We start from the raw sequence: 144,179 nt of genomic DNA, 5'->3' as shown, positions 1-144,179 counted from the left end.
TGATCATCAGCGTCATTTGCACTTTTTTAGGCGCTTCTATTCAGCACCTTTCACTGCATTTTCCCCTTGGCTGTGAACAACAGCTGTGCTCACTTCGCTCACGTGATTCATGGAAGAAACCGGGTCAGTTTCGTTCGCTCGAAATCAACTCTTCACAATTTTGCAGGATACCGTGCCCTTGCGGCCACTTGGTCGATTATTTTCCCGCGTTCGGAAGCATCGGTGTGTATTGTCAACATTGCGACCCCTGCTAACTTTCTGATAGACTTGACTCTGGCTATTTCTTGCGTTTACGCACGGCTTGGCTTTTATCTGCAACAGTCTCAGTTTCCTCTTTTTTGCTTGCCGCATGCCACTTAGCCAACGGTTCATTTGGTACCTACTCTCATAAACCAACCTGCTATATATTTCAACCTCCGTTTCTGAGATCGAAATGGATGGGCCGAAACGTTTTCCCCGGGCCAGTGAGTCCGACCTTTGGTGCGTGCTCCCGTTATTTTGCCATGCAACACTAGCCCATGAAAAATTCCCGGTACTTTTCTCGAGGCCGCTGGTTAACCGCAAATACCTCGGTCAGAGAGCGCCGCCCAAGCTGGTTTGGGGTCATTTCAGATAAGATCGAACAAAGCATGGCTGGTCGACCTCTTCAATTTGATTGAAATTTTTTTACCTCATTCCCGCATGTATGTAATGTGCGGATTCAAAAATATTTTCGGCGGAAAAAAGTTTGGAAGACTGAAAAAAAATTTGGAACCCACCCGCGTGGACCCCGGCCGCTACCTGCCCATGCGCCGCGGCCAAATTTAGCAACGTCTAGCATATACTAATCCAGCGGGAATGATAATTTTTATGCTTAATCTACGCCTGTGTACATTTCGCACCCAAAATATCGTTGGCTAAAAAAACGTATATTTTTTGTAATAAATTTGAAAATCTTGCTCATAGCGCATTTTGTTGTTGACTAGAAATCCCACATTGAATTCTCCTCTGTCTACTACACCACAGTAACATAGGACCTGTCCAATTTTCAGCAGCGGAAAGGCTTCACCTGTCCTCCTAACCTTACTAAGCTCTATGACATCGCATTTATAGCCCTTTAATTCTTGGAACAACACCTCTAGACTCGCTTCACTAGATAAAATTATGGTTGTAAATGTTACCAGGTTAAGATTCCATTAACGGCCTGTCCGGGTCCAGAGATTCTTAGCATCCTCTGCTGCGTCACCAGTCTGGCCACCGCCGTGGTTTGCTGCTTCGCAGACACTGAAGACATAGGGCCGTGGGCTAATGGGCGCATCCATAGGAGGTTTCGCCAGTTAATACACCAGGGTGGCCAATCCTGCTCTGCTGAGGGAGGGCGTTAAGGCAATGTTCGCCTGCGTCAGGCTTCACCCGAAGCCCCATTCTGCTATTCCATCAATACGCGGATTTTTTTTTTCAATCCGGGAGAATTATCCAGCTCCGGGATTCGAGCCACGGTCCTTCTGCACTTTAGGCAGATGCTCTACCTCTACGCCACCGCTGCTCTCTCCACCACACCTTTCTCCTCAACTCTGCCAATTTGTCAGAGAGTCCTGCCCTGGACGCCATTTGGTAATGCAGGTTGTTTTATGAATGAGAAGGATTTAGTGTTACTGGCGGTGGAGAACCAGGATGATTGACGTTAGACAAGGACAAGGTATATCAACAGGAGAGATAAATACCAAAATAAAGACACGAATGTTGAACTAATGTAGTCAAATGAGTTAGTCGAAAGAGTGAATGTTGTAAAAACAAAGTTCTTACCTCAAAAGAGTGCGTGTTCACGGGTGGGTCCCTGTCGGTCAGTGGCTCGCTGCGCAGGGCTCGGTGCGCTGGGCTCGATGCCTTTGTCGATGCCGGTGCGTCGACCCAAAAACGACAGGTCGTATTCGGTCCGAGTGCTCCGTGGCCGGTCTCGGTTTCAAGTTGTCTCGTCATAAACGAGGAAGGTGCGGGTCGAAGCGGAGTTTTCCCGAACGTTCGCTTCCGGCAGGTCTCTCCCTGAACCGCGTTCCTGCCGTTCTCTGTGCCAACTCCGTTTTCTTCCTCGTCACTTCGAAATGATGACACGGCGCTGTTGGCCGTGCTTTCACAGTTACCGGAAGAATACTGTGCTGAGAACACCGCAGAGATGGCTTTCGCGGTCTACAGCTGATGAAGGAAAGTGCCAGCATGTACGTGGAAGACATATCAGGCCTCTTCAGGAGAGCGGACCCCAATACGTCAGAGGAAAAGAAACTACTCCATATTATGCGTGGCGTGAAAGAACAGTTGTTTGGCTGCCTCGTTCGGAACCTTCCGAAGACCGTCACCGAGTTCATCCCCGAGGCGTCCGTGACAGATACGACTCTCCGACAGCGTTCAAACGTGTACGATCGTCACGTTGCTGCTGCAGCGCCAATGGAAAGCCCTAGCGCCTCCTTTGATGACAGCATAAGTGCCCTTCGCGCTCTAATCTGCTAGTGGTCCGTAAGGAGCTGCATGAAATTCTTGGAAGGGCGCCACAGGCTACGGCAGAAACCATCGCGAGTTTTGTACGAGCTACGGGATACGGGCTACGGGGCTTCGAGTCAATGCTACCAGGTCCAGACCTGACCAAAGACCCCGCGCCATCAAGGACTACCTGGCACATCAGCGTACATCGGTGCAATCAGACCACCGCCCTTCTAGGTCACCATCTCGACGCTGGCCTCCTGCGAATCGGTCCGGTTATGACAGCGTACGCTCACCGAGCCCTGCTCGGGAAAAATGCAGCGTCGTTTGGAGGCGGGGTCCCTGAGTGCCAAAACGATCATCAAGACCTTCCACCGTTAACAGTGGAGCACGTGACGCCACGATGATGGCGAATGATGCTCTGGTAAAGAAGTCTCTGGATATTCCCACTTATATCGATGGCCGGAGCAGGGATGCTTCAGTAGACATAGGAGCCGACTATTCTATTCTCAGCAGAAAAATGGTGACGCATTTGAACAAGGTGACCACTTTACGGACAAGGGCAAAATTCGTACAACTCGGGGGCACATTGTAACGCCAGATGGTATGTGAACTGCTCGGAATAAAATTCAGGGGTCAACTTTCATCGCAAGTTTCCTTGTTTTCGTGAATGCCCTCGAGGTGTGATCCTTGGTATAGACTTTCTTCGCGAATATGGGGTCGTCATCGATTTTTGCAATCGCCGGATTGCTTTCGCGGCTGAGGTAGCCACTGAGGGAAGTTATTGTGATCGTATGCCAGTGCTACGTATCACAGGCGACGGCGTCACCATACCTCCGTGGTCAAGAGTGCTTTTCGAAGTTTCATGCGAGGTGAATCCCTTTGGCGAAGCAGTGGCGGACGCCAACCTGTCTCTCCTTTTCAGTCTGGGTGTGTGTGTGGCGAGAAGCATCGTTCAGTTTGTGATGGGCGAACGCAAGTACTCGCCCAAAACTTTAGCAGTAAGCACATCATGTATTTACGGGTACTGGAATCGCATACGTCAAGAAAATTACAGAGGTCGTAGAACGTTTCCCGCTAGGAGAAGTAAGAGTTGTGAAGGAGAGAAAAACCGATTCGACCGTAACGTATATATCAGTTCACGACTGCCGAAGACACAAAAGATCTAGCTGCGAGAACTCCAACAGGAATTTCAGTAATGCATTGCGTGTTCATCTAAAGTACGACGGACTGAAATACGAAGCACCGCATCATAACCGATGAAAACACACGACCCATACGGCCACAGCCGTACTGCGTGTCAAGTAGGGAGCGAGAAGGTATTCTAACCCAAGTGACAACCATGCTCACCCACGAGGTCATCCAGTCATCAAAGAGCCCTTGGTCTTCGCCAGGTATCCTGGTAACGAAAAAAGGTTATATTCTGCGCTTCTATGTTGAATACCGAAAACTGAATAGTGTGACAAAAAAGATCGCTTACTCGTTGCCACGCATAAATGACTCTCTGGTGAAGCTGGGTGGCTGAGTACTTTTCGTCCATCGACTTGCGAAAGGGCGGCTGGTAGATAGAGGTTGATGAGAGAGACCGCGAGAAAACCGCAGTCGTCACGCCGGATGGTCTCTATGAATTTAGGGTACTTCCGTTCGGCCTCTGTTCTGCCCCCGCCACATTCCAAAGAATGATGGACTCTGTACTTAGGAGATTGAAGTTCCAAACTTGTCTCGTTTATTTAATGACGCGTTTTCGACACATTTAAAGAGCACCTCACCAGCCTCAGGCAAGTTAAGAAGGCAGTGTGTCCAGCTGGTCTGTAACTGAAACTGGAGAAGTGCCACTTTGGTTTTACCGAGCTTAAGTTTCTGGGTCACGTCGTCAGTTGGGAGGTAGTACAACCTCAACCGGAAAAGACTGCGGCCGTTGCCTGTTTTCCCGCCACTCGGGATAAAAAAGTGGGAGGCGCTTCCTTGGGCTGTGCGCCAACTACCGTCGATTCATTGAAGGCTTTTCCAAGGTTGCTGAGCCCCTCACGTGCTACCATAATGAAATGCAGCGCGAAAAAGGACGGGACAAATGGGACAAAAGACGGGACAAAAGGAAGGGACCGGACGGGACGGGACAATGACGGGAAAAAAGGACGGGATTTCATTATGGTGACTATGAACCAACTAGCCCAACTTGCTATCCCCCTCACGTGGCTGCTCAAGGAAGACGTCAAGTTTTTCGGGAACGAAAATCAACAGAAAGCCTTCGACGAGTTGTGCCAGCGCGTGCAGTCACCGCCTGTGCTCGCGCATTTCGACGAGGATGCGGAAACAGAGCTCCATACGGATTTCAGCAACATTGGAATAGAGACGTGCTTGTCCAGCGGCAAGAAGGTACCGAAAGAGCGATCACCTACACCAGCCGCATCCTTTTGCGCTCCGAGTCGAATTACTTGACGACAGAAAAGGAGTGCCTAGCGGTAGTGTAGGCCATTACCAAATTCCGCCCTTATATGTGTGGCAGACAGTTTAAAGGGATCACTGATCATCACTCCATCGGTTGGTTAACTAACGTGAGGGACCCATCGGGCCGCCTTGCGCGTTGGAGTCCACGGGTACAGGAATTCAACTTACGGATTGTTAGAAGTCAGGCCGTGCTCACAACGACGCTGACAGCTGTCCCGTGCCCCTGTCGAAATAACCGGTAAAAACGCTAAAGAGGACACTGCCTTCCTCGGTGCCATAGGTTCATAAGATATGGTGACAACTCAACGAGCGGACCCAGACCTTAGAGTGATTATCGATAATTTGAGGGACCAAGTTCAGTTGTGCCGTGTAGCCTTGCGCGAGGTTAACCCTCGTACAGTCTTTGGAGCGGTGTCCTCTACAAGAACACGGAGGCTAGAGGGAACTGCGTTAGAACGGTGGTTTGTTCTAGTTGGTGGTGCATACTGAAATTCGAAACAGCGTGAAAAGACGGGACAAGGACACAAGGCAGCGCCTTGTGTCGTCGTTTCCCTGTCCCGCCTTTTCGCGCTGTTTTGAATTTCAGTATGCTTGAGGGAAGCTGTACTTTCTCGTCGTGCCACTGAATCTTCGGGAGGAACTTTTTTTGCGTGCCTTGATGGACCTACCTATGGCCACTTGGGATTTGCACAAACCCTCGCTGGAGTTCACCAGAGTTATTGCTGGGCTAAACTAGCTTGTAGCGTAAAACGCTAGAAGCCGCAACGATAGAAACGCTAGAAGCAGCGCCGCAATAAGCTACAGTTCAAGGCAGCGGGATTTCTGCAGCCGATAACACCCCCAACGATACCATTCGAGCAAGTCGGCTTAGACCTCCTAAGACCTTTCCCTCTCTCGTCATCAGGCAATAGGTGGACTGTGGTGGCAAGCGATTACATGACACGTTACGCGGTGACGAAAGCGCTACCTAGAGGCACAACCTCCGAGGCTGCGAGTTTCTACATAAACTTGTGCTAGGCCACGGCGCCCCATCTGTGGTTCTCACTGACAGGGGAACCGCTTTTACGGCGCAACTCTTGCAAGACACTGTCAGACTGAGCGGCACCTCACATCGCAAGAGGACGGCTTACCACCCACAGACCAACGGGTTAACTCAAAGATGAATAAGACAATAGATGACATGCTCTCCATGTGAGTAGATGTCTAGCATAAAGCACGGGAGGAAGTACGAGCCTACATCACATTCGCACATACTACCACTGTACAAGAAGCAACCACGCTCACCCTTTTCAATCTTATCTCTGGTCGTGAGGCTCGAACGATGCTTGACGCGATGCTGCCTTGTGAAATAGATGGCGAAGTAATTAGAGAAACTAAGTTTTCAGCCAGCGCGCAGCAGAAGTCCGCCAGCTAGCTTGATTTCACATTCAGAGAGAGGAGACGGCCGATGCAGCACGTTACAACTTACGTCGAAGAGAGGTGAAGTACAAACCGGAAGATGGTGTTTGGGTGTGGACTCCGATGCGCCGCCCAGGCGTGTCGAGAAGTTACTCCACCGCTACTTCGGACCGTACAGAGTGCTACAGCGACTCACCGACATGAACTGCAAGGTCACCCCAGATGGGGCTGGGCAGAGCTGACGCCATCCACGAGCTGATATAGTTCATGTGTTACCGATGAACCCGTACTTTGCGCGGTAATACTGCTCCCTCATTAGTGTTACCCGGTTCTTTGTTTCGGTTGTTTTTTTAATAAGGTCAGAGACTGAATGTGGCCCTGACTGTGTTTTGCCCGTATGATAGGGGATTTGTGTGTTAGTTATAAAACGGAAAATTTATATTTTTTTTATTAGCCTAGCGTTTTTGTTTGACTCTTGTCACGTGCTCCCTCCCGTGGGGTCTTTATGCTATAGCATGCTCGGTCTATGATTTCAACGGCATCGAGAAGATGCCTCTTTGAGGAGGGGAGTAATCCAGCATGCTTTCATAGCTCTCGCAAAGTGGGGCGCGTTGCACGCGCAAGAACCGGCTGCAACCAGCAGCGCCAACTCGGCGCCGGGAGTGCGAGCTTGTCTGTGTTTGGTAACAAAGGCGCGAGCGCACGTGCACTGCGATTCATTGATTGATTGAATAAACTTTATTCAAGACAGCAAGCGCGATGTTAAGGCGCCCGCCCGGTGAGAGGCATCCTCAGTCAAGGATGTCCTGGGGGTGACCTGCTCGCGTTGCCCTCTCTACCAGCATGCGCTGGGTAGAAAGGTCGGAGCTGGCCAGCAACTCCACCCACTGCTGTGTGGTGATGTTGGGGAGTGGCGGTTGGGTAGGGGTGTTGGGGCATGCTACGGTAATGTGTTAGAGAGTTCCCATGTTTGGACAAAAGTCACATGTGGCTGGGTATTGGGTAGGGAACATGGCGTGGTACAGTTTATTGTGGGGGAAGGTGTTTGCAGCTTGCGTAGTGTAACTGCGTCGGTCCTGGAGAGAGTATGGTGAGGATGTGGGTATTTCTGTCGTTGTAGCCTATAGTGGGCGAGAATATCGGTGTATGTGAGGAGAGGCGTGGGCGGGGTTGGGGGCGGGGCGAAGGGGATAGAGTTATTAGGGCACTCAGCAACGGCCCGGAGTACATGTTCGCGGGCCGCGGCATGAGCTGCTTCCTTGCCTTCTAATCCCATGTGACGTGGAGTCCATACGATATGTGCGAGGGCAAATGGAGATTCTGACGTAAAATTCGCAGTGCTTGATGAGAGATGCCGCCGGTGAGGTAGTTGCGGCAGGCTGATTGGGAGTCTGTTAGGATCGCAATATAATCTTCTGTGGTTTGTAACGCAAGGGTAATGGCGTCTTCTACCGCTCTGGTGGGCAGTGAGGTGCGAATCGTAACGGCGGTGAGTTCTTGTCCCTGGTCATTGGTGACGCTGGAAACAAAAGCTTGGGGATTGTATGCCGTAGCATCTACGTACCTATTGGTAGAGTGTTCGGCGTATGCATTCGAATGGTGTTGAGCTCTGTCTTGACTGCGGGCGGTGTGGTACTCTGCATGCATATTGCGTGGTATGGGAGCGATGCGCAATTGCTGGCGGATTGAGGGAGGGATTCGTTCCTTTTGGTCATGTCGAGCTTGAGCTGAGTAGCCGAGTGTGGTGAGTAGGTTCTGGCCAGTGGGTGTAAGGGTGAGCCGACGTAGTTGCGTGGCATTGTGGGCTTCGATAAATTCTTTCCATGTATTGTGGAGGCCCAGTTGGAGTACTTTCTTGGTTGCTGTAGTTGAAGGAAGGCCGAGTGCTGTCTTGTAAGTTTGGCGAATTAGAATGTCGATCTTCTTGATTTCTGCAGTTTTGAGGAGTAGGTATCGTTTGCCGTACGTGATGCGACTTGTTAGTAGTGCTTGGACGAGTGTCGTGGTGTCATGTTCTTTAAGTCTGTCATCTTCGTGCTACTCGATGTAAGAGGTGTGTTATCTGGGTTACTGTGCGCTGTTATTGTAGGATTGTTTGTGACCCGGAACCGTCTTGTGGGATATTGAGACCTAATATGCGAAGTTGCGAGTAATGGGAGATTGCTTGTCCGTTCAAGGTAACTCTCGGTAGAGGAATTTTGTCCTTGGCGCGATGAGAGGTATGTTTTGTGAGAGTCAGAATCGATGATTTTTCGGGTGCACATGTCAGACGTCTTTGTGGCATGTAGTCTTGAATGATGTGGAGAGCTTGCTGTAAGGTGTCTTGTTGTTCTCCAATAGAGACAGTGGAGGTCCAGAGTGTCAGATCATCCGCATAGATGGCGTGTTTGAGGTGCGGAAGGGCTTGCAGCAGCGGAGGTAGGTTTTTTATTGCCAGGTTAAATAGAAGAGGGGAAATTAACGATCCTTGGAGCGTGCCTTGTGGTCGTGTAGGAAAAGGGGCAGAGCGTAGGTGGCTTAACCCCACTGTGGCGGTACGATTTGTCAATAATTCTTTAACGTAGTTGTATGTATGTTGTCCGCAGTTTGTCGAATTTAGTCCGGGGAGTATCGCTTCATGGGACACATTGTCAAATGCGCCTTTAATATCAAGTGCCAGAATTGTATAGCGATTGTGAGAAGTAAGGTGGTCGAGGAGGTTTTCTTTTAGGTATAAGAGTGTGTCTTGCGTTGTGAGTTGTGGACGGAAGCCAAACATGGTGTCGGGGAGTTGGTGATCATCTTCAAGGTATCCACAGATGCGGTAGTGAACGAGATGTTTAAATAGCTTTCCCAGGCAGGAGGTCAGAGAGATGGGACGGAGATTGTCCAACTTGAAGGGTTTGTCGGGCTTAGGTATAAAGGTGATGTCTGCATGCTTCTATTCTGGTGGGATAGTGCCTTGCGCCTATTGTTCATTGAGATAGTCTAGAATGTTATCAAGGCTAGCATGGTCCAGGTTTCTGAGGAGCTTATTTGGTATCTTTTCTTTGTCAGGTGTTGTGCAGCGTGTACGTTTGTGAAGGGTGTCTTCGAGTTCGGATAGCGTGAAGGGGGCGACCAATTCTGGATTACGTTGTCCTGTGTACACGGGAAGGGGAGGAAGGGAGTCAGATTGAGAGCCTGCATAGCGTTGCAAGAGGTCGTGAAGTATCTCTTGTTCCGAGCCCGGGTAGTTATGGATGAGGTGACTGCGAGGGGGGAGATAACGCATAACAGAATCGACTGCTGGGCTAGTTGGTATCCTTCCATCCTAAGCAGCGTTTAACAAAACAACGACGAGAAAAAAGGGACAGCGCCTTCTTGTGTCCCTTCTTCCTTGACGTTGTTGTCTTAAGCGCTGTTTAGAATGGAGATGACGCAAGAGATCACGCCACGGGCGCATTCAGTGTTTCTAGGAGGTCGCACGAGACGCAAGAGCCCTTTTCTCGTTTTTCCCGTGTTTTTCGGGCACAAGTTCTCCCTACATAAAAGTCCTTTCTTTACTATTGTGTTCTATCCTACCTGCTATTTGGAATGAATTGCCTGACGAAAGGTTCTCTTCAGCTACGCGGGAACATTAGTGTGCTTCGATTCTAGCATGACACTGCTGCTGGAGAATGTATGTGCGCGCGGTGACGGTTTGGTTTGCTTCCTGTTTTTTAATTGTTTCTTGGTGATGAAAAAATTCCAACAATGCAGCTATAACCCATTATGATGTATGTTTTTTTTGTTTGTGTCTGTTTTTCTTCGCCATTGCCGTTTGTGTTTTCTTTCTTGCCTTGTTTTCCCTTTCCTTTTTTTCTCTGTATTAGGTTATGAGTATCAATGAGTACTTCTGACAGAAGTGAAGGCCCGTGATGCCTGGCGACACCGCAGATGCCGACCTCTTGGCTTTGGTCGGCCCAATTTGCTTATGTAGGTTTTCCGTGATAATAACCGATTTGTTTTGATAATTACAGCTCACATAACAAAATAAATCGGGGTTGCTTTTTATTAACTTTGGTGAATTATTGCCCTAATTACTTTATTTTTTCCATGTTCTATAGTTGTGTAAATTTCTGCGGCCTAGCAAAGGCGGCCTCCATAGCAATAGAGCAGCTGAAAGATCTACCCAAACCCTTTGAATATCGGAACGTGGGCCTATATGGAGCAGTGGAATTTAAAATGACTTCGTAAAGAAGAATCCACGTTTGATCCTAACAGAAAAGTTGTGATCTTTCACAGCCTGTGTTTGGGTGCGTGGCGGCGTGCGACTACGGTCGCTAGAAATCGTGGCTCTGGAGTAATTACGGCAACAAGCCGGGGACGCTAAGTGCATCGCGTTTACGACGTGATCTGACAACAAAATTATCTTGGGCTTCGTCGGAAACACGAAAACCTTAAGAAGATCATGCATGAAAGTTCAACAGGCGCGGTAGGACTAGCGCTGGAGTAAAGTGGGAGCCGTGCAAAACTACACTGGTTTAAATCACACATTACACTCTCAGACGAAAGGGCGCCCATTGCCCCTCTCGTAAGACGCAAGTTAGATGTCATTGACAACAAGAATCGCGTCACAACTTTGGATCACGTATAGGCTGTAATATGTTTTCAAAAACGGGAACAAAGAGAAGTGCTTTCGTTCTAAACTTCTGTGGTAGCACCAGGAAAAGTGACATATCAGCTGTTTTATTAATTAAAGTCTTTGATGTCGTAAAAATACAGACGTTCCTTGCGGTGGACAATTTCAATGCACATCAGCCAGCCTCAGATAATTGTAGGGAGATCCGCGAGCGAACAAACTTTTGAATGGACGCACCTCAAGACGGTCTATATCGGGTGGCCGATTTCCCTTATCCCAAGAGTATGGGTAACAGGGTATTAATTTCGACACGACCCCGTACCGCATGCCCCATTTGCTGAACACACAGGAACCTTTGGAAGTGACACATTTTTCTCAGCTACCGCTGTGAAGCCCACTTCTTCCGAACCAAATGCTAACAGACTCAGTGATAACGAAGTGGGAATTATTACGTACTGTTAGGAGATATCTCATGCAGCGAAATTGGGGACATCGGGTCAAATATTAGTTATTGTGTCATTTACCCAACGGTGGCGTAGCTGTCCCGAAAGGAACGAGAGTTTATTTTGGCGAACTTGTGCCAGCCTAACAACGCACGCAATAATGATGTAGCGGAGAAGCACTCACTGCAGTGACATGAGCGGGAAGGTGTCACCGAAATAAAGTGCCACGGAATCTTCACGGTGAGCAGTTATTTTTAATGTGATTGTTTTCCGAAACATCGAAGTAGATCGACAACATGGGAGGTCACAGAACAATATTCTAGTCGAGTAACCATAGCTCAAAATGCTATCCATATGAAATGCGATAACTCGTGCAGCATCAAAAGTAAAGATGGAACACGTGCCTTTCTTGGCCGAGAGATAAACAAGCCGGCACGGCTGGGCGGTGAAAGAAACCCGAAGACAAGCATACTTACGGAATCGTTTGCGGCAATATACGTTATTTTATACAAGAACGTCTTGAAACCATCCCCCACGAAGCCATGTTGAAAGGGCTGACACAAGCTACCGTACATATAGGAAGCTAAGAATGAGCTAAGGCGTCTTTGTATGCAGCCTGAGCAGAATAGCTCTAATAAACAAAGAAATCGAAGACTACGCAAAGGACGTTTCCTCCCAACTTTGACTTAGCACATGGGTGAGGTGCAACGCCAGTAGGGTGTTGCAAAAACTTGATTTTCTTAAGAGTCTAACTCAGCTGGGGAAGCAAAACTACCTAAAAAACATATCCTAAGAAATAATAAGGAACCTTACAGGGAAGGGAGCAGGACTTACTAAATAAGTTAGGAATAAATATAGTGAAACCATAAAATTTTTTTAGGTACTGGACAGTCACAACGGAAACGAAGAACCAGATCATAACCGACCCGCTTTTTTAGCCGACATTCAGGCTGCTCGAGATGGTCTCCCGAAGCATTCTACGCATGGCCCGAACGATATAACGAACAAATTCTTCGAAATCTTGAAGACAAAGCATTGGACAACTTGACGAAGTGGATTAATGCGTGCCGGAAAGAGGCCGCACCCCACTTCCGTAGAAGCTAGCCAATTGTCTTAGAAAACATGGGTTGTATCTCAGTGACGGCGTGAATCGGCTAGCAGATGAAGCACGTTGTGCTCAACCGACTAAACGCCTACGGGTTTGGAAATTACAAGAGAGTTATACAGCACTGCTGTCGTGGCCGTTTAACAAAGCTTGAAAATGTAGAATGGTATCGTAGACCTTACAAAAACACGACAGGCTTTCCGACCAGAAAGTTGAAGTATGCATACGGGGACTCAAATTTGGGAACCCAGAGCTCGGCAGCAGGGGAACGCCGTAAGGATCTGTCCTGTCGTCCTTTCTGTGGAATGTTGCCATAATGGGCTTCCCGAAACACTATACCCGTCAGAAGGGCTGAAGCACAGCCTTTACACGGACGATATAAGCCTCGAGGTAATGAAAATAGTGATGGCTCAATTCAGGATATACAACAGATAGTCATATTATGGTCACAGAAGACGTGAATTTGAGAGGTCTAGCGTGCTCACCGCAACAATTAGAATTGCTGCTTTTGTAATACACCCGGAGATGAAGGAACCGTGCCGCAGAACTCCAGAAAATGAACCTTTTCCGTTATGGTAATCTAGTTCCAGTCTTGGCGAGTATCATGATCCTTGGGTTAACAATTCAACCCAAGGAATAGAATTACGAAGCTGTTATTCGTTTCGAGAAAAGTGTTCGTCAGACGGCCATGCTGGTTTACAGGATAGAAAATATACACGACACAATAAAGGAAGCCAACGTGATCGCTAGTACCAGGATTCGTCCTAAGCCACGCAGATTAGGTTATGCATTTCTTGGGTCTGAAGGCATACGAAAAGCCTAAAATTGGCACGAGGAAAACTAAATATTGTAAGCAAGCCCTCGCAACACCCGTTACCACGTCTACAAGTCTTTTTGAGGCACCAGGAGTACCTAATACTTTTAAATATTTAAAAGAGTTGCAAAGTCTTGCTTACCTAGAGGTGTGTACAAGCAGCGTTAATACCAGCTCTATTTAAATAAAGTTAGGCATCAGATATGAATCTCAATTCGATGCCGTACACAATATTACCCGTGAAGTCTGATGCACACATGTCTCACATGGATTCAAATGAAGAAAAATGAAGAAACAAGGTGGCACAGGGTATTAGCTTACAAATGCGATTCAATAACTCCGAGTACGTTGAGTACGTTGGCGAGGCCGAATACGCAGCCCGCGATGCCTTCACTAGGGTATCACTCGATAGCAAGATCAATTCCGTAACCAGCAGCACGATATCCAGGCGGCTGCCTCCGGAAGCCATCTCGGGAGGGGGGGGGGGCGCATTGCCTTGGAATTAATTTCCGAATGTTGTCGAGAGGTCCAGGAGCTGCCTGCACCCGCAGTCGAATAATGCGGAGGTCTCTTGCTGATGCGACCCCCACTCCCAGGTCCTGGCTTTCTCCCCAACGTCAGAGCCCACAGCAGCTGCTCTAAATCTCTCGCTGCTTGCGTAGGCGCCAGGTCCACCCACCTCCTTCGTACCCTCGCTGTTAGGCAGCTGGTCCTACCAAACGGCTGCATGGGTTACCCCTGAAAGTGGCGGCACGGGGAGGAGCAACTGCTGGCAGCTCGGCACGCTGCGGTGGTTGCTACCTTCCCTGACCTGCCCCGCCGGGTAGTCTAGCTGTCTAGTTCCGCATGCACACGCCAGTGTAGAGTGGCGTGACTTCCTTTTACCGCTCTTTGTAAGTGGTTCAGCTCTCCCAATCTCAGGCGAGCGATTCCCATTCTTGCGCCAGAGAACAGAGGGGGGAGGGATCTAACGCCTGCCACTAGCGGGCAAGCCTAGTGGGAAGCGGCTTTGGTTAGTGAATATGGGTGTACCTCCGATATACCTTTTCGAGTTTTCTCAACCTGGGTGCGTTACTCGGTAACGGTGCGTAGCTTTCAAGCAAGCTGGACTCCAACAACTCACTCGCAGCATCACCAGCTGCAATATAGTCGGCTTCAACCACACTACCAGCATCTTACGGATGTGCACCAGCATACACACACTCTCTCTATTCCTCTGTGTTGGAGCTTTCGACGACGATGAGGACGATGCGAGTGCCGCGCGCAAAAGCCGCATAGGAAGAAGAAGACGACCAGGCGAGGCGTCAAGATGGCTTCTTAGCACCCGGTTCTCTGTACATAGTGTAAATATATCTGCTTTCTATCGACGACAGCCTCCTCCGTTTCCTCCCTGGACGTTTTCCACATGGTGCCGAAACCCGGGGCGTCCAGCGCCACGACGAGCTGAGCCATGGAGCGGAAATCTACTCTTCGACCGAATTGCTCACCCCGAAGCGAGGAGGAGGTGTCGAGGCAGATGAACCGGCTGCAAATTGCTCAAAGAAGCCTTGTCAACTTCAACCGGAAGCTCATCACCGAAATAACGCCAACTCTGGAGCAAACCAAGGACGTCGAGGCCGCTGTTTCTTCCGCCAGGCTCCAGCACAGCGCCGACCGACTTGCTGCAATCAGCGAGAAGCTGAATGCCCTGGCATGCGGAACCAGAATCGACGGCCAACACGACGACGCTCTACGGTCGGTGGAAGAAGCTCACAGGATAATCGCCTTACTGGAAATAAGACTTCGCCAACAAACTACTACAATGACATCGATGTGCATTCCAGTAATAGGTCATCGACTTCAGGAAGGTCGAAGCATGCCTCCATCGCCAGCCCAAACGACACCATACGCCTCTATGAAAAACCATTCGGCAGACGACGACGTTTAAGAAACGCCAGTCGAATGTGCCTCCCTCGATCGGTACGAAAGACGCCGTGTTGCTGGGAACACCACACCAGCAGCTCATTGAAACCCAGCAAGAATCACCGCAATGTATGTTGGCTCCACCCCCATCAGAAGAAAGCACCCTGTGTGAGGAGCTGGCTTCAGAAGGTGTCACTGCCGAACTACCCATGACTGAAGCGCTTGAAACCTCTTCTGCATGTAGGTATGTGGCGACGAGATCTGCAGACGGTATGCAGAAAGACTTTTACAAGAGAGAAAACGTTGAACACCACGGTAAATTAAGGAAACCTTCATCGGACAATTACGATTGCTCATTACGAGACAAGCTTGCCCGTGTTTCGGAGAGTTGTGGCGGCGACAGGAGTGAACGCGGTCTTCGTAAAATCGCGGACCATTGGACGACCGGTAACCTTCACTTCGGCTCGAGAGACGCCGTGAAAGACCGCACATCCGCTTCTCCAGGGAAGAACCCATATAAAAATGCTGCCGCCGGCATAATGACAACTATGATTAAGAAGGCTACTAGATGTGTTCGCAAATCGAAGAAGCCAGGAGAATGTGGTACTGCGGAGGTTCACACTGGAAAAGATGTAAACTTTCACGGTTTCGACTGGTGGATCCGGTACAAAGACAAGACGTCAATGAAACTACACCTGAAGACAGTGCGCACTCTGAACTACAAAAAATGTTATGCTTTTGACTCATCACCTGACGTAGTTGTCGTGAAGAAACACAGATCAAAAGTCAGAAGAAAGGCGAAGTCCCGGAGAAAGAGAAGACCAAAGATAAGAAAAAAAAAGAAACTCAGACACCGGCTGGACATCAATGGCAAACTGACTAGATACCACCACCGCTCGTACGAACCCTTGTGGGCTGGGAAGATGTTGGAACTTTCGATGACGATGAGGATGATGCGAGTACCGCGCGCAAAAGACGCATAGGAAGAAGAAGAAGACGACCAGGCGCGGCTACAAGATGGACGCTGTTTAGAAGGTTCTCTGTAAATAGTGTAAATACATCTGCTTTCTATCGACGACGGCCTCCTTCCTTGCCTCCCTGGACGTTCTTCCACACACTGAAACGCCATGGTCCCCACATTACATGCTGTGCGAGACCTAGCACCTGGCGCAACCTGACCTCGCCTACATGTACACTCACGCTCTCTCACACACGCATGCATATGACAAGTGGCGGCCATAAAAGCTGTGGTGAAGCCAGCGCCGTTCCCGTCTCAATTGGTGTACGGACACAAATTTCCGATGAATGTCGCCTGAGGTCCGCCTCTCACCAATTCTAGCGATCACCTGCAAAATATAAGCCCTTTGCTGAGCAACGCAAACCTACTAATGGCTAACTACAATTTACAGCAAAACCTGATGCAGGTCTCCAACAACGACACGCCAAATCTTTACTATAACAACCAGTAACGTGGATACAATTTCGTCGCCCATCGAGCAGACCGGAGTAAAAATAGGCTTACCTACCACGTCCTCACCTTTTTTAAAACGTCACCTCGGTCTCCACTTCGCCTCAAATTTGAAGCGGTGTACGGAAGCGATTATCATGCGAGCGTGCCTAGGCAGAGTAGGCCCCACCACGCGGAGCGTAGGTGACCGCTGAGATGTCCCACCAGCCCGTGTCCGTGCGTAAGACATGGTGAGGTTAATGACTCGCCATCATGTTAAAGGTAGTCCTCCGTACCTCCACAAGCCTTGAAAGCGGCGATTTTAGCTCGAGTCTGGCGGTCGGCCCACTCGCTGGCGTTTCTTGCCGTAGTCCATGTACTCGCCTTAACTGCGTTTGCAGTCGACGCCCCACCTAATGGCGCTAATATGAAGCATTGGTATGACTCGGACGATGCTCCACGCGCAGCAGCAGCATCCATGACCCCGGCGTTAGAGAAAGAGAGACTTTATTTAGTGGCCAATAATTTCTCAGAGGTCGGCAGACCAGTTCAGCTTAGCCCCGACGGAAGCGTGTGTCACCGGGCCATTTTAATGAGGTTAATGGCGTGGCGTGTCTCTCTGAAGTACCAGAGGAACCGCACGCATCCCCACAGCCACGAGAGCCGTCTGGATGTCCTTAGAGGAGCTGAGCAGCGCGGCCTCGAAGCCTGATTCGTGGCGAATAAAATTGTTGGCCTTCATATTGGGACACTACCATACCATTTATTGTATGTTTGGCCAGACAACGCAGGCAGGACGGGGCGGGCTCTATAAGGTAGTGTACATTATGCTGTACAGTGCTGAGTAGAAGAGTGTTTTCGATGTATATTCGGTAAAACGTTTGCTAGGTGTCGAGAGAATGAGCTGTGCTGGTGTGGATAAATACATCTAGTGTTCTTGTAGTGAATCGGGATATCTTGAAAACTATGCAACGGTCCTGAGAGAGTAGTTGCAGGATGATCTGAAGCCTAATTGGTGACCTCGTACGCCAGATCATGAGCTACCTCATTCCCCTCCAGGCCTGAGTGGGCAGGGTTCCAAATAACAACTATGGGAGGTAAGTGACGATGATTCAAGATTCAGGGACAATGATTCCAGGTGAGGCAGCGCGAGCGATCTGCACAAGTCCAAGGGCGACGGCTACCTGTTCTGTGTCCGTGATGTCACCATGCTGCCAGGTGCATGCGATTTCCGGGTCATTGGTGATTACGTGCGGCAGTACTAATGGCGGGGCGTCCTTTTTATAGGGAGACGTCCATATACCAGACATGCGGGTGGGTCTTCAGTGGGCGTTGTAGGTACTACCTTGGTGCCCGGCGCCAACTGTCTTCGCAGCCCGCTTGAATGTATTTAAGGAGGGGGGCTTTAATCACTACTTGCAAAAAGGAAGGCACGGGTTGCTCGGAACGGTGTTCACTTGGGAGCGCGCGGCCTACCCGTAGTAGAATTTTTCACCCGTAGGCGTGCGTGCGAGGTGGTAAAGGTGAGAAGTGCGCTGAGCCTCAATTAGTTTATCCGCATTATATGGATGCCGATTTCAAAGAGGTGGTGGGTAGATGCCATTACTGAATTCGTAGCACCAGCTTGCAGGTAGACGCAGAAATATAATGAGTTTTTCTATTTCATGGCAAATCAGTTGCACAAAGGGGGAATAGGTAATCTTGGAGAGTATGAGTGCTTGTGCGAGGCGAAGAAGAGACATTTCGGATATTTAATGTCACTTATGTGCTACGTGAGTGAGCATGCGACCCGCGTGTGTGTTATGGATGTGGGGGAGGCGGATGGTTTAAAAGTTCAGATAATTCGCACGAATGTGCATCCCAAATACCAGAATGAATGAAACCTGAGGTATGGGCGTTCCGGTGTTTCAGCATAACTGAATTATCTTATGGGGTGGAGAGGTGTGTGGGCGTATGTAGATCACAGCTCGGACTTTTGCGGTCTTTCACTATGCCCACAAAGATCACTTACTCTCCATTTAAAATCGTTCATAAATTGCGCCACAAATCTTTTGTGAAGAAGGAAATAAATCGCGCGGTTGTGCTACTGTGCAACTGTTTGGTTGACTGTAAAGTTTATTCGAAAAAATATCTTCAACATTTATTTCGTCATATACTTTGAAGAGCAGTACAAAATTATAAAAAAATTGCGCTTCATTTCTCTCTCTTTCGAACCGGCAATACACGAAAGCTAAATGTGCAGCGAAATCTGCAGCTTAGCATGATTTTCGGGTAGGAAGGTGTCTTGTGGGTGTGGTTGGCAAGCGACGACCTGCTGGAGGGTCACTTCGGCAAAGGTTTACTGGCGCCATTTCCGTGAGGGATATGACGTCAGTGAAATCTTGGTGTACCGCGGCATTGAACACTGATGTGTTAAAATATAAAACCCGAAAACGAACAACGCAAAGAGGTACGTACTCTTTGATACAAAAGGATGCCTCCTCGCAAGAAGACGCTGTGTGCTGGGATGCACCCTTCACAAGCCGCTTGCTTCGTTTTACTGGCGTCACTTCCGTGAAGGAAATAACGCCAGCGAAGTGTTTGTGAATCCGGAATAAACAACGTTTGTGTTAAAAACGTAGGAGGAGGAGGAAACACTTTATTAAAACGCAACATTAATGTTGAGAATGTCCCGGGCCAGGTTCACCAAAGCCAACAGGTCTTTGAGCTTGTCCGACGATAGCCAACGCCGCCACATCGAAGGAGGAGGGTGGGGAAAACATGGGGACTGAATTGCAATGGGGTAGGAGAATATGCAGTGTTGTAAATTAGCGTATGGTTCGGGACAATTTGGACATGCTGGTGAGTGTCGGGGACGGTAGACAATGGAACGAGCAGGTGTAAGGAGGGTATTTAACTGTATGCGTCGAAGAATGCGTAGTTGCGTGGTGGTTAGAGATTTGTCTGGAACAGGAAGTGTACGAAGAATTTCTGTAATGTTCTTGTAGTGAAGCTTTATTGCTTGTTTGTAGTAGAGAGTAGTGTCCCACGTCGGTGAATAAGGCCAGGGGATCCCAGGCGTCCGGTGCAGAAGTTTGCGGGCGATAGCCTCGCCCGCGAATCAGTGTATATGGTATCGAATATGGTATCGAAAATGGCATGGTAACTTGCATCGAATCAGTGTATGTGGTATATCCTGAGGGGTTAGGGGGGGCTAAGGAGAAATCCTGAATACTGGTGATTATTGAGAGGGTCTCTGAGTCGCTGTAGGTGGGGGATTAGTAAAAGCACCAAGGGTGTGTGTGACTACGTCATTGCCACTTGCGATGGAATAGGCGGATGCTCCGACGTGTGTCTGTGATGCATTCATGTAGACGATCGCAGAATCAATAGGATGGACATGATTGACAACGCGAGCACGCCGTCTCCCTGGGTTGGTATCAGCTGCAACGTTTTTTGGGATAGGAGCTATCCTGAGGTTATCTGGGAGCTGTGTGGGAGGGGTGATGATAGGAAGATCAACCATCTTCAGAGCAACTTGGTGAAGGATCCAGTGTAATTGTTTTGTACTAGAAAGACGCGCCATTTGCCGGTCTTTATGTTGTATAAGATCTCCCATGGGCAAGAACAGCCCCGTGAAGTATAGGCGCAGAGTGGACGTACTAACGGGAACGTTAAGGGCGGTCTTATACAGTGTATGAAGGGCCACCTCAATGTGATGTCTTTGGTGACAAGTCAGAGAGAGAAATAGAATTGTGTAAAAAATTTTACTTAGAGCTAAGAAATGTACGAGCTGCCTAACTTGACCCTCGTGTAGCCCCACGTGCTTGTTTACAATACGGCGCACTAGATGCGTAAGCTGATGGCAACCTTGAACTGCTGTAGCCACATTAGCCTGATTAGATGACTCATGGATATGCAGTCCAAGAATTCGGCAGGATATTACGCGAGTGATGGGGTGACCTACCATTGTGAGTGTGATGAGGTGGTTGTGTTGGCTATGATAGCAAGTGTTCGAAATGAGCAGCAATTCCGACTTTTCAGTTGCGGGAGAGAGGCCGATTGTGTCGAGATACCTAGTGATTGCATCGATAACTTGATGCAAGGTGTCCTGCACTGACCCAGGAGATCCAGACGTGCACCAAAGAGTAAGGTCGTCTGCGTGTAATGTATGTTGAAGTTTGGGATCGATGGCAGAATACGAGACAGGGGCGGTTTGCGGGGTTAAAAAGGGTGGGTGAGAGAATAGCAGCATGTGAATTACCACGCGTGATGGGGAATAGATGTGAGAGCGAATCATGACGACGGAACTTGGCTGTGCGGTCGCGCAGAACTGCAGCGTTGTAAACGTATATCTTCGAACCACAGCCGGTAGAGGCAAGTACATTTAGGGGAGGATGATGGGCAAGGTTATCGAAGGCTTTGCGGACACCCAGGGTCATTATGGCCTATGAACTGGATGTGGGGAGAAGGAAAGGGTTAAAATCGTGGGCTAGGAGGCAAAAGGGCTGTTGGGTAGACACACCGTTGCGGAAACCAAATTGTTGAGGGGGAAGAAATCCGTGCAATCAAAAGAAACCTCAAGTCGATTGAGAACCATCCTTTCCTTGGTATTTCCCGGGCCACAGGTTAGAGAGATCGAGCGGAGATTTTCAAGGGCAGATATTATGCCTGACTTAGGCATTAGGGTTATAAAAGACTGTGTCAAACACGACGGGAGGGTGCGTTCTTCCGACCCAGTGGGAGTTTGTAATGTCAAGAAAGTGTTCCTTGTCCTTGTTGGATACATTTCGTTTAAGTGAAAAATTTCGTCATGTTCCCGTTGGTATCCCTGAGGAGGATGCAAACCAGCAGTTGGGGTTGGTTGGTCTGTAAGTAGAGTTGAAGTAAGTAGTGTGAGTAGAGTTGGTGTGTGGTGTTAGAGTAAGTAGACGCGTGGGTAGGGTGTTATGAATGTCTTTAATTAGGCAATGCAGGTAACGTCTAGTTGTTGTTGTCGTGTCGTCTTGAGTATGACTGCTTCGTGGTCCGTTACGTGTAACGTCAGTGTATGTTGCAGTAGCGGTCGCATCTTGAAATTACTGAAGGCTAGGTCAAAGCAGGTTTTCCGAATGGTTGTGGGTTGCTTGTTATCGTAGGAAATGCAGCGGAGAGAGCAGCGTGACGCCATGTACTGCATATAGTTGGGTGATGCTGTTGGTCTTACTTGCGTTAGCACTCACGTTGACGGGGATGTTGGCACTGGCGTGGACATCGGCACTCATCCTAGCAGCAGAGTAGCAGAACCGGTGAAGATGGGGGTTGGAAGCAGACTGAACGGCGGGCAGCACTTGTGCACACCTGGTTTGTACGGCTGTTAGGAGGAGAATGGAAGAGGGACGCGCATGCGCAGTGGAAGAGACGCGCATGTGCAGTGAAAGAGACGCGCATGCGCACTGGAGTAGCGTGCATACAACGCGTGTGCACACCTGGTTTATACGGCTGTGAGCAGGAGAGAGAAGCCTGCTCGTCTTGTGGTGGCACAGGAAGACACCGGCAACATTGGGTAAGACACCACCGGGCGTTCAGCAAGCCGAACATGCGCACTGGTGGTGTGAACGGCGCAACAACAACAAGGGAGGGACACCTCCGACCATGAGATGCTTCGCATCTAATACATAATATTATCCTCACCTGGGGCCGACCTCTGCTTTAGTTGTTCTTGCTCCTACTCGAGATCCCAAAGGGTGAACGGCTCATCGAGTTCTGCATTGGAAGCGCCCATGTAGGGAAGATAAAAGCTATTACGCGGAGAAGGAATGTAAAGGTGGCTGAGCTGTGTCGCTAAGGCATCCGATCCCATCAAAAAATGATGCTTCTCGATAGTAGGAACAGGCGCCGGATGAGGCCCAAGGAGCTTTCTAAGTATGTGCCATGTTTTCTTTTCCTATCCAGGCTGCCGTTGATGGAATTACGAATTTCATTCCATTGATTCCTGGTCAGTTTAGCACAGTGCTAGTTGACATGTTCTGGTAATTAGGAGATGCGCTCTGATAGCCGACTATTATATTGTTGGGTGTTTAGGGCGCGCAAGGGTCGGTTTCTCCTGTTCCAGATCCGGACCTGATAAGGGTCTGCGTTGTTTGATGGGACTGAAGTGAAACATTTCTGTTTGGGTTGTTTATGAGCCTGTTTGAGTGCTTTAGTCCAGTTCTTGAGATTGCCATTAGTTTTAGAGGTGTCGCGAATACAGGTAAGGATACAGGTAGGGATTGTGATTTGAATAATGTAATGATCACTTAGTAGTCTTTCATTATTAAGAGTTCTGGTGACATCTCGCGCTCCCCGGCATGCCCTGAAGTCTGGCATGGTGGACTGTTGATGTTTGTGACCCTCGCGAGTAATAGAATCGGGATTTTTATAAAGTGTTATTTGAGCTCCGTTTATTGTGTCATTGAGTATGCGGCCAGTTCGTAAGGTGCGTGGGTAAGTGTGTACTGTTTAGGGGAATTATCAAAATTTAAGATATACAATAGCGAGAGTGTTCACGGTAGATAGTAAACGCCGTGAGATACCGATCAGGACGAGGATGGGGGGGGGGGCATCGGTTACCTCAAATCGTAGATCCCGGCAAAATATGTGCTAGGTTTTCGTATTCGAGTTCAAACGTCGCTTTTGCCTTTTTAATCAACCGGTGAGCTGTCTGTACGACTTTCTGACTATGAATATTTTACCCGAACAAACGATAATTCATTCATTGAGAATTCTTCAAACCTTGCATGGCGGAAAGGGTCTCCGCAAAACAAAGAGCGTACACGTCAGTAGATGGAATGGTTGTTGCATCTCACGTTCCGGCGGTTGGAGGTCACAACCTAATGACCTCTTTAAACCTCATGTTAGAATATCCGAAATTACACAATTTTATACCTGTGCAAAGTTGTTTTTTGAGGCGCAACAAAAATATTAAAATATCTATATGCTGCTGCATTTATTTTAGAAACCTGTCTGGTTCAGTGTAGTTTAAAACAATATTTTTAGGTTTTTTGGGGGGTAAAATACATTTTCAAGTGCCCTTTGTGACGGTAGACTGATAAACGCACCAATCATCCAACACTCTCAGCATTTTTACACTGAGATATTCTTTGTATATATCAACGTTTTAGAACGTATTTTTTTTTGAAGATACGCAATTATTGTAGGCTAATACTGCTTCAATTTTTTAAATACCTCGTTTATATTTTGATTAGGAATATCACTGCGAAAGAGGTACTACAATACACGTGTTATGGTATTGTCTTATTTACTTAAGTTTGCCCATATTTAACGCGCATTTACACTTTTTATTTGGTGAATAATTTTGTACAGGCAGCATTTCTTGACAGCAGGCATCACCTAAAAAGCAATTCCAACACAAAATGTTGAAAGTCATTGAACACGGCAAGAATTCACGAAATGCTTATTCATTCCTAGGGCAAGTCTGTTGACACAACGAATTTTATTGCGCAAACGTTTTTGGCATCAGTGCACGTTCGCACCCCCGGTTTGGCACAACCACACACCTCATGTTCCGTCAATTCTGGTAAAATGAATTTTATATTTTTATCAATATTATTGAGCAAAAAAGCTTTAGTCAGACCAAGAATACGGTCAGAGGCTAGCTTGAGTTTTCTGGTTGACCAAGTTGATTTCAGACGCTGCCGCGATAGTTCGAGACCGAGTGAACTGAGGATCTAGGGGTTTTAAAATAACGGATAAGTTTTGCCATGCAACAAATTTATCCCTCTCTTAACTGCATTTTTATCCTCCAATGAGGAAAACGGCATTGGGCATCGCTTATTCTGTAGTATTTTCCATCGGCCGAATACCCAAAACACAGTACTCTGCATTGGCACACCTTTGCTTTTTTCGAAGTACCTCATACTGTCTTACGAGTAAGAATAGTGGCGTTGCACCTCCGATAAGGCCCGACTATTTTGCACACCTGATACAAGAGAATCGCCTGAAATCGGAACAGTAGTACTTCGCAAAGAAGTACAAAAATGGTCATCCTGTTGTAATTTCGTCCATCTACATTACACTACAAGAAATTTCCACCGATATACCTCCCATGTTATATTCCCACACAACCAGCATTTCAATGGGGACCACGCTGCTCAGCTCTGACGAGATGACCCATGTCCGCTGTTCAACAGGGCCCAACGGCCAGACAGAAAAAAATGAAGTAAATCCACAACTGAGCATACTGACTAAGTGCAGCATTCATGCAACACTTGCCTCTACATTTCTAACGCACTCACTGCTACCGATTGAAAGCGTGACTTTGCTGGCATATTTAAACCATAACATGCGTTCTCTTTCAATGCATGACTGGCATCGTAAAAAAGTAGGAATTCTTGGTATGTCTCGGGTATTTAGACTTTGCTGCGACGGCTTCTCATTCAGAAAATTAGGTGTCTGTAGCGTGAAGTCACATCCAAAGTTGCTTTTTTTGAGCGCTTACACATTGCACTAGTAGCTGTGCCAGCTGTGTGTGATACTTCTCGTAAATACGCATCAGTAGTACATGCCTCATCGCGGTTTATACTGCCTGTAAGGTGCAGTAGAGCGCCCATATAAAGTTTTATGTTGCATTGCATCGATTTTGCTTTTACCGAAAGAAATGACCAGGCCCGTGAACGCAAAATATTTCACTTACAGCTATGCTCGAGTCATAGGAATGTAGAATGCAAGTATTACATATTATCCGTGCCCCCACCAAAGTCCAGCGCTAATGCGAGGGAATGACTATTATAAACTGTTTGATGTAAGAATTGGCTTCCTGGTACCATAATGTTGAAACATCCGTGCGCGGCAGTGCCGTTCAGGGGCTGGGCCCAGCCATAGAAATACTAAAATTAGTGTCACCTCTTCGCTGCTACTTTAATGGTGCGTGGAGACGCTGATCAAAGTCGTCTTAAAGTGAACCTCTTTACCTACCTCTACCAGGCAAGGCTTCTGTCGCGAACGTAGCTGTCAACACAAACCTCCCTTGAGCAAATAAAAGAAATTACTGCCACCGCCTGGAACCCAACCTGGACCGATCGGAGAAACGGAATGGGAATCATTGTCTTATCCATTAAACTAGAACTGCGTGCGTAGACGGGGAGAGAAATGGTGCACTCATCGAGCACAGCTGTGGGTTAACCCCATGCGCTCACAAGAAAAATGCCACGCGGTAGCGTCGCGTGGTTTCTGGGGTGCCGCGCGAGAGGTCGCACGTTTACCGGCAACGTATGCGCTTTGAGCATCCGCTAGGAGTCAGTAGATGTTAAAAAAAACCAAATGACATGAGGAAGTGCTGCAATGACATTAGAAAATTACGCTAGCTACGGCGTCCACACGCACATGCTAGAAACGCCCAACCAAGATGTCGACTACGCCGACGTGTGTGCCGGGAACGAGATATTGAATCGTCGTTTATATATAGTCTACTTGGCGCCAAACACACCCAATCCCGACATAGAACGTCATACGAACGCACAGTGACTGCACTACCATTGACGACGCTACGCCCATTATAATCGTGGGTTATTTTAACGTCGACATTGCGAAACCTAAAAACGAGTTGTTACTTCATTTGGTTCCTCTAAACGTTGGTACACCTGTTCCACACCTTTACCAAAGAAACGACCTCCATCCGTGGAGTGTGCTTTGACTTAACGTTCACGGAGCATATAACTTCTTTGAAAACGCAGAGTCTGACTGTGTACCACACGTATCGCAAAATCTTTCTGAATGCCGTGCTCAAATAAAATTGAGTTGAAACGTGTTACAGGTACAGCGTAACGTGTGAATAACGCAAGAGGGCCGTAGTCTTTCCTGCTATAAGGTGTATTAGGCTTCGCTTCCCAATCATTTCCACAGGGTGGATTTTCGCGAACATTCTTTGTTCTCGCATTTGGCTCTCCCGGCTCCCACTTTAGTGGTGGTAATTAGGCTTCTCGTACTAAAGAAGGATGCTGGTGAGCGTTTTTCAACATATTCTTCGCTTGAGTACAGGATTCATTACGCTTGCTTCCACCGGTGCACAATGTGAACCAATGCGCGATCTCTTGTTCGCATCAGGCTTTGTCGTGTCTAGTGCTTAGTCGAAATGAGTGGACGGGAGAAAACCCCAAAATATTCGCACCTAAAGAAGGTGATATAATTCGTAGAGGCTCGGTGGAAATGCTCAGCTGAAATGAGTGGACGGGAGAACATCTCCGAAATATACGTACCTTAAGAGAGTGAGCAAATGCGTAGACTTCATCCCAATTTGTTTTTTAGACATGCGGTGGTTCTATTCAGATTCGTCAAATTTACCTATATTTTGGTATGTATTCAAGAACTTACTGGTATGTGAAAAAACACAATTCAGGTAATTATCTTGGACGCAAAATAATTGCTCTAAGCTTGACGTTGTTTTTAATCGTTACACATTATCTTCTTTGCCTCACTGAGTGGTAGTTTGGGAGACAGTATATTTAAATGACTTTGATGTGTTTTGGTCTTGTTCTTGCTATGTTTTGGTGAGAGTTCGAGAATACACGTTGGAAATTTTCAGAATTGTGATTTTTCCTGTTTGCCTCTTAAAAATTCGTGCGTCAGCTGAGCCAATCATATCTCCTATGGGTATCTATCTCTTTGTTATGTACTGAGGCAATTCGTAAATTACCTTAACAACTGTTGACCCGACACGTAGACTGTATTTGCAAACTTTTTGGAGTTCTCGGGGCATTTAGCGAACACCGTTAGCAGAGTAAGCAATTTATGTAGTAAATGTTTGGGTATCTTCTGCCCCTAAATCAATCCTTTGATTCCAGAATACATGGCTTAACGATTTTGACTCTTTTTCAATCTGTCACCACTTTTCTCAGATTTGCGGGGATTCATTGTCAGAAACACACCAAAGGAAACATATCAAATACATTTAAAACATCCGAAATTCTGTCATACATGTTTGCACTTCTTGATTGAGGTCTACATATTTATAAAGCAAGTAAATAAATCTTCCGCTTGTATTTATGTTTACATGGCAAACGTGCTTTTCCCTGAACACGTCACTACTTGACCAATGAAAACAAACGTTTTTCTTGCAATAACAAAACAAATCTTCTACAGATGTGTTCTTTGCCATAAAAAAGTACGCATTAAAATAATTGATAGTTTTAAAAGTAATTTCATAACAGTGTTTGAAATATCAAAAAGAGAGCAGGGAAAATAAATACAATATTTTGGTGCACCGCTTTTTATCGTAGTTTTAAAAGAGAAATGAAAATGATCGAAATTTGTCGCCGACAAAGGCAATAAAATATATTTCCTTCGGTCACTTTTTTAGAAATGGCGGTGAATATCTTTCTTTACCCATTGCCTTGGGTCCTCAGTACAATTGAGAGTTGGTTACCACAACTTGCAGGTTTTATTTTCCCCTGGATTCATTCGTGCACCATCACGGCATTTGAATACACGTGAAAACGCCCGCATGTTCTGAAGTGGGACGTTGACTCTGTCAACAGAAATAGGAAGGCAATAGGTTTTATTGATGTCTTTTTTATGCATTTTGATGTATTAATTTCTTTTATTACACACTGTAAATTTAGCAACAGCGAAAAGTGACTGTCGAATTCCCGGGTGCATCTTCCTCCGTTCCAAAAAGTACTTCTTCAGTATTACTGTCTTATGTGGCTACCAGGCTCTCTTACTGGCCCACTTAACTTAGTACCCCATGACGGTGGTTACTTAAAGTACATTCAACACATTTTCAATCTTATTAAAATGAATGTCCTGCGCAAAATTTACTACTGTGGTGTATTCTAAACTGTGTTGAGCTCTTAATGAGTATTCGCTATGCCAACGAGGTATTTGTGGATTCTGGCGGATCGTTTCACATAGTTTGTGCATTATTCCAAACTATTTAGGACTAATATTCACGAAGAACATATTTTGTAACGCAGAAGAATGCTCCAGGCCACAGGATTTAGGCTCAGGCCGGAATGCAAGCTGAACCAGGACAATCCCCTCCAACAATACCCATGCATCATGCGCGCAGCATGCCCAGCGCAGTCGACTTCAGTTTTGGCTTCCCAAGCTTCTTCAGCTGTTCGAGCTTCTTCGGCCCCCGTTGCTTGATCCTCTCGGTTCCTTGACTCTCTGAATAAACTCCGCTACATTTCGGGGGAGCGTGAGGGTTCGAGCTTAGCTGCCTTCACCCTAGAGTTCGCAATCGGCGGGTTCCAACACCAAGCATGCCCGATAACGACAACGCTACTCAACCACAGCTGACGCCTTCGCCTGTGATTTGCTCTGGCTCGCTCGGGGAGTGCGATCTTGCCAAGTTCAGCGGCGCTGACGACTATGATGCTGACGATTCGCTTTCATCATACGAGCGCATCAGCAACTACAACAGATGGGACGACCCGATGAAACTCAACAACGTCAGTTTTCCCACAAGGAGGTCGAAGTGCTGTGGCACAACAACACCAAGAACGACATTCATACCTGGCCGGACTTCAAAACGCGCTTTCGAGTTTTTTAATTTTTGATCGCCCTGCCTTGCGTACATTTCTCGCGAAACGCCCCTTCGCGGACGAGCGCAGCAGCATTTCATTTCATCATATACATCGAAGACGTCGTGGAATTGTGTAGGCGGGTCGACCCCGCAACGACTGACGTTCAGAAGATCCGGCACGTCGTGAAAGGTATTGACTACGGTGATTTTCAGATGCTAATTGCAAAAGATCCGACTACGGTGAGTCAAGTTGTTATCCCATGCCAGAGCTACCACGAACTGCGAAGGCACCGGGTCGTGGCCCGTCAATCTTTGAGATCAATGAATACCATGTCGGGCCTTACTCTACCTTCGGAAAGCCCTTCCCTTTGGGCAAAACAACCAGATTTCTTGCGTGAACAGGTAGAGCGCCAAATTTCTTGCGTGCACTACGTTCAGGAGACGTGACATCTCTAGCTCATGGTCTTAAATTGTCATTATTAGCAAATCGCCAGAGCGCTTCCTACAGTCACATTCCCCGACAGAACTAATGATAAATAACCAAATTTTAACTTTAGAGTCCTGAATGAAAATAGCAAGACTGGTTTCTCTTTTAGCAATCAAAGGAAAACATTATATAGATCGCTCTGACGTCCACACTTCGTACTCTTCACGTCCTACAAAAGGTTACCATTCCTTCAACTTCCCGCTTATCTTTGCAGGCACTAACACCTTGAAAAGCTGGAACAAACTTCCGGATCATATTTTGGAGTCTGGAAATGTACTATAGTCTGTTGAACTAAAAATTACGTTGAAGTGTGATTTGTATCCTGTGCACTATAATGTTGTACACTGGAGGACCTGTTGTTGAATGACCTAACTGTTGAATACCTGTTGGATACCTGGATGACCTGTCTGTTGCCCACCTGTACAATTATGTACTTGGTATTGCTACCATTGCAACAGTTCGCACTTCTACTTGGGCCAATTTTGTTCCCTGAAATGTTTCTTACAAATAAATAAATAAATAAATATGAATTAACAACTTTTATAAGTGTAGCCAGACAAGAGCTTTGCAAACTCAAACTTCTGCTGGCACGGGTTCTGTGTGTCCTAATTGGCTACCCTTAACAAACCTTACTTTTATTTCAGAAAAACTAGTCTAAAATCTCATTATAGCATAGCTTTTAGGGAATATAGAACGTGAGTGGCAGTGCCGTGTTAAAAAAATGGCACAAAAAATGCTTCAGGCTGTCTGCTTAAAATCCGCCAGTAGCGCCATCCTCCTGTTTTTTGGCGTACGTTCGCTGAGCTGCTTACGGTCACATTTAAATTGACCAGAAACAGAATAGGAAGCAAAGTACAAAGCGTTACGTACATCATAAGCCGCACCAATAACTTCACCCAAGCCACGGTGCAAACACCGCGGGTGCTACTGACTGTTTCACAAATCCTTATGGTTCACCCCGGAGGAGTCCTTCCGTTCCATGGTTTTTTTGACACACTTATGCCTCTCCCTGTCCTTGGTCGAAGTATTCCTCAGCTTTACTTTTAGCTCGTGGAAATAAACTCACGCACCATCTCATGATGTGGACTTCTTTCACAACACAAAGGGCCGCTCCCGGCGGAGTTCTTTTGGATATTGAATAAATATACCGAATGCGTCCCCTGGTCCTCTCTTCCAAGAATGCATTTTCCCAAAAGCACTACCAATATTCGTAGCTATTCATCACGATTTAAGAACAATGTAGGTGCGCTATGCTGAATGAACTGCATAGTGATGTATACAAAACAAACGTTCGTTTGCCATTGTTGTTGCCATGAAAATGAAGATAAGTTTCAGGAATTTCTATAAATGGCCTGATAATGGGCATATATTGGATTTAAATTTTCTACGCAAGGGTCAACCTGCAGAACTTGCTTAGACTGACGAAAGAAAAAAGTGTTATCCACGTAACACGGCAAGGGGCTTAAGAGCGAGTCATGAACATAACCTGGACATTTCTCTTGAATAGAGGGCGTTTGCCATAGCGTCCCACTACACTGGGGGTTATGGCAGAAAGCTACTGTCACTTAGCGCGACCTATTAATGCAAAATGGCTATTCTGGTAGACGTCCTTAAGATATAACTTAGGCAATGTGACTCTACTGTTCTGAGCAGTGCATCGACTTGCCTGGCAGGTATATGCAACTTCAAAGGTGATGAAGCTTTCACTTTTTTGTTTTGTGGATGTTTCGATGCTCATACTGGTTTTTAAGCAGCGTGAATATGTGGGCCAGTTGGAGATTGCCTTTTCAACCCCGTGCGCTTGTCTTTTTGATTGCTCCCTGGTTCAACTACCATTTTTGTACACGTGTTCATTAATTACAGGAAGTCTCCTTTGGAAACCTATTGCTAGTTCAGCGTGTTTTGGCGAGAAACGGACATAAAGCAACAGTATTCTTTCAACTCCTGCTCGACATAATACCACCAAAAGGTTTCACGGGTCAACAAACATTTTCTAAAAACCTCATTTTGACCGACGCTCTTGCTACGGTTAGGGTTACAAACCTTTATCTTCATTCTTAAGTATTCGTTGTTGTTTTGGTGTATTCAAGTTTATGCTGACTAGCTGCAGTATCTCTTTATTATTGGCATATAGTCCGCTTCGCGTCAAGAATTGGATATCTTTTACGATGAATTTGGCGTATTTCATTCACTGATAAACTCGTTGTAGTCTCTGGTGCGGTTTTAGCTACAATGCGACGACGAAACCACGAATTTTGTCTGGGGCTCAGCTTTTGCTAGATGGTCGTACGGAACAATAAGGCCAAAAAAACATAAAGCAGTATTTTGATGCGTTTAGCACGTTTTTTCCGTATAGATACAATGGTGGCTACGTTAGCAGCTTGCATTTCGGTATACTGCAGGGAACCAGGATGCCCATTGGGAGCCACTTTAATGCATAGCGCAAATCATCTTTGCCTAAGTGTATTAGTACTACACGAAAACCTGTGTTCCTCTCAGTGCCTACCGTATGCCGTTTAAAATGCGAGGAGTATTTATAGGCTCGTAAACTTTACGGAATAGCCAACATGTTGTCATCATAGCTAATAAGCTAGATGCATTCAACAATTTATCAAATTAAAATTGTGCACCTTCAAGGTGGGCTTTTTATATGGCCGTAGAGTCAGAGTAAGACGTTAACAGAGGAATACAATTGCGTAGGAAAAATAAATCTCAACGCATGAACAAAAAAGGTGCGCGTTTATGCGTTTCTTATTGAAAAGTGCACAACTGAAATAACACATTCCTTGGTGCGGTTTCTGCCAATAGTTTAAAAAGCGCTATTGTTAACAATTCTTCAACTATGCCTTGGTAACCTGAAAGCGATGAATAGCTAATTCAGGATAGGGGCCGCATCGTTTTTCTTTACAAGATTATTTTCCTGAAGCCGAGAAACGGGGCCTTTGTATTTATATGCTGCGAACAATAGCATGCACCAGCTAGACGTCCCCATTGTTCATTGCGCACCACCTCTGCGATGGCCGGTTGGCGCAGGTGTAGTGCCCACTATTCTTTTCAAGTAACCGGCTGAGCTGCTGGTGCCCCAGCTTCAGTATGGCCCAACGGGCGCTTTTCTCACTCAGTGGGGCTTAAATCACCAGTGAATCAGTGGCGGCAATGGCTGCTCGAAACACCATTTCGTCGGGAATACAATTTTCTGTCAAACCTTTTTATCATTGCCTAGGTGTACTAGATGCTTTCTTTTCAATCATGGTAGCATGCGAAATTCGAAATCATCTGGGTGAATTATATTTTAATTTCTTTTTGACAGAACAAGAAACCTTCATTTTTTCCAGCCTTTAGTTCAGTGTCCACTATTTCAAAAACATGAAGCCCTGGATAACATCAGATTGATTTCATAAAACAAAAATAAGGAATTGGTATTAGCGCAGTTTATAAAATCCTGGAATCACGGGAAATAGTGCTAATAAAAAAATTCCGGAACAAATATACGAAGAAGTAACAGCAGCTAAATTTTAATATTTTAAACACTGGTTGTCCCACACATTGGGAAGTAGTGCTGGTGATCAGTAGGCTAAATTACATCGAGTGTTGAATCTGTGCTCAAAGATTTCTGCACCCGCCATTGAAAAAGATGACGTATTTCTAAGAGGATAAATTTTTTTTAATAAACAATATAATTTCTTTTTAATGTTATCAAATTGCTCTGTGTTTCACTGGACTTTGAAAATAGTTGTTTGTGCGGCACGACAGATTTGAGAATCTCTGTTATGTTCAATGAACAAGTGCGACAGAAGTTTTGTTAGCTCTTATGAACCTGCGCTCCAGTAAAGCTAAGAATGGGGGTGACTTGCATATGCAGCCGTTTAAACACGTAAGATATATTTCGGCTCTTATCTTAGTACACGTATACAATTTGTCACTTAGTAACAGTGTTTGTCGTAAACAAATGCAATTTGAAAGAGCAGTGTCTACACACAAAGGTGGATTTACTTCGGATTTTTTGAAGTATACGCCTGTGTCAATACTCCATGTACTATCGAAATCTCTAGAAACGTTTTTCACTCCAGGATAACTAACTTCCTTATTAAGCACTCGGTTCTGTCCAATTGGCAATTTTAATGCTGAAAGTATAAGTATACAGAAATGGCACTGAATCAACACAAAAAATTGTAATTACCTCAACTGAGACAAAATGGGTTGATCTCGGAATTGATATCGATTTCTAAACAGACTTCGAGCTATCAACCTCAAGTTGTTGCTCTGTAAGCTTAGCCAATATGGTAGGATCGTGCGAATAGTAATATTTTATTTAGAAGCGAATTCAAAGCAAATAGTCCTTGAGGACGAATACTTTGGAAGCGAATTCGAAAAGCTATGAGGTGTCACTGAGCTTCCTGTCACTGAGACACGGAGCTTCCGTGCCTGGCGGGACCTTCATAAAAAGTTTTATATACTGGGTTTGTACCGGTGGACGCATTTGCCATGTCACGTGACTGATTGAAGAACGATGCCCTCTGAAGTTCAAGAGTGGAGTGCGATAAGCACATGGTCCCTGCACGCGATCTCGCGGTAACAAATTGTTTAGTTACCGTTCCATTGTTTGAAGCAATGAAACAGGAGCCTCTAGTACCTTGACGAACGTGCGTGCGTAAGGTAGCTACGACCACACTCTGAATGTGGCTTTGCTTGCCTTGGCTCTAGATGCAGTCACGATGCCTGATGACAATGGCACTGCGGCTTGCCTAACGAAACCAAAACTTGAACGCAGTTTTGATATTCGTTCACCCCAAATACTTCGAAATATCGGAAATTTTAAATTCAAGTGGAAACGAATTCGAATACTGTAATATTCGTTGGAATGTTCGGAGCGCCCGAATATTCGCACACACCTACACAACGGGATTAGAGGAAGCTCCATCTCTCTCGTGGTTTTATTTAAAATACACAATAGACGGTTAGACTAAAATGCCGCATTGTCAAACACAAAGTCAATTTTGCGTGAAGTGCCACAAGCTAGCATTCTGCGTCCTCCATTGTTTACTATATATATAAAAAATCTTTTTTATATCTCTTTTTGTTCAAACATTTCTTATTGCTGCTGATGCTGATGACGTTGCAAAGCTAGTAACGGGAACTACAGTGCCTCAGTTGTCGATATACGGCAATAAATGTTTGAACATCTTAGGCAATGGTGCAATAAAAACTGACTTTCGATTAAGAACAGCAAGACGAAAGCTGTGATATTTCGAGAAAAATAGATTCCGCGTTACAATATTCAACGTTTGCTTGGTAACGACCGCATTCAGATTGTGCGTAATGTTATTTTATTGCGGATTACATTCTCAGAAACACTAAATTGTAACATGCAGATTGACAGCTCACGTACAAATATGAATGAATAAATTATGTGATAGTTCGACACTGACACACCCTTCCCAGAAGGAGTAAATTGTAAATGTACAATGCATTTATGCTACCAGTTTTTAGCTTCTGACCTTTGTTTTGAGGTGCAATAACTAAGCAGAAAATTTAAACATTTTGTAGAGCAAAAATGAGCAATAAGGCTTATTGCAAATGTAGAGTTGAATACGCATAAAGGACAATAATTTGGTGAGTTTAACTATTTTAAGGTGACTCCACTCTACGCCATCAGTCTACTTTCTATGTACAAAACTATTGTAGTAGCCGAAAACACTGCCATGTTTCCCATGTTTCAGCTAGTTCGTAATGCACAAGCTATCGGCGTACGCCATCGTAGCTTGTCATTGCCATTTTGTCGCACCAATCATTGTTACCAATCTGTTTTGTACACGTCACCGAGACCATTAAACACAGTAGAGAAAAACTAAAATCTACAAAGAAGTGTTAACGAAGCCGATGTACATTGTGCAGCCTTTGTTGTAATCGTATTTAGTGATTACCGAAGATTTACATTTACTTTTGCTTTCCGCTTTGTCGGTTTAGGAGTTTTGCTTTCTGTAGCTTTTTTTTATAGCTGGTTCTTTGCATAGTATTGTACAGTGTTGATATTACTGTTACTATTGTGTGAAATGTTGAAGTCATGTAGTCGTTCCGCCTTTGTGTGCTACATGACTGCTGCCGTTTTATGTAGGGCGCAAGGTTCTCAACCAGCAAAAAGAAGCCTTTTTTCTTTCCTTCACCTTTTGTATTGTCATTTCTAGTGTAGAAAGAGAACCAAACAGCTTATCTTACACATTTGGGGCCCAACGAGCATATAAGCACCTCCTAGCATGCAGCAACATAGACCGTCTGATTTGAAAGATTGGCGGCCGACCACATTGTGAGATTGCCTCGCCGAGGTTGCTTCTTTTTGTGTCATTTGGCCTTCGGGTTGGAGAAGCATTCGGTTTTACGCGCTGTTGCTATTTGTTGGTGTTTTTTTTAAGAAATGAGGCCTAAAGTTTACTTGGATGCACGAAAGGCAAAAAAATTTTGATAGCAACTGTTTTTGAGAGAAAATATTTGGAATGCACCTTTTGTTATCCTGGGCACAGCTTGTCTTAGCAAATTACCAACACTGTCTACATTGGATACATTGTAAGTGAACGAACATTTTTGGATCTGTTTGTGATTACGTTTCGGTGAGGGGAAGCTAATAACAAAAGACAACTACAAATAAAAGGGGTCTAGGAATATTTCTCTTTTTTGAACCTCAAAGCGGACCCAGATTCCTAAATATAACAAATCTAATCTGATAAGTTAGCTTTGGAGAAATCCGTTAAGCTACGCGCACAAGCATCTGTGCAGGATTAGAATCCAAACAAACGTTTGTAACATCCCATACTCTGAGGTAAATCCTGTATCCCAATCTCGGTGTGGTTGATGTGAACCACCCAAAGCAACATAGCCTGATCGGAATCATTCTTTGTTTATTTACTTACTACGAACTAAGCGGCAAAAGTGCCGGAAATTTAGAAAATTGGTCGGTAAATATTACCTTTAAATCTGGTTCGTAAAATTTCAAAACAAATCAGTTGTGTTCTGATGACTACTAATTTATATGGCGTGTAGGCCAAGGTTCCCTTTATTGGTGGATGACACAGCTGGAAGTTCATTTTCTGTGGAAGGCCTAAATACTTTACCAGCCAACCCAGTCAGTTGTCCTATAAGGAGTTTGATTGTTGTAGTAAAGCAATGGTTTGTACTGTTTCAAATGTGTGACGTATTGTTCTGTTCATTGCATGCGAGCTATTTTTCCGAAATAAAATGCGTTCTCTCCGTAACTGCATAAAAGGGGTCTTGAAAATACTGCGAGTACCTATAAATGTGTGAACCCTCTTCCTCCCCCGCAATGGCGGGCTTAATAAATCTGTTATTTTCGAGTTTAGCATCGTCCAAGTCTCCTGTTTTGTCTCTGTACTTCATTCTAGTGGCTTTGATTTGTATAATTGTTCTCTCATGCTCGCATCGAGATAATTGAAATGATACTTGATTTATTTACTCATTTACTGATTGACCTATGGAAGTATAGTTGGATTTATTGATGGACACACGACGGAAGATTTGTATATTTTCTTTCAAAACTCACAAACTGACTGATCGATTGATCAATTCGTTTGTAGATAGATTGACTGATTCATTAAATGATTTCTTCTAACACCTTGTTCCCAGCCATTACACAGTTGTAGAAACCAAGCGTGTTTTAGTTTTGAATTATCCAAGCATATTCGTATAAAAATTGTTATCACTGTTTACACACAGTTCTTCCATCAGGCAGCACAGAAATGTGTCCCAAGACTGGCCCGTCTATGGCCGCTTTCTGGCATGTCCAGCCAGCATCCAGGTAGTGGCACCCACTGGTAGTACGTTGAAGCGCCGTAGTTCGGTCACCAGTACTTTGGTATTCCTCCGACAGCCCGTGTTCAGACACAAAACGGTAGGTACCCGGCTTCCAGATATAGTTTACTTTCGGCAGCTAACATTCAGAAAAATAGCGGCCGAAGTACGGCCTTAGGGCATCCGTTTTTTGGGGGTAAGCGGTGTTCAGCCTTACCATGCCAGGCGATCCGCAAAAGAATATTCGTACTCTTGTGGCAGCTGGTGTTTGGAAGGAGTCCGGCCGTAGGGCGGCATTCAAGCAATAGCTCTTTCTACGGTGAAACACGCGTCCAGCGGCAGAGTATTCGGTTTTTTCGGCCAACGAGTGTTATAAAAGAGGCCGGCGGATGTACGGCTCCAGAATGTACGTTTTTCATTCGGTTAGCGGTCTTTGGGCGAATTGTTTTGATAAAAATACTGCGAAGAACAATGTTGCAATATTTTCTTCATATAAACATATAGGAGGCTAAGCTGGTGCATTTGTAGCACGACTGCGTGCCCAGCACTGTTTCTTCATCTGATTTTATGACTGCCTATTGAAATTGGTATCATTTTATTTTGCGGTGACAACACGCCCTTGTCAAAGACCACGCGTGGATTTTAATTTAGTTGCGGTGCTTAAAGATCAGCTCAGCTAAATTTGGAATATGACAGGTTTGGTTAAACATAATAGTCGTGTTTTTCTTGCTCAAGGCAACTTGTTCACTTCCCGCGTGATTTGAATACGCTATAGACAGGTGTAAAGTAGTTGTCTGGGTTTTCTTGTACTGCAAAATAGCGTTCAATGTGGCCACATATGACCTTTTTTGTACATTGCGGGGCTATAAGCTGAATGAATCCGGTAGTGCATGGATAGCCCCGGGTCCATCTCAAAGAGAACCGTCGGTAGTTGTGAATGTTTGTTTTTTATGATATGTACTGGTGACCTAATAAATTCACCAGGGCTCAGTTGTGGGCCCTCGTTTGTTGCTGTTATGTATAAGTGATATTACTATTGGCCTCAAATCTTCGTTCAAAATGTTTGAGAATGACTGTGTAGTGTCCAGGGCCATAGAGAATGAATGTGACTCCAAATACGTGCAGATGATTTGAAAACAATGGCGTCCTCGTGTGCCCATTCAGAAATGTCGTTGAATGCTAAAATGTGCGTTGTCGCCTTTACAAGGAAACGTTGATACCAATCGAATACGTATACTTCCAATCACGCTTGTTTAAGAACAGCCAGGGAATATAACTATGAGATTATTTAACTAGTGGTTTGAGGTGAACTAGGCACGTTCACACCACAAAAGTTAATAGTGCACATATGCTGGGTTTTCTGAGACAAAATTTCAGAGAACATCCATCTATGTTAACAGAGCAACCATATGTCACTCATGTGCACTCGATGTTAGAGTACGCATGTGTTTGATGGGATCCGTACACCGAAGAGCTGGTCAATACGCTAAAAAACATACAGAATAGGGCTGTGCGATTCATTCTAGGTAATTGGGATGGTCAACTTAGTGCAAGGGTAAGCAAAAGTATATTTAGTGGTAAGGCGTGAAATAACATAGAAGAAAGCTCAGGTTTTGGCTGCGGGGACACATACTTTTATGTATCCCCCTGCTGTAACGCATACAAAGGTAAGCCGGTATGAAATAAACAAATAAATGAATAGAAACCCAGTAAAATGTGCCTCTTTTCGTGCATTCTTTAGCAAATAGGAATAGTAGGGCACAAAAATTGTTTTACCTGAGTGTCAGTTGCCGTAACAAAAAAGGACTAACACGCGGATATTGTAGCTGCTTGCAAGTTTGAAAACGTGGCCACTGGAACGGTTGGAGTGCAAAGCGCGGCCACCACTGTTTTCAAGGGGCGTGCGAGAAATGCCACGTTACACAATAAAGCTGAAGGCAGGTGTATATAAATTATGCCGAGCCGTAATTTCGCCTCAGAGGGTCTGACAACCATACTCATTCAAACTAGTATGCAAGGTTTGCTGTTTACATACTGCGAATGCTATGGTATTGGTTTGCAACAAATTATGAAACTTTATTCTTACGCATTTCCCTGCGTGAACAGAAGGTTGGATAGTACTCCAGCCACCCGAAGCAGGGCGCCATTTGGAACACGTATACTGTTTTTTGACGATGTACGACATTATAAGAAAATTAGTTCGGTTGAACCATCAAGTAGCGTGCGCATAATTTATGAAACCAACATCAAAAATAGATTGAAAATGGAGATTCTTGTTCCATCGCTCCTAAAATCAGCCCTTTGAAAGCCAAGAAAAGTATGACGAGCATAAAATTAAAAAAAGAATGGTCAGAAACTGGACATATGTTTTATGTGAAGAAAATTATGTAGAATGCTCTGGAATGTTTAGTGGAGTGCCAAAACCCTTCGTAAAGGTGCTCGTGCCGCTTCTATATGCCATTAAATTGGTCAAGCAACCCTTGTAAAAAGTTCTAGACCAGCACCGAACAAAGACGATGATGTCAAAGGAATGGCTTGCCTGCATTCTCCGGCTACTCGTTGTTTCCGTCTTATCATGCTCAATCCTCTTGTTCTATCATCCCTGCTGGTTCTAATGACTCTACCATCCTACTGGCACCGGTACGACATGGCGGCAAGCTCAAGAATGACCCTAAGGGGTTTTAAGTGCGAATGCACTTTATAAGCGACCCTGAATTCCGTTGACCGCCGTCCGTCCACATAGCAACAGCTGCGGGTGCGCGCGCTCCTCATCTTCCTTGGCAACGGGGGGAGATGGCACATACCCACGTGGGAGATTGGCCAGGAATCTCCTCGTCTTCCTTGGCAACGGGAGCAGATGGGCGCGCGCTGCCTGGCCGCTGACATGGCACATACCCACGTGGGGGATTGGCCAGGAATCGGGCGTGAGAAGGGCTAATGCACCCGCTTAAAGGAGTACTGACACGAAATTTCAAACCTGAGATCCGCTCTAGCAATCAAGTACAACGACAACACAAATAGGTGTCTGTGCATGGCACATACCCACGTGGGGGATTGGCCAGGAATCGGGCGTGAGAAGGGCTAATGCACCCGCCTAAAGGAGTACTGACACGAAATTTCAAAGCTGAGATCCGCTCTAGCAATCAAGTACAACGACAACACAAATAGGTGTCTGTGCATGGCACATACCCACGTGGGGGATTGGCCAGGAATCGGGCGTGAGAAGGGCTAATGCACCCGCTTAAAGGAGTACTGACACGAAATTTCAAAGCTGAGATCCGCTCTAGCAATCAAGTACAACGACAACACAAATAGGTGTCTGTGAATAAATGCATCTTTCTTTCTTTGTAGTTTTGTGTGTGTGTGTGTGTGATCTCTCTTTCGCGAACATTACCGAACCGCGGAAATTCAACTCCTGCATTCGCACTTTCACATTCTTCCCCTCGGGGAAATGCGGGGAAAGTTTTCGTCAAGCTCGGAGCCTTACCGTCGGCTGCTAGGCCTAGCACAGCTATCGTTGAGCTGTCGGCGAGCAAGACAAGGCCCTACCATGTCTGACGCCTTGGAACAGGAACGAATGACACAAAACATGCAGCTGCGAAGTGCATCTGCTGCCGCTGACGCTACACATGGTGCTAGTGACGACTTTCTAGTCCTGATGGAGGTAACGCCTCCGCTCCCGTTACCACCCCCCACACGTCACCGAAGCGAACAGCAGGCAAGACTACTGGTGTGCCAGAGGCAGCAACACTACCCCTTGCTGCAAAGCGGGCTTGTGCACCGGGCGACACTCGGCAGCCTGCATCCTTAGTCGAAATAGGTTCATCACGAACTCCCGCAAAAATATGTGCGACGACTTCTACCCCACGAAACTCCTTGCCCAAAGTGCTGCCCTCATCCAGATATAAAGTTGCCAGCAAGCCACGACAGCATTTCAACATTCTGAAATTTTCCACAAAGACCTTGCAGACGTCGCTAGATAGCTGTCTCGCCACCAATATATTCACCGGATATGTTTATCATCGACCAACAAACACGCCATCCGTTTGGTGCTGACTCTGGACGCCGTGGCAAAGCTATGATCACTGCAGCACATTGCTCTCACTGCCAACACGATTTTACAAGTGCAAGCATACCTGGTTTCATGCACCGACATCCGCCGCTATGATGTCGTGGGTGTAGACCCCGGCGAGAAACCGGACTACATTCCTGACAACATCAAAAGTGAGACACATCAAGGGCTTCTTGTACGGTATAAGGGATCCGGACACAATTGCCTCATTACGCTACGGGCCCGCTTGATTCTCCAAACCGCCTTTTCTACAATAGCTGTGTACTTCGGCCTCGTCCATATAAAGCAGGGGTAGTGCACTGCTACCGTTGTTTTATACAAGGTCACATGAGCAAATCTTTCCAGTTCCCAGCCTCGGATGTCCCTGAGGACGCAACGGCATCGCCTTAAAAGCCAAAATTGATGTGCGGTCTCTGCCGCTCTGATGATCATGACATTACCGATATGGGCTGCCCCACCAAGAGTAACGCAACGCGTGCTAAGCGTCGTGCATGGCGGGCTCGTTCTCAGGCAGACCCAACTCCGATATTCAACTAATTCAATTGCATAGTGTAGCCGGAGGAGATTGCAATGGAGGAGGAAGCCGCAGAACCTTCCTCGCAGCTAACATATCAAGACGTTGTTCGCTGTTCGCGCCATCGTCGTTAACTTGTTTCTGAGGTTCCTCCGTCCCCTACAAGAGACGAGCTTGTTGCCCTGGACCAAATCCTGGTCTTGCTGAAGGGTGAAATTTCCAAACTCACGAAGCGCAAGTCTCAAATAACTCGCCACCAGCAACGCATTTCTCAATCGTCCGAAGACCCTTCAAGTGCACCTCGTCCTTTCTCCAAGCATCATCAAAGCGCACCATCCATGAATTCCATTCCCGCACCGCCTGCTTCCTCTGTATTAACCCACCAAGTACTTCTCCTGATTGTGGTGCACCAGCTGCAGTAATTGGTATTTGTACTTGCTGCACAACTTCGCTAAACACTCCGTTATATGCCCGAACAGAACCAGTATATTGTACAGTGGAACTGTCGGGGTCTCTCTACGAAAATTGTAGAGCTCCATGAATAGCTCCGTTTCGCCAAGCTCCATGCCTGGGTCTTCCGGAGACGAACTCTTTCCCATGCCTGCCGCAATCTACGGCGTACTCGAAGCCGTCACTTCGTGATCTCATAAGCAGCTCCAGTTGTACTCCTCCAGGCAAGGCGGCAATATATTTTTACTCTCGGTTTCCTTGAACCCCATTCCTCTGGACACATGCTGTACAGCCTGGCAGGAGGTGGTAGCGTTGAAGGTGCAACTTCCTCGTTGTGCAGTAATCCTGGTTTCTTGTTATGTGCGCCCTCACAGTGGTCGTGCGCCCCTCCTGCGGCTTGGCTGGCTTACCGCACTTTGGCGAAATAACCCTGGGTGCGACATACTTGTGGCGGGAGACTTCAATGCTCCTCACTGTGATTGGGGATATCCGTCCTCAACTGAGCATGGTCGTGTGGTACTGAAGCACTTCAGTGATGCCCGCTTCACGCTTCCGAACGACATCTCTTTCCAGGATTGCCGGTAAACGCACGCACGGATGCCACCGTATTCACCTCACTTGTCCTGGTGGCTGGGTGCACAAATGGTATCCTGGCAACGTGCAGCTGGCTGCTTGGACAGCGACCATCATCCCATTCTACTCGGCCTCATTCCAGAGTCCACAGGTCGCCTTTGTCGCCGTTGCACAGCGGTGAACTGGGGCACCTTCCGTTCCACACTGAATGCCTCCTTTTCGGCTCCCATCCGGGACCCCACCGCTCTTTTTCGACGTGTCCTCATGGATGCCTCTCAACATAGTGGGTGGAGGAGTCCCGTCCAAAGCCCGATCTTCCGCTCCTGCAGATTTGGGCTCCGCGCAAGCAAGCTGAAGTAATTGCCCCTCAGGAGCCTTCGTCCGTACCGGCGAGGCTTCAGTATCAGCGCCTTACCGCTGCTGCCAGACGGCCCAAAAAAGGATTGTCGAGTCAGCGCTGGCTTGCCTTGTGCGCCTCTCTTGTCCCATCTTCCTCAACGGCGTCTGTCTGGCGCAGGTTTTGCGCCATTGAATCGGGCAGTCACCCTCCGTATGCAGCTGCCAGCGCTTTTATTGCGTCAAACAAGGATCCGGCACAGTTCGCCACTGACGACGCTAGGGCCTTGTTTCCTGCATTTGATGTTGTGCCAGTGGCCATGCCATCCACGTTCCCCCTTGCAGAACGATGTTGCATTACGGCCTACTCATGAAGGCGTTTTGGTAATTCAGGCTCAGTTAACAGTGGCTGAATTCCTGCCAGCGATAGATCACGCTAAACAGCGGACTCCTCCTGGTCGGGACGGCATAACTTACGAGGTGCACAGAAACATCGACAACCGAGCCCTCATGCCACTTCTGGACTCGGTTAATCACGTGTGGCTCTCCGGTCAACTACCTGACTCTTTGATTCGGGTGGATATTGTTCCCATTCCAAAGCCCGGGAAACCACCACTTGTACTTCAGAATTTGAGTCCCATAGCCCTGTCATCGACACTGTGCAAGTGCTTAGAGCGAATGGTTGCGACACGGCTTCAGTGGTGGCTTGATACCTTCCAATGGTATTACCCGCGCAAATTCGATTCAGGCCCTATCTCGCTACTGAGAATGGGTTGGAATACCTCTGATCTATGGTTTTAGTCGGAGGCCGATCCCGCCGTGTGAGATCTGTGCTCGCCATGGACATACACAAGGCGTATGACAATGTTAGTCAAGCGGTCATCCTGCAAGTTCTAAATGGCCTCAACCTTCCAGACACAGTCTGTGATTTTGTCCGATATTTCCTCCAACACCGTTCTTTTTCCATCCGCATCAAAAGAGCAAGTTTAGGTCACTTTACACCAGTCCGAGGCGTGCCACAAGGGTCTGTTCTTTCTCCGCGTCTTTTCAGCATCGTCTTGTTTCCGCTAACAAGGCACCTTGTTTCAATCCGATATCTATATTTCCTCATGCACGCGGATGACATTACGATGTGGTCAGTGCATCCACAGTCGTCACGACAAGTCCAGTGCATCCAGCAAGCACTAACAGACTGCCAGATGTGGTGCGAGTATGCGGGCCTCACTCTCTCGCAAGAGAAGGCTGCTTTACCTCCCGTGGCAAACGCTTAGGGCCGCCGACTCCTTGCAGTGTCACCCATTCCACTGCAACTGAACGGGAACGACATACCCACTGGTGACCGTCTTTGGGTCCTAGGACTATAAATATCGGCGTCAGGGTCCGCACCTCAATGCCGCCAATCTGCGCGAGCGAAAGCCGGACAGGTGCGCCACCTCGTTCGCCGCATCTCTCCGAAGTCTGGCGGGGCCTTCTGAAGATTGTCCGTCTCTAGTGCGCTCCTTTTAGAGCCACGGCTTGTGTATCAGGCAGAGTTCCAGGGCATAACGCAAGCTGATTGGGCTCGGCTTGAGGTTATCAGCAGGGCCGGCATGGGCACCATTACGCACCTCCCTCGCATAACAGCCACTCCACCGCTACAAGCCGAAGCCGAGCTAAACACGCTAGGTGAGATCATTCATCATCATCAATCCGCTCACCTGCTAAAGCGTGGATATGTACCGGAGGCACCACCTCTCGCTGCATATATTGGCTGGGTTCCTGATACGATGCGAGCCTTTTCTTCGGCTAGACCGCCCTGGCTATACCATCAGGTGGCGGACAACAGGCCTCTGGCAACGCTATATGTCCGAATCTCTGGCCTCCATCAACCTCCGGATGCAGCCCTCCTTCATTGCCATCACTGGGCGCCTGCGACGCGGCCACGAGTAATGCAGGCTTTCGTGGTCGCCGGCGCACACGTCTGCCTCATGACCAGAGTCTTGGCTGGTCCGTCTCATCCAACCTTAAACCAGTGCTGCTCCTACGAGACCCTCGGCCGTCCGCCCCCCACCAAGCCTGTTGTCAAAACTAACTGCTATTTGGGATGGTCTCTAAGCGCGTGATTCTACAGTAACTACCAGCGTGAAACTGGAAATATACATGGACTCAACGAAAGCGATACGTCATCAATGTCGCGTTGAACGTGGCACCAGCATGTGAGCGCGTATTCAAGCGATCCTGGACACATACCCATGGTCTGTGCATGTTTTCTGGATTCGCCGGGGCAGGCTTCCTGCCCACATAGCGGCGGATCGCGCCTGTCGCCGTATAGACCTTCCACGGACGCTACCTCTTCTTCCAGTGCCCACCCTAGAAGAACTTCTGGTAGAAAAGGAGAACTGCCGTCAAGCCACGCGTTCTTTATTTCCACCATGTGGAAGTGACCTCCCCAGTGGGCTCGCTCACTGGGATGAGGTCCTGTTGTGTAGACTTCAAGTTCGGGTGGCCTTAATCCCAACAGTGACCCACGCTTGGCCTTTCTGCTATCACGATCTGTTTACGGACACCTGTCTCGTTTGCACGGTCCCTGCGTCCGAAGCCGACACGAGCCACCTTCTATGGACCTGCCCTTTCGTTCAATCAACTTGCCTGCAACACCTTCGAGGCCCAGCGCTCCATCCTGGGAGACCTCCTGATCTACAGCGGTGGATATGGGGCCCTCAGTAGCGGTCTCTGCTGACGTGTCTGCGTGAACCAATTTGATATGATGTGATAACTGTTATTCCGTAAGGAAAACTCTCGCAAAAAAACCTTGTAAAAATAGTTGACGTAGTAAGAGCATGAAAGTATTCAGGAATATTGTTTTAAAAGAAATTAGTCAAAGCGGCACTTATATTTTATAAAATTGAACACACTAAAGTATGCGCCCTCCCCCCTTCTTTTATACCTGGGTCACCGCACAAAAGATACAAATACCTGGACAATACATCTATAGCAGCTATTGCAAAGATGAAATATTTTCTGCATGCGGCAGTAAACCACGCACAGCAATTGTAGGAACGACGAGTTGCGAGCAGTGTTTAATAAATAAATTTTGTTGTCAACTGAGGCGGATCAATAAAGAAGACTGCGCTGAAGGCTGGATGGCTGGTCGTGGCTCGTGGGTTCACATTGATATGAATACAGTGTAACCAAAATGGTGGGTTGGTGCTGCTACAAAGTGCGGCTGAGTCATCTGCTTGCCCTGCATGCTGTGGCCGTCTACCGGCCTCAGTTCAGTTAACATATTGTGGCTGAACTCTAATGCCCGTAGCAAGGGCAAACGTCTGGCCGGTTTATTCCGGCTCGAGTCGGACGACCGCATCACGGGCGACCACCTCCAGTGGCCGTACTTCGGCCGCACACGGGTGGGTTTCGAAGGGCCGAAGACCTACGGCGGGAGTGTGGCCGTATGAATATAAGCCGGTCGACTGGCAGACAGAGACTGGTCGTTGAGTAGCCATCGGAGTACGGCCGCATACGCCAAACAGGCCTACATTTTGTACCGGGCCGAACACGTCTGCCGAAAAAGGCCAGATAGAAAATGACTTGTCGAAGTACATCGGCTTGCGTTACGCCGAACAGTCGTGTACTGCCTGGGTAGCTGACTGCAGGTACAAACACGAAGTTTGAATACACTATAAAGGAGCAGCGACTACAGTCTAGGACAGTAATCTGTGTACGCTCTTCAAAATGATGCTTAATGTACCGGGGAATTGTTGATTGATTGTAGTGTTTAACGCGCCGACGGAACGCAAACGATAGGGCATGCCATAGTGCAGGGCTCCGGATTACTTTTGAGCACCTGGGGTCTTTACGCGCGCCAAAATCTCGTACACCCGGGTGTTTTTGATTTTCGCCTCTTTCAGAAAAGTGGCATCCATGGACAGTAATTGAGCCCGTGACCTCGTGCTCAGCAGCACAACGCCTTAGCCACTGAGCCACTTTGGCGCGTACAGGGGAATGGTAGAGAAAGTTTTACAGCTTTTCTAAGTATTGTTGCAGAGGTGAACCTTTTGCTGGGAGAATAATTATTGCAGAGTGCGTTTCTAGACAACCTCATTCATGACATACGGTGACGCAAGGGCTATCACAGGGAGCACAAAATGCTGATTACAAAGATAAAGCCGTTCAAAATCAATGGGCAAAATGAGGTGAATAAGAAAGACAAAAAATGATAACAATTGTTAAGCTATATAGATTAACTTAAGACTTTCAAATTATCATTACAACGCACAAAATCTGATGTCAATCTTTTCTTGAAAGCAAGGGCGTCAGAACTGCAGGCTTGAGACTGCAATAGGTACCCATAATTTGGAACAGCAAACTTACCGCTTCAAGCCACGTGCAGGGAAGAGTAAAGAGGGATGCACAACCATTTTAAGAATTCATGTCCGGGATGCACAAAATCGGGTGCACACCTGCTTAGAAGCCTTCTGGCTCTATTACACAAAAAACTGAGCAATTTACTGCTGGATTGGTAAGCGCTGCAAACCACGAACTTAGCCTTTAATGAAACCCAAAGCTCGTTGAGTTTGCTACAAATCATTGTTAAATTAATCAGTAATGGAGAAGGTGCTCAAGTTAAAAAAACAACTAAGCGCACCGACTTTTATTGCGCAGAGGTCAGAAAACGTTCCTTGAAAGGTGAGCACAGATTGTACTCAGATTTAGGAGATTTTTGTATTGAGCAAAGCTAATTGAAGTAAATTTACCTGTACTGCGCAGGGCTATGAACATCATACTGGATTTGGTTCTTGAGTTCCTGCGTTCGGCTTAGTGTGCACCATATCTGCAAAATGAAAGTTGAGGCTGTACTTTTATATTTAATTTTACAATCTGGCCTTTCTACGATAGTAATGCCTTCAGCATGCTATTTACGCTATTGTCAACACTTGCCATTGCGTGGGAGATAAAAAATAGTTTTTTGCCGGATAGGTCTTCCAATCCTTTAAGGCGAATGTCTTCGTGCTTACAGTCTTGTTTAAAATAGCGTTCATAAGCCTGAAAAGTGAGATTTAGATTTTAGAAATAATGTGCCTGTGTTGCTACCACTGAATTTCACAGGCGTGATTTTTATATTGGAGACTCCCCAGCCACTCTTTGTGGAAGTCACAACAGATTCCAAACACACAGACCGATATACGTAAATGTACAAAGAAAAAGCACGAGCGAATAATTACAATTTTGTTACGAGGCAGTATTCCCAAGTCCTAAGCGGTTTGTTTTACAATGCTCCCTTACACGTTGGATTTAAAAACGACATAAAAGAGTCAATGTGCGTTTTACGGCCATTTTTATGGAATATATGGTAACAACATTGAACCTCCAGCACCGTTGACCGTTAGCACGGTTCGAAGTACCATCCACGACTCGTCACACATCTACTTTTGCAGATTTGTGGCAGAACCTGTTCATTAAAACTGCTCGTGAAACAGAGTACCGTATTTATATTCCGGTAGGTAATAGGCAAAATGTGCCGCAAATATAGTCTACAAATAAAATACCTCTATGATTATATTTATTCACTTAGTTGCATACTCGGCCTTCTGGGTGACAGCCATTCTTGATACCACAACGTTCTGAAAGGCTCCGCAGTGTTAAGGGGGAAGTAGCTGCTGGTGTAAAAATCTTTTCGTAATTTACCGGACGCTTATATTTGAGGTTGTGTGCGCAAAATCTCCGAGGTATGACCTTAGAAAGATGCATCCCCAGAGCTCCTCAATGAGCGCAGGAGAAGGCCCGAATTTTTTAACAATCACTCTTATCTGGCCTGTTTCAGGCTCAGTAAAATTTTTTCTCTCTCTTTCTGCAGCGTGATTATTTATTATTTTTTACGTTTTTATCATGTTTACTGCCACCTTAAAGAATAATTATGTGCGGAGGCAAGTTTGCTCCTCTGAAACAACTATAGGCCTCCTGGCTTCATTTTAGCGCAAATACTGAGGACAACACTGATCCATTTACTCACATCGAGTAAAAGCAAATTGTATGATGATTTTTAAAATAAATATTTTAAATCTGTACTAGAAACTTTGTCAATGTTGTTTTTAAATAATATTTTCCTGGTAGAGGTAAGTGGCGCAATTATATAAGGTGAAATGTGTGGTTTCGGCAGCTAGTGGGCCTTAAATAGGAGAGACGCTTGTTACTTGATTCTGGCATGGCTCAACAGAGCATCAGTAGTAAATATTTCTTGGCAAAAGTGCAGCCAAGTTACGAAAGTATCGTCCGCAAAAATGTAATGCCGAACTATGTCAATACTGTGTTAACCGCCTAAGCTTGCATAATCGTTACATCCATTTGGAAGACTGGAAAAACTAGGTGGTCATAGCATATATTTCAAACGATAGTGGATCAGTGATCAGAAGTGGTTAATGACAGCTTCAGAGTATTTCAAAAACCCTTGCTCAAAGTTCTAACTGAAAAAAATCTGCACAAATTCACAGTATCATGTACTATGCGTGCCTTCTTATGCCGCCTGTATTGAGGGGGAGTTTTTACAGCAAAGTTTTTTTTTGTTTTTCTAAATCGTCTCCGACCAATTTAATCAATTTACACTAATATAACATTACAGGTGGAACTTTCGCGGAATCTTAAATATTGATAAAATACAGGACGTTACACTGTTCGCGATTTTTGTAATTTTGACATATATTTGTTATTTCTTTATTTCTGACATTTCGTAACTATAATTTTCTCCATTTTCGGTGTTATAACTGCAAGTTCCCTAAATCTGCATTTATATTCTAACTTCGCTAAATCTGCATTTTTGGGAAAATGCACAGCAATTATTTGGTCTGCCCACTGTGTATTTTTTTATATATTTCTTGTTTTCTTTTATTTTACAAAATTTTGTTCAACCAAGTTATTTCCATTTACTTTATTAAACGAATACATTTAGAGCTTTCGCGAAATCTGAAATTTTGTGAAAATGACGGGCGTTAACTGTCACAACTTTTGGTATTTATTTACACTTTTGTTCCTTAATATTTTTCAAAATTTCGTTGTACCATTATATTCATTGACACCATTGTAACGATTACCGATAGAACTTTTGTTAAAATCTACAATATTGTGGTAATACATGGCATGGCAAGTTTTGAAATGTTTTGTAACTGCTTTATATTTTTGTTATTTGTGAGTTTTAGAAAGTTTTGTTCCACCAGTTATTTAAATTTGAGATACTTTATAATGGCCGGTAAATATTTTGCCAAATTTCCATTATTGTATAAATTCCATGAGTTCTATTTCGCGCCATTTTTGTTGTTTTTTGCATTTTTTTCAGTTTTGCTAAATTTCGGCCGACAATTTTTTCAATTTACAATTTTTTAACGATTAAGAGTGGAACTTTCGCAAAATGTGGTATATATATGACTATTTCAGGGGAATTTTTTTCGAAATCTGCATTATTGTTGAAATAAAGACGTTACACCTTTCGGAATTTTGGTGTTTTTTTATATTTTTGGTATTTACAGGTTTTGAAAATCTCGTGCGAATAGTTATATCTATTTCTGCTATTATAGAGATTACAGGTTGAACTTCCGCGATATCTCCATTTTTGTGGGATACAGGCCGTTACACGGTTCTGGCAGTGGGGGTGCTCTGGAAAAAAAGTATATGGAATAAAAACACAGTTAACGCATTTTAGCCACGACTTCGTTCCACATTGCTGCGTCGCAAGTGTCTGGGCAACAGCAACAATCACAGGGAAAGCGCAGAATTGGTGTTTACGACACGTTCTAAAGTGTTACTGAAATGTTTTTAATAAACATTCTTACCTTATAAGCAGTCCGCACGCCTCCGTTGTCGGCTATGTTTTCGTTCACGGTATTAAATCCATTCAGCTGAAACAAGAGGTATCACGTTCCTAAAACAATACATAACAAATTGGCTTGCAGAATCAAACAAATATACGCAAGGTTTTACAAGTAGTAGCCTTCCCAACATTTGAAAGCAAAACTTGATTGGTTTTAATAGTTTTACTGAATAGAGACACGGGTATTGTGAATTTTGGCAAGTATTGCATTCTAGGTAGTAGGAAAACACTTTGGGAGGTTTGAAATGAATGACAGGCCGTCATTTGAACATGTACAAAATATAAAAAATTTTGGCTTCAATCGAAATTCATGTTGAATACCACCTTGGAATGGCCCTCACGCAATAAAAAAGAAAATCGTGCAGCATGGCTTTTTTAATACTCATCGCTTTTTTTTTACACATAGCTTTTTTTAATACTCGTCTCCCGAAGTGATGGCAGAGAGGTATAGCACTGGCCTCGTATGCGGACGGGAACCGTATCCGAATTCGCGTACCACCGGGCACCCACCGGGTTCTTTACTGGCTACAGGCGTTCCTGCCGAGTCCAGACCTTCGAAAAAGGAATCCACGCATGAAAAGCTGCCTTTACCTTGCGAGAGGCCCCTGACTCTGGTCCATCTGGTGGGGCCCGCGGCCATTATGCTGCGTTGCCTCATTCTCGGGGGTGAAAGAGTCTGGCGCCACGTCCGGCAACAGGCGGTTGCGAGTTGAGCATACACCGTAGCTGTGGAAGGCACCATGCGCATTCGTGTGTCTTGGTGGCACCGGACACATACCGATAAAATAGGTACAAGCGACTCCCCGGAATGGCACTCGGCAATTGTGCGGAACTACAATGTTTGGGATGTTCACCCGGTTTGCATGGTAAATTGTCGCTTTTGGCCAGCCGTTTTGATAATGATGATGGTTGGTGTTTCATGGCGCAAGGCCAACGAGGGCAAAGAGCGCCAGAAAGGAAGTTATATAATGAAGCGAAGTGATTACAACAAAAAGGTAGGTATAAAACATATAAACCGAAAATAGTAAAATAAATTAAAGGTAATGGTGATGGCTGGTGTATAGGGCCAGATTTGATTATGCGTGATATGAGATAAGGTTTAAAAACTTAACATCTGAGAAATAATCAAACACACGTTTCACAGAAACACTGGCATCTTCACCTAGAAACAGCGATGGATGTAGGGGAATATGTTGTCTGTAGAGTTCTCTGAAGCGTTTGTGTCGTGTTGTGTGAAGTGCCTTGCATGTGATTAGTATGTGCACTACGTATAGGGCCTCTCCGCATCTGCTGCACCGGAGTCTAGAAGATCCCGTCAGCAGATACGAGTGCGTTGCATGGGTGTGCCCTATCCGCAGCCTACCCAAGGCTACTTCCGTGTGTATGTTGCGTGAGTCAGCTGTGGACCATCCCAAGTGTGGCTTTATTACATGTAGTTTGTTGTCTGTCTGTTCATCCCAGTGAGTTTGCCATGTTCTGCGCAAGTGTTGTCTTATGTGTGGCTTGAGGTCTGTGTAGGGTATCGTTGTAATGTCTACAGTGTTCCTGAGCGCAGCAGCAGCGGCCCTCTCGCCTGCCAACTAGTTACCAGCAATCCCTGCGTGTCCTGGGACCCAGCAGAGGAGCAGCTCATGCTTCTGCGCATACACAGACATGATAGTGTCCAGTACAAGATTAACTATGTAGTTTTTGGGGGGTGTATGCGATGACAGTGCGCGAACAACACTCAAGGAATCTGTGTAGATGATAGACGTCGGAATTTGATTTTCAAGTATGTGTTGTACAATCAGTAAAATTCCATATGCTTCTGCTGAAAAAATTGTTGTGTGGACGCTCATTATTCTGGCTGCACTGAAATTCGGACCATGAGCAGCGCAGGAGACGATAGTGGAGGTTTTACACGCGTCACTATAAAATTCTGCAAGTGGGTATATAAACTGCAGAGACAGAGAGTGCTGGAGTACTGCAGCTCGCGGTACCCGATTTTTGTCAAGTTTCATAAAAGAAAGTTCGGAGGACACAGGACAAACTCTCCAAGGAGGTAAAATGTCTGAAAAGGATGATCTGTACACGTCCAAACACGAAGCGCTCAGATCCGAGGCTCGCTTTCTCACTCTAAGTGAAAAGGGTAGAGGAACGGATGGGCGATTTACAAAAAGCAGAGATGTGGATGTGTCGTTAAAGACAGGATAAAAAGGACGGTTATTCAGCGATGAAATTTTAAAAGCATAAAGTAAGTCCATGTACGTCCGTTGGTTCTCAAGGCTCCACTTATTACACTCGGCATACAGACTCTCGACAGGGCTAGTGCGAAAAGCACCCGACGCAAGCCGTAGCCCCAAGTGTAGCACTGGGTCAAGCATTCGCAATGCTGTTTTATTCGCCCACCCATATACCACACTGCCATAGTCTAAACGAGACCCAACCAAAGCAGTATAGAGCCGTAGTAGGACTTCTTTGTCGGATCCATACGATTGCTGGGAGAGAACCTTGAATATATTCATTGTTTTCAGACATTTATTTTTAAGTTCCTTGATGTGTGGAATGAATGTGAGTTTCTGGTCAAACACAACACCTAAGAACTTGTGCTCCTTGTTCACAGGAAGCAACACGCCATTAGGAGTAATGTCTGGGTCCAGATGGACCCCGCCCTTCCTGGAGAACACAACGCAGGAGCTTTTATCAGGATTCAATTTAAACCCATTCTTGTCTGCCCAGCCGGCAAGCTTCTTGACGCCGAGCTGGACTTGACGTTCGCATATTGACATATTACATGATTTAAAAGATATTTGCACGTCGTCTACATACATGGAATAAGAGATTGTTGGTGGCAGTGCCTTTCCAAGACAGTTCATCTTTACTATAAAGAGAGTGCAACTCAACACGCCATCTTGCGGCTCGCCATTTTCTTGGACGTGAACCTTTGAGAGTGCACCACCGACTCTTACTCGAAACGTTCTGTCTGACAAGTAACTAACAAGAGCGTTCAACATGTTACCCGAAACACCGAATGACTTGAGGTCACTAAGGATCCCATAACGCCAAGCGGTGTCGTATGCCTTCTCAAGGTCGAAAAACATAGTTAAACCATACTGCTTATGTGCGAAGGCGTCCTTGATCTACGAGTCAAGAGCTACCAGTTGATCGTTCGTCGATCGCCACACCCTGAAGCCTGCCTGGCTGCTCTCGAGAAGACCGTTGTACTCAAGGAAGTACACGAGCCTGCGATCTACCATCTTCTCGAAGAGCTTGCACAGGCAGCTCGTCAGGGTAATAGGACGGTAACTTGAGGGGGACGACGGGTCCTTTCCCTCCTTCAGGAAAGCTACAACTATAGCCTCCTTCCAAGAGTTTGGAATGTGCCCCGAAAGCCAAATCTTGTTATATAGGTGTACGAGTGTTAGAAGAGTGTCTGCGTGCAGGTGTTGTATCATTGTGTATGTGATGTTGTCTGGGCCTGGAGCTGAGGGTTTACACGTGCTCAAAGCAGCCCTCAGCTCATGCAGTGAAAACTCTGAGTTATAAGAAGATGTTGCCCTATTGTTATCTAGTATAGGCTTCTTTTCGACCGTTTGTTTGTGCTTCATGAAAGTGTTTGTGTAGTGTGCTGAACTAGAAACGTATTGAAAGTGTTGTGCGAGTGTGTCAGCCTGCTCTTCGAGTGTGTCTCCTGTTGGGCTGACCAGAGGCAGGCTGTGTGCTTGTTGTCCTTTGAGTTTGCGTATTCTCGTCCATACTTTCCGTGTGTCTGTGTAGGAGTTTATTCATGCTATGAAGGAACGCCAACTCTCTCGTTTTGCCTCACGGCGCACACGTTTTCCTAACGCCTTGGCCCGTTTGAACAAGAGGAGGTTTCCCGACGTAGGGTACCGACGAAGGATACCCCACGCCTTGTTCTGGGCCTCTCGCGCCTGCCTACAGTCCTCATTCCACCCCGGCCTCCGCTGGTTGCGCGGGGCACCAGAGGCGTGGGGAATGGACTTTTCGGCGGTGTCGAGGACGTGCGCCGTGAGGAGTTGGGTAGCTTCTTCGACGTGTAGGTGTCCTATGGATGTGTGGTGTAGTTTGGATGTCTCTGTAAATGTATTCCAGTTATCTCTTGCTTCATTGATCCTATTATGGGAAGATGAACTGCTTGGGCCTTTACTTATATATATATTAGTGAAGTGGCGAATTGGTCACTGCCATATGGGTCAGTGCCCACTCCCCACTCAAGACATGGAAAGAGAATTGCCGAACCAATAGCCAAGTCAAGACATGAGTATGTGTTGTGTCCTATGTTATGGTATGTAGGCTGTTTATTGTTGAAAAGGCATGCTCCTGAAGATGTAAGGAATTTCTCTATCAGGCTACCTCGGGCATCTATGCGAGAAGAGCCCCAAAGAGAGTTGTGCCCATTAGGTCACCTGTCAGGATGTATGGTTCGGGCAGCTGGTCAACCAGCGCCTCGAAGTCAGAGCTTAACAGTGAAACATCAGGAGGAATGTATATGGAGCATACCGTTATTAACCTATTAAATATTATTGTTCGAATTGCCACAGCCTCAAGGACAGTGTTCAGAGTGACAGGGTGGCAGGCTAAAGATTTCCGGGCAATTATGGCCACACCGCCAGAAGAGTGTGTGCAGCCATCCCTGTCTTTTCTGAAGACCATGTAACTATTCAAGAAATTTCTGTGCTTGGAATTCAGATGTGTTTCCTGAACACCCATTACACTTGGCTGATTAGCATGCAGTATTTCGTATACATCGTCAAGATTTTTAAGAAGGCCTCTACAGTTTCATTGAATTATGTTTTCTCGTCCCATTATTTAGTGTGAGAGCTACTGGAGTGTGTGTGTTTATGTGTCGTCTTTCGGGGCTGTGACTCTCGCCTTTTTTGGCTTGTCGGGAGGCTTTGGCGTCGGACACGTTCCTTGCGGTGCACCGCAGGCAAGAACGGCACGACGTCCATCTCATCGTCCGATGTCCTGGGTGTGCTCACCGAACCGGGCCCCCCGGTCTTGGCCCCCCGAAGCCCTTCGTTTGACCCGCCACCACCGCAGGTGTCGGGGGCACCAGAAGTGGCACGGGCGGTGCGGTGGCGGTGGAAGCCGGTGCGGGGCCCGTGGTGTCCATGGCACTCTCCAACGCACTGGAGGACGGGGAGGCAGGGACGGGAGCGGCACCGGTCCCGACGGAAGAGGTTGCCACCACAACCGCTGCTGCCTCAGCAAGCGGTGTGGTGGCGGGTTGGGCTGCCAGAGGCAACCCAGGGGCGGGCGGGAGAGGGACCAGGTCAGACTCGCTGAACTGGGTCCCTGTGGAAACCAGACGCCGCTCCGCCCCCCGGCGAGCTGCGTCGGCGTACCTCCCCAGAGGGAAAGAGGAGAACCTCTGCCGCGCCTCAGGGAAGGTGATGTTTTCTGTTACCATGAGATTGATTATTTTCTTTTCTATTTGGAACTTTTCGCATTTCCTGGAGTAGGCCGCAGGTGGGCCCCTGCAGTTTGCACAAGTGAGGATGTCAGAATTACAGTTGTCGGTGGGGTGGTCCTGCACGGCGCATTTCGCCCACGTTGTTTTTCCGCGGCAAGAGGTTGTACTGTGCCCGAACCGCTGGCACTTGAAGCAACGGCGCGGGTTCGGAATGTAAGGACGAATGGAGCATCGAATGAAGCCTGCATTGATATGTTCAGGAAGTGAGGACCGGTTAAAGGTCAGGGTAATGTGTTTCGTGGGGATTATGTTATCGTCCCTGCGCATCGTGATGCGGCGCACAGCTGTGACACCCTGATCCTTTAAACCTTCAAGCAGGTCGGCATCTGTTTCCGTAAGAAGATCTGCCTCAAAGATCACACCCTGGGAGCTGTTGAGGCTCCGGTGGGGTGTGACCCTGATGTCCAGATCATAGATGCGGGTTTGTTCAAGAAGAGTGCGGGCTTGTTGTTCAGCATGGAGTTCTATAAGGATTTCTCCCGTCCTAAGCTTTTTAGCTTGATACTTTGCACCTATTGTGTTTTGCAGGAATTTCGAAACCAGGAATACAGATAGGGAAGCGACAGGTCTTGCTGAGTCAGCTGACTCTATCACAAGGAAACGAGCATAGTTATTCGCAGTTGTTGAAAAGATAGTTGTTGGAAGAGGTGGGAATGATACTTCGGTGCGGCCCCTTTTCAGGGACTGATCACGTTTGGGGGGGGGGGGGTTTGAAAATGCCATATAGCATAGTATAAAAGCAGGGAGACGGGGGTACTTTCTTCTTTGACCTTACCCTGGTAGTCAAAGAGGTCCCGGAGCTCCCTGCCTGGTGAACAGACAGGGAGCCCATCCGCCGGAGCTTGACCTAGGCTCCGACGGCCACCGCTCGTAGTTTCTAACCCTCCACCTATAAACACATCGCCACGGTTGGATCCAGCTTATGTTTGGGGGCTCGGGGTCCGCGGTATCGCCAGTACCATCACCAAGATTGCTCAAGGTGCCCCGTGCGGGGTGGCCAGCCGTTTTGAATCCATAATATACCCAGGAGATTGAATAGTGGTTGTAAGAACTTCGCGGGGTCAAAGCAATTATTAGGTTTGTGAAGAATATTGCGATACATTAACCAAGTAACGTTAACATTCCGCTTACCTCACAAACAAAGAGCAATCGAAAAATGTTCTAGGCCATAGTTATTTGCTCGGACTTTCGGTTGCGCATAATCATAAGTTACATTAGTCCTGCTTTTGTGCCTACAGCACGGCAAGTAAACGAAATATGAACTAGGTTATCATCGCTGATCCAAATCCAGTAGCTTACGAACAAAATCGGCGCCATATACATTAGCAGATGTAAAACATGTTTTTTTGCTGGCTTCCTTATTATTTGTGTCAAGTAAAATTCTATAGAAGTTCTTAAACGTTTTACCATTCACAGGATCTGTAGTTCGTGACGGAGAACCGCACCAGTAATCTCATGAAACGTGGTGTCTAAAACAGAAACATAAGATTAGTAGGAGACTTTGTACACCTTACATAAATAGCGTTCTGAAGGTAACTAAAAAAACGCACGTCGATGGGAGGTGCGTGACAGTAAATTACGAACGTTGGTCTTGTAAGGTAACTATTGTTTGTACGCAATTCAACTGTAGAGTACTGGTAAAGTTTGCTAAGAAACAGGGTAACCCATTTGCTATAGATAGCAGTAAACACGCTACCACCACAATTTGAAGAAGAGCCATGCCAGAATAAGGGATAGTTTTATTGCGAAGAAAAAAATTATGATTATGCACAGACAGCTTCAGCCAGGTACAGGATGAAAGTAATAAATTAGTTACCGTAATATCGGGACCCCCAAATACATAACCCATATTGTGTACGAAACTGCGTACTTTAGTAAAAATTCTAGATATATTCTACAATTTCTCCGCGCACCGATGACCATGGCAGAATCATGCGGTTGCGCTGAAAGGCACCCGTGTGTGTGCCACTAACGGGCTTCGATGGAAATTGCTCCTGCAAGGAGTTTGCAGGAAGTTCTCACTTTCAGAAGGGTAGAATTTTGTTGATAAATTTATAATCATTGCTATCAGTAGCCTTACTTCTTTTTTTTTATCAGGTCCTATCTGAGACGCTTATTTGAGCGTGAATTATTAGCGCTACAAATGGTTCCGCCCTTTTTCTGCGAGGTGCATTCATACCCTTTTCTTCCGTTTGTTCTCATTTATTACATTTCGAGTTACCATGTAGAAAGAGAATATTGTCACTGAAAGTTTCGAACCTTGAAATCGCGTAAACGGGCAGAAATATCTTCGGTTTCTTAATATATTCTGTGATTTTCATTCTTATTTTCCTTTTCCCGTGAAATGTTTTCAAAAAGCTATCTTGGTGCTAACCCGTGCTGCAGGTTCAGACAAGCTAGCAATATTTTTATTTATTTTCTGCAGGTTTATTTTGAATCTTTGAATTCAGTGTACGATCCGTAACTGGCTTTCTTTGTTTTTTCTGAAATAATTGTTTAAAGCCCAATAAAATGGCAGTACAGATTTGTACTCCTTATCGCTAGTGGTCCTCTCGTGGTCTGTGAGTTGGGTCTGCTAGTTAGTGCGTGTTTTACGTGCCCTAGATTTAGGTCAGCATCTTCCGGCAAAAACACACAAATCACGCTACTGTGCATTTTCAGCCAACAGCTGTGCCTGTTGGATTACAACAAAAATGAGTCTTCTGAGGTTTTGGAGAATCGTAACTGACCTGAAATTCGAAGAAGCGAAGCAAGATTGTCAGCCACATTCCGGCGACATTCTCATGCCCACTGACTGTTGTGAACGGCTTTCGGACTTATGAAGGGTTGTGCGTTTACGGAAGTGTATGATTTTTAAAATGAATAAATCACATCACTTTTTAAAACACAGAAGATGCATGCTTACCTTCATTTGAGCTTCCGCGTCGCAAATGTTCCCGTACTGGTACACAAAGCACAACGCTTTTCTTTCAAAATTTTTGAGACTCTTATTAGTCCACCACTGGGTGAGCTCTCCATAGCTATCGAACTGGCGCCCTTAGAAAAAACAAAATCAATACCCAGCCTTATTATCCGGAGTTAAGAAACAGCACAAATAAATAAATCTCGTGAAGGAAAGTTTGACCCACATGAGTGCAGCCATACGTCTACAAAGGAAACTATACAGCTTTAACAGAAACATCGCAGTTGAAGAAAAATTCGTCCTGGTTCACAATTTTTCTTCGAATTTTTTTTTCGGATTTTCTTCAACTGCGAAGTTTGTGTGAAAGCTGTATAGCTTTTCTTTGTAGCCGTATGGCTGCACTCAGGAGGTGTCAAACTTTTCTTCAAAGAAACTTACTCCACTTTGTGAATTTCCTCTAAATGTGGTCAAATGTCGTATACAACAAAACCAACTGCGAAAAAAAAATTGGTGAGCTAAAGGATGAATGTGCTTTCATTGTACAGAATCGAGGTATTCATAATGGGCTGTTTTCGAATGCACCAATTTGTCGAGAGGTGTTTAATATTTTTTAAATAAAATATTCATTTACAGGAAACATATAATAATTATTTAGTGCCCCCTATCATATACAAGAAAAGCGCCCACCAATATGCAATCCTCTCTGATTGAAAAAGGATGTTTCAACGATTCTGTCAACAAATTGCGCATGCCGTTTTTTATAGTACACTTGCTACATCATGCCACTGAAATGTCCGCTTTTCGCAATAAATGTTCTACCACCTCGAAACGATTGCAAGTGAGGCCACAATTCTGGAATTGGGGATATGCCGTTATGATTTCTGAACAACCAGAATTAGTATGAAGACAGTGAAATCGATCACGGAATAAGACACATAAACCTCTGCGTGACTGCTTGAGTATCAAATGAAGCCCTGACAAAAGCGAAGATACGCTTTATCATGTATAGTACTTAGCTTCCTTTCTTTGGCCTTTTGCGGCTTCATGTGCGCCAAGTAAAAAAGAAGAAAGCTTGACACGCCAAGGTACAAATCTTTAGGCTACTGTTTTCTTTGCGAAATACCTAGATGCAATGCTCAAGACGCCAACCTTGAACAGAAAAACTAAAGTGACACACTATTATCACTTCAGTGGCGATACAGTCAGAACAACCTATTTAAAAAGGCTGTGGTATAATAGGATTTTTGGTTCGTCTCCAAGAGTTTTTCAGGGTCTGCCTCTGCGCTAAATAGCACACGCACATTCAATATGTTCCTACAAGGACTTCCGCACTGCAATTACACCTTTCACATTCAAGACATATAATTCGACACACGCTGGCTTCCGTACAAAATCCAAACATTTCACGATGCCTACCAGAAATGTTTAAAACAAAAGAAAGTGCAACCTACACAGACATAAAGTTGTCTGTTAACATGAGGGATTGCTTGCGGAAATATTAGTCAAGTGTGCCTAGGCTCCGTTTTGACCACTTTTGCTTCGTTTACGCGACTATATTCGGTGAAAAATTCAAATTAAAAATGCTGTCGTCCTACCTTTTTATAACGTTTTGTAAGACGTCAACCAAGATGATTTGGTTTTACTGCACTACTGTACTGCTCGCCTATCCTCCCGACAGAATGAGTCGGCTCAGCGTCTATTAGGCCATCATCCGGCGTGTCATCGCAATTTGTTCGCTAAGTTGAAACTTATCTACGGCACGTTTGCGCTAGCACAAATGGACGTTTAGTTTGTTATTTTGTAGATTTTATCATTCTCTAAGTCCAAGGCGCTCTAAACAAGCGCACATGCGACGCTTCGCTGACTGGTATGCTACTAGAAAACTCTAACGGGAATTTAGTACGAGAGAAAAGTTAACGAAGTAATACAGGTCCGAAAGAGTTAAAACCAACCAAACATTTATGGTACAGCGCAAAACCACGGTGCGGGCATCACTGTTGGCCCTGCGATAACTAGAACAGCGGTCGCCAACACGACCACACGTATGCGAACCCTTTTCCACCTAAGGAATACAAAGGCCAGGCATAACATATTTTTGGAAATTGGGGACGCTTACTGCACGAGTGCTATAGAAGCAACAGTCATCTCAGTTGCTAAAATGCCTACATAACAAACTGTCAGCTGGCTATACATTATAAACTGTATTTGCGTGCTGGCTTATGGCTGAGTGGTCTGGAGCACTAAATAGATTGTATTACAAGTGGCTAGTTGGAATCCCCGATTGTGCATGTTTTTCTAAGTTGAATAACTGGATTTTGGGCGATGTGTTATATTGTGAATCCACCATGTCGGCGCTGTAGCGTTATTTGTTCGACGAACGAGTTCGCAGAAAACGGGCATTCTGGCACTGACATGCTGGCGAGTTCTCATTGGCGTGGTGTTGCCGTAAGCCCTGATTGCTAGCGGGCACAGTCCCCAATCACAGTCCTCGGGCACAGTTCCCGAAAGGGTGCAATAAAGCAGGAACAGCACAATTAGGCGAAATATACCATTTCTGACACCTTGAGGATAAAACGCCTTCGAGATCTTTTTCTCATCCGGCGTTCAATCGCAGCACTGAAGTTTGTTCTAATATTTGGGCATACGGAGGTTCTTTCTCGGCTGGCAAGGAAATATTTGTGCGTCTGACATATAACTAGCGTCACATCTCCCCGTAAACATGTGGCTGCGGTGAGCTTAAGCCAAAAAACTATCTAAAATGAAACCTGACATAACTCAATCGGAAGAAAAGACTGCTCTTGGCCTCGTAATTTGCAAAACATCATTCCGGGAGTGTTAAAAACATAAGCAACGTATATGAGCAAAAAATTAAAGTTACCAAATACACCTAACGCAAGGCACGCCATCTTTAGGCGGCTTGAAGTCGTGTACTCAGAGTCCTGGTGCGGAGCGTTTTTACTATAATTTATCAAGACATAGTTTTACAGTCACATAGTTAGAAATTCTGTTGTATAGTTTTTTCGGCCAACACCAGCATAAGCGATCGAAAGGGCATAATTTTAGGCGTTACATAAAGAAGCTCCGAGTGCCAGTTTCAGAGCGTGGGCGATGGTACTTAACTTCAAACGGCTTTCTCTTATGGCCGCATGCTTAAAATAAGTCCTATTCTTAGAAACGTTGCTATCAGGCATCTACAAATACGAAAACATGCACCCCTCTACCTTGCGCTTGATAATCTTCAAAGCAACAGTTTCTTGTGGGGGTTTCACAGTTGTGGTTTCAGTTTGAACTTTGCCACCCAGACAATGCCGACTTTGTCGTTATAAACCTTGACTTCCACTGGCACGTTGTTTTGACTTCTAATTGCAATGGCTTTTACGTTGCCACTTCGCCTTTGATTGCGCACAAAGATAGCTTTGCGTTCAAGCATCATCGTCATTAAACTGAGGGGTGCATGATCCTTCTGCCTAATCTTGCTACTCCATTCACCATTCTCTTTGAATTCAAACGGCTTCGAAAACGTCAAAAGGCAGCAATCCAATAGTAATCGGATTCATAACCCGAGAAACCCTGGTTCAATTTCGATACCAGGAAGTCTGCTTTTTTTCTTCCCTTACGATAATATTCATCGTCAATTCAGAAAGGTGGCTGTCTTGCAGTTCCTTTTGTGGATCAGACGGGCTCAATCAGTCTAAAAGAGAAAGCGTCGCTTCAACATGGAGTGGTGCGACCAGCAAATACGGTATAAAATTTCCCATTTCGCACGAAACATATGCTCTCTCCAAAGGGTCGTAATCTCGCAATATTTTCGGCTCTTTGCCACGTTGAACAAAAACCTCCGAAGAAACTAGCCGTGCCGCGAAGTAGGAGCTTTCCCTTAGGCGCTAGGATTATGATGAGACCAACTCCATCAAAATTTTAGTAGCCGCATCGTTTCAGGAATAAAAGATTACGCGCCTCCAAATGTACTGTTCGGACGGTGAGCGCTTGAAATGCCAAAAATAAACTAATAAGTTTGGGTATGATCTTTCGGGTTCCCAGCATTCTTTACGCCATCATATGTTCAGATTTTTATTACACGTATTATATATCAGGTGTTTCGTTTTCTAGTTTGTACTGGCACCCGTCGCGTTTTGTCACTTCAAATAAGTGAAAAAAATTTCTTCTCCACTGCAACCATGTCTGTACCCAGGAGTAAATCGGTTAATGAAGACGGCTATGTCGGTTTAGATGAAATTATTGTCCCTTAACTAAAAATGTTTTAAAAATTGCCTAACTTCTAGCTTCTGAATCTAAAATGTAATTTATTTACTGAATAATAGTTTGCAGATATAAATTACGTTTATGGCGAATGTCTTTTACAGCAAACTCGCTCCCAGATGCTTCATGGTAGGTATACAAGTAATTCTGAGCATATTGTACACGACATTCTTCATGTTCTATGTACATTTACTATTTATAATTGTATAATACATTCGATGTTTAGCAAAAAACCAATAGATAAAAACAAAACAAAAGTCAAGCTGCCTACGACTTGCCTACGTTGTCAAAGCCATGGGTAAGTTCATGTCCAACCACCGAACCAATTCCTCCAAAGCTTATAGATCTGTTAAAAAAAAGTGGAAGTAGTTTAGTTGGCATCATTGCAAACCATAGCAACATTTTGCACGATATTGATTCCAGCCTATAACTTTTTTCGAAAGTTTAGCTGCACCGCTGTTATCCCCAACATCACTTATATAGTTGTAATTCAGCAAAAAAAAAGATATAAGTTTGATGGTAACTACTCGATATTTTTGCTAACGTGTTGTGAATTTATCCTTTTCCTTCAGCATAATGATTGTTTATGACTCGATTAGTTCTTCTGTTATTGCGTGGGCAGAAATTTTACCCGATAAAGTTTACTTATATCGGAGTAAGAAGGAACATTGAGAGTCAAAATTATAACAGGGAATACATTCCACAACTTTCCACGTTAAAGATTTCATGGCTAAAAATAAAAATAAATAGCAAGCCAGACGCCCATTCGAAAGAATGGTGGGGGAAGTGGGTAGTGGTTTTTAAATAATGTCCTTTGCCGAGGACATGTTGTAGTAACAATATTGTAGAAGGTGTTATAAGTACAATCGGCTTTTGTGTATCGAGCGTAAATATATTAAAAAACGTTGAGCAAAACAATTTAGCAAAAGAAGCAGTTCGCCTGAGTAATAAAGCCGGTGGTAAATGTACCTTCCTCTGAGGGGTCGCATAAATTTTAAAGAAGCAAAAAAGGCATGTAGTGTGATATAGCAGTAGCCAGATAATAAAAAGTATGGTGCACCAAAAATTTTTTTACTGGTTTTGGTATATCCAACATGTTATATCACATGGAACGTTTGCCTACCTGAGTTCTTTTATGGTAGTTGTTATGAAATCGTTGTATTCTTCAGCGACAGCGCAAATTGTGCAGAAATGGTGTAATCTAAGCCCAGCAAGACATACGCTCACAAGTACGTTTGCAATTTGTTTTACTGGTCGCACCTGTTTAAACATTTCTTGTTCCATTTATCCAACTATGGCTGCAGATTGCCAAGCAGTGTTGGAAACGAGAACTATTTGCGTGTTCGAGAAAAGTTTATTTTTACGACATGTAGCTATACAGTATAATTATTGGAAATACGTTGTTGTTATCAATTACAACAAAGCCTTCTCTGTAAGCACCTTTTAAACTTTGTAGAAGGCTCAAGAGGTATTTATAGTAATAAAATGTAGGCGAAATGTACTGAGCGTGTTGTATTGAAATATGCTCCTCGCAACAGTTTTGTATGCCTCGTTTTTGTGCCTCCATAAATATTCAACCTTTTATTGCCTTCGTAATTGGGCAAACTAAGCGTCCCTATGCCTCGCGTTCCCATGAAAAAGAAACAAAACGTCGAAAACTGCTACATCCCACCTATTATAGCGTTGCAGTGGCAAACTTGAAGTGCTTGTCTTTGATACCATAATTTTTTCTAACTGACCGGAGATTTATAACCAACAAAAAGTAAAAAAAAAAACAGAGAAATAGGATCACCAGCTATCGGTTACCCACCTGGATGTTTCAAACGGGTACAGGAAGGCGGCAACGACCAAGTGAAATGCATGTGTCGTCTTTTTACATCAGGCACAAATTTATCCCACTATCGAACGTATCATACTACGGAAAGTTTAAAGGCCCTATGAAATTACTACCACAAGGAAGTTCTTAGTTGGAGGCAGCATTTTCAATGTCACTTTTATACGGTCATTGGAAGCCATGGTCACTGATGTTAACCTGTTCCTGTATTAGCTACCTATGCTGACCTTGTCACAACTTTGCCTAAACAACCATTGAAGACAATCGCGAATACGTTGCAACTAGTCTTATTCTCAGCGTTGCTAACAATAATATTTTAAATACTAAATAAAGGTGCCAATAGTCACTAAGCGAAGAACATGTTATTTGAAAGAGTACATTAGGTGAAGACGAAGACATTGTGCAGTTCTAAGACATAAATTCTTTTTGTATGCGTTTACACACATCTTTGTAGCGACGTGCGCACTTCCAGTTTAAAATAAAGTGTGAATGTATAATACTGGTACAGATTTTGGTTCAAAAAATGAACAAAATTGTGAAATGATGCTACGCTGCACTAGCTACGTGGCGTCATGCGAAAGCAGCATACATTCTTGTTCACAAACTCTCTGCAAAAGCCTACACTGGGCAAGAATTTCCCCACTCTGCTACAGACCATATGTAGATATTGAACAGTTTGCCTTCAGTATGCTAGGCAGGAATCACGCTATTAACTGGATTCGACTGCTCAAGTGGTTGTGCCCTAATAACTTATTGTTTGAATGGCTGATCACTACTGCGTAACGGGCATGCAACACTTGTGAAGTATATGTAGCGAAGGTGAGTTGCCACGACAATGTTCTTTACTCAGTTGCGGAGTACACCATCCGGGCGTGCTTCTCGGTGGTTAGAAGTCTTGTATGGAGACTAGAGAGCAGGTTTCTGGTCTGCACCAATCTAACGAGTGAATTTTTTTCTTGAAATCCTAAACATCCAGACATGCTAGCAGAATAAAATTTACTACGTCCAAACGCAGTATTTTCTGCTGGCAGAGCTTGATGACAATATACGCCCACCGTGCGGTAGCCGAAGTGTTGGATTTTAAGACATAACTTTCCTAACGTTTTAATTCAGTTTCCAGACTTTCCGGGTCCCGTCCAATCAAGTGTGTTTTAAATAAGGGTACCGGTATCCAATATACAATCATCTGCAACTCTACACCCAACGTTGGGCCGTGCTTTACCCCTGTGTACTAGTCTACAGTGCATGATCATTTGCAGTGCTAGTTAATAATAAGAACATAGCGCCGTCATCAAGAATTTGTTTGTTGGCTCATTTCATTTATTTCAACGTACCTTATTACTATTTTAGGAATAAACTTCTCTCTCCTTGGAGGCAGATGTGTCATACTACCTGTCCATACATTTCTTTCAGTTGCAGCGACGTCGATTGTTTACAGTTTTCTCTATTACTCGAGCAGGCTTTGTTCTCCCATAATTTTAAACAAGTGCATGAGAAGGCCATTCTGGTTTTTATTTGAAAAGTGTTAGGAAAGGAAGGAAGGAAGGAAATTTTAAATAGGGTTTATCGTGCATTGTTTTATCTTCAGAATATTGCATTGCAACGTGGTGGCAATGCCTTTTCTTTTATTTATAACAAGTAATGCCTCATATTACAGAAGAAAGGTAGAACGACAACCAGGGTGGTTTTAAACACTACAAAATATGTTTGGTGGTTGTGGACGTAAAAATAAAACGTACGAAAGCAAAAGCAAAGACGATCGACAAGAGTGCAAAACACAAACTCCTGCTGCCCATTACGCTCCGTCCGTCCGGGGCTCCTCCGTAAGATATTTATTTAAACTTGTGAAGTGGTCTGTGACTTACCGTGGAAGGCCTTCGGTGTAAAACAAGCCTTGTAGTATGGCAGATGGGTAAGCTGAAAAAAACGAACCTTTTTTTGGTGTTTTCAGTAGATAGTGATATAAACTGGAAATAATAGGTCTGAGACTCCCCAAGGCAATATTTGAAAGTATAACACTGCGAAGCACTGAAATACCATACGGTGGAAGGTACACCGTTGGGTCCGCACTCATTTTCATGCACATCATTTAGAATCCGTGCTTAAATGAGTAACTTAAAGACCATACAATATTTGAAAGTGCGGGTGCAGAAATGTACCGTTGAGGCACAAAGCGCTTCGGCATTTTTTGTGTAGATGAGAGCTCCTGCAGTAAGAAGGGGTTGCATTTAGCGCTATTGTTAATTTCTGGAGAAATTTGTCTGAGCCATAGAATAACATTGGAGCTTTGCTCATTGTTAAATGTTGTGTAAGTCAACAGAGCAAGTAACTGTTGATTCACTGTATGTTTATATTTATATGTGAATATTCAAGCAAAATTTTAACTCTGCGAAATAAGGTTACAATGACTCTAAAATACTGAGTAATGATTCAGTCCGAATAAATAAGGTGTCGCGTTCATGATTGGAACTGCTGTTTGGCTACACTCGGTATGTTTTTGGTGTGTTTTTTAGACACAGAAATAAGAAAAAACATTTTAACTGCGCAGTATTAACATTCACCATAGATATCCAGAAACCACTCACCACATTTTTGGTGTAAGCATAGACCACATCTAATATAGAATAGAATAATGTATGACACAGAACTAAAAAAACAAAATTTCCGCTTGGTAAGCACTGTATAAGCTAAAAACGTTTGATGTGTACCAGCGTGCTTCACTTCAAACTCTATATAAACACAATGTGATTCTGCCAGCTCGACCGCGCCACACATTCCTGCCTTCAAACCCTCACACTGTGGATGTCTCATTGTCCTCCTACTGTAATAAATGCTCTGGAGATTTGCTCAGTTCAATCGACTTGACCTCGGTTTACACTTGCCGCACGGTATCTTTCTGCAGCATTTGTTTTGAGTGTTTGTAGCACCGGGCACAAAAATCTTTTGATTTTGTGTTTGCTCTTTACCACCTTTCTCGCACAATGTTCATGTGGTATTCTTTTCTGGGCTATTATTTCGTCATCAATATTTCGTCTGGAATGCATCTGAGGTGCCTGGTGTGTTAAGTATTGGCAACGTGCACAGCCAGAACAGCAGAGTTTTAAGTATAGCAGGTTATCGCCTACATACATTTCAGGTTCACGCATGTTCCTCGCGCGGAATATTGGTCGGCCGGTGCAACAAAGGCGGTTGTTGTAGAAAGCTGCAAACAAAATCGTCGTTCCGGGTTTGTGCTGCAGACTGCTTAGTGGATGACAGTCCCATGTTATACTGTTGGGCACCACATATCTGGAGTAACAACTGAGGAGACCTATATTTGTTACTTGCTACCTTGGAGCGTGGAGCAGCGGGCACAGGCCGTTGTATAACGGGAGCGTAAAGTGTGCATCAGCAAATTTCGAGCTTCACTGCGTGCGAGTAAGACATTTTTGTTCTGATTGAGGGAAAGCGTCCCCACGAAAGGTTATTTTGAACTCTCGACGTAAGTCACCTAGCCTTTACTATCCATTGTGCTAAAAAATTTACGAGCATAATGTACCAAGGTTACTTTGCGGATGGTATAAAAGGGTAATGAAATGCAGAAATTGGAGGTTCTACTGACCGAGTCACTAGGGGTGGAGAGGTGTGTGGTTGTTTAAATTTCCGGGTTCAAATAAGCCAAAAAGTTTTCCAGGCTTGGAAAGCTGGTTAATAAAGCAAAAAGATCTCGTGTAATTGTAGTCTACGAAGCTGCTGAGGACTACTTCACAGGGCGACTGGTTGTTGAAATTTGATGGTAAATGGAACAGAAGTGCGTAGAGAAATTTAAAGACAAATAATTGCATATTCATGCAGCTGATACGATTATTAAACTGCGGTAGATCCTCAAGCCAGTTCGCTAAAAAGCCAAGTCCGCAGCTACACAGTCCGCCTTGGTTCTTGAAAAGGGATACTGGATAGTGGTGCTGCGTCGCTCTTAAACTCGGGCAAACGGATTGAGTACTTCCTTATGTGTGAATATTGGAACGAGTCAGTGCAATCACACACTAACTGCAATAAGGTTTGTAGGCGGGCCAGTTGGTACATATTTCTGAGATAAACAGCGCGAAAGAACGGGACAACAGAGGAGTAGACTAACACAACAGGAGTACACTCACACTAACAAAACACACACTAACTTAGCGACATGCAAAAAGCAACAAAAAAGTAAAAAACGCAGGCACCAAATGTTCTGCTTTGGGTACAGAATGTGGAGGAACCATAAACGTAACGCACTGGAACGCATTCATAGTTTCTAACATTTGTTGGAGCCCGCGAAATATGTAATTCACACGTACTCCACTGTGTCATTCCTGGTGGTTAACGGGCTGTATCAACATGCTGCTGGAGGCTCAGTTGGCACAATTTGGGGCGCAACTTATGCAGGGTTACACGAAACCATTGTCAAGGTGCTCATACAAGCACTGGGCAGAGAGCAAGGATTTCTGGCTGCTAATCTGTCATAAACATACACCGAATGACCGACAATGCATACCGTGGCAGCCAGCGCTACGTACAGCCTTCCTTCAGGCACAAAAAAGCAGCCTGTGGTTCGAATCAACACAAAGCGCTTGTTGGCATGTATGCTCAAGTCATATACTCCTAAAATGGGCAGACAGTACGTCAAGCATGCAGCAAGCATTCAGGTAACTCATCGAGAACCGGAGGGGCAGTGTCTGTGGAAAATGATTGTCATCGCACAGCTGACCACACGGCAGAGCTTTTTTGTAGAAGTGATTCAGTAATAAACTATCATCGTCATATTTTAAAGACATCTATACTGCGGGAAGGACATTCTTCAATTAAGGAAAGCGCTGCTTAAATGACATTAGTGTCAATGCAGGAGGAAGTTGCCATTCCTTGAAAAAAAATAGTGGTTACAACCAGTGCAGCAGACCCTCGCTACTCATGTGCTGCGGCTTTTTTGGTCGACGCAACATTAGCTTCGGTACACCGCCATGGCGAATTTATTGTGTGAGTTTACATTTATCAATGCTTTCTCCAAGCCTAAGTGGTAGGACGACGCAGTGCGCCCAGCCATATATTACGTGCTATTCATGAAAATGCAGCGGTTCTTAACTTTTTATTTAGGAGGTCTCCTGCTTGTATAAGAACATAAGCTTAATCACCAGGGTTGTGACTACTGCGAGATAAAGAACACTCCCAAATATCTCCAGCCATGTCTATCGAGTACTACATATCACCCTTTCCCATTAAGTTTCCGTCAATCATCTCTCCATCAACTCCTTACTCTCCATCCCTCCATCGACTCGTCAATCGACGGGTGACTTATAGCTTTTTTATATAATTATACAACTTTCAGTGTTTGGACTACTTAAAATTTAATTTAGAGGGAAATGCTCGGGCGAAATTTTAATTTGAGAGACTATACATGCAGAAACACACCTGTTCATATTACAGTGTTTGTTTCCTAAATAAAGGAGAAAAATATTTTTCTAGAAAGCGACTTCTAGTCCCATACATTTATATTACTCAAACTATTATCATTTATACTCAACGTAGTTTAAAATGTAGGTACCCACTGATGATATCCATGTGCTCGAAGAACTATTCTTGAGTAAAATCTGAGAGAATATACCTCCGTATTACTTCACGTACTCACACATATCATTTTTGTCCGCAGCGTAGAAGGCATTTACGACTGTAGGTCCAACGGTCCATCTATGGAACACAAAATGTATTAATTTCCATCATTTATAAGCGGCACACAGTGTCACAACAGGTACTAAGCAAATTTTCAATACACAGGTGTTGCAACATAATATATTTTCACAAGAGTAGGCCGCTAATACATTTGTTTCCTCAAGCTCAATAGATTTTGTAGTTGTAGGGCACTGTGGCTCATTTTTCTTGTGCCAAAATTTCATTCGATTACAAGAGTAAAGCGGTTTCACATAAACACATTTGTTTCGGTGAGACATTGTTGCCTGAGCTAGGTAGGACGTTGAAAATGACCAATTTTGATAAAACTGATCATTGACTTAAACAAAAACACCCAAAGAACTGCACGTTGGCAATACAGGCAAGGATACTAGCTTGGCCAAGCGAGGTCCGTTTTGCTCTCTTCCCATTCTTTCAATCATGTTTCACATTAGCCTACTGACTCGCCCTGATTACCTGCTAGGCCTAATATATTAAAAATACCTTTGAAAAACTTACGTCATTGCACATTTGCGAGCAGCAACTACAATGACTTAATCGGACATGCATTCCGATGTCGTGTGTGTATCACGTATTTGCTTTATAATATCACCACAATTGTCAGCGTTTGCCTGTCTTGCTTCCCATATTTGACGTTATATTCGTTCTGTTGCATTAGCAGGTTACCAAACAGTTGCGGTATGTTGACTGTTATATCTGCAAGACTTCAATGGTGGGATTCTGAAACACTTACCAGGGTGAGATCCGACACCACCACGTCTCTGGTTAACCAAAGTATGGCCTATTATTGTCGATGTACAGGATGACGAATCTTTTCCGGAGCGACCCTTCATCAGCCTATAGCGAGAAGATGAATACTTGCGCCACATGGAGGCATGAACTCTTGGCCACCAGGGCGGAAATCGCTGCACATCTTTTTTGCGGCGCCCCAAACGAACCTAACTTTCAACATCTGATTCAGTTTTATGCTGCGCGTGATTGAAAAGGATACCTTATTCGTAAACGCTTATAGGTGTAGGCACTCAGGCTGCACTCAAGGGCAATGAATTGCGAATATGAATCCAACAGAAACACAGCGACAGCGGGACAAAAACGAAAACCCAAACTCTCATCATGGAGGAAGCCTCTATGAAAGCTCAACTCAAGAGTCCAACAGGGAGCGATGGCGGCAGCTCATGAACAGCATCAAATGCTCGAGAGACTGGCGTATGCGGGAAGTGCCGCCCTTGTAAGACGAACTAGCCCAACCGAAGCTCATGCGTTATTTCCGGAATGGATCCGAAGCGGGTCAAGCAATCCGGATTTAAAATACCCAAATGAACCACTGCACACGGCCCCTCTGGACACTGAAGGAATCATAAACTAGTTCCTTATTTTTACTTGGCCGGTGATAAGATGGACGGACTTATCCATATAATTAAACGTTTCGGCATGCGCCTTGGTTGGCCCAATGGAAGTGTTCTGTGTAGCGCAGTCCTTGCCTAACAGCAGAGGCAGCGACTGCGGTAGTACCGATGGCAGCAAACAAAACAAAGAAAAATAAACTACAATAGAGGCTCATCCAGCACTTTCCGTACACTGTAGAGGACTGCATTAGGCTTCCAGGCAAACCAAACCAGCAAACGACCGGGAGCTCAAGGGACCCTCTTTTATGTACTTTGACTTTGCGCATGAGACAGCTCCGGAGCTCAATAGACGAACACATCCGTCACCAGATGTTCGCCCAACAGCATTCGAGCGGGGCCACTGCAAGCAGAAGGTCATCCTGAAGGAACGAGATTTGGAAGGCCATGCGATTTGGAAGATCGTCTCGAGTTACAACCTGCCATAGGTCTAAACGACATGTCAGGCGGAACATTCACTCTACGCCGGTTCCGTGTTCCCAGAACAAGGTGCAGGTAAGACTAAGAACGGTGGTAAACGAGGGAAAATTACAATTTCCCCCGCCTCTTTACCCCTCTTACCACCGCTTGCGGTGGGAAGCGTGGGTAAGAATCGCGCCTCTCTTCTTCAAAGGAGAGCATTGTTTGCCGGCATAGCTAATTTGGTGTTTCACGTTATTCCTGGCAACGTTATGGCGCCTGTGACACCACAGTTTCTGAAGCGAAGAGCATGTAAAACCTTTCGAATCTGCCATTGAATCGCAGGGAACCAAGCTATCTTAAATCACGTGCCGGGTCTACGACAAAGTACCCAATGTAACCCGCAGCCCGTTGGGAAAGTGGACGTGTTGCCCCATACGAGTTACAACCAACTTTATATGCAGCTAGCGGAGTTGCTTGTGGCCCAGAAGAAGTTTCTTACACCCCGGAAGGGCTTCCAAACAGGTGGACGAAGTTTAACAGTACGGTCGGCGCGCGTGAACTTTGTGGCTGGCATTCCTTACAGGGGGGGGGAACGGCTGCGCAAAACGGGAGCGAAGTATCTCTTTGGAGGGTCGGCCTACGCCACGCAGCCTTGAAAAAATCACGGCAGTGTGGCTCCTCTAAAAATTTAGTGCTAAAATGCAACCGATAGTCTGCTGGCGGATTTTCACTGGTCGGGTCTGTAAGCGGATCTCGCGCGGTTCGTGAGTGCTTGCAACATCTATCAGCCTAAGTGGTCACGAAAACGCGATAAATAACGAAGCTAAGCGACGCTATATGAGCGACGACATCACCAGACAGTAGAGCAAGGGTACATTGGCCACTGCCTTGTATTCGGGAGAGCGAAGTTCATTGTGCCTTGCGGACTGAATTAAATCACAGCGCTCCATACCGCAGTCCGCAGGAGAACGCCCGCCAATAGCCAGTTCCCACATCTCAAGTTCTTTCTCAAGAGTCACCGGTGCTCCTGCGCCACTGATGCACCCGAGGACAACTTTAGTCTATGTATGATGGCCATGAGGAGGTGGCCGACCCGACGGGCAAAGGGCGATAATGATGGTCTTCGTTCTGATACTAACGATGACTTCAGTCATCACAAAAAAACCGTTCGCTGGAGAACTTTCGGGATACGTTTTTTTATTTTAATCATCACGATTATTATTTTACACGTTCATTTATTGAAATTAATATTTCCTTATTTCTCTTTCTCTGATATGGAAAGAATACTTTAAAATATATTATAAATATTCAAGTAGTGTTGGGCCGATCACTGATTGGGTACGCAGCATCAAGAAAGATAACTTGTCTGTGGAGAGGTGTGTGATCTGTGCGTGGGCACCACATTGTCTAAAAAAAGTTTCTACTCTTTGACAGTCGGTCACAAAGACTACAGTTGCCGATCCTACAACTGACCATAACATAACATATATTGTATTATAAACTTTTGAATTCACTGTTATGTGTCCTTTCAAGAATGCCATCATATACATTTGATCTTCGATTTCGCATCCTTCACCACCGAGGGTAGCGTTGAGAAAAGTTTTTTCCCCATTAAAGGAGCCGAAACCATCAACATGTGTTTTAGTGTTCGCAGCATTAGATTTTTTTCGAAGCCTTGGTCCCTGGAAAAGTCTTCCTGCTCTGATGAAAATGATGTATTTTAACTGCTGCATTTTATCTCGGCGCGTCCGCCAGCATAGCTAAAGTTTTCCAGAAACAATATCGGTTAAAGCATCGTGACTGAACTTCTGCAAATGACAACTGCAGGGTATCTAGAGGTACAAAACTTTGGTTTCCGGAGGTTTTCACAGGGGAATTCTAAAATTAACCCAGCAATATTATAACTGAGTGGGGCACCCCCGCATGCTTCCATGCGAGTTTTTCCAGAAGCAACAACAACAAATTGACCTTTAACGCTTCCCTCTGTGGCCCTTCGTAAAAAAACGAAGTAATGGGGCTTCTATTGCACTGGATTTGAAATAGTGTTTTATTCCACAAGTGCCTGCTGTCCAAATGTATTATTTTGTAATGCTTTGCGCACCTGCTGGGGAGCAATATGTAAAACGTGAAAACTAAATTTACGTTTTGGGCAGGTGGTTATTGATACTCAGAGGGTACAGTCGCGTGTCCGCTCAGAACACGACGGCTACAGAATGCCAGAGAAACGAACATTACTGGTTGCACACGCGGGCATTTTTTTATTCAACCCTTGCAGCAAACGAGCGCAAGGGACAAAGCAAACGGATTTGAAAGACAGCCCACTTAAAAATTCGAAACAGTAGTTATGTCGTAAAGCAACACTGAAGATTTCGAGCACTAGGTCGTGACGACGTTATTCGCGGACAACAGGAGTTTTCTTGGGAAACATACCTCGAAACCGTCAAAACTCTAAAAGAAGCCCATTTTTATGCAATACGTTTAGTTTATTCTACATGCTTATATGCTTTTTACAAAACCCCAAAAAAAACTTACTCTGCTGTCTTGTTGTATGACTGACGCAAGAGGAGCAATGCGTGGGCGAAATTGTTTCTCATTATAGACAACCAAATCTGTAAGAAGGTGTCATTTTTCTTGAATTGTGGAATCTATAAAAGACATCGAAGCTGAGTTTAAAATTCAGAACAAACGTTGCGCTTACGTGTGGTACTTTTAATAGTGGTTACCACCGAAAGTTCTCCACTTGTTAAGGACGCAATTTTTTTTCTGTTTTTTTTCCACCTGAATATTCAAAGAAAGCAACAAAATAGGTCCAGAAAACTTCTGTTTAGTGGTAGACCTCAAACTTGCTAATATGCCTGCTGTTTCAGGAATGCCGTCTGAAGAACTTTTATGCGGCAGAACGTGAAAAGAACAGATTGTTTTGTTTATGTACATTTTTTGTCTTTTTCTACAAATTTTGGTGGCCACTGCCGCCAAAAAATTCCGAACGCAACACCTATCCGTTTTTATATTTATTTAGTACTTATGGGCGCGCAAATGTTTTGTTTTTATGTTGCTATTGCACAGTTTGAATAGCAAAGCGCTATCTTTAGGTCATTTTGGATAATAAAACCCCCGTCACACTTACATATTTGCCAAGCATTTCAAGGAAAGTTGTGTTCAGCAGCCATGGTTGATATCCTATCTTCGCTCTCATTTTCTGGAGCTGGAAAAATAGTATTGCAAGAATCCCTAAAACATACCCCCCAGAAATTTATATACCAATTCTAATAACAATATGCTACAATTCATAAAGGTCAAGATGGAGAACGATCAAATACGCAATAGCCAAGTTAACTCGTTGCTTGCCATTTCTACAGCCCCGACAGTAACCTCTAACTTTAAAGACACCAGTGTCTTAATACATCTTGTCTTCATGTTATGCAAGACTGTAGTGTAAACGTACTTGTCACAAATACCCATATGAAGTGTTTTAATGCATGAATGAGTAGCCATGAATGCTGCATACGTTATTATGCTAGGGGGATAAATGCGCGTAATAAAACCAGTCTTTATCATTATAAAGTCTTACATAAAGTCTTATCATTATAAAGTCTTATTATAAACCAGTCTTGATCATTAGAGATAAAAAAAAATGTTCGGTCAAATTTTGTCATTCAGTGTTATATAAGGTCACTAATTACATAAGTAACTATGTAGCAAAGTGTACGTCTTTAGAAATCGATAAAAAATACCATCCCTCACTTTCTGAGTTGCATTTGCTATGGTCGGAGGTTCCATCCATTTGCTGCTTTCCAGCCTTTCGTAAAATATGTCCCTTAGCCTGTCAACAAGATCTTCAACCTGGAAGGAGCAAATATTTGATATCGTTACCATATATGTACCGCAGGTACATACCTCATTGAATGGTAAGCAGAGCCGTAATTTAGACGAAGGTGCTCTAAACCATAAGACCGAACATTGCTTTTTTTTAAAACACTAAAAAACACTTACGCTTTGAAGAAGTTTATTTAAAAATGTTACTGGGCAATGCTTGATGTGTTTTTTTGCGGGATTGCACGGTACACACCTTTAGGATGATCCGACTTTGGGATACGATAGCACCAATAGAACGACATAATTTGGCCGGGTATGAGTTTTACGAAATCGTCGGGGAAATCTGTCCTGCCTTTATATTTGCGGACTTCAGCTTACTTCACCAATGTCTCCCTGATTCCCGAGAAATATACAAAAATTGATTTTTGAAGACGCCCTACACATTGTGGAATAATTATTCGCAGAACCAGGGACTGAGATAAAACTAAGAGCCTAATCACTGACTGGCTATTCAAAGCCCCGAATGACCAGCGTGAAACACTTTGCAAAACTGAATATACTAGGGCTGTTTAAATATAGTGCAAGCAAAACCTCCTGTGTTGACCATCGCGCACAAATTTTCTGTGTTGTATTTGCTTATTTATAAAAATACGGTTCCAAAGGCAGATGACATTGTTATATAGATGTTCTTAGTTCCTGTATCCACCTATCTGTGCCTTCGGACTAATTACCAGCCTATTTAAATTGTATTTACACTAGCCCACATAGACGAGCTGTTCAATCTTTTCCAGAGCTAAACGGTGAGCCATTAATACTTTCCACCTTTCAAACAATGAATGGCAAGTAGTGTACTTCTTCATTCCTCTTTGTAATGCTAGGGTGATCATTACAGTACGCACAATGATATTACCTAGGCTTTTTGCGTTTCACGTTTATATCTTGTTATTAGTATTACCGGAAGAATTTTTGTTATCTCGAAACCTTATTTCGAAAACATGCGTTGTAATGCTCTGCCTAAACTAGCAAAAATATAAATTCAGTTTAGGTAATCAAACTTGCTAACAGATCATGCATACATGCAAAGGTGTTTCCGCCTGGGGCGCTTGAAAACTTTTGTTGGCCCTCAATGAATATGAAATGGTAATGAAAGTTGGAAAAGCCTACCTGAAGGGAATTATAGGTGGAGGGGAGACATAGTTGTGGTGGTTTTAAGCTTTTCCAACTACAAAATTATTTCAACTGAACAAAAAAAACGATATATGGTTAGAAGTTGTTTTATAAACTTGTCATTGGTACTTTACAGTAAACTGTGGACATAGCAAAACCACCGTCCGCAATTGATACCGGCGATATCCATCTACAGAATAAGTGCGGCTACTTAAAAGATTGGAGATTCGGACTACGGGAGTTAAAATAGAATTCCTACTTCTCTACGTACAATATTGACAGCATCTGCGCCAATTTTGTGAAGCAGTACAGTTATTTCAGACATAACAACGTTAACGACTTCGCGTTTTCTAAACTACTATTTACGAGCAATGTCGCCACAACACTTAATAAATCAAATACGTGAAGCTGCAGTCTGCAAGACATTTTCTATACGCATCTGCGCATGAATATATTGCCGGTTAGATCACCCCAGATTTTAATGAAAGGGGGGATATAGTGTTAAAAGTGCAAGTAAACACACTGTCAATAAAAGCGAGGAGTACTTTATGAGAACACCATGGTTGTGTAACTGTATCTGTCTCCACGAATGAGCTTTACACGCACAGGCTTGGTAAAAATCTATTGAACGGTCGGCATTGCTTTAAAAACATGCAAACGCTTTGGAAAAATTGTACTCAAAGAAAAAAAATACCTGGAAAGTTTTGGATAATGATGCATCCGACGGCAGCACAATATTACTACTTACGTAAAAAGAGGCGACATGGTTTTTTCTCAGTATATTTGATCCCATAATCAATATAAATGGCACCTGGTGTTTTTTTGTTTGGGTGTCTCAGAAAATTCATGCGGAACTAGCATAGCAAGTTTGGCTAGTTTGAAGATATTGACATTTATCATAAAAAATAGCCCAAGTAACACAAGAACAAAAGACCAGGAAACCAAGCAAAGCTAGAACATAATGAGTACTAAAAGAAAAGTGCGGAATGAATATAAGCGGTTCAAGATAAACTGAAATAATTTAATAATTTCTGAAACGATTCTTGGTCTATTCAGAAATATTCATGCACAAGTAGACGCTATAGATGGTTTACAATTTGTGTGAAACTGGTACCCACCGGCTCCCTACGCTAGGCGTGATCAGATCGTGTCGTCGGTCGAAGCAAGAAACGGCATACTATTCTGGTGGCTCGGCCTCGTTTATCACCGAGGACAAGCCTCCAGGGCGAGGCGCAGGCCGTGCTTGTGCTCTTGTTGACACATGCCACACTCCCCAACTGGGAAGATGGGGCGTGCAAATTGCTTAAATATTGTTCAAGGCAGGTGAGGGTGCCTCCTCCACTGTAGAAGGGCGATTGCTCCCCCCAACGGCACTTTTCTGGCGCCCAATAAGCGTCCGCCATGTTGCAAAAGAGAGACTTACAATGTTTGAATACATTTTGGAAAAAGGGTTAACAGCGCTGGAGACCAGGACGACGAAGAACACAGGACAAGCGCTGTAGGCTTTGCCACTCCGCAGCCGGCTTCGCCACTGCTGGCTTCGCCCCTCCCTAGTTCTAATGTTAGGGGAGATCGCCGGGGCGTTTTTTAAGCCACAAGACAACGCATGCACATATGGCACGACCGAGAAGTGTTTTTTCTAGACTTCGCTTCTCTGCACTACAAAAGAACCAGATTTCGCTCACTTTTGTACTGTGCCAAAGCCAAGAAGTTGCACATGCTGGCTGTAACCAGCCGACGTCAGCCTTAGTATCTGTTCTGAAAAGCTGTTGGCATGCAAATGTACACGCGACTTGCAAAATGCAGCATAACGACCATACAGTTATGACAGTCATTACAATTTGGGAACGCCCAGAATCGAAATTAAGCCACGGATTCCAGGACCTACCGCTATACTGTTACCCTGCAGTGTTCACGTACCCTTTCACAAAGGATTTCCTGCGGAATCCTTGGTGGAGGGAGACGGAACCTGAAGGGATACTCAAGAGCTTGAGGGGCACTTACGTGAATCAACGCGAAAAGGCGCCTATGGATTTTCCTTTTGTGGTTAATGTACCTTTTGGGCATTGCGCAAGTAGAATATTCCATTCCACAACTGCATGGTTTAGAGCATGTCTTAAATAAATGGACGAAGGTAGGCAGCTTCTCATGAGCCAACAGTGCCGTTGGGCTCCTTACCTCCTCTTTAGCACCTGGGCTGAACTTCTTTTGCACATAGAGAAATCCCGCGATGACTGACAAGGCTGAGTTCACAAAATTGACGCAGGCTCTCCATCTTGGTGGTTGCGCAGGAATGCCAAATTGTACTTTTTGTAGCTCGAAAGATGCATTTCGAATACTTCTTGAAACCAGACCTCCATAGCTTAGAACTTTCTTCAGTGCTGCATAATTGTAAAGCGTTGTTCTGCAAAACACACAACAAAAAATAGTAGAAGAAGGCCTCAAAAAAGTAAAGCACTTTCACAAGAAATCTTGTGACCCTCTGCAGGACATTACCACATTTTTGAAAAGCTTATGTATTTCTAGTATAGTGTAGTCCAACGGAAGTCACTCCGCATCGCTCTAAATTCCTGTCTCTTTTTAGAGCTATTTTGGAACATTTTTAATCAAAAAGTATGAGTTATTGAAGCTCATCTTATTTTTTGCCAATATGTTGTTAGATTTTCTTCGCCAAATTTATTTCAGCCTTCTTGTTTCAGAGAAAATTTTTCTTGCAATATCAGCTTTCAAGGTTCTTTTGTACTTATTATAACCAAAACTTCGCTCACAAGTTTATCTTGCTCTTATATAATTTATGAACGGAATATAGACTGGCACGACACAGGTCACTCTGCTCCGGAAAAAGATTTCTCTAGGTAACCTTTCACTTACATGTCCGACTGGTTCAGAAATCGAATAAGATTTGGGTAATAAGGTATTCCATACATTTCTACTTCTTCAGAGACATTCAGCGTCATGTTAACTAAAGCAAACTGTTGATTTATTAGTTCCAACAAAGGAAACTGAAAGAGATCCAGCAGTTGGTGTTAGAACAACGGTACATATTCATTCGTCTTCTCATAAAAGTCAGTTTAAATGTAGAGAATCTTTTAAACTTCTTCTTGTCTTCATCTCACTTGGCGATTTTCGTCCCGCTTACAAATTATGATACATTTAAATGCAAAGGTCTAAGTCAAGACTCCTTTACTTACTAGAAGATTCTTCATCTGGAAAATGTGTATTAGGATTTGAAAGTATATTTCATTGGAAATATAACTGACTCAACAATAAAACCATCAAGCAGATAATACAGGCCCCATGCAATAAATTATAATTGAGAATATATGTACCCAGAACACAATTTCTCCTACAGTCATCACAAAGATGCTGAGTAGATGCAATATTTGCAGGATATGTGTGTAGTAGGATGAGAAAAACAAACACTGATTGATAAAACAATACTCGCGCAATAACGAGCGTAAAACATACGGGGATCATACAAATAGCTGATGAACCACTCTTACGAAACATGAAAAAAATATCTGGAACTGTTTAAATGCATTAACGGAAAATGGTATAGTAGGTGAAAACGTCTTAACCCAGCTGACCATGTGAGAATGTCAACAGGTCTACACCTGTGCGTTGCCACTAAAAAGATATTTAGCTCAGATGAAATACTTGGTTTATGAAAAAGATAAGAAATGGGTGGCATTTCTTTTCTTCGTGTATCTCGAAAAACATTTTGCAAGGTTTTCTGCAGTAATTATTGACATCAGTGAATTCGCGATTCATCAATAGTAACTTGTTTTTTATCCGGCCTAGCATGCAGGTGAGCTAGCCCTTGGGAGTTCGTTATGCTTGATAGAAATGATACTGAAGGCAATACGTATTTATTTAGTCTTTAATTAATTTGCATTCTAGTGAGGTTATCATAACCTCGAGAAACAGGAGACACGTTCACGAAGATTTTCGGTGTTTCCCAGAAAAGCCTCATTTGTTTTTATTTCAATTTAAATGTGGGCTTGCTAGGAATGCTAAAAATTGTAGTCTTTCAAACTCTAAGATGAAGTAAAATCGACTTAAGAACTTGAGAATAAAGTTGCCTTTTCGCTTGCCTAACTTCATTACTTCTTTCGACGCAGAATATCTTATAATACATTCACACCTTTGTAAATCTGGTTTTTTTAAAGAGCACGCCATACTTCTTTTTCAGCCGTTTTTGTTCGATTAGCAATACTTCCTTAATCTCATCTCCCCTACGTCGACCTCTTGAATGTTTATCGCCTTCCGCCTTGCGAGAACTTCGTTTGTTTTCGGTGCCTGGTCCCGCAAGTATATGGTTTAATGATTTGGTGAACGGTGCTGGGAGAGGCACCCGCCGGTGCAGTACTGGACTTTGCCTACTTCGAATTAAGCCTGGTTTCGTGTATGCAGACTCAGGGCTAGAGCACCTCCGATAAAGATGGCAGGGCAGCATAAGCCAGACGCAAACTTAAAGTCGCCCTCACCAGGTTTTATTGCTGTGTGCCAAAATAAATCCTTACTCGCGCTTCTGTTATCTGCCTGTTCCTCCTTTGTGAGCAATCTGAAATGAACCAGAAACGATGGAACATTTCGCTCTCCCTTGTGAACGGTCTTCCTCCACACGACGGAGGTCTTAGAAACCAGATACCACCAGCTGAACATCCCACCGTCTACTCAATATTTTATCGTTAAGAAGTTAGCGCTGCCAATCTCCCAAGGTGAACCTTGCCATGCATAGCAATCATTCTAGAATCAGGTTGTCTGCAGTGCTAGCTCTTATTTGGCCATGACGGATTCTGCTTTCAAACGTACGCCCGGTTTCCCCACGGCTTCATCTCTAACACATTCTCTTACTATCCGTTCTACTTCCTCCAGAACTTTTTTGCCATTGTCTTTTATTTATGTTTTACTTATGTTTCTACTCCCCTCACTTTTATTTTTCTAGGCGTCAACTGTTACGGTATTCAAATATGTCAATGCGTTCCTGTTCACCCAAAGCCAATATATAGTTTCTCGCGGTAAAGTACCCATTTCCTGGCCAATCCCCCTTAGCAGGTAATCTATCTGGTACCCCCCTAACAACTCAGAGGCAAAAGGGGCCCAAATTAGGCATGAGAAAGTCACACACATTTCAAGAGCGTAAATAGAATGCAGCCAGCCAGCAAGGAATAGGAATTTAATCTTTTGCCTATAACAACCACACCAAAAATTGGGAAAAGGAGAGGAGTAAATTTGAAAATATACCCATATTAGTAGCAATAACGTCATACGAGATCTGTCTAAGAACACTAACAATAACCAGGACAAAAAATATATTAGGCTGAGATTTTGTGACGGTAAGGGACTAAGTAAGGTCTTTACAGAAAATTCACAGGCAAGAACTTGTACACAGGGGTAAAGACTTTGATGTAGACAATCCATCGTGATTGCTGTCACTACGGACCAGTGATGAAAAAAAATGTGAAGAGACATCCAATGAATGGCAAAAATACCTTCAGGTTACAAGGGCGCGGCACATTATCACGCGCACGAAGCTTAAAAAATATAAAAAAAACCAGCTTAGGTCTGGAGGATCTTCCCACTTCTGATGCAGTGGTGAGGATCTAATTAAAAATATATTCTATAGGCTGGTTCCTGTCATTATTTTTAGTGCGCCTGTTGCCTTAAAAATGAGGTAAAAATGCTGAACAAACCAAAAAATTATTCTCTAAATAGCATGGTGTTACAAAGTTGTGACAAGAGAAGTACACTCAAACTGGTTTAGAAGAATTTCACACTGCTGACAGATTTTTTTTCGGCAAAGTTACATAACACGCGCTTTCTGACTAGTCTCGACAGAAGGAACGTCGTTTCTATATCTTAGCTTGAGTTTAAATATTATAAAAGCAGGTAATAAAGAAAGTCATTTTTTTGAGCGAATTGTACGGAATGTCACAGTGGAGCAACTACAAAACTGCAGAAAAGATGCCAATTGAGCCGATTAAGGTCATCGGGGCCATCCGGATTACTTGTTTTTGTAGAACTTAAATTCAACATTAAAGAAAGTTGAGCTCTCAAGCTCGCCGTTTCGAAGTATGAGACCAACAATTCTGCAAGAGCATTAGCAAAATCTTTGAAGAGTTCAGTATAGTTTGGAGAAGGTGGACATAGCTATTGTAGCTGTGTACGCTATCGAGAATGCATGCGTGACCAAATTCTGTATGAGGGAGGCATGATTACTCTTGCAAACGTATCTCTGTCGTTGTACTTATCACGAGGTGTGTGGTCGGGATCACGGCAACGAACCATGCCATACCATCTGTACTAAAGCTCTTTAAACTTTATGTTATTTTCAAACAATTGTCAGTATATTGCTTCAATTGCTTCAAGTATATTGCTCCATTGTCAGTACTATGATTTCCGGATGGATATAGAGGCGCCCTACGAAATGCAAAAGAGAAATTCTAGGCAGCTTCACAATGTAGAAGAGGAAAAACCCTCTCACTGCTTTTTTTGTGAATTGACACAATTCTATAAAAAATCTTCGGACATAGCAATGAAACAAAAAGAGAGTAATGCAAGTCGAAACACTGACATCCGCTGATGTATAACATTGTCAAGTTTTAAAAAGGCCGTAACGAATTACCCATACGGCGGCAACATGCACACTTTATGGGATGCAAAAGTTAGGTAAGCTGTTCCGCGTACGAAAATTTACGAAGCACTCTGGCGAATAGAAGAATAAAAATGGATTGTCAGGGTTACAAAAATCTATCGTCAATAACTGCACACGCAGTACCCCAAGACAACGGCCTTTTAGATGACAAAGATATCAGAGACGAAAAAATAAAAAGGCTTTAAAAAACTTTACACTAAAACAAAAACGTAGGGTGCATTCCTGTTAAACAATCAAGGTAGTGTTCAGGGAGTTTTATAAAGAAGTTGCAGAAATTTAAAATCGAGATTGAACCTATTTTTTCCGGGCGCACTGATTTCTCGGTCGCCACATGCGTACACATCAAATATTAAGAAAAGTATACTTCAACGTAGCATGCTCACGCTTTCGCCTACGACACTGAGTTAATGGGCTTGCTACCTATCTCTGATGTAGGACAGCTTTGAATAAATATTTGGAGAAAATTTTCAGAAGTCGCATAGGTAATATGCGTAGGACTGCACTGTCTGGATACGCCGCGGCCCTTTGTAAATGGGATAAGCTCAGCTTATGCCACACCATACCTCACTCCTTAGAAATAATAATGTGTAAGGGATATAGTCGACACTCTCGAGTTGAATGGGTTTTTTTGGCAAGAGCAGAAGCGGCGTGAGAGTAGGTCTAGCCGTCCACACGATTCCCGTTCTCACGTTACGAGCACTTTTTGCCATACCTTTCCGCTCCTACAAGTGTACGCGCTTACTATTGTGTCAAGATTGAACATGATTGCGTCGCACTTTTTAATGGGGTGCAGCGTACCTCAATGAATTGATTGCACTATAGGGACCGGGCAGCTGGACGGGTTGCGCCGCCACTCGGCGCTCCCCTCGTCAGTGGAATGAGCCGGTGTATTTGACTACACAGCCTCCTGTTGTTTTTGTCGTGTTTGATTCGGTGCTTTGAAAGTTTTGGTGGTGTTGGGGGTGGACATATGAGATAAAACGAAGTCTAGACAGATGTGTTGGGTTCTTTTATGCAGTAACGGCTACGCAAACTTGTCGGACGCGTTTAAAGTTGGGTATATTCTACAACGGCATGACCGCTTTTTGCAGCGATCTCCGCTCAGCTTCACTCATTCTAAGTACGAATGAAACTACTATTATTAGTATTCATTTCTTCTTAAATGCTCTAATGGCTACATAAACTTACTTGACGCTCCTAAGTTTGGGAACGGGCTACACTGACATGAGCGCTTTTTGCAGCGCTCTGCGCTTGGCTGCGCGCGTCTGAGTAGGAATAAGACTATTATGAATATTAGTATTCATTTCTACCACTTTTCTTCACTGGCTTCATCTTCACTAGCTTCAATGACTACGGTTTCCACTCCAGTTTTAGGGCTGGGATACCTCGGTACGTGTGCTTTGAAGAGAAAGGCATTTGCGTATTGAATGGATTACCGTGTAGCCGTAGAAATGTTCCGGTAGTTTACACTTTCTTTCTGGAACCGTGAGCTCTGTGCCTTGGGTTTTATTTAGCGACAATGTGACAGCATGGGAGCCTGAATTCAGAAGTGAAACTTCCACGTTTGTGGTGGTCATTTTATGAGCCAAAGTTATTCACCCTCCCAACTGCCCAAGCTACAAACCATCCCTTCTCCGCTTCCCGTTTTACCACCTGCGTGAAATAAATGCTGGCACCCATAGTTTAAAATGTGCTAGGGTTGACGTCAGCCGGTGTTTTAATGCTTAAGTAATATTTACAGCATGCCTAAAAAATCGCGTAATGCCTTGTGAAGACGCCAAAAACGCGCGATTAGTTGCCTAAAATATGGGTCCATCACCCCGAGTCCTCCAGCACAGACACAATTCCAACACGCTGGAAAAAGTTTAGCTTTGGAGACGGGGGCACGAAAGTTCCAAATTAAACAGCAAATCCATCTAGCCCACCGTCTAATGATTACCATGGTTGAACGCAAAGCTTTCTTCGCGCGAAATAGAAGGGGAATTGGTCAAAGACGCTGCGATCAAAAGACCAAACTGCGTGCTGGTCAAATTCGAAGCTCAAGTAGTAAAATTTTAAATCCAGAAGGCAACCAATGAAAGCCGCACGAGAACGTTTTGTGAGAAACCATCATCGTCGTTAGACGGAGACGTGCATGATTTTTCTAGGGTACGTGACAGCTTCTAAAACGACCGCAGCATTCAGTTGTGAAACTAAGTACAGGTTTTCGGCACCATCTTGTCTATCGTCCTTCAGCCACGCAGGAATTGGTTTTTGAAAAACCATTACAATACTAGCCAGCAACCATTGCAATTCTTGTAAAGCAATGCCTCTCCACGACAAGCAATAACGTACTATCATGCGGTATTCATTCTGTACACAATTACCGATTACTGTAGTAATATCATGTCTGCGCAATAAACACGTTTAAGCCGTAGTTAATAAAGTTACGGAAGCGTCGTTCATCACAATTTCTGTTTTGAGGTAAATCTTGGAAGGCACCCCCCAACTTTGTCTTTCGCTTGTGCACGACGCTGTTTCGCCATCAACTGCCAAAAACCAGCGCCACAGCATTCCTGAATCGGTTGCACACACCAGCTTTGTGGAGTATTTAGCTGCAATATTCTCCTCGATACGCAAAACTGCATGGAGGAATAAAAACATTGCTTGAAGGAAAGGACTTTCACTTCCAGCTTGACTTCCAGCTTGGCGCATTGAGCGTCGTCTGTCGTAAATCACACTCATGGAATGCCTCGTAAAGGTCACAACCACGCTCAAGATTTAGCGATCTGAAAAAAGCCCTTGTAGTTATCTACGATTTGAAACCGCACCGCAGAAAAACGACAGAAAGGCATGCACAATAACGCTGCGCTTACCGCCACCGGCATTCCACAGCCGAACGGTTCGCCACGGTTGGCGCTGTTCGCTGAAGTGGCGGTGGTGCCATACAACGGCCGCACGGTCCCTATAGAATATGCTCATTAGTTTCTACAAAGGTAACAAATACAGTAAAGTTGAAACTTATGTGGAAAATGAACCCTAAACCTTAACCTTTGTGCATTAAGATGTCCTTCGGGTCGCGTGTTGAATAGCGTCAGCAGCATTCAGAAAACAACATGTTTAATAGTACCATAGTTCCTTAATTAAGGGACTCTGATAGTACTGAGGCGCAATTACAACTGCCCTTGCGTGTTTGGAGGATAACTTGTGATCTACTCGGTCACGACGTCAGAAGTCTTCTGCAACCGATGTTTCAGGTGCCCATAATCAGACAGGTGCATGTTGCATGGAGAGAAAGCCAGCATACAACCTATCATATGGTCAGGCCCACAGAAACCTCAACCACATCATAGATCATTCTACATCAGGAATAAAGAGCAATGGGGGGCCAGCTTGCTCAGATTTCTGACGACTCAGAGCGACTAGTCGTCGAGCTGGCGCAACATGCCGCTAGGGACCAGGGCCTCATCGCCGCCATTTAACAGGCATGGCCAGTTCACTTCCTCCTTCTCACCACACTGCTTCCACCTTTTCTGGACCAAATAAAGTTCTTTCTATTGCTCTCTTTCGCTGGAGATAACCAATAAAAACAGCTGCGACGCTGTAAGATTTATGGTGCATATATAACTTGTTAAGCGCGCTCACAACCACTGTAATGGTTAAGATTGTATGACTAACAAAGTATCCCGAATTTATGCACAACCTAGATGCTACTTTGGCATTAGTGATGCCTTGCGTGTTACCGTGTCTACTCTAACAAGTTGCAACCCCAACGCCCATAATGAGTCAGTATCTGGCATGCACACTTCACTAATTGTAGTTTTTCTACTGGCTTCCTATTATCGTTTTTTACGGCCTCGAATTAAGTATTCTTATTTATATATTCCCAAGATAAAGGTATAGCTTCTTACTATGATGGTAGCAGCGTATTCGTCGCAACCCACCTGCCCTGAAGCCAAGCGGTTGCTGCAAATGTGGCATGACATCTCATGAGAGGTCGTACACAAGGCTTTGAAAGGTGAGCGATTATTAGCGGTGCCCATTACTGTTATTACAACTGCCTTACGGTGTAAGTCAAATGGGTATATCGGGACCTCATCGAAGTTGCTCTAGATACACTGAAAGTTGGACACAGACGCAAAATAAAAAATTAGGCCAAGTCTAGGGTGAGCCTGAGAAAGTGCGCTTTCAACTATTTAGTAATTTTGAGTTCGCATGTTATGTGTACGAATAAAATTGAAGCATGTTATACCTGGAACAATTGTCTTCACATAACACCAACAACAACGATTATTGTTTATTTATCGACAACGGGAACAAATCTTTCCTTCACGAATTGTTTTTTTCCTGTGAAGTATGCCGATGGCTGTTAAGGTCATCTAGGATAGTTCTCAGGCATTAATATAAAATAGGTACCAAGTGAAAAGCATTTTCTCGACATCTCACTAACTCAAAAAAAATTTTAGGCGGCATGTCTGAAGAAAGACGTGCTTATTTATGGCGTATTTGGATTTAAAACTGCTGGCGCCATTCCCCAAAACTCCCCAGCAATTATATGCAAAGTTGTTATTCAAAACTTAACTGTCCAAAGTGGAATGCGTGTTTGAGAGGTTTGAGTGCCAACCAGCCAAAACGCTTGCCATGAAATTTGGTCAAATTCAGCTTACTAATGTTATGGATGCACAGCTGGCCTAGATACATCTGAATACAGTACACAATGATTATGCTTTGCAGAAGTAGGGTTGCTTACTTTATGAGGCAGCAAGCCACTTTGGATTAAACTGATTTTGCAATCATGAACTCTTCCTACTGACAAAGCTGAAGTTTTCGTTGATTTTCTAGTTTTTTATTAGGTACATAGACGAAGCCTGTATACTTGGAGGATATATAAAACGGAAGAATCTCAAAGTATGCTACTAAGGGCACATATTTTATACACACAATGTGGGCCCTAATTATCCCGTAAAAGTCTTGCTGTTATTGCAGAATATGAAGCGTTTATGACAAGGCGCGTTTGTAATTGCTTTGCGCCAGCCCGGGGTTTCACTTCCGGACCCCGATATGTAGGTGGGGTCAAAACGTGAAGCCTATAAGACCTGTACAATATTAGGATGGTAAATCGCCATCCTCCGAATCCAAGAAATTTGACTCAATACTTAGGTTTAAGCATACGCACACGTAGTATGGGACAGTAGCTTTCAGGAGAACACTGAACATGCTTTCAAAACTGAAGCACAGCCCCACAAATATCTCCTGTTACCCCGTGAAATGAAGGCAGTCGTTAGGGGAAAATGGCTGTCTTCATTCAGAGCCTTTATTTAATTTAAAATGTCCGACCTTAAGTGAATGCTTAATAGGAAAGCAGTTTAATAATTTCAGCGGTGTGGGATTGTCAGACTGTCGTAGCGATGTCACGGTATAAGCCTGGAGGATTACATGAAAGAATTGTTAACTTGCAATTAAAAATACGGCGACCTTTCAATACCCAAATTAGAAAAAAACAATCAATATGCAGTTTACGAGTCCGAGATGGCGCAGTCAAACTCTTTTTACATGTTGCCTGGAAGTCTCTATTATACACGTGATTTTCGTAAGGACGCTACCAATAGAAAAATTTATTTGATCACAGACGAATACAAAGAAATTCAAATTTTTTGCATGGACTTTCATGTAGAAATATTACAGTGTTTATGTTTTGGCTATGATATTGTAAAAAGACATGTGAGCACCGGAGTGGACAAAGCTCCCTAATTACGAAGTATACTGAATTTTTAAAGACAAACAATTGCTCCTATCTCTTTTGCAATCTTCATAACAGCGGTTGCCCAGTAACTTCACAAACAGTCCTCGAGACGTGAGGCTTAAAAATACCATTTTTCATTAAGACGTACCCCAGAAAAATTGGTTTCCAGTGTGCTGATATTAGTGCGGTGATACATCAACAATATGTCTCTCCTTTGCTCGGGCGGTGTTGTTAGCTGAAACGAACAAAAGTATAAGAATGGCGCCGATATAAATATTGTTTCTGATGGCTACAAATACTTTATATGCCCACAAAAAAAAATTATATGCCACCTGCATGGCTGGTTAGAAACTTATTAATTTGTCGGCTTACAGTGCGCAGCACTATAGTGTTAGATGTTTTTGTTTTATTTGTGAACTGCTGTGGAGACACACTTATGTTCCTTGTAATTCACTCCAAACCGGAAAGAAACGAAAGTGTGGAAAGACACAGTGACGCAGTGCTGCAGTAAAAAAGTATCTGAACATTATTACCAGGTTTACTCTTTCAAGAAAGAAGGCACACTTAAGTGGTCCGGGGATTTTAGTCCCCTACCACCTAACCAAACTCTAGAGGTCAATGTAAGATATGCCTACGAGCATTGTATTCAAAGGTGACTTCTCCTTTCTTCCATGATGTGTACACGTAAGTAGAGCAAGGAAGTTTTTGGTAGCGTGAGAGCTCGAGCCCGCGCATTAGGTACATGTCCTGAAGTCACAGTAGCGTGATTCCTGCTTAGAAACACGTCCTAGCAGCCCGTTCCCAAGCCTTTAGGTCAGGTCTAACTAGTGAACATTTACATCCGTTGCAATCGTTCCCGCACATGGTGTAGCCACCAGCCTCCACAGTGTGGGGCACCCATAAATCGTAAGAGAGTAATTCAAAGACTTAGGAACGGCTTTACAAAAGTTTGATTTATTTGCGAACATTTTCAGTCAAGAAGGTTATCTGTAAATGTTCAGGTAGCTGCCTACGCAAACATTTGCGGGAAAAGATGAAAACGCACTCCAAAGAAGCCTAACACCGAGGATAAGGTACGCCCAACTAAATAGGCCCAACATGCCATCTATGAGTGCTTGTTCCGCTGGTGGGCGGTATAGCAACACTGGCGAAGAATATGGTGAGTGGTGTGTGCCTCGATAAACCTCTTAGCGATAGCCTGGAGTCAACGGTGAGGTGCGTAGCACTTATAACTTATGTCAGAGACGGTGTCTGGTGGCTAGGGTGCATTGCCTGACAACTGAAAAGAATATATGGAGCCAGCTTTTGCGCAGATTGTCGCTCTTCGTATGGAAGAAGCGTCTTTGACTTGTACATCACTGCGTGTGCACCACCACGGTTTCGGGATACCTGGGACAAGCCAGGTTACACACAAAACGCTCTGTCAAAATGCCGCAAACGCAGTTACTGGAATGCGCAACCCGTGGTTCAGCGGGGTCCCTGGGGTTTGCGGAAAGTACAATCATCTCACCATCAGTGTCAACAAGAAGACGTTGACCACTTGTATGGTGATTTATGAAAAAAAACAACTGCCGCTGGCAGTGGAATCGGTCATTGCCGCTAACGTTTTCCCCTCGCGTTTCCCGACCAGATGGAAGGAAACCAAAACGTTTTCCCGCGCCACTTAAATGGCGGTGGTCCCAGCTAAAGGGATCAGGCTGTTGCGGTTGCTGGGGCAATGTGCCTTCCTGAATAGGAACGTCTCGAATTGCGGGACGTCGAAATTGGCGAGCTCGAAAATCACGAGTCGGCGACATGTATATTGACGCTGAGGCGACGAGCTCCTGCAAGTTTTGCATGCACTCTCGTAGGCTGGCTACGTCTTCGGGCACCGGTAAGGAAAACGTTGCAGCGTGCGCAACCCCGGTAGTATCTGACGATTGTGATTAGTATGGGCAATGTGGCGTGTTTCGTCATCTCGTCAGTATGCGTAGCCAACGTGTGCGTGGGCAGGTCAGGAGCAATCGTGAGACTTATTTGGATACACGGGAGAAGAGGTTGCAAAAAAAACGTCTCTGGCTGAGGTCAGCTAACCTTGGATATGCAAAAAAATCCCTGGCTTAGTCTGTTTCTGTCTTTCTTTCGCTTGGTGTACGTTTGATGCAGCAGTATTGCGATCCACGGTTCAACGCCCTTGCGCCCCGCACAACACTCACAAAAGGAGGCGCACCTCGGTTTCATTCTCGGGGAATGCGGCGTTGCTCTTCGCCTGGCACAAGAGGAGTTACGTAGCCCGAGATGACCCAGTGGTGCATGCGCGGGACGCGGCTGGGTTGGTAGGCTGCCGATCAGCTGAGCTCCCACAACCGCGTCGGCGGCCGCCATTAGCTGAGCAGTAAAACTGAAAACGAGACCTTCTGCAAAGCGCCGAAAGCAGGCCTGGCGAATCACGTGATGCGGTTCAAGGGGTGTGTCGCAAGGGGTGTATGCGCTCTCAAAAGGTGAAGTTGCGCCTCCGCAGCGAACCCAGTGAGACGAAAGTAGTAAATCTTTGCTTTCAAAGATGTCTGTCAGTAAGATGAAGTCCGTGGAAGATCTGTTACACGGCAGGCTTTGCACTGCGCGAAGGAGCAGCGACGGTTGAGGGTCACAGCGCTTCTCACCTGGAAGGAGCCGCTGGAAACACTGGCGTTTGGAAAGGCTCATAAGGCTCAAGATGGTAGCCTTCAGCGCGTTGGGGGGGGTTCCCCGTTGGCATGGTTGGCGCTAATGTCCTGTACTCCAACCGCGACCTCAATAGGCAATAATTGCTGTAAATGGTTAAAGGGGGTCACTTGCGACATGATGTGGCTCACTCGGATACTAGCCTCGGCTTGGAGAAATCACGTCAAGGTGCTGCGTCCTGACCGTCGGCAAGTGGTAAATAAGGGCGGAGATCACGTGTGCAGGGGCAAACAGCGCAGAATCACGACTGAACTCGAGGGGAGGGTCCGCTCGGGCTCCTAGAATCCGCTGCAACATCCGGGTGACCAATGTCGCGATAGCAGAGGAGAGACGAGACGGATGTCATCCGAAGGCATTCGGCCGTGACCCGAAACTTTGCTCCGCGTTTATTTGTGGCAGGCATTATTCGTTGTTAGCTCGACTCAGAACTATCGCCCTTGCGGATGCTCCGTCGGTGGAAGCACGCGATGCTGCATGCTGTGGCGCCCCCAGAGTTCTTTTTAATCATATTCATTTCCTGCCACTTGTTAGACGTGTAATATTATAAGTAAAATGGTTAGCGATTGTTTGTATTCCGGCGACTGCGAGATTGGCTCTGGGAACTCGATCTCTGGTCATGCCGGGAAATGCTTTGTTAGTGTTCTATGGCGTAATTTGAGGTCTTACCTTGACCGCGTTGCGCCATGTATCCTTTGCTGACAGAGCTTGCGGCAGTGCAGAGCGGGGAAAATTTCTTATTAATAAAAATCACGCGTTCATATGCTATGAAATTGGTTTGCGTAATTCTGATTACCACACTATTTCTCTTTTTGCTCATAATCTAGGACTCTCTCGGTTTATCAGCGGTAGAAGTTCTCCATTAGTCGTGTTTACTTGTGCTGACACAATGTTTGTGGCGGCATCAGTTCCCGTGGGAGACGCGTTTTTGTGTGAATACGTCATTTTCGGGCGTGGCTGCCGATCATGCCACCACCGCCAGGGAGTAAAACATACTTTACTCAATAGGCGCTGATACTCCTTAAGTCACGTATTCCTATTCAGTCCCCGTATTATCTATGCCCTCCTTTCACACAGCTGTTGCCACTGTGCCGTATTCAAGTTTAGGAAAACCATCTGAGCTGGCTGCCTTAGCGGTAAATATTTGTTGGCAGCTAAGAAGTATTTCCGTGTACGTTTGATGTGCACGGCTGATAGTGTATGACTAGCTGCAAGGCAAAAATCACAAGATGATCCTAATATTGTTACCTCGTTAAACGGCAATCGGGCGTGGATAAAACGTGTAATGCATTTTTGTCCTCTAGGTAAAATGGGCTGCCAAATGTTTATGCTCTACAGTTTTATTTTACCCAGATCTGCCGATCCTAATTCTGACACGAACAGCGCTAAAATAACTCCCATACCAACGGGAACTGAACATAGCTTATTGGTAACAACATACCTTCCCACATCTTTACTCAGCGAGTGTGCAAAATGACTTGGACACGTGTTTTGCCAACATATTTCCGTATTCGTCGACAAGAAGAACGTAATGCACTTTCGGCATCATGGATTTTAAGGCGCTGTCAACTATTACGCCGTTCTGTAGGAACAGTTTCTGATTTCGGTTCAATATTAGATAAACTGGTGAAGCCGAAGTATTGTTCTTAGACTTAGCAACGGCAGTACATCGCATGTCACAGTGAAACCTACTTATGAAGTCTCAAGCCACACTATAACACAAACCTTAGCAGACCTGAATAAAACGTTTTGGTCATTACCAACGTCTTCTGTAATCGTGCATATCGCCTCCTCAAGCACTGTATTATAAGAATCAGACAAACTAATAGGCTGGGTTCCTAGGCACTTTTTTGTTTTGATATATTTCTTTTTGCGTTATGCCCATGACGTAAATCAGTGTCGGGGTGACCTAATCATCTTACACTAAAACGGTATATCAATGAAACCGGCTGGCGCAAATGAAGCTCAAAGTAACTAAGTAAAGTTGCTGTACCTCATCTCACATGATTTTAAAAAAACTGTAGACCTGACAATCACAGGAGGAAGGTTTGTGGCTTGCGCATATTGCATTACAGTCAGGTGGTCGTGACAGCAATAGGTTATAAACCCTTACGTTTGAGAATAGTGTCTGATCTCAAAAGAAATCTACGTATTACTGACACTCATAGAGACAACTTTGACACAAGACTACTCTGAAACACTATGAAGGTACCTGTATATCATAAAACTAGTGTCTTTTATTTTGCTATGTAACACCACTACTGGAATACAAATTAATCATAGGATTCGTAATTAGTGCGCAACATATGGAAGATAAGTAACGCGCACACAGAGGATTAAATGATCTTTTTTCCTGTAATAGACGCACATCTCCCACGTGTCTTCTGCAAAGTTTAAATTTAGAAAAGGTTACAGTTAGGCCATACCGTAAGCAAGTAAAAACGTGTTGTGTTTTTGCGCAGTACATATCAAAATAAAACAAGTGTATGCGCCATCCAATATTCTCATTAGGAGACATGGTTACCCACGTGACAAAAGACGGCGTTTGGGCATGTACAAGAACTCAACAAGCTGTTTCCCCGGACAACAGGTGAATAAAGCTTGTTTCGTGCAAACGCAGTTCGATGCACGAATGTTCAACTTTCACGAGCGGTTTCCCAAACCCACCCAATTTGGCTTGAATTCTGCTGACTGAAATAGTGTATAATTCTATGTTCTTGTTCCCTATTGTTCAGTTTTTGTAGTTGTAAATCTCACTTCTTGCAGGGCTGGTGTTGTCCACCGCCTTGCAGTAACTTTATACGCAAAATAAAATAACGAATGCGGCGTAACTTTCCTGGGATGCTTCGCCAAACGTCCAAGTGGACCTTGCTTTCATCTGCTTCAGAACTTCTCCAGCATCCCCCCACCTTCTGACGAGCCCTGTTAATAGCAGCCATTAGAGCTCGTTACGCTTTCTTGTGCTGAGACTCCCCAATAACAGCCCACCTGCCGTCCTGCTCCAACAATGCTCTTTTTTGTTTTTTTACCACCCCCTCCACGTCATGCCAACTTAGCTTTTCTAGACAGCCTACTGTCTCAATCGTCAATAGCGCCCTTCTAACATAAAAAGTTAAGGATTATGCCCTTTATAACGTTTACTTAGAAGCAATAATATCTGCTTATTTTTTATGTAGACCTGGTTTAAGGTGACTCCCCATATTTTTCTACGGCTCTACTTTGTGTTTACGGCGTAGGACTTTCGATTGTTTCGTGGTGTTGATATTCACAGCAATTTAAAATGTTTTTCTGTAAGGCAAATTTTGTACTCAACCTACATTTTTGGGTAATATTACGCATTGTGAATGTTTAGCACGCGCGTTTGAGTCGGTTGTTTTTTCTTGCCTTCTTGCCTAAGTTTTTGTGTGCCTCTTTGTGGATTCTGCATTGGTTCTGTAGACTTGTTATGGTTTAACACCAGTACGTTACTCACACACTTCGTTGTTTATAGGAAAAAACCTAGTAAGAAAATTTAAAATAAAATATACTGTTCTAAAAATTGGTTGCTTCTTACATTGGCCAACCGTCTTTCGAAATCCATAAGCGCGTCAGCGAGTATTGTACAGTTCTGTTCACTTATATTTGGCCGAATAAACTTAATGGCTGCCTTGATAAGGTCTCTGTAGGCTTTCATGACGTTGATGTTGTACTCCGATGCGTTTGGATAAAGGATCTGGTTTCGGCCATTAATTGCAATTTGGTCGATCTGCAAAAAGTCGAAAGAATTGTTAATAAAAAACTTGCCTAAAACGCTCTTATCTAAATTAATAAGAATAAATTAGTAAGCATGTAAAATAAATAATAAAACTGAGGGTATGGATAGCAATTTTCACCAGAAATATAGGCGAACGCTATTTAAAAAAAATGTTAAACGTGGATGCAAGCAGAATCAAAGCTTTTACTAACGTGAAACACAAAAAATACAAAACCTACATAACAAAGGTTCAATAATTGTAAAGTAGCAAGCAAAGCTCCCATACAAACTCAAATATCAATTGAACCTTAATCAACTGTTTTTCCGGTGACATTTTACAAATATATATTTTTCAGGTGTAATACTTTCCCTCAGAAGGCGCCTTTATGAGAAGATATTCAGACTTCAACTTGCAATGTAGACAACAGCGGCTTAGTTTGGGTTATAACCGCAGAGTTGTTATCATAAGTCGTCGTGCTCTTGTGAATAAAAAAGCGGTCAAAATGATACTCCCGTGAGCCTTTTTAGATTGGTTCAATAACATTTTTAAAAACTAAGATTTTCCCTGCAGTACAATGTTTAACCCGTACACACTTACGTACGTCCTACGATTTCGCAGGTTATACATCAGCTGCTAGTTAAGTGGTTAAAAGATAGCGCAAAATCCATTTTCTTTCCCAAGATACACAACATATTGTTTACCAATCTTGAAATTTTCGAAGCCGATTGTTGGAGTGGCGAAGGGGCAATAATTCAAAGTGAAAAGGGTGAAGATAGGAGCACCATTTTTTACGTTTAAAAATCAAATGAGTCTCGCAGCTTACAAAATTTATTTCGGGACAACAGTATCTGGACAAGATTGAACAGAAAATATGGGAGAGGTACTGTATCATCCCCGAAGAAAACAATTTGGATTTACACGGCAGTTGTTTTCTCCGGCATTTAGTGTGTTTGAAATGTGTTCTCGGTCTCTGGTTGATTTTATCATTGAAACATAGTTGCCATCAGTGCGATTTCATTCAAATAGCAAAGCTGTTTCAGGTCTATATTGCGCCATTCTTAAACAGAAAAATCACAAATAAAATACCGAGTGCGTGTTAGCGTGTCTCTCATTAAGAGTGCCCGGCGTCGTACAGCCTTGCTCGTGGCCATGCGTCACACTACAGGCTCGCAAAAAGAGAAGAAAAAACATACCAAGCGCACTTGAGGGTCCGCTTCGTGACGACCACCTGTCATCCCCCAACGCGACCTTCGAGAACAATCTCCAGCGTTCGTGGCGTCACCGTTCGCGTGCTCTTCTCTTCGCTAGTTCACTTGCTCTGGTACTTTATCGGGGGAGCCCATAGCAGGTCATAATACAGATAACAAAAACGCGAAGCAGGTTGCCGCCTGTTTTAGCCGGTTAAACTCAGAGCCACCGCGTGGGTACTGGCCCCACTCTCAAAGACCAAAAAAGACAGGGATGCCCAGAGGAAAGGCCGCTAATCAGAACGCGCGCGGCGCTGCGACACTAGAAGGCAATCGGCGATGACGAGCCGAGGACTGAAAAGCCTGTTGGCTGTAGTGAGCCGTTGAGCAAACAGAATTGCCGAGAAAGCCAATCCGTCTACCAAGTCATGTACACCTTTCATCCCCAGGTTAGTGAGATTTGCAAGCCACTTACAATAGGCCACTCTGATCATCGATGATTGGATGCATCTAGAGATGCAATAACCACTTGATCCCCATAATAGCAGGAAAAAAAAGAATATTGCAGGTGTTCAAGGGGTGGGGGACTCCACGAAGACTAGGGCGGCTGACGATGAAGTTAACGAAGACTGTAGAAGGTTCTCTGCAAATGAAGCACTTGCATATGTTCCTTTGCATTTTTTCTGGTCTTGTACTAATCAGAGCCATGTTTATAGCAGGTAAAGGTTTCTCCGTAACGTATATGACGCACTTCAGGTTTTGCTTAGTGAGGCGAACACTGCTCTGCTGTGAGAGTAGTCTCGCATTGTTGTGCAAGGTGCCTTTGAGTTGTTATATTTATAATGTTGCGTTACCAATGCAATCACCGTTTTTTATAAATGCGCATTTCCAAATGCCGTTTTTTTTTCTATGCTTTGATCGCTGGTAACGGTATCATTTATTGGAGGCCTTAGAAAAACCCTAGGGCTGTACTTTATATATGCGCACGATAACAAAAATCTCTTTACAGTCGAATTCCTGAAGTAGTATTTATTTGGGTTGCTGAAAGTACAATTTTTTGGAAACAGGCTAAAAGATATTTTTAGAAATGTGATATAAATAGACCTTCACTCCAGTCTAAATTAGGTCTCTTCATATGGCCTACATTTCATAGAAAAATAACAGAACGCAGTGACTCACACCAAAGCTCCCAGTTCTCGATACTTATCACTTGAGTCAAGCGAAGAGGAAACTGTTAAAACGTTTGCAACGACAGACCTCTTTGTGTCATGTGGCATTCTAGTCTCTTTCAAGTCGTAAGAGTTTTCATAAGGCACACTGATCGCAGTTTATTCTTGATCATTATCGCATGAAGACGGCTGCTACAAAGAAGCAGAGCAGCCGAAGTCGAGACGCTGATGAGCTTGCACACGTAAGGGAGATACCATGGTGAACCCGCATAGGTTCGCCTGCACAAACAGGAAGACTGCGGTAACACTGTTGTTTGAGTATTCTTAAAAACAAAATATTGGTAGGTTTTGTCCGCGAAGCGTCCTGAAGTTTTAAAACGACTATGTGATGTTTTTTTCAAGGTTATTCCAAGTCACCTTTTCATAACATCTAGCTCCTAATGATATGATCGCATTCTTGTATTTATAAAAGGGAAACTGATGCATTACTCACTCGTAGTAAAAGATCTCCGCAGTTAGGTAACGGGATTTTTCGTGTAACTGCTAAATGTAGAATTTTTGTGTTGGGGAGGGAATTTTTGTATTGGCTTCAGACATAGGAGGTAGTATTTCTGCTGTATGTTCGACGACCATCGAGTACGGATTTTTCAGTTTAGAGTTTTTAAAGATTCTCTGTAAAGCCATTGCTATCATTTTCGTTTACCCAATGTTTAGTTTGCTTGAATATACTTGCTATGTCGCACCCGTCTGCCAACTAAACAAAACGATGCAAACTTTAATATTAGACGGTGCATTCATAATTTAACCGCGTGATTTCGGGAATCCGCAAATGTAAAAAAAAATGGAAACTAAAAATATCGCGACACAATACCTAATTTTGTACTGTTTCTGCAATGTCATTGCTGAAGGCTTAGTTCTTTTAATAATGAAAGAATCAGATAGTATATTTATTGGTGTAAACATATCGAAAGACGTCCAGCTCGCACATTCAAATACCGTGCCTTCACCTGAATACAGCTTCCTCGGTCCCCTTCACCTGCCAAATAACTGGATTGGGAAGCCTTTTCTCGTAGCCACTTATAATGTGCATCATTCATCTAGAACCTTTACCAAGCGTACCTTTTCAATTCCGAGGAAACTGTGGAGAACCGCGCCGCTCGCTTCGTAACTTCCAAATTTATCCCGCACAATAGCATCCGTATAATTTAAGCCTATCTTCAAATTTTGCCACTGAAAGTATGTCACTGCAAGTACCCCCCCAAATTAGATTTTTGCGTTTACTTTTCTTTTCTTTCCTAGACATTCATCTTGATTCTACCTACTCTTTCCTCTTCCTCCCCCTTCAACCCTCCCTGCCCTCAGCTCTTACACGGCGCCGCTAAACATTCTATAAATTGTTGTTTTCTTCTCCATTCTAAAATTGAAACAGCCTGTTCAAATAAATTTTGGGTGAGCGCAACTCTCAAAACCTCTGTCAGCCGTTACAAGCCCATTTTCTCGCGTATTCAGCATTTCTTTGTTGCGCAAAAGCTAGATGACTGGAACTGCGCGCAAAAAAAATAGACCAGGGAAGAGAACACACACAACACTGTGTGTGTTCTCTACCCTGGTCCATATTTTTTCTCGTGCAGTTAAATTCATCAACCATTTAACCAGCCCGGCTTTCCACTGTCCAACAGCTAGGCCTAACAACGCGTGCCTAACAACAGTGCGCTCATCTTGTCAGCTCCCTCGTCCACGTCTTTTTGCGAGCTCTTTTTCAGAATATTTCTATTTAACTTTGCGCCCTCTAGTAAATCGACGATGTATGCCTTCAAGAAACTTAAAGACCGGAAAATTATGATTATTTTTAAATACATGACAAAGCTTACGATAATTGCGCCTTGTCTGGTTTTACTGTGTGGAAGCGCCGCAATATATCGGATGCTAACTGACCCAAGGTAGCGGAAGTTTTTTGATGCCGAAATAAATGTGAATAATTTTATCCTGTCACTGTAGCTTCTAAACAAGCACTTCCACGAATATTTTTAAATATTATGCTGTTAGTACGCCATCTGTTTCATGTCCTAAAGTCACAAAGACTAACCCGAGACAGAAAGCACCCTTTACTTGCGACTGCGTTGGGTTACTCCGCCTATACATATTATTTTCTTGATTGAATTTTAAGAATCTGTACTACTCAAGCAAAGACGTTTTTGCGAAAGTCAATTTGGCAGAAGAATAAAACAATCTTGCTGTAATTAAACGGGTAACACTTATTACAATCTCTGTACTCACTTAAGATATCTTTTTAATTATTGAATTGTGGGCAGATGTCTTCAGAATATCTTAGCCATGTAGATTACTAAAATACCTCTGTCGGCGTAGTTTTTTCTGAAATAAACATCACTCCAGTTTCAAAATAAAACTCCTAAACCACACAATTCTCCTTTTTACGGTGAAATTAAAAAAATAACACAGCGACTACTGCCGCAAAAATACTAGCCGTCTAAAAGGGTAATATAAAGAAAAAGGTATTCAAATTTGGGCCCCACAATAGAGACGACAAACGAATCGGGTTAAACAAAAAACGTGACTAGATATAAGTTCGCTGGTGTGAAAGGCGGCGCACTAATGATGTATAGCGTTCCAAAAATTATGAACCTTCTTTCTTGCAGTTTTGATGGCAAAAATAAGCAACAAGGCGTTACCAAGCAGTATTAGGCAAATACAAGGCAATGCATGCTACGTATCTCTCGCGGGTGTATTTTACCCCAATTACAGTTCTATCTTAGACTAACTTTCACCCAGCCGGGATCATTTCTTAAATTATATGAGCCAGTTTATTGATCGATATTAGTAGAGGAGTGTAGCGTTCTCATAAAAAGGCGATGAAATGGCGATAAAAAGTTGCGGCAATGTAGAACGGTGGGTTTTGGTTTTTCTTGGAAGCCATCACTGATGTATTTATTGAAAGATGGAATGTTATAGGAAACGTTCAGTTTGGTTGCAAGAAAAGTCAGACGTTTGTATTTTTCTAAACTAAGGGTCATGTATTACACCTCTGTAATATTTCAGCTTCTTAGCTTTTGAGAGAACCTTCAATTGCAGAGAAAAAATAACAAGGACGGCCATCGCCTGATTTGTATCGTAACGTAGAAAATGTGAAGGAAGCCGTCCTATTTATTGGACGCGCTGTTGTTGCAATTACTTGTTACCTGTATGATGTGAGAAGCTTTGGTCTCGCGGTCTTTTCCAACGCCGAAAGAGAGAAAAGTGTGGATTCCGGCCTTCAAGACCACATCTGTCCAGTTAGGGGAGAGTGTCTTTACATCTGTGATGGGCCATTCGCCAAACCCAGATTTATTCAATAGGTGAAGGATTCCGTTTCGATCATCTGGATTTTCGGGAACAGCTGAAAATCATAATGACCATCGTAAAAGATAGGCTCTATGATATGGTTCTACAATTTGCTACCAGCTTGATGGTTAAAGTGATACATTTGATTTTATTTCACTTTTTGACGCACAAGTGGATCAAATGAAGAAGCAGTGGTCGTCAACTTTGTTAACCTGGACTGCCAACGTAGCCGCCCCATTTTTAAAAATGATGAGTCTCAAAGTATTTCTTACATTCGGGCTCATTCTAATTTCACAGTGCCTTAAATATACACCAAGCTGTTGAAGTTTCGTTTTGTGTTCTTTTAGTGTACTCCGCCGACAGCAAAAGTAGGACTTGCCCAACATCTAGTCATCTACACAGGTCTTTCGCGAAGTAGTTGGACGCCACGCAACTTCCAACACTCGTTACACATTTAGCTCTACTTACCAACACAGGCGTTGTAGGCAATTGCAGCTTTGTCTGTAATGTTCTGCGTGGTCTCGTAATTTAGAGGTATATTTTCTAAAAGACCTGCATTTCGAAAGCGACAATGTTAGCATTCAATTTGGCAGAAAATGTCTTTCAGTGGATGAAATCAAATACTCTGTGCTTGTACAAAGCATGATCATTATCATCATCATCATCATCATCATCACCCGCCTATCTACGCCCACTGCAGGGCAAAGGCCTCTCCCATTATTCTCCAATTACCTCGGTCCTGTGCCAACTGTGACCAATTTATCCCCGCAAACTTCTTCATCTCATCTGCACATCTAACTTTCTGCCGCCCCCTGCAACGCTTGCCTTCTCTAGGGATCTACTCTGTTACCCTTAATGACCAGCGGTTATCTTGCCTTCGCATTACATGCCCTGCCCACGCCCATTTCTTCTTCTTAATTTCTACTAATATGTCTTTAAAACTAGTTTGCTCTCTGACCCAATCCGCTCTCTTCTTGTCCCTTAATGTTACACCTATCATTTTCCGCTCCATTGCCCGCTGAGTTGTTCTCAATTTAGGTTGAACCCTCTTAGTGAACCTCCAAGTTTCCGCCCCGTAGGTGAGTACCGGTAAGATGCAGCTGTCATACACTTTCTTCTTCAGCGACAATGGTAGGCTGCTATTCATTATCTGAGAATGTCTGCCATATGCACCCCACCCCATTCTAATCCTTCCAATTATCTCTGCCTCATGGTTGGGATCTGTCGTCACAACTTGGCCTAAGTAGATATATTCGCTTACCACTTCCACTGCCTCGCCACCTATCTCAAACTGCTGTGCTGTCCCGAGGTTATTATTCATTCCTTTAGTTTTCTGCGTATTATTTTCAGGCCCACGGTTCTACTCTGTTCGCCCAGTGCGGAAAGCATGCTTTGCAATTCGTCCCCCAAGTTACTTAGCAAGGCAACGTCATCAGCAAATCTGAGGTTACTGAGGTATTCTTCATTAACCCTTACTCCCACCTGTTCCCAATCCAACGTTCTGAATACTTCTTGTAAGCATGCTGTGAATAACATTGGAGAGATTGTGTCTCCTTGTCTGACACCCTTCCTTAAAGGTATTTTACTGCTCTCCCTATGGAAGATGATGGTAGCTGTAGACCCACTGTAGATATCCTCTAGCATTCTTACTTAATGCTCATCTACCCCCTGGTTCCGTAATGCCTGAATGACTGCTAGGGTTTCGACCAAGTCAAATGCTTTCTCATAATCTATGAAGGCTATATATAGGGGTTCAGTATACTCAGCGCACTTCTCTATCACCTGATTGATCGTGTGAATATGGTCCATTGTTGAATAACCTTTACGGAACCCTGCTTGTTCTTTAGGTTGACTGAAATCTAAGGTTGCAGAGATTCGGTTAGCGATTACCTTGGCAAATACCTTGTAGACGACTGACAGTAAGCTGATCGGCCTGTAATTTTTCAAGTCCTTCAAGTCGCTTTTCTTATGGATTAGGATGATGTTCGCGTTCTTCCAAGATTCCGGTACCATTGCGGTCATTAGGCATTGCGTATACAGGTTTGCCAGTTTTTCAAGTACAATTTCTCCGCCATCCTTCAAGAGGTCTGCTGTTATCTGATCCTCACCAGGTGCTTTGCCCCCTTTCATTTCTTTCAAAGCCTTCCTTACTTCGTCGTTCGTTACTGGTGGGATGTCTATCTCCTCTGAACTGCTGTCTCGTTCGGCATTATCCTGTATGCCCCGGCTACTGTACAGATCCATATAAAACTCCTCGGCCACTGTGACTATTTTATCCCTATTTGTGATGACATTGCCTTTCCTATCCTTAAGTGCATACATCTGATTTTTTCCAACGCCAAGACGTCTCTTCACTGCTTTCAGGCTACCTCCGTTCTTTACAGCGTATTCGATCCTCTCCATATTATACTTCCGTATGTCAGCATATAACTGCCTAAAACATAAACGAATGAAAGTGCTTTGCAGAATAAACAATTTTTATTTGATTCAAACGCAGTGAAATTGCAAACAGTCCTTTACCTCGGGTTGGCGCTTTGTGGAGTAGTATTGAATGCCCCTAACTGCCACCTGAACTTGACACACATTTGTTGTTCAAATCAAAATCAAAATCAAAATTGAGACTTACAGCAGGGGAACAGTTGTAAATAAATACCGCACCAAATATTCTATGCATACCAAAAAATCAAAATATACTTCAAAGCCATCTGTTATAATGCTGCTAACTAGTGAAGAAAAATGGACCTGCATTTTGTTGCGCATAGTGGTGACAACTTTATAAATTCTTACTCGGCGCACACTTCACTGATACACGCAGTGGCAGATGTTGTAGAAGATTATATGGGTGTTCCAAGTCATTCTTCTTACGTTTAATTACGGTCGTACTTTCTTGATTGCACAAATAGTTTCTAAGACGTCCTACGTTCCGAAAGGTTTATTTTATATCCTACCCTTGCTGCTCCTCAGGCTTAACAGTGATGTTGTGCTGCTTCTTATACAAAAGACATTACAATTTGTCCCTTTTTCTACGACGATCGCTTGTGTTGATTTTATTGAGATCGCACATCCGAATTTAGAATTTCCTTTGGTTTACCATAAAAGGTTATGGTTTACCATAAAAGGTTATGACTTCATCCCGGCGAAATAATCTTCTACTGAAGCGAGTTATCATTCAATACAATAATCGCGATGGTGTAGATAGCAACGTAACAGCTTTTCTAGGATCGCGAAACAAAAATAAGCTTTTACTTCAATTTATGTGTACATCGAAACACTCACAAATATTTACAGTTTTGGGGGACTAAATGTGGTATGCTTTCGAAAAGTCCGAGAGCAATATTGCGGAGAAACGGAGAAACTTTTTGTTGCTGTTCTATGTAATTGGAATGTTTTGTTTCTCGCAAACGGACAATTATAGCTCAAATCATTCTTGCAGAACTCGAGCCAGATTTGTGTAGTATTTGTAATTCACAATATAGTTTAAAAAAAAGAACTGTTCACCTAAAGTTATGCACATAACGTTCTCTTGAAATCCCAACGAATATCACCCTACGCATCTGTTCTAAACGCAAGCAGATAAATTAATAGCTAATGCATGCTCCTGATAATGTTTGCGTGTTAAAATCACCCCTAAAACCATCAAAAGATGCTTCAATTTATATTGAATATTACAGCCCTTGTGACGTTGTGCGACTAAGCATTTCTTTCGAAGAGTTGAACAGTTTCAATCTAGCGTGCTACTGAGGCTGTCGTAAAGTACTTTGGGTAGAACTTCTGTGCCACACAGAGATAGGCACGCAAGTGGCCAAGCATTGTCGCATATTGACTCTTCAGGGCAATCTGGAATAAGCCAAAAAACGGGGCTGCATTTCAAGCATATGCGCATTAGTGTAGCGACAATTCTAAGGGCTTATATGCTTTTGCGAAGGTAAATTGTAAACCAAAATGATAAGAACCTGCCCCAAGATTTTGTGGTTCAAACGACAATTAACAATAAGAGGCAAATGGGTGGGCGAAAGCGAATTATTGCGGTATATCGGGTAGATAGAAACGCCTAGGCACGGGAGTCACGATGTAAATAAAACTGCTCTAAGTGATACAGCAGTAAATTTTTTTTATGTTGATCCTACTACACATAATTACCATACCAACATCAGCATGACCACTTTTAATGAACTTGGCCCATTTTTAAAGGGACCTTCACGTATGTTTCGATTGTTTCTTTACAGAATACACTTTTGAACCAGCAATAACGGAAGTAGCAAATCTTTGTAGCATTGGAAAACGAAAGACGGCAGCAACTCCGAGAAATGAAGCGCAGCGTGCAGCAAAAAAGTTATGCCCATCTTCCCGCGAGGGAACCCTCATGTGATGCGACGCATCAGGGGGTTCAATTGGCGTTTCCGTTGGGTTGATTCTCTAAATCACGTGAAACGTTCAGCGTCAAGTGCCCGTCGCTTCGCAGCCTTGTATTCAGTTGAAGTAACGTTGCCATCAGCGTTTGGATTGACGCTGGTACTCGATTGTGTCAAAGAACTCGCTGACGGGACTGTTGCTTCCATCGCACTACATCGGAAGAAGCAACGGAGTCATCGTCGTCAAGCGAAGCACAAGCAAAATCAAGCGCAGTCAAGCGAACGCACTTGACTGAACCGGTGCAGCGCGCTCACCGCTTCATATTCAGCACTTGAAGGAGACGAGCCGAACGGAGGAGGGTTGCACATGTGAAGCGAGAGCAAATGCGAGAGAGAAGCGTCAGCGAAGCGCGCGCAGCTGTTATGACAATGAGACAGAGAGAGCGCGCTGGACACAGCTGTTGGCGAGAAGAACGGAGGAGAGTTTGCGTATGCACAGGTGGTGGGCGGACGCGGCGGCAACAACAACAACGGAGGGACATACCCGAGAGCAAGGGATGCGTCGCATCTAAAAGGAAATGTAGGCTTCTGTTTTACGTTAGCCATCAAGATATTCTTAACTGAGTATACTATTACCCGCGGCCACTCGTATAAACTTTCCAATATTTTATAGCAGACAGCGCTAATGGTAGTTTTTCCGCACTGCACCATTAAAATATATATAGGTAGTTGCTGAATTAGTAACTGTACTGTTATTTCTTGAACATACTAATCCTTCCTTCATAAACCTCACTTGTCGCACGTACCTCCCCTACCTATATGTAGCAAGGGAAGTTAAACATTCGTATTTAAAGTCAAACTTAGAGGAGTGTGAAACTTCCCGGGTAAAACGGCATGTAATATTTCAACTGGCCGAATTGGAGCAGTTTTAAAATAAAAACACTTGCGCTACGGTATTGTTTTTCTTTGTTTTTCTTCTTTGTTCTTTTTTCTCTTTCCCTCTTTTACTTTTTTTTTGCTTTCAAAACATACCAGGTGTGTAGGGCTGCCAGTTCCGGAAGTTAGCACCAACCCGGATACCTGGGAGGATAAACTAGATAGGTGCAACAATTCCAGGAAGGATCTTGGAAAAACAAGCAGCAATCCCTTACCAGAGAAGGATCTGTACACAATGGTGTAGTATCTGGTCCCCACCTCACATATTTGACCAACCCAACTGTTCCCGCTGAGATGAGTGTGGAATTTCAGGTTTTGTTCGCGCTCGTGTTAAAGCCTTTCGGGTTCGGTTACGGATTCGCTTCCGGGGCATCATTTCGTTTCGGGTAGAACCGCTTATAACAGGTTCAAATGGTTTGGGACAAGAATCATTAGTGTTTTATATAATTTTGTGCTCAGTTCGCACTTGTCGGTCACGTTGATATAAAACAAATTCCCAATTTACGGAAATAAAACGAAAAGTTCCCCATCCGTAAACGAGTGCTACAAGGAAATACCGTCCCGTCAACATTCTTCACAGCGTGTTTGGGAGAACCCACCTTGACTGGAAAGGACAGGATGATATATAAACCGGGAATGCTTGAGCTATTAAGGTTGTCAGACTGCATTGTCTTGCTCAGTGAATCTGCAGTAACACATCAAAAAATGAGAGAATAACCACAATCACAGATCTTCGCCATGGGACACCAGGTAAGTATGAAAAAATCTAAGGCAATCATCAAAAAACATGCTGAACGCCTCGTTTTCAGCATAGATAACGAAACAGTTGAACAGGTCGCAGAATAGGCTACGTTATACCGCTAGTCAGTACTGATCCAAACTGCGAGAAACACATCCGGCGCAGATGGCAATGAGGCAACGTGCTCACGGCAAGCATTGACAATTAGTTAAAACTAGGCTGTCCCTGTCCCTCAGAAAAGATAATTAATGAGCGCATCTTGCCTGTGATGATATATTGAGCACCAACTTTGCGCCTCATTAAACAACTAGAAAGCCGCATTGGAGCGAATATTGATAGCAGTAACCGTAAGGAAGAGAAGCAATCAGCGCAGAATATGGCGCAAACTCGAATTGAAGATAATGCAGAAATTATTCAAACAAATTTATTAGGGCTACCCTTGTAGTACGACGACCCGGCAAAAGGTGGACCACGAGAGCAAGAGAGTGGACCCCGAGAGACAGGACTAGAAAACTGGGGATGCGATTACTCGACAGAGAGCAGAAAAACGAAAATTCAGAGGCAGAGAATGTACTGGGGCAGCGCATGCAGACACGGATGAAGGTCAGTGGGAGAGGTCTGCGTCCTATATTGTCCTTGTAGATCCTGCTGTCGAACGGCTTCTGCATGGCTATCTACAATTCAACCGAAGTTATACAGGTGAGATTGAATGTATGTGTTAAAAATAGGTCTCGTTTTATTGTGAGAAAATGAAACCCCTTGTCTCAAGATAAAGCTTGCTAATACGCCAATATCTCTCGCGTCCAACCTGAGTGAAAGACGAAGTTCAAAATAGAAACTGATTTGACCTTGTCGGATTGCCGCAATTGGAAACCCGAGGGACCCAGGTTGGACTAGTACCATGGAGGCGTTCTTTTCCTTGAGGCACCTAATATTGCCCTTCTGGATACACATTGTGTAATCTCGCTTTCCTGTACTACGTTTAGGTGTTAACAGTTTTTATCTTTAAAATTTCAAGATATTAATTTTCCGCCATACAAAGCTTTGCGTTTCAAACATCTTTAACTTCACCAACGATCATCACCATCGCCGGAGAAAGTTAGCCTTCCTGGAGGGCACTTTGGGGCAACGTCATCACCAGTCAGGAACAGAAAGATTCGCCTTATTAAAAATACCCTCTAGAAAACACGCAGGAATTGAAAATGGCGGAATATTACAAAAATTTCGATGGCAAAATTACGGCGCTGCGAAACCTGCCATCTTCTCGGTGAATGCGCATAGCTGCTGCATTGTAATAGATGACGCAATTGTAATTATAGTGGACATTGATACGGCTTCATGTGTTCCATTTTTAGTTTGTTTGCCTTTTTTCTGTTAATTTTCTTTATTTTCCACCATTGGTGGACACCTGTGACTCATTTCTATGTGTATATTTCTATTATACAGGAAACCATCTTCCTGGCTTCTGGTCCAAATCGCCTTCAAATATCTTTCCTGTCTTGTGGTACTCAAGCTCCTGATTCAGTGTTATTATAATTACTTTACAAATTAATTATTAGTATTTATTAAAACATTATTTTGTAAATTATACTTTATTTATTGATTGAATGATTGATGGGTTGATTGATTGATTGGTGGATTGATTGATTGATTGAATTATTGATTGATTGTTTGATTGTTTAATTGTTTGATTGATTGATTGATTGATTGATTGATTGATTGATTGATTGATTGATTGATTGATTGATTGATTGATTGATTGATTGATTGATTGAATGCATACCCCCTTCACGTCAATGTTTCGTAATACTTTCTTCCTCCGCTTTATTGCCTTCTCTATCTTCTCAGTTTTCGGTGAGCTCCGTTCGCTAGGTAACCATGAGGCCAACGGCGCAGGGAACCACAGGAGAGGGCGCCTAACAGCTTAGCTTTAAAATTTTTATTATTCACGAATATATTCATGCATATTGGCGAACTGGACAATTATGTTGTTGTTCGTTGTCCTGTATGGTTTTGCTTTCGTTTAGCACTCGAAAAAACAGCCATTTTTGGTTTGAAAGCTATCTTTATCAACAATTTATCTTAGTGCGGCTGAGGCCGAAAGTTTCAATGGACCAATTGTGGGAAAACGTGCCGTAGTTGTTGCTGTTGTTGGTGGGCAATTACGGCGGTTTGTCGCTGAATGAAATTTAGAGACGATTTTGTGCCCCGCGAGGAGCACCCGTCATTAGGGAAAACGTCGAATTCGGCTCTGCCGAGAAAAGCGGTAGGCCTGGGTGTCGGGCCCCGCCGAACCGACGCCAACTTTTTCCGATTTTGGAGACCCGGCATCGTTTTTTACCTAAAATGGCTACCGCAATGCGTGTAGAAGGTAATGGCTTTGAGATTTCTCCAGAAGAAGTGACCAAAGCCCATGAATGAAAAACCGCTGAGGAAAAGTTAAGCAGAAGAGCGCGATGAACCTAAGCCTAACGCGCAGAAAGAAAGGGATCCAAAAGGCGCCAATGCCCCGTCGGACGTCAGTACTAACGTCAGTGGACAGGCCGCCGACCTTGACGGCGCCACTGGCGGCATTCTACGTCAGCAAAGTACGCATAAGAAGATAAACAAAAGCAAATTGCTAAAGGCCGCGCGGTTGCCGGAGCTGCCGCGCCACGACACAAAGGTCATTATCCGGCCACGCGGAGGGCTTCATGGGAGCCAATTGTCGCGGGCAGAAGTCAGCAGAGCCGCAACGGCGGCGGCTCAGATCAGCGCAATGGAAGCAACAGAAGACGTGATTTGCTTGAACAACCAGCAAAATATAATCATCATAAGTACGCCATCGCAGGACAGGGCAGACAAGTACGTGATCGTAGAGTGCATGGATGTTCGAGGCATGGCGCACACGGTGAGCGCCTACGAGTCGGCCCCTCGAGGCACCGTCAAGGGTGTTATACGCGGCGTTCCCTTGGAGCACATGGCCGAATAGATCCAAGAACTCATAATGCATAAATACAATCCGACTGCACTTCAAGCCAATCGCCTCGGCAAGACGAAGACCGTCGTGATCGCGTTTGAGGGTCACAAGGTCCCGAATTACGTGACGTATGGCGACGTCTTGATGGAATGCACGTTACATCGGAAACACATCGATGTTCTCTATCAATGTGGAAGGGTTGGTCACCGAATGGATGTCTGCCCAAACCCGCAAGATCGTATCTGCCGGGGCTGCGGACTGAGCAACCCTGACGAAGAACACGGGTGCCATCCCAAGTGCGAGCTATGTAGCGGCAAGCGCATGACGGGCGACCGCCGATGTAAAGCAAAGTACAAGACGCCGTAAGTGGTCAGACGCCGCCGTTGGAAACGCCAGCGCGCGGAGGAAGAGTCTGAAGAAAGAGACCCAAAGAAGAGAGGTCATGCAAGGCGAACCCAACGGAGCTCCGCTTGTCTGAGCCGATCGAGGACGCCGGCCCGCGGGGTCGGGGGCAGACACCAAAGCCGCCGACGCTTATGATACTTTAATGCTCATCATTCGAAATGGGGCTACAAGCATCAAACCAAGCGATGGATGGATGGATGGATAAATGGATGGATACTCCTGAACGAGACGGTGACGGTCACGCGGAGAGGCAACAGCGCCTGCCGAGACACCACGTCGGACCTATCGTGGCTCTGGGGAACGGCACCGGTGGCCTGGCAGTGCGAGGATGAAGACTTCGGGTCCGACCACTACCTTATCTACATTCAAATTTAAGGACCCAGTTACCGGGCAACGCTTGGCAAGGCCAGGGTAACGGACTCGGACCGGATGCGAAAGCACACCGAAGAGAAAGCAAATAAAGAAGAAGAAGACTCGGACACCGAAGAAGGCCGGGACAAAAGACGCAACGAAACGTACGCTGAGTGGGCCCGCGAGCAAAAGACAACGCTCGACAAGTTCACTAAGAAAATTGTGACGACTGCGCAAACACCCTTCGTGGACGCCCGCCTCGTGCACATCTTGGCGGTGCGCCACTCGCTCAAGCGAAGGTGGAAACGCCAGCGTCACAATAAGAAGTTAGCCAAAAGAATAGCGAGGTTGAATAAGGAAATAGCCGAGTACGCGAGCAAGCTATGCCGCGAAAATTGGCTCAGCGTGTGTGATGGCCTGCAGGGCAAGCTGTCGGCGCGGAAGACGTGGTGCCTCCTGAGACATCTCCTCGACCCCCTGAGCAGCAAGACGGCCGGCAATCGCAATTTGATCAAGACACTGAATGCCACAATGGGGACGGACCGCGCCTGCTGAACGACCTGGAACGGACGTACTTCAAAACATAGAAAGGCCAGTATCCGATCCCTGACGAGTATGCGGGGCCGGAGAACCCGGACCTCGACGAACCTTTCACCACGGCTGAGCTTTGGTCCGCAATAGACGAAGGTAACAAGAGGAGTGCTCCCGGTACGGGCACCATTACCTACAAATGGCTCGGTAACATGAGGAATGCGGCGGCAACAGAACTGCTTGGTCACATCAACAAGGCCTGGGAGAAGTCGCGGCTACCGCCCGAATGAAAAACGGCCGAAGTCCGGTTCATACCGAAGCCCGGCAAACCGCTCAAGGTCGACAACATGCGTCCGATATCTCTCACCTCCTGCGTGGAGAAGATGGTCGAGCGCATGGTGTTCAAGAGGCTGCAAGTTCATCTAGAGAAGACGGGACAGATGCCGGCCTCGATGTACGGCTTCAGACAACATCTAAGCACGCAAGACGTGATGATCCAGCTCAGTGAACTGGTGGTGAAGGAAGCAACGAAGAGAGCACCGCGAGCGATACTGGCCATGGATCTGAAAGGGGCGTTCGATAACGTGTCGCACGCGGCCGTGCTGGAAAATCTAGGAAGGACAGGATGTGGCCGGTCTACGTTCCGCTACATCAAAGACTTTGAATGGAAGTGTACTGTCTAGACCATGATTTGTGTTTGGCGAAGTGGGGCATTTTGACTTGAAATAAAGGCTTTAAGAACAAAATAGCGCTTTTAACGAAAACGCAGTGCGCTACTTTTTAAATGCAATTACTTCAAGTTAGCGATGCACTCAAAATTTGCTGCAAACAAAAACTGAATATGAGACCGAAAATTTAAAGAAAGTACCAAGTAGCAGGAAACGTTTCTTATTAACGGTAATTGGGAGGTCATCAAATAATTTTAGTGTGTGGCCTTGGAACAAAGTGATATACATTGGAGAAACATTTTTTAACACACAGCATGAAAGTGGACAGTCAGCACGTATTCAGTGTACGAATTAGGATTCCGCGAACAGAAACCTGAAATGCTTGAAACGCTCGGCGATGTAACTTAGCAGAACGTCCATGCTGGGGTCATATACCCCGTAATCATGGCAGTCATTACAAAGTGCGCATGCTTCATTGACAAAGAACAGTCCTATTCACGGTACCGCAAAGGGCGGGATGAAGGAACCACTATTATAATTGTATTTATTAGCGAAGTAACCTAAAGGAAAATATTTTCATCTTCTTTCTTATCTCTATAAATCACACTCACGTGTTTTTGCTGGATTGTAATTTAGAGGCAAGCTTACCTAACCCATTAATCTTGAGGTAGTCGTATCCAGGGTTTGTGTCCTAATCAGGCATTTGTATAGAATTTCCTATGCGCAATCGGACAACAAGCTATCTCTGTCCCGCTGCCCCTTTTCTGTACTCATCGTCGGCATTCTCCCCGTAGTTGTGGGAGAATGTTTTAATTTTTGGTTATGATTGACCTACTCAAGCTCGATGCCATTCTTTTTTACACACATTTAGAGGTAAATCCGTGGTAATGTATTCACAATATATTCAAGCAGTTCCAGTAAGTCACATTTTGTCTCGCAACTAACAAGGTTAAAATGTTCACGCAACCGAGAGGAAACCCGCCGTTTCTGTTGATAAAAAATACTTTTTGAATTCAACCCTTCAGTAATAAAAGCTTCACTCTAAAGAAAACTATGCCATGATGCGTGGCATAATGGTAATTATTACACCGGTGTGTAGCAATAGAATTGGCGTTGAATTTTAGGAACGCGGGGCATGGTAGTTTCTTCTCGTAATTTTTGGCCTGTGACTAGGACCTAATTTTTTTATCTGAGACTACAGATGCCTTATGGCTGTTTCTATGGCGCCTGGTGTTTTCTAGTGGTAGGATAGTATTATAGTTTCAAAACACTGAATAAATGATAAACAGAATATTGATGGACGGTCTACGAGGAGGTAGAGGAAGGAATATGCAAACGGAAGAAAACTCAAGAATGAGCGGGTCACTTGGACATTGTCCTGTTATATTTGTTATATCCGTGCGTCGACATCATTAAGTGGTGGTTTATTATTTCAGGCAGAATATAATTGCACAGAACGCGTAGTGACGTAAACAAACTTTTATCTGGGGGGTTATTTACGGCGTCAAAACTTTAACAAAAACAAAAACGAAACATGCGCATCCGTGTGTTCTTTCAAGGGTTCCGTTCATATAGGACACTAACTGTGTTTTTACCTAATGCTTTGTAATAAAGTGTATTGTCCAATCCAACCATTCCGCGAATAACGGGGATCATATGGTATTGAGTGCTCCAAGCACTATGTAGTATTTCATGTAGATTATTTCATATAAACAGTGGTCCATAAATGAGTTTATGTACCTTTCAGAGTCTCCTGAAGTTGAGTCTGAAGAATGTCCATTGCGCCATACCTCGAGAGGTCGTCTGGTATAGATGTTTTGTTGAGCCATCCCCCGCAGGCGTAAGAGTAAAAATCATCGCATGGATCAACGCATGGGTCTATGTATTGTTGAATTAGTTTTGCTGGTATAACAGAAAGACGAACTGTTAGTCAGAAAACTTTTAAAAGTTCACGCAATTTAATTCTGACATATTTTAACATTGCTTGCTTTCCATTTGTGCTGCAGTGAATTTAAAAGCACATTAAGTAGTATTGAAACCCCTAGAACATTTATTTTGGTGGCAGAGTAAAAACCTAACCCCACATCTTCAGAAGGACGTTCAACTGCACTTCTAACCTTTAAATCAACAAAAACACTGATAACAGTGCGGCCTATTGCTTGTGCAGGTATAACAGTAACAGAACACCAAATGATGCTCTTAACTTTCCATAAACGCTATTGACTTCTCTTGAATTTAAAAACCAGCTCGCAAGCTCAAGTAACCCCGTGTGGTGAATGTAGCATTTGAGTCGTTAAAATAGGCTGTTCAGCAACATGGTGCATTGCACTTTAAGGAAAAGAGCGCTGGAATAATGACAAAGCATGAAATGATGACCGCTGACATGCCATATCTTTTGACCTACAATCCACGTGTTAGTTGAAGGCAATTACAAAGCTTTTCCAGATAAATAAATCCCAAGTTGTTTGTAAACGAAAGTAAACTACGGAATTTTCGGGGGGGGGGGGGGGAATACGGCCATGAAATTCGGTTAATCGCCCATTAAAAAGACAATGCTTCAGCAGTGCTAACTGCGTCGTAATCGTTGACCATTGTGATGATGTTTTGGTCACTTTTTTTCATGACAGAATTGCGTAAAGGTTGTCTTCTTCGATATATTGCGCACTTTTTCTCAAAATTGCGACTATAAGATATGGTTTAAACGAAGCTTGATTATTTTTATTGTAGCTTTTATCAAGCCTATGTGCCAAGCCAAGCATCTTTCTTGCACATGCACAACTTACGCGGCAATAACAATTAGAGTATTAACATAAATATTTTTTTCTGATACCCCACTTGTCTTAACTTATTTGCTGGTTTCTCTGTTGTCTTGCGACAGACTGGCCACCTGTACTAGAGAGTGCATGGTCCACCTCATGCCAGCTCTCTCCAACAACCTGCCACACCAAGATGTCGCCATCTGGAGAGCCGGCCAAAGTCGGACTCCCAGGTACCAAAGAAGTGCACGCTCCCGCCTCACCCCTCGAATGTAGGAGACATCCGGACACTAAAGTAACCCAAACATGACTGTGTCACACCGATAAAAACGACTTACAGTGCCATTTTACATCACTGCGCGCAAACAATAAGAACAGCCCCTAAAAGCAACACAGTATTACCTACTACCATTTATACTTCTACCGCCAAATACAACCTGGAGCATCCTTTTTTACGTTTACGCCATCATTCGTCACAACACCCCAACGCCTCTCCTTCAATTTATAAAAAAGAATTACCTCCACGCCACGTTGTGAAGGCAGTTGGAGAGCAAAGTTTTGAACGACACCCACAACAATTTCCCATGCGACATCAGTTCTATTCACACACGTCCCGATACAAAAAGTGAAACCAGAGATTCTGCCAGCCGTTACCTCGAATCCGCGGGGGCGGCGTCCCCAAACACAGCCGCAGCGTCGGCCACGCCCGGGGTAGAGCGGCGGACGCCGCATCTGCAGCCGCGCCGGGCGTAGGGCGAAAGAAAACGTAGAGGCGCGTCTTTCAAAGGCTTATACAATGGTGCCAGCTTAGGGCTACACAGCCGCGCGACCCAATCCAAGACACCGAAGCAATTCGGCATGTGAGCTTAGTGATTCCAATTCGAACCGATTTAAGCTGGTTAGTTTTGTATCTTTGACAATGTCTATAAATCTGAGGGAATTCTTATAATCGCCATTTTCCCGAACGAACCAGTTGCCCCTTTCGCCTTTTGCAATACCTCCTCAAACGCAACCGAATTAGTATTCACCATTCAAGAAAACGCAAAGTCATTCCTGGCAAGGAGTGCGCGAAAGGTAGCGTTTCTCTAGCGTCCAGATGTCTGCATGCGGTTTGTGCATTTTGTTTTCCCTCCCTGAAAACCAATCCTTAACGGATCTTTGCCGTACGACCCGTAATTCCGTCGGGTGCGGGTTACCGAGGAGGTGCTGTGGAACAAGTTATTCAAGCCGTGCGAAGGAAGCTCCCAATGGACGCGAAGGTGCTCTAAAACAGACCCAGAACAACCGTCGCAAAAGCAGACAACAAAGCCGCACCGACGACGCTCCCGCCATCGAGCAGGTGCCTCCGCGCGGGGAACGCTGGGTAAATTCGCTGCGCAATGTACAATGTGCTCCGTGAGTGAAACTCTGTATCCCCCAAGTCGCCGCCTGCCCCTCCGCCCCCCCCCCCCCCGCCGCCTCCGTCACGTTGGGAGTTTATGTTCTGCACGCCGCGAAAGTACCGTTGGCAGGTAGAGGTAGAAAGCATTGCTTTAAAAAAGTTTGCGAAGCTCGCACTAGGTATCGTATGTCCTGGACCACAGCGAAGTTGGAGGATTTTTTTCTATGCAAGCACTGAAGGGCGCACCACCACGCGTGTCTTCGGTCTAAAATTACAAAATACGAATAAAATGCCGAGCGCTAGTGATTGCGTGCCTCGCGGCTACCGCCATATCACCAGCTCGCCCAGAGGCTTTGGCAAAAAAAAAGAGAATCGGCCACCAGGGGGCTGACACAGGCGAACGCACCTCGCTTCGGCTCTCGTTTTCCGACTCAGCATTTGCGGATGTACGCTGAATTCGCCAAAAGGACCACCACTAGCGAATGTTTAGTATCACCAAGGACCATCCGATACCAGCGTGAGCCACAACCGACCTGCGGAACCCATTTTGTCGGCCTCGACAACTTGGCCACCACGCCGGTTCAGCTGGGCCTACTTTGTAGGCCTAGCCACCGCCATTCGTCGCAGCAACGCCGGCTCACCGCACGATGAGCCAAGAGCCCCCACCCTCACCGCCGCAAGCCAACAGCATAGAAACGGACTCTTCGGACGAGAATACAAGCGGCTCCGCCAACCCTTGGATCACCGTACTGGGTAAAAGAAGCAAGAAGCAAGGTAATAACGCGTCCAGCGACCGACGACATCGGCACCGCGCTCCGCCACTAAAGAGTCGCCTCCCAGGGTGCCCGAAAACAACTACACGATCGTCTACCGGCCCAGAGAAGGACTCTATGTAGCTTCCCTAACGACCCAATTACTGACCACGGCCTTTGCAGAGAAGTGCACCCTCCTCCTCTTCCCGGAATTCTTCCGAAAAGTGACTCTTCTGCTCCAACACGTTCAGAACGTGTCGTCGCCAGCACAGCCGACCCGGACCTCGCAATCATGCTCAGCGAAATTGAAAGCCTGCAACACGCCGACCGCCTACTTGAGTTCTCCGCATATATGAAGCCACCCCCTGGCTCCAGCCGCGGGGTAATTCACGGCCTCGACCCGGAAATCACGCAGGACAACCTCGTGGAGTACCTTCAGGGAAATGGACCAACTCTGCTTCACGCCCGCATAATGGGAAAAACAATATCAGCACTTCTCACTTTCCGAACGAAATTCGTCCCGTTTTACGTGAAAGTGGGCAGTGTGTTAATTCGCTGCCGCCCTTTCCGCCGATCGGTGCAAGTGTGCCGAGAGTGTGGGGAACTTGGAGATCGGTCAAACGTGGGCCCCACTCCCGACAATCAAAAGTGTATGAACTGTGGACTATCCAAACCACCACCAAGTCACTCGTGCGACCTGAAATGCCACCTGTGCCTCCTACCGCATACCACGGCGGCCAAGGACCGTACACGCCGTTTCCGGCCGCACCTCCCCGTACGCAAGCCCAACCTGCAGGCCCCTAACCAGGTACGCTGGTCTGCTATCGCGGCGCGCGCTCCTCCTGCTCAACCCCCACCCACAACCACCAACCCTTTCCCACCCCTACAGCCAACCACCATCCCCCTACCACCTCTCATAATGGAACTCCCACCACCACCCTCAGCCCTACTCGCCATGATTTTGACGCTCAAAGAGCAAAACGCCCAACTACTTGCTCGCGTAAAAGCACTCGAAGCGGAAGGCTCCACTCCAACACCTCCTCCTTTCTGCTCGTCGTCCCCCTCCTCCACCTCTGCGACCATTACTGCAGCCCAAAAAGAAGAAATTATCGTCTCACGATTCAACTACTGCGTCCTGCCTCAGGTACAAAAAATGAATGAGCAAGTCACAGCTCATTTCGCTAAGATGCTTACAAATGCCACAGAAACATTCATTCGCACCTTCAATGAACGTATCGGGCACTTGGAACGCATAATGAACCTCGACAACCCACCCGAAACAAAGAAAACCCGTATGCAAGATGGACAATAAGCCACGCCAACCCCCGCTCACGATATATCAGTGGAACTGCCGATCCTTCCAAGGCAAAAAGGCGGCACTCGAACATTTCGTAGCTACGCAACCGGCGGACATAATTGCGCTCCAGGAAACAGATACGCCCCACCCCACCCTCACAGGCTTCGACACGTACACGAGCCCTCCCCCCTCTCGTACGGCCATTCTAGTTGCACGCACAATCACAGCACAAGTGATCAGAATTGCATCATCGACGGACCACGTTTTATTTGAACTTAAAACACGGAACCCCCCAAGCCCCAGCATATTCGTTTTGAATATCTACAGCCCCCCAACGCACTCCCTCACAGATATCGAAACCTTATTCAATGTTACAGCCCGGCAAGCCAACTCCAATCCCTGCATTGTACTGGGAGACTTCAATGCCCCCCATATCACTTGGGGCTACCCGCGAGCGACTAAAAAGGGCACAGCGCTGCTACAGGCTTCGCAGCAACACCATTTCACGCTGCAGAACGACGTCACGCAACCCACCCGCAGGGCACCAGCGTCACGCGGGACACTATCCCAGAGCTAACATTCACGCGTCACACACATATCTCACCTGGAGTCTTCTACCGGAAACCTCAGGAAGTGACCACCACATTATCAAGATAACGCTTCCCTCTACTCATCATAGACACCGAATCAGGATAGCTAAATTGTCAGACTGGAAACCTTTCCGCGAGGATCCCCTCCCACATCTCACTCCTGCGGAAGACTTGGACCGCTGGGCACAGAGCCTCCTTGAAACTCAGTCTCGGCACACCAAAAACATCAACCTAACTCCAGACCTCGTGGCTGTTGACGCCGACTTAGACCACCTCTGAGAAGCGAGACGTAGCCTCCTACATCGCTGGCGACGCAACAAACACAATCGCAACCTGAAACGTCGCATAGCACAACTTACCAAAACCGCTCTAGATCATGCGAAACAACTACAAAACTAAAACGGGCGCACATTTTGCGATCAACTCGCCGGGACGCTCGCGACCAAACGAGCATGGCACATTCTCCGAGGTCTCATGGGCACCACCACCTCCAAAATAGCCACCAACCAAATAATCTCTCGACTCATTCATAACAATCCCCAACCCCCCGACAGCCTACTAGCCTCGCTACGAAACCGACTCTTCGCAACGGCTACAACACCTTCGCCGCACCCGGATAGCAGGCGAACACCGACCGAGGCACTGGACGCCCCTTTCACCCGCACCGAACTTCTACGGGCCGTATTCAGCCTCACTCGCAACACCGCCCCGGGCCACGACCGCACCACCTATAAACTCCTTCGCAATTTTGACGAAGGCCACATTGACGTCCTCCTTGAATATTACAATCAACAATGTGCCAATGGCACCCCCAAAATGGCGGCATGCCGACATCAGCCTACTCCTCAAGCCAAACAAGACCGTTATTCTGGACAACCTACGCCCAATCTCTCTAACATCGTGTACCGGCAAACTCCTGGAGCACCTTGTCGCACGCCGCCTATCTGCCCACCTGAACGATACAGGACAACTCCCGCACACCATGTTTGGCTTTCGGGCGCATCTATCAGCGCAAGATATTTACCTACAACATAAAGATATAATCGATAAGTTCAGCAAGGCGCATCCAAGCACCATATTGACGTTGGACATTAAAGGAGCGTTCGACAACGTGTCGCACAGCGCAATTCTCGATCAACTACAAAATACAGGCTGCGGCCAGTGCACCTATAACTACGTCCGCGCGTTCGTAACCGATCGTACGGCCACAATAAGCATCGGCCCCCATCGGTCCGATCGCTTTAGCACACCCGCCCAAGAAACACCACAAGGGTCAGTCATATCGCCCCTGCTATTTATATTGATATGCCCGGACTCCCACCACTGCTCTCAAACATCCCGGATATCTCCCATGCACTCTATGCGGATGATATTACAATTTGGACCAACAAAGGCTCCCCGGGCCTCCAACAAGACAATCTGCAGCAAGCTACCGACACCGTCACTTCATATCTCCGCACATGTGGAGGACTTCACTGCGCACCAGCCAGGTCGGCCCTCCTGATACTCCGAAGTAGAACGCGCGGCCGCCCCCTACAACCAACACCACACCCCGAAATATCACTCGATGGCCAACCAGTCCCTACAGTTCCCACACTACGCATCCTCGGAGTGCAATATCACCACGATGGATCGGGGGCAGCATTCCTCCCCCGCCTGCAGAAAACGGTGGCTCAACTCACGCACCTATTACAACGGGTATGCCCTCGCCCCCACGGCCTCAAAGAGGGAGACACATGTCGCATACTGCAAGCCATGCTCACAAGTCGCATCACTTATGGAGCACCCTATCTGGCATTGAAACGACAAGAATCAGCAAAGATCGACATCCTCATACGCAAAGCATACAAATAAGCGCTAGGCCTACCTGCCTACACATCCACAGATCTTCTCCTCCAGCTTGGGCTCCACAATACCCTGTCGGAACTGACTGAAGCCTGCAGTACCAGCCAGCTTCAACGACTTCAAATCACTTCTACTGGACGACACCTCCTTAAACGCCTGGGCCACCCTACGGATCCAACTTCCGAAACATTCTGTAGCCTTTCTACAGCAGCCCGAGATGCCATTCATGTCCTTCCACTACCCAAACATATGCACCCAGTCTACAACGTCGGTCGCCGCCAACATCGCGCACGCCTACTCCTAAAAAAGTACGGCGCCGACCCCGACACCTACTACACTGACGCAGCCCCGTAAAACACATACCCGGCCCATGCCACAGCAGTATTCAAGTAAACCAACATCATCACAACTTCTGCTACAATACCGACCACATCTATTGATACCCCAGAGGAGGCTGCAATCGCTTTGGCCATCACCAATGCACCCTAATCAGAAATCACAGTGCTGACAGAGTCCCAGTCCGCTTGCCGCCGCTACGCCACGGGACGCATCACTCGCATCAGCTCCAACATCCTGGCACGCTGACCATCGCTCCCAACGACCCGTATAGTGTGGATCCCTGGCTACACATCTCTTCCTGGGAACGAGGTGTCACACGCCACCGCCCGCGAACTCACTTACCGGGCATTACCAGGAGAGACCAACGACGTGCCGGCCCACGAATACCTAACCCTCCACCCCCTGCCCCCAGCCTTCTCCGACATCTTATCCCACTACCGGAACTCCTGACGACTCTATCCCCCCCACACCCCTCCCTCACGACCACCGACGCCCGCATATGGTGGCGCCTACAAACACAGACTTACCGCAATCACACTCGCCTTCATTTTGTCTCCCCCACCCTCTACCCATTCAACTTCCCATACTGCAACTCTCCCAACACCACCAGCCACCTAGTTTGGACATGTCCGTCCAATCACCCCCTCCCTACCCCTCTCCCCCTCTCCTGAGAATTGGGAGCGCGCGCTGCGCTGCAGCCAGCTCGAAGAACAGGAAGCCCTGATTCTCCAGGCGAAGACTGCAGCCACAGCCCGCGGCCTACCGGAATAGAAGGACCACCCAGTGCTCCACTTTTAACCCAGCTCCCTTCCCCTCTTTTCTTAATAAACGTTTTCAACAACAACAACAACACCAGCGCTGTCGTAATGCTACATCTGAACAGACACCTTGCTTTGGACAATTGACCGGGACCGCCGCTTTCTTGAATGACATTAGGATAATTGTAAACATGGCTACAAATGTGCCAATCCTTCCCGAGACGACTTGGAGATCCTGCGGCCGCCGCCTCCTGTGGATGAAAAAATGCTGATGATCACGAAAGGGCCAAAGGCAGAGCATGAATTTGCCTCCACCGCTCGCAGCTAAGAAGGCGACGACGTCTTGGATGAATATCATGACGATTACTATCACCGGAACTATACAAATAAACAATAATACTAAACTAACTATGCGTCATGCAATGCTCTCCTATAACAGCTTAGCCATTCAAGTCGTGCGGGAGAGTGCAAGCTTCCCTAAATTTTTTACCTATAGTTGCAAAGTTTGCGTAATACAGACAGCTGCATCAAAATTGTATTGTTTGTCAACGAGTTAAACTGTGCAGGGCGTTTTGCTGTTAGAGTTGGAGTAAAAAAACCGCGCCGGTTGGTGTCGGATTTCGAAATAAAACTGGAAAAACGACTTATCTGGAGGCGTTCACTCTCTGGAAAATTAAACAGCGCCAGGTCTTCAACACCATTACGCGATAGATGTAGAGATCGGAAAAAAGGAGGAACTATATTATCCCTCTTCGCTAACTTCACCGTACGTCACGGCAAAAACGAGTATGATTTCATATGATTGATGGCAGGGTTTAACGCGCCTACGCAACGCAGGCAATGGGGCACTCCGTAACAGGGTGCTGCGGAATACTTTGGACACCTGGGGGTTTTTAAGTTGCACCAAACTATTGTACACAAGGGCGTTTTTGCTTTTCGCCTCCAAGAAAAATGTGACCGCTGCGGCGGGAAATCCAATCCGCCCCCTCGTTGTCAGCAACGCCGCGCCTTAGCCACTTACCCCAGTGGCCAATGATGAGTAGCCTCGAAACGAGAATTATCCGAACGCGGCGGAGGCTTATCGTAGCCACTCCAAGCCGTTGAGGCTCATTTTCAACTCGAGAGTATCAAGCGGACTTTTATGAAATCTGTTTGACAAATAGGGGTGAAAAACCCATATCACATTTTACCATGGGCATTCGGCCATTCGCTCGCCTTCATAGCCCAAGAAAGTGCCAAGGTGCCTTTCGATTGACCTTAGAGCAGTAGTGTTAAATATTGATGTAAGGAAGTTTACAAACCCTCGCAATTCTTTTTTACGTGCAGGTTTTTATTCAATGCAGGTTCTAAGTTAAGGCTTACTGGAGCAAAAAAAAAATGAAGCCAAGATACCAGACATCAGTGAAGGGGAAGTCCCCCTTCATGAATTTATTTTACAGCAAAACACTGGGCGAGTTCGGTCTGCGGCTTTCGCTCGAGTTTAGGCACTACACTGCACTCCAAAAACCACAGTCACCTACCCCCGATTAACAAAGGTAATTAAATATCAATTCTGCCCTTTGACAATTTTCGGTGCCCTAATGTGTTTCAAGAACCAAACGGGCGCAGAAGACCTCATCTTTTCGAACTTGGTGCTCTTTGCCGCTGTCAAAATTTTCGAGAGCGTGGCATCTGGGACACACTGCAGGCGGCAGCATTCATCTTTCTTTCCCGCCAGTGTAGAAACCTTTAAAAGTGTGCACTTAGTTTGAGAAGCAACAATTTTTACTTTATGGCTGCATAACTCATCACATAGGAACCGATATCAAAGATAGCCGTGGACACGCCTCACTACACGGCGATAGGACAGCCTAGCACCTCGAAACTTAGGTCTCCAACCGAAACCGCACTAACAGGTGGAAAGGAACGGTAACAAAAACGTGAAGTGCAGTTACTCTTGCAACCTGGTGTGGGGTCGCGCTACACAAGCAAAACGACAAGCGGATTTTTCGTTAACAAGGGGATGGAACCAACCACTTCCTTCACAGTCATCAGCATGGCCAAGTTTGTTTTTATGTAACTGTAGGCATTTGCGTTACTTATCGTCTCTTAGGGTTGTGCTGAAATTCGCTTAATTAGTTACTTTCACTGCCCCAGTTTTCAGTAATATGCGCAAAACAATGAGTGATCAGCTTGCCGGCTTCGTTATATCAAGGTTTCCTGCCGCAACGTTTCAGTATACAGAGGTCGCCAACACATGTGCTTCAGAGGCAGTGGCAATAAGGAATGGAAAAACTTTCTTAAATCTGGAAACGTGTTACGTAGAGGATCATTATATCCATATTTAACTGGAGTCAGTTTGCATAAGTGCAGAAAGCATCCTTCCACTTCTGCTGTTAATTCGCCTGAGGGGTTGATAAATCCGAGGGTGATATGCACCGTTACAGCACAAATGAAGTTTTTCTCTGTAATCCGGCAACCAGCTACATATAACCTAGTGTGTTCTGGCCCAATTCTCATTTTAATGCGCACTAGTCACTTCGTTTTCCTACCTTTCATGCTGTAATATATATATATATATATATATATATATATATATATATATATATACATATCAAGGTTGCAGTCGTCATTGCCAGTGCTATTCGGCTTTTTTTTCCGAAATATATAATAGGGCCGAATGACGTGTGCTTGTCACGTTTCTTTGATTCATTGATAAATAAGCGAAAATATAAGTCGAGAAAAAATCCGCCGTTTTCCGGGAGCGGGACTCGAACCCACATCTCCGCATAACCGGTGCGGTGCGTTAACCAATTACGCTATCCCCACAGCGGCTTCTCTCTCGACTTTAAAGCGGGGGTTTATATTTACAAGAGCTCTGAGGCCGGTCAACTAGCGCCGCCCCTCGACTACCGCGGGAGACGTAGAACGTCTTCTTTCCCAGCGGCCGCCACGTAGAACGTGGTCGGAGGTCGGGGTTAGCAATTGGCATATCCGAACTGCTGGAGCCAGTGCCTCGTAATGCATGTAGCAGAACAGAGAGATACGGGACGAGGGACTCGGTAAAGATACATATCAAGGTTGCAGTCGTCATTGCCAGTGCTATTCGGCTTTTTTTTCCGAAATATATAATAGGGCCGAATGACGTGTGCTTGTCACGTTTCTTTGATTCATTGATAAATAAGCGAAAATATAAGTCGAGAAAAAATCCGCCGTTTTCCGGGAGCGGGACTCGAACCCACATCTCCGCATAACCGGTGCGGTGCGTTAACCAATTACGCTATCCCCACAGCGGCTTCTCTCTCGACTTTAAAGCGGGGGTTTATATTTACAAGAGCTCTGAGGCCGGTCAACTAGCGCCGCCCCTCGACTACCGCGGGAGACGTAGAACGTCTTCTTTCCCAGCGGCCGCCACGTAGAACGTGGTCGGAGGTCGGGGTTAGCAATTGGCATATCCGAACTGCTGGAGCCAGTGCCTCGTAATGCATGTAGCAGAACAGAGAGATACGGGACGAGGGACTCGGTAAAGATACATATCAAGGTTGCAGTCGTCATTGCCAGTGCTATTCGGCTTTTTTTTCCGAAATATATAATAGGGCCGAATGACGTGTGCTTGTCACGTTTCTTTGATTCATTGATAAATAAGCGAAAATATAAGTCGAGAAAAAATCCGCCGTTTTCCGGGAGCGGGACTCGAACCCACATCTCCGCATAACCGGTGCGGTGCGTTAACCAATTACGCTATCCCCACAGCGGCTTCTCTCTCGACTTTAAAGCGGGGGTTTATATTTACAAGAGCTCTGAGGCCGGTCAACTAGCGCCGCCCCTCGACTACCGCGGGAGACGTAGAACGTCTTCTTTCCCAGCGGCCGCCACGTAGAACGTGGTCGGAGGTCGGGGTTAGCAATTGGCATATCCGAACTGCTGGAGCCAGTGCCTCGTAATGCATGTAGCAGAACAGAGAGATACGGGACGAGGGACTCGGTAAAGATACATATCAAGGTTGCAGTCGTCATTGCCAGTGCTATTCGGCTTTTTTTTCCGAAATATATAATAGGGCCGAATGACGTGTGCTTGTCACGTTTCTTTGATTCATTGATAAATAAGCGAAAATATAAGTCGAGAAAAAATCCGCCGTTTTCCGGGAGCGGGACTCGAACCCACATCTCCGCATAACCGGTGCGGTGCGTTAACCAATTACGCTATCCCCACAGCGGCTTCTCTCTCGACTTTAAAGCGGGGGTTTATATTTACAAGAGCTCTGAGGCCGGTCAACTAGCGCCGCCCCTCGACTACCGCGGGAGACGTAGAACGTCTTCTTTCCCAGCGGCCGCCACGTAGAACGTGGTCGGAGGTCGGGGTTAGCAATTGGCATATCCGAACTGCTGGAGCCAGTGCCTCGTAATGCATGTAGCAGAACAGAGAGATACGGGACGAGGGACTCGGTAAAGATACATATCAAGGTTGCAGTCGTCATTGCCAGTGCTATTCGGCTTTTTTTTCCGAAATATATAATAGGGCCGAATGACGTGTGCTTGTCACGTTTCTTTGATTCATTGATAAATAAGCGAAAATATAAGTCGAGAAAAAATCCGCCGTTTTCCGGGAGCGGGACTCGAACCCACATCTCCGCATAACCGGTGCGGTGCGTTAACCAATTACGCTATCCCCACAGCGGCTTCTCTCTCGACTTTAAAGCGGGGGTTTATATTTACAAGAGCTCTGAGGCCGGTCAACTAGCGCCGCCCCTCGACTACCGCGGGAGACGTAGAACGTCTTCTTTCCCAGCGGCCGCCACGTAGAACGTGGTCGGAGGTCGGGGTTAGCAATTGGCATATCCGAACTGCTGGAGCCAGTGCCTCGTAATGCATGTAGCAGAACAGAGAGATACGGGACGAGGGACTCGGTAAAGATACATATCAAGGTTGCAGTCGTCATTGCCAGTGCTATTCGGCTTTTTTTTCCGAAATATATAATAGGGCCGAATGACGTGTGCTTGTCACGTTTCTTTGATTCATTGATAAATAAGCGAAAATATAAGTCGAGAAAAAATCCGCCGTTTTCCGGGAGCGGGACTCGAACCCACATCTCCGCATAACCGGTGCGGTGCGTTAACCAATTACGCTATCCCCACAGCGGCTTCTCTCTCGACTTTAAAGCGGGGGTTTATATTTACAAGAGCTCTGAGGCCGGTCAACTAGCGCCGCCCCTCGACTACCGCGGGAGACGTAGAACGTCTTCTTTCCCAGCGGCCGCCACGTAGAACGTGGTCGGAGGTCGGGGTTAGCAATTGGCATATCCGAACTGCTGGAGCCAGTGCCTCGTAATGCATGTAGCAGAACAGAGAGATACGGGACGAGGGACTCGGTAAAGATACATATCAAGGTTGCAGTCGTCATTGCCAGTGCTATTCGGCTTTTTTTTCCGAAATATATAATAGGGCCGAATGAAGTGTGCTTGTCACGTTTCTTTGATTCATTGATAAATAAGCGAAAATATAAGTCGAGAAAAAATCCGCCGTTTTCCGGGAGCGGGACTCGAGCCCACATCTCCGCATAACCGGTGCGGTGCGTTAACCAATTACGCTATCCCCACAGCGGCTTCTCTCTCGACTTTAAAGCGGGGGTTTATATTTACAAGAGCTCTGAGGCCGGTCAACTAGCGCCGCCCCTCGACTACCGCGGGAGACGTAGAACGTCTTCTTTCCCAGCGGCCGCCACGTAGAACGTGGTCGGAGGTCGGGGTTAGCAATTGGCATATCCGAACTGCTGGAGCCAGTGCCTCGTAATGCATGTAGCAGAACAGAGAGATACGGGACGAGGGACTCGGTAAAGATACATATCAAGGTTGCAGTCGTCATTGCCAGTGCTATTCGGCTTTTTTTTCCGAAATATATAATAGGGCCGAATGACGTGTGCTTGTCACGTTTCTTTGATTCATTGATAAATAAGCGAAAATATAAGTCGAGAAAAAATCCGCCGTTTTCCGGGAGCGGGACTCGAACCCACATCTCCGCATAACCGGTGCGGTGCGTTAACCAATTACGCTATCCCCACAGCGGCTTCTCTCTCGACTTTAAAGCGGGGGTTTATATTTACAAGAGCTCTGAGGCCGGTCAACTAGCGCCGCCCCTCGACTACCGCGGGAGACGTAGAACGTCTTCTTTCCCAGCGGCCGCCACGTAGAACGTGGTCGGAGGTCGGGGTTAGCAATTGGCATATCCGAACTGCTGGAGCCAGTGCCTCGTAATGCATGTAGCAGAACAGAGAGATACGGGACGAGGGACTCGGTAAAGATACATATCAAGGTTGCAGTCGTCATTGCCAGTGCTATTCGGCTTTTTTTTCCGAAATATATAATAGGGCCGAATGACGTGTGCTTGTCACGTTTCTTTGATTCATTGATAAATAAGCGAAAATATAAGTCGAGAAAAAATCCGCCGTTTTCCGGGAGCGGGACTCGAACCCACATCTCCGCATAACCGGTGCGGTGCGTTAACCAATTACGCTATCCCCACAGCGGCTTCTCTCTCGACTTTAAAGCGGGGGTTTATATTTACAAGAGCTCTGAGGCCGGTCAACTAGCGCCGCCCCTCGACTACCGCGGGAGACGTAGAACGTCTTCTTTCCCAGCGGCCGCCACGTAGAACGTGGTCGGAGGTCGGGGTTAGCAATTGGCATATCCGAACTGCTGGAGCCAGTGCCTCGTAATGCATGTAGCAGAACAGAGAGATACGGGACGAGGGACTCGGTAAAGATACATATCAAGGTTGCAGTCGTCATTGCCAGTGCTATTCGGCTTTTTTTTCCGAAATATATAATAGGGCCGAATGAAGTGTGCTTGTCACGTTTCTTTGATTCATTGATAAATAAGCGAAAATATAAGTCGAGAAAAAATCCGCCGTTTTCCGGGAGCGGGACTCGAGCCCACATCTCCGCATAACCGGTGCGGTGCGTTAACCAATTACGCTATCCCCACAGCGGCTTCTCTCTCGACTTTAAAGCGGGGGTTTATATTTACAAGAGCTCTGAGGCCGGTCAACTAGCGCCGCCCCTCGACTACCGCGGGAGACGTAGAACGTCTTCTTTCCCAGCGGCCGCCACGTAGAACGTGGTCGGAGGTCGGGGTTAGCAATTGGCATATCCGAACTGCTGGAGCCAGTGCCTCGTAATGCATGTAGCAGAACAGAGAGATACGGGACGAGGGACTCGGTAAAGATACATATCAAGGTTGCAGTCGTCATTGCCAGTGCTATTCGGCTTTTTTTTCCGAAATATATAATAGGGCCGAATGACGTGTGCTTGTCACGTTTCTTTGATTCATTGATAAATAAGCGAAAATATAAGTCGAGAAAAAATCCGCCGTTTTCCGGGAGCGGGACTCGAACCCACATCTCCGCATAACCGGTGCGGTGCGTTAACCAATTACGCTATCCCCACAGCGGCTTCTCTCTCGACTTTAAAGCGGGGGTTTATATTTACAAGAGCTCTGAGGCCGGTCAACTAGCGCCGCCCCTCGACTACCGCGGGAGACGTAGAACGTCTTCTTTCCCAGCGGCCGCCACGTAGAACGTGGTCGGAGGTCCTCGTCCCGTATCTCTCGTCCCGTATCTCTCTGTTCTGCTACATGCATTACGAGGCACTGGCTCCAGCAGTTCGGATATGCCAATTGCTAACCCCGACCTCCGACCACGTTCTACGTGGCGGCCGCTGGGAAAGAAGACGTTCTACGTCTCCCGCGGTAGTCGAGGGGCGGCGCTAGTTGACCGGCCTCAGAGCTCTTGTAAATATAAACCCCCGCTTTAAAGTCGAGAGAGAAGCCGCTGTGGGGATAGCGTAATTGGTTAACGCACCGCACCGGTTATGCGGAGATGTGGGCTCGAGTCCCGCTCCCGGAAAACGGCGGATTTTTTCTCGACTTATATTTTCGCTTATTTATCAATGAATCAAAGAAACGTGACAAGCACACGTCATTCGGCCCTATTATATATTTCGGAAAAAAAAGCCGAATAGCACTGGCAATGACGACTGCAACCTTGATATGTATCTTTACCGAGTCCCTCGTCCCGTATCTCTCTGTTCTGCTACATGCATTACGAGGCACTGGCTCCAGCAGTTCGGATATGCCAATTGCTAACCCCGACCTCCGACCACGTTCTACGTGGCGGCCGCTGGGAAAGAAGACGTTCTACGTCTCCCGCGGTAGTCGAGGGGCGGCGCTAGTTGACCGGCCTCAGAGCTCTTGTAAATATAAACCCCCGCTTTAAAGTCGAGAGAGAAGCCGCTGTGGGGATAGCGTAATTGGTTAACGCACCGCACCGGTTATGCGGAGATGTGGGTTCGAGTCCCGCTCCCGGAAAACGGCGGATTTTTTCTCGACTTATATTTTCGCTTATTTATCAATGAATCAAAGAAACGTGACAAGCACACGTCATTCGGCCCTATTATATATTTCGGAAAAAAAAGCCGAATAGCACTGGCAATGACGACTGCAACCTTGATATGTATCTTTACCGAGTCCCTCGTCCCGTATCTCTCTGTTCTGCTACATGCATTACGAGGCACTGGCTCCAGCAGTTCGGATATGCCAATTGCTAACCCCGACCTCCGACCACGTTCTACGTGGCGGCCGCTGGGAAAGAAGACGTTCTACGTCTCCCGCGGTAGTCGAGGGGCGGCGCTAGTTGACCGGCCTCAGAGCTCTTGTAAATATAAACCCCCGCTTTAAAGTCGAGAGAGAAGCCGCTGTGGGGATAGCGTAATTGGTTAACGCACCGCACCGGTTATGCGGAGATGTGGGTTCGAGTCCCGCTCCCGGAAAACGGCGGATTTTTTCTCGACTTATATTTTCGCTTATTTATCAATGAATCAAAGAAACGTGACAAGCACACGTCATTCGGCCCTATTATATATTTCGGAAAAAAAAGCCGAATAGCACTGGCAATGACGACTGCAACCTTGATATGTATCTTTACCGAGTCCCTCGTCCCGTATCTCTCTGTTCTGCTACATGCATTACGAGGCACTGGCTCCAGCAGTTCGGATATGCCAATTGCTAACCCCGACCTCCGACCACGTTCTACGTGGCGGCCGCTGGGAAAGAAGACGTTCTACGTCTCCCGCGGTAGTCGAGGGGCGGCGCTAGTTGACCGGCCTCAGAGCTCTTGTAAATATAAACCCCCGCTTTAAAGTCGAGAGAGAAGCCGCTGTGGGGATAGCGTAATTGGTTAACGCACCGCACCGGTTATGCGGAGATGTGGGTTCGAGTCCCGCTCCCGGAAAACGGCGGATTTTTTCTCGACTTATATTTTCGCTTATTTATCAATGAATCAAAGAAACGTGACAAGCACACGTCATTCGGCCCTATTATATATTTCGGAAAAAAAGCCGAATAGCACTGGCAATGACGACTGCAACCTTGATATGTATCTTTACCGAGTCCCTCGTCCCGTATCTCTCTGTTCTGCTACATGCATTACGAGGCACTGGCTCCAGCAGTTCGGATATGCCAATTGCTAACCCCGACCTCCGACCACGTTCTACGTGGCGGCCGCTGGGAAAGAAGACGTTCTACGTCTCCCGCGGTAGTCGAGGGGCGGCGCTAGTTGACCGGCCTCAGAGCTCTTGTAAATATAAACCCCCGCTTTAAAGTCGAGAGAGAAGCCGCTGTGGGGATAGCGTAATTGGTTAACGCACCGCACCGGTTATGCGGAGATGTGGGTTCGAGTCCCGCTCCCGGAAAACGGCGGATTTTTTCTCGACTTATATTTTCGCTTATTTATCAATGAATCAAAGAAACGTGACAAGCACACGTCATTCGGCCCTATTATATATTTCGGAAAAAAAAGCCGAATAGCACTGGCAATGACGACTGCAACCTTGATATGTATCTTTACCGAGTCCCTCGTCCCGTATCTCTCTGTTCTGCTACATGCATTACGAGGCACTGGCTCCAGCAGTTCGGATATGCCAATTGCTAACCCCGACCTCCGACCACGTTCTACGTGGCGGCCGCTGGGAAAGAAGACGTTCTACGTCTCCCGCGGTAGTCGAGGGGCGGCGCTAGTTGACCGGCCTCAGAGCTCTTGTAAATATAAACCCCCGCTTTAAAGTCGAGAGAGAAGCCGCTGTGGGGATAGCGTAATTGGTTAACGCACCGCACCGGTTATGCGGAGATGTGGGTTCGAGTCCCGCTCCCGGAAAACGGCGGATTTTTTCTCGACTTATATTTTCGCTTATTTATCAATGAATCAAAGAAACGTGACAAGCACACGTCATTCGGCCCTATTATATATTTCGGAAAAAAAAGCCGAATAGCACTGGCAATGACGACTGCAACCTTGATATGTATCTTTACCGAGTCCCTCGTCCCGTATCTCTCTGTTCTGCTACATGCATTACGAGGCACTGGCTCCAGCAGTTCGGATATGCCAATTGCTAACCCCGACCTCCGACCACGTTCTACGTGGCGGCCGCTGGGAAAGAAGACGTTCTACGTCTCCCGCGGTAGTCGAGGGGCGGCGCTAGTTGACCGGCCTCAGAGCTCTTGTAAATATAAACCCCCGCTTTAAAGTCGAGAGAGAAGCCGCTGTGGGGATAGCGTAATTGGTTAACGCACCGCACCGGTTATGCGGAGATGTGGGTTCGAGTCCCGCTCCCGGAAAACGGCGGATTTTTTCTCGACTTATATTTTCGCTTATTTATCAATGAATCAAAGAAACGTGACAAGCACACGTCATTCGGCCCTATTATATATTTCGGAAAAAAAAGCCGAATAGCACTGGCAATGACGACTGCAACCTTGATATGTATCTTTACCGAGTCCCTCGTCCCGTATCTCTCTGTTCTGCTACATGCATTACGAGGCACTGGCTCCAGCAGTTCGGATATGCCAATTGCTAACCCCGACCTCCGACCACGTTCTACGTGGCGGCCGCTGGGAAAGAAGACGTTCTACGTCTCCCGCGGTAGTCGAGGGGCGGCGCTAGTTGACCGGCCTCAGAGCTCTTGTAAATATAAACCCCCGCTTTAAAGTCGAGAGAGAAGCCGCTGTGGGGATAGCGTAATTGGTTAACGCACCGCACCGGTTATGCGGAGATGTGGGTTCGAGTCCCGCTCCCGGAAAACGGCGGATTTTTTCTCGACTTATATTTTCGCTTATTTATCAATGAATCAAAGAAACGTGACAAGCACACGTCATTCGGCCCTATTATATATTTCGGAAAAAAAAGCCGAATAGCACTGGCAATGACGACTGCAACCTTGATATGTATCTTTACCGAGTCCCTCGTCCCGTATCTCTCTGTTCTGCTATATATATATATATATATATATATATATATATATATTAAAAAGTAGAGCTTGACGCAAGTCTCAAAAAACAAAAACAAACATGTTTACTAACGTTTCGACTGGTGGTCCACTCTTCATCGGAGTAACATTTACAGTACACTGCAGAACGCTTTTATAGGTGCGTGTGGAGAGAGGAGGAAGTTGCGCTACAGTGCGCCCTGTTTGAAAGAAATCATACGTCATCATTCAGCAAAACAAGAAAAAACGCAAGACATACACATGAGAGGGAATGCACTGCCCTCCCTCTTTTTTGGGAGAAAAGGTGCGCTACAATGCGCCCTGTTTAGAAGTAGTTATTGGCAAGTGGTACAACAAAGAGAAAAGAAAAATGCAAAGGGGCGCCTAGGAAGGAGGTAAATTGGCGCCTCTCCTCATAGGAATTAACAGAAGAAGCGGGGGCGGGGAAGAGAAAGGAGTAAAGGCGGCAGAACGAGATATGGAAGTGGGGAACGCGCGCCAGCACGTCATCGCTTTTCGTCTTAGGAATGTGTCAACAGAAGAAGCGGGGTGAAAGCGGCAGAACGAGATAAGGAACTGGGGAGCACGCGTCAGCGCGCCTTCGCTTTTCGTCTTAGGAATGTGTCACGTGAAGCCGGCGCTATGTGGCTAAGCCGGCGCTAAGAGGCTAATTGAGGGAACCTGGAGGGATGAAGCCGGCACAGGTATGCCTAAAAAGAGGATTGGTCACGCAAGAAGCGAACGGAAGAAAGGCGAGTAATTATTGTGGCAAACATGTCAACGCGCCCACGCCTTCGTTCAGACCAGAGGATGCGGTTTTGACCTTAAATATGAGATATGATTCGCGAACTTCGCGTGCGTGGTTGCTGTTGAAATTGGATTCAATTATTGTTACCTTCAAATTATAAAATGAATGACCCCGGATTCCGACGTGACGGGACAAAGGAAGGTTAGGAAGATACTTGGCGTGTGCCCTATGATTGTTGAACCTTAATCTAACAGCGTTCGCCGTGTGGCCAATATATTGCAGGTGGCAGGTATTGCACTCGAGCAGGTAAACTACGTTGGTGCTGTCACAGTTAAAATTTCCCTTCAGTTTTACAGAGAAGTGCGAGGCGGTGCTAGAGGCGGTTTTTGTTTTCGTCATGTGGGGGCATACCTGACAACGAGGCTTGTTGCAGGGCCCACAACCGGTCACTGGTGAATGGCTGAGCCTCGAAGATGTCAGAATGTCGCGCAGGTTTTTGTTTCGCCTATAGACAACACGTGGTGGTTCGGAAAATATAGATGCTAGTCGAGGACTTTGATTTAATATGTTGTGATGCTTTCGAAGTATGCCAGAATAATTCGGCACAGATGCGGAGTGAGTGAGAACTAGGTTACTTGAAGGGCGTCGGCCGGCTGGCTTCCTGGAGTTAAGGAGTTCATTGCGGCTCAGCGCTCCTGCTCGGCGAATGGAATCGTCAATTAATTGGAGCGGGTACTTTTGTTTGAGCAGATCGTTTTTTAGTCCCTCACAGTTGGAAAGAAAATCTGTTTCCTTGGAGCATATCCGGCGAAGCGGTGCGCTTGACTGTAGGGTATGCCCGTTTTCCAGTGCTTAATGTGACTACTTTGAAAATGCAAATATTGATGGGAGTCCGTCGGTTTTCGGTAAAGGGTGGTCTCTAATTTGTTCTGCGAGACAGATACCATCACGTCGAGGAAGTTGATGCTGGTAGCGGAAAACTGGTGTGAGAAAGAAATGTTCGGGTGGACCGCGTTAAACTCGGCTATAAATCTTAGGAGATTGGATTCTCCGTGTGGCCAAATCAGAAAGACATCATCGATGAAGCGCTTGTAAAAAAATGGCTTCAAGTCGACGCTTGCAAGAAACTCCTCCTCGAGGACTGCCATGAAAATATTTGCATAATTTGGCCCTATCCTTGTGCCCATGGATGTACCACTGACTTGAACATAGTGTTTGCCATTGAACTGGAAATTGTTTAGCTCAAGAATCAATTTCAGTAATAAGGCCAATGTGGAATTCTCGACGGGCTTAGGCTCCCGTGATTCACTGTAAGCGTGGATCACCGCTTGTATTCCATCAGAGTGGGGAATATTGGTATATAGTGACGTGACGTCCATGGTGACAAGCAGACAGCCACTGGGAATCTCAAGGTCTAATATTTCAGAGAGAAAGTGGTTGGTATCTCGTATGTATGAAGGAAAGTTAGGGGGAATTTTGTTGATTAAGTTGTCGACATAGAGGGAAATATTTTCGGTAACCGTGCCTATGCCAGATACGATTGGGCGACCAGGGACATGTTCCTTGTGAATTTTGGGCAAAAGGTTGAACCTGCCTGCTATTGGGCTGAGTGGTATCAGAGAACGCACCGTCGTTTTGTCTATTTCTTTGGCCTTCAGTAGTGCTTCGAGGTTTTCCTTGACAATTTCTTTATATTCAAAAGTTGGATCATATTGAAGAATTTTGTAAAAGGATCTGTCGGATAATTGTCGGTCTGCTTCTTTGATGTAATCATCTCGATTCATTATCACTATTGCTCCACCTTTATCAGCGGGCTTGATTACAATTTCGTGGCGACATGCCAACTTCTCAAGTGATTCTTTCTCTTTAATTGAAAGGTTGGGTCTAAAAGGCGTCTGCTTTTTATAGGCTTCAAGCACGTCATGTTGTACTGCTCTAATATATAGATCTAGACATTTATCGCCCTGAGTCGGTGGCGTCCAGTGCTTGGAGCTGGGTAAAGAGCCGGCATTGTCCGTGTTAGGGCGCCCATGAAAGAATTCACGCAATCTCATGTTGCGAGCGAAATTGTCTAAATCTTTAAGAAGCTGGAATTCGCTGAAACCTCCCGTTGCATACAAAAACTTAGGCCTTTGGATAGTGTTCGAACTTCGATCTCTGTCAGCACAACACTGGACAAGTTCACTAAATTACTGGTGGGGAAGTCACTCTTCTCGGTCATTTTAGAGGATGATGGCATAGGAGGGGGTAATTCAAATTGCTTCGGAGGAGGGACCATGTGGCGAGACATTTTTTTAGACTTCATCGTGGCTATTGAAGACTTTTTCTTGAGTTCAAAGACAGCTAGAGAATCAGATTCATGTTTGGTGAGAAGAGGCACCAAAGTCGATTCTTGCTCACGCACAGATTTAACTTCCGATTTGTAGTGATTTAAAACAATACTGGTTAATTCTAGAGATGCAGAAGTTAGGACATTTTTCCATCTAGCTTGGTTATGAGGGGACAATTCAGACGTAGCGGGTTCTAATTTCAACATGAGACCTTTCGGAACAGCAGATTCATTCAAATAGTGGGTGAGTGAGGTGACGTGCAATTCAAAGCGAATGCGTTTTTCTGCCAATTTTCTAGCATTTTGGAAGTTCCTAGACACGGTTAAATGAGCAGATTTACCAGTGTCTAAGGTGGGAAGTCAATTTTGGCGGTTGCTTGTTGAGGGCTCAGCATCGCTGCTCCGAAGGTTGTAGCGGCGGGGGCTTGGCTGGGGTATGTGCGGAGCCGACGGCTGGGGTAGACGGCCCACGGCTGGAGCCGATGGCGTGTGTCTCTGTGGAACCGATGGCGTCCTATTATGTCGGGGGGAGTCCTGGGTTGTCTGGCTCCGTGGATCAGCTGAAGCGAAGCTGCACCACGTAGTATCATCGCTGGGTCTTCGAAAACACAGGCGCCGGATATGACTGGCCATGATGGCGACTCCCTCAAAACTGACGTGAAGTCCGTCGGCAGCTAGTACCCGTGCCGCCGGGAGCCACTCCAAGCCATGGTCCAGGTAGAATGTAGTCCGGGAACGGCGGAAGAAGTTACGGAGCAGTTGATTGAAGCGGCAAGCTTCCTGATTGCAGCGGGTCACCAGCGAACGGTTTCGGCCGCCACGACGGCGATCAGTGATCCTAGGGAGAATTAGGCTGGCGTACACGCGCGACACTTGGGGCCGCTTCCTGGTGATCGCGTCAAGCAGGGAGCGGTATTCTTCGAACACGGCCGTCGCCTTTTTTGAAGGAAGGTCATTGGTGCCCACATTTAAAATAACAGTCTTGGCACTGTCTGGGATGGAGTCTAGAAGGTCGTGCACATCGCTGACGCATGCACCACACTGTGTCACGAAGGCAGGGGTTCCTATGCGGTTGGGATCAAAATGCTGGAAGAGGTGCTTCGTTTGCGAGTCGCCGATGATTACTGTTGAAGTCGTGGTCTTGGGGTATCTCCACCAAACATGAATCTGATTCTCTAGCTGTCTTTGAACTCAAGAAAAAGTCTTCAATAGCCACGATGAAGTCTAAAAAAATGTCTCGCGACATGGTCCCTCCTCCGAAGCAATTTGAATTACCCCCTCCTGTGCCATCATCCTCTAAAATGACCGAGAAGAGTGACTTCCCCACCAGTAATTTAGTGAACTTGTCCAGTGTTGTGCTGACAGAGATCGAAGTTCGCACACTATCCAAAGGCCTAAGTTTTTGTCCAGCAACGGGAGGTTTCAGCGAATTCCAGCTTCTTAAACATTTAGACAATTTCGCTCGCAACATGAGATTGCGTGAATTCTTTCATGGGCGCCCTAACACGGACAATGCCGGCTCTTTACCCAGCTCCAAGCACTGGACGCCACCGACTCAGCGCGATAAATGTCTAGATCTATATATTAGAGCAGTACAACATGACGTGCTTGAAGCCTATAAAAAGCAGACGCCTTTTAGACCCAACCTTTCAATTAAAGAGAAAGAATTACTTGAGAAGTTGGCATGTCGCCATGAAATTGTAATCAAGCCCACTGATAAAGGTGGAGCAATAGTGATAATGAATCGAGATGATTACATCAAAGAAGCAGACCGACAATTATCCGACACATCCTTTTACAAAATTCTTCAATCTGATCCAACTTTTGAATATAAAGAAATTGCAAAGGAAAACCTCGAAGCACTACTGGAGGCCAAAGAAATAGACAAAACGACGGTGCGTTCTCTGATACCACTCAGCCCAATAGCAGGCAGGTTCTACCTTTTGCCCAAAATTCACAAGGAACATGTCCCTGGTCGCCCAATCGTATCTGGCATAGGCACGGTTACCGAAAATATTTCCCTCTATGTCGACAACTTAATCAACAAAATTCCCCCTAACTTTCCTTCATACATACGAGATACCAACCACTTTCTCTCTGAAATATTAGACCTTGAGATTCCCAGTGGCTGTCTGCTTGTCACCATGGACGTCACGTCACTATATACCAATATTCCCCACTCTGATGGAATACAAGCGGTGATCCATGCTTACAGTGAATCACGGGAGCCTAAGCCCGTCGAGAATTCCACATTGGCCTTATTACTGAGATTGATTCTTGAGCTAAACAATTTCGAGTTCAATGGCAAACACTATGTTCAAGTCAGTGGTACATCCATGGGCACAAGGATAGGGCCAAATTATGCAAATATTTTCATGGCAGTCCTCGAGGAGGAGTTTCTTGCAAGCGTCGACTTGAAGCCATTTTTTTACAAGCGCTTCATCGATGATGTCTTTCTGATTTGGCCACACGGAGAATCCAATCTCCTAAAATTTATAGCCGAGTTTAATGCGGTCCACCCTAACATTTCTTTCTCACACCAGTTTTCCGCTACCAGCATCAACTTCCTCGACGTGACGATATCTTTCTCGCAGAACAAATTAGAGACCACCCTTTACCGAAAACCGACGGACTCCCATCAATATTTGCATTTTCAAAGTAGTCACATTAAGCACTGGAAAACGGGCATACCCTACAGTCAAGCGCACCGCTTCCGCCGGATATGCTCCAAGGAAACAGATTTTCTTTCCAACTGTGAGGGACTAAAAAACGATCTGCTCAAACAAAAGTACCCGCTCCAATTAATTGACGATTCCATTCGCCGAGCAGGAGCGCTGAGCCGCAATGAACTCCTTAACTCCAGGAAGCCAGCCGACCGACGCCCTTGTAGTAACCTAGTTCTCACTCACTCTGCATCTGTGCCGAATGTTTCTGGCATACTTCGAAAGCATCAGAACATATTAAATCAAAGTCCTCGACTAGCATCTATATTTTCCGAACCACCACGTGTTGTCTATAGGCGAAACAAAAACCTGCGCGACATTCTTACATCTTCGAGGCTCAGCCATTCACCAGTGACCGGTTGTGGGCCCTGCAACAAGCCTCGTTGTCAGGTATGCCCCCACATGACGAAAACAAAAACCGCCTCTAGCACCGCCTCGCACTTCTCTGTAAAACTGAAGGGAAATTTTAACTGTGACAGCGCCAACGTAGTTTACCTGCTCGAGTGCAATGCCTGCCACCTGCAATATATTGGCCAGACGGCGAACGCTTTTAGATTATGGTTCAACAATCATAGGGCACACGCCAAGTCTCTTCCTAACCTTCCTTTGTCCCGTCACGTCGGAATCCCGGGTCATTCATTTAATAATTTGATGGTAACAATAATTGAATCCAATTTCAACAGCAACCACGCACGCGAAGTTCGCGAATCATATCTCATATTTAAGTTCAAAACCGCATCCTCTGGGCTGAACGAAGGCGTGGGCGCGTTGACATGTTTGCCACAATAATTACTCGCCTTTCTTCCGTTCGCTTCTTGCGTGACCAAACCTCTTTTTAGGCATACCAGCGCCGGCTTTATCCCTCCAGGTTCACTCAATTAGCCTCTTAGCGCCGGCTTAGCCACGTAGCGCCGGCTTCACGTGGCACATTCCTAAGACGAAAAGCGAAGGCGCGCTGACGCGTGCTCCCCAGTTCCTTATCTCGTTCTGCCGCTTTCACCCCGCTTCTTCTGTTGACACATTCCTAAGACGAAAAGCGATGACGTGCTGACGCGCGTTCCCCACTTCCTTATGTCGTTCTGCCGCCTTTACTCCTTTCTCTTCCCCGCCCCCGCTTCTTCTGTTAATTCCTATGAGGAGAGGCGCCAATTTACCTCCTTCCTAGACGCCCCTTTGCATTTTTCTTTTCTCTTTGTTGTACCACTTGCCAATAACTACTTCTAAACAGGGCGCATTGTAGCGCACCTTTTCTCCCAAAAAAGAGGGAGGGCAGTGCATTCCCTCTCATGTGTATGTCTTGCGTTTTTTCTTGTTTTGCTGAATGATGACGTATGATTTCTTTCAAACAGGGCGCACTGTAGCGCAACTTCCTCCTCTCTCCACACGCACCTATAAAAGCGTTCTGCAGTGTACTGTAAATGTTACTCCGATGAAGAGTGGACCACCAGTCGAAACGTTAGTAAACATGTTTGTTTTTGTTTTTTGAGACTTGCGTCGGACTCTACTTTTTGATATTTTTTCTGGACCATTAGAAACTTCTTTTGTTCGACCGTATATATATATATATAAATATATATATATATATATATATATATTATTATATATATTATTATAAATGCGACTATGGTGGGTATGCGACTTGGACACGGCTTAAATTCTTCCTTTAGAGTTCAGATACACTATTTCGTAAAGCTCGTGACTCCATTTTAAAAAATGGCTTTCCTTCGGCTTTTTCCCACAGGTGTACTTTTTCGACGCCTGATATCAAGGTAAAATCAGCAATGCAGATGCCAAACGAATTTTGTGACAGCCTTGTTTGAACGGTGAGATGTCTCGTAATAAATATTTTTAAGTGTAACCTCAGAACATAACCTTCTACAAATAAAAGCCTTTGATACGCTAGGCTGTATAAGTTTTTGAGATCAACGCCTTCGATTTCTAGCAACTGTAAGAAAGTGGTTTAAGGTGCACTCCACCTTAATGGACATCACAATTCAATCCGTAAATTGGGTGATAGGAACTAGAGATTGTGTTTCTGGAGGAGGGTCGGCAGAAGGCACAAAAAAGGGGAATGCCGATCGCACGCAGACGGGGAAACAGCTTCGACAGAGCAAAATGGGCAGCATCGTCATACATGCACAAGGAGCCGTTTTGCGAAATAGAAATAGGATTGAATCTAAGAGGCAGCTCAGGTACTGCGGCTAGAAAGTGGAGCTAACGTTGAAGTGGCCATGCTGTTGCTGGTGAAGTTGCACCGGGCCCGCCCGAAAATTTCAGAAAAATTCACCACAACAGAAGGAAAGTCCACGTTAACGCGAGCCAGCGGAAGAGCTTTGGAGGGTCCCGGCTATCGAAACTGCTCAAGAAGGTACGCGCTCGGCCTGAAAGCTTAGCACAACGTTCAATAGTTACAAAAAAAGGTGCCTGCACGTTTTCCTCTTATTAGTACTCGAAAGTTCTTAACATTCTCCGCATTTTATAGTACCTGTATGTCAAATATACCTTTAATATTACCCACAGCAGAATAATGTTTCTCCTAAAGATACTTCTATTTAGGGCTGTTTTAAGGCGATAACGAATGATCACAAAAAAATTAGATCCGCCATCTTAACCAAATATCCTAAAAGAGGAAACTGCGTCACGCTTTCCGGAAAGAGGCAGAGACGCATATTTGTAGAGAAGAGAGTCATTTGTGACTGTCTATGTAAACACAGTGTTACAGATTTGTCATCGCGAAGCTCCCACAAAGCCACGGTAAAGGAATCGGGTATAAACGCACCGCTACAAGTTTAAAATGAACTATTTTGCGGTAATGATGTTAGCTAGTTCGTAAGACTTTACCCCAAAATAAAACTTTCAACTTGGCCACCATTTTTTACGGAAAGACAAGAATACGATTCCTTCTGCAGAATGTTTTCGAATGTTTGAGGCTTCTCCAAATCTCAGAAGAAAAAATGATCAAAAAATCGTTTTTAAGGGGCAACATACCTTAACATTAGGGTGAAGTAACAGTCAGCCAAAAAAGTGAGAGACGGAGCTATACAGTCGATTGTTGCGTTAAGCTTGACATGTGCGTTTCCATTATTAGTGCAATGCCTCCTGCACTATCTTTAGCACGCTTTTTGCTTTAATTTAATGCGCATTTTTTCGAACATGATATAACGCCTAATCACGTGCGTCCAAAACAAATACCTTGCAAATAATTGCGCCAGTGTCACATGCTTGGTAGTGAGTTCGCACATTATATTGTATGAATTGCACTCAGTTGCTTGTAAGCGTTCTCTTACAAAAAAATAGCTTCAGAGGCTCTCATTGCCCGTGTAAAACAACACATACCCGAACAAGCACGTGGAAAAATGGATAAAATTCTCCTGAAGTATTTAAGGCAACAAGGACGGCAAAGGGAAATTCTTGAAAACCAAACCAAAATTGAGTTTCGCCATGGTGCTTTCACAATAACAACTTTTACGAACTGCTGATTATTTCTTGCAAAAGGGTTTCCATAGTATGTCGTTCTTTCTCCGAAAATTTATGACGTTTCTTCTCACTCAAGCCAAAAGAACTGTTACACAAGCTGTTGTCAAGCTGTTGCACAAGCACAAAAAGCTGTTCCAGAAGTGAGCGGATTTTCAATGACGTAGCCTCTTTATGTGGAAACCGAGTGCTTTCGCTTTCAAAATACATACTGGTACGCAATAAAAAAAAACAAATACCTTACCTCTTTCCACGCACACAGGGGTCTGGCAGACGGAAATTTTTTCTGAAACAAAAGTTCGAACGATACACGTTTATTATTTTACAGAAATTTGTCGGGAGG

General features: G+C 45.2%; 1 protein-coding gene and 1 long non-coding RNA gene across 2 annotated transcripts; both read right to left on the bottom strand.

The window, feature by feature from the left end:
• Nucleotides 1-27,938: 27,938 nt before the first annotated feature.
• On the bottom strand, nucleotides 27,939-76,962 carry LOC144143397 (membrane metallo-endopeptidase-like 1). The gene is made up of 11 exons (XM_077675160.1): nucleotides 76,868-76,962; nucleotides 76,251-76,328; nucleotides 75,656-75,768; nucleotides 71,260-71,318; nucleotides 67,484-67,535; nucleotides 64,063-64,130; nucleotides 59,528-59,658; nucleotides 51,109-51,174; nucleotides 48,227-48,331; nucleotides 48,043-48,119; nucleotides 27,939-28,075 (listed from the first exon to the last, which is right to left on the bottom strand). Exons 1-11 carry the CDS (start codon nucleotides 76,901-76,903, stop codon nucleotides 27,970-27,972), a joined length of 891 nt encoding a protein of 296 aa, XP_077531286.1. The 5' UTR covers nucleotides 76,904-76,962; the 3' UTR covers nucleotides 27,939-27,969.
• A 4,019-nt stretch (nucleotides 76,963-80,981) lies between these two features.
• LOC144142107 (uncharacterized) lies at nucleotides 80,982-96,858 on the bottom strand. The gene is made up of 3 exons (XR_013316839.1): nucleotides 96,740-96,858; nucleotides 90,635-90,721; nucleotides 80,982-81,108 (listed from the first exon to the last, which is right to left on the bottom strand). It is a non-coding gene; the product is annotated as an uncharacterized LOC144142107 (long non-coding RNA).
• Nucleotides 96,859-144,179: the final 47,321 nt, after the last annotated feature.

The sequence above is a fragment of the Haemaphysalis longicornis genome, unplaced genomic scaffold (genome assembly GCF_048455015.1).
Source record: "Haemaphysalis longicornis isolate Haplotype H1 unplaced genomic scaffold, Haemaphysalis longicornis Haplotype H1 scaffold_6, whole genome shotgun sequence".
Classification (NCBI taxonomy): Eukaryota; Metazoa; Arthropoda; class Arachnida; order Ixodida; family Ixodidae; genus Haemaphysalis; species Haemaphysalis longicornis.
Note: the sequence above shows the minus strand (reverse complement) of the source record. Positions and strands in the feature narration are given on the sequence as shown.

Coding starts and splice junctions, on each gene's coding strand:
- LOC144143397 (XM_077675160.1), bottom strand. CDS start 76,903: ATGGAACCTCCGACCATAGCAAATGCAACTCAGAAA. Junction 76,329..76,867: donor TAGCAAATGCAACTCAGAAA/GTGAGGGATGGT, acceptor CTATTTTTCCAG/CTCCAGAAAATGAGAGCGAA. Junction 67,536..71,259: donor TGCGGACAAAAATGATATGT/GTGAGTACGTGA, acceptor CGTTTTTTTCAG/CTTACCCATCTGCCATACTA.